Genomic DNA, 144,179 nt, shown 5'->3' on the forward strand with positions numbered 1-144,179 from the left:
ATCTATCTCAAAGTAGTAATTTAGAGAATTGGTTCAATAGGAAGAGATTGTTATTGCTCCTCTGGAGCTCCAATCATTTTAGCCTCTCATGGATCTTTCTGCTCAGGGAACAGGGTCATTACTCTCTGCCTCTGGTTCCACATCAAAAGCATACTGGGATGAGGGTTGGGTTCTCTATGAGAACAGGCATGGCGGTCTATCTTTCTGGCTCCACTTAGGAGGTCAACAATTCCCCTGCAGCAGCTGGACAGGATATGGTCTACTAGTCATTCTCTTTCTAAAGCAGGGCATCTCAGTGGTTTCAACCCTGTCACCCAATTTCATCCCAGGATGAGCTACATTATTATCACTTGGGACTTGCTGGAAATGCAGAAGCTCTGATCCCACCCCAGGACCACTGATTCAGAATCTGTATTTATACAAGGCGCTCTGGGGATATACATGCAAATGAAAGTTTTTGAGAAATGCTGATTTTAACAGCACCCCTTATCCATCCTGGCTCTGTAATGAAATCATATGAGGAGCTTTTAAAAAGTAAACTGAAACCCAGGCCTCATCAATTAAATTACAATCTCTTGGGTGGGACCTGGGCATCAGCATTTTTAGGAGCGCCTCACTTGAATATGAAGTCAGGATTGAGTGTACTGTGTTACAATCCAGGAGCAAATTATTCTTAAGTTTACTTTAGATGCAGATATAAATTATGAACTCAAATTTGTATGTATAACAATACAACCAATATTTTGATTTTTCAGTCAAATGATTTTGCTCTCTATATCTTCACTGGTCTGAACATACAGGGATAAAAGCCAGATTTTTTTACTTTGCACCCCCTCTTTTTTAAAGATCTTGTTTTATTTATTTGTCAGAGAGGTAGAGAGCATTGGAGAGAACAGGAGCAGGGGGAATGGCAGAGGGAGAGGGAGATTCATGGCTCCATCCCAGGACTCTGGAATCAGGACCTGAGCCAAAGGTAGATGTTTAATCGACTAAGCCACCCAGGCACTCCACTTTGCCCCTTTTACGTGCCAACAAATGATTAGGTCCCATATGAAATCCCATGTGTTACTGAGGGGAAAATTGTAAGCCTAAACTCAGACAACAGGTGGGTAAAGCTAAATAAAAATATTTCCTAGCTTTCTTTCATATTGCTAAGGACTACTTGGAGGCATAAGAAGCTAGAGTGTTGTTGACCCTTCCACTTGTTTATCCAACACTTCTGGGAGCTTTCTCCACAGGTATAAACACTCACCGGCCCCTTTTTTGTACCCCCAGCATGATGTCTGAGAGTAATCATTTATATCTTAATTACCCTGTAATAATTTTGCGTGTGTGCGGGAGCTGGGTGAAGGGGTTCCTGCCAAATTGATAGGCATTTTGTAACTTTCAGACTTTTTGGGTTTAGTAAGGAGTTATAGAGTCTTGATGGGGTTTGAATCCTCAGTGAACAAGAGAGTGGGGGCAGGTTACGAAAATCTTCCACCCACCTCTAGAGAGTCCAGTTGTGCCCTAATCACCAATTCCTACCACATAGAACAAAGACCACAATCTGGCAGCCTATGTGGAGAAGCTGGCCTACATATACACTTTAAACATTTGTTTGTATTAGCTGCTGAAAGTTAGAAATTGAGAGATCTCAGATAAATTTTGGACTTTTGACTTTTTGTAGAATATGGAAAACTGACAATGTATGGTCCTAGTTCAAAGACTTAGTAGCTAGAAAACATTAAGCAAGTCGTGTAACTATTGGGAATTTCAATTTCCTTGTCTTTAAAATAGAAATAAAAATATTCACTTACCTCATATGGTTATTGTGAATATTAAATAAGGAATATATGTAACCATTCCTGAACATTGTCTGAATTGTAGTAGAATCTCAATTAATGAAGTTTTGAGTCATTATTATGATTATTAAGTAAGTTACAAAAACTATCCAGGCATAAAATACAATAATTTTGATGTTACATACCAAGATTATCTCTGTTAATTAATAAGAATTACCGGTCACCCCAGGTGGCTCAGTGGTTTAGCGCCATGTTCCGCCCAGGGCATGATCCTGGAGACCTGGGATCGAGTCCCACATCGGGCTCCCTGCATGGAGCCTGCTTCTCCCTCTGCCTGTGCCTGTGTCTCTGCCTCTGTGTATGTGTGTGTGTGTGTGTGTGTGTCTCACGAATAAATAAATAAAATCTTAAAAAAAAGAATTACCTAATAGTTCTTAAAGAATTGTTTCTATTTTGGTCTGGTTTGAGTTTTCTGATATCCTGCACTCTGAACAAAATACCTTATGAAGTGGTGGATATGGGAAACATATAGACTGTTCCAGCTTCAGAGAAGCTAAGTACTTTTGGAAGACCCTCCATACCATCTGAATGTACATCACTATCTCGAATCGCCCCACTGAACATCACAGGCAACGTTTCCTAAAAACCTCTTTTTTACAACAACTTTCTAAATTAAATGGACAAATTTGTAACTGTTTGAAGCTTGCTATATATAATGTAGAGCAAATTGATAGTTATGACTGGTCCTAGTCTATTGTTTAGAAGACATGCCAAGAACAGTTTAGCATCTTAGAAATAAAAATATGTTGATGACTATCACGTGTCTGACCCTGAGCTGAGCAATAAAGTACCAGAGACCAAATAAAGTCTTAAAAATCATAATTTAGTGCCTGAAAATTCCATTCCAGCTGTGTTTCTCTGGTGTGAGAGCTTGAGTTTTCTGCCAAATTAAAGTTGAAACAGAAATGTAACATATTCAGTTGGTAAAAGTTCTCCTAGAAATAAATAATATCCAGTGAGTAAAGTTAGCCCTGATGCGTAGGCTTGTTTATAACTGCCAGTAATTTCCTGAAACACAGCTGCAGGATTAAAGACACAATAATGTTTAGCCTTTTCCAAAATTTCCATATCTTTTATCCAATAAAATCCTTATATCAATTCCCTAAGACTGTTAATAAAGTTAATTAGTTAACATAGTCTAGGTTATGCTCTGCTAATCAACAATCTAAAAGTCAGTGACTTAACAAAGTCAGTTAATTTCTTGCCCACATGATTTCATCCTCACTGAAATTCTAGGTGACTCATTGATCCAAACTCTTCTTATATTTTAACTCTACTGTCTCAACATGTGGACTCTACCCTGGCCATAAGGAAGAGTTAGAACAGCACCCTTCATTGGAAATGGAGGGCCACCACACGCATGCACTGCTTTGTATGAAGAAAGGTAGCATTCATTGGTGGATCAGAGCTTGAGGACCTGGGTTATGGGTCCAACTAATACTTGCAGCAGTGGGATTGAGCACTATCTGAGTGTCATTAGCCCAGTATTCTCTTTAGCAAGTGGTAAAAGCAAGACTTGCCTTGAATTCATCAAGATAATATATTGAGGGCTCTTGGAACAATATATAATAAAATTATTCTTATTAATGGATCAAGAAATCTTCATTGAATTAGGGTTGTTGTGATGGTCAATTTTATATGTCAACCTGGCTGAGGTGACTCATATACACGGCCTAAGTAAGTTCCCTCACTGTGGAAAAGAGATGTGGATGGGGGAAATTCTGAGTTGGTTAAGAGAGCTGGACCCCAGCAATCAGAGGCTCTTCATTCCTCCGCTATCCTTTGTTTTATTGTTGTTGTTGCTGTGTTTGTTTTTTAAAGATTTTATTTATTTATTCATGAGACACACAGAGAGAGGCAGAGACATAGACAGAGGGAGAAGCAGGTTCCTCGCAGGTAGCTTGATGTGGGACTCAATTCCCAGATTTGGGATCAGGCCCTGAGCTGAAGGCACATGCTTAACCATTGAGCCACCCAGGCATCCCTCCTCCCTTGTCCTTTGAATGTGGGTTTTCCTTTCCTTCCGTGCTCCCAGAAGCTGCCCCAGGATATGGTTGGTGCTGAGACCACTTGCACAACACATATGATTGATTTCAATTAAGGTGTTAAGTGACAGTTTCGTACCACTCTTGCGGGACTGCATCGACTCAGAACATCACAAATGGCTCTTCAAGGGACACACGTAATGAGCTGTCACTGTACCGAGGAGCTCACTGAAGGTGTGGAAGGCCCCTGGACTCTGCCCAGCAGAGACTTGGCTGAGGACAGTGACGGACCCACCTGAAACCTGGTCGCTCTACTTTGATAAGGTCTGTGAAGGTGATGCTGGATTTAATAAGCTCTGTACTGATTTTGAAAACTTCAAAATTGCTCCCAAGTGCCCTATTTTCAAAAGGTGATCATAAAATGTTAACTCTTGGTGTTCAGAGAATCAAAACCTTTAAATATTTTTCTAACAAGAAAAAAAAAAGCTGGAATATGGTCCCAAGTTCTTGAAATCTGGGGATGCTGCCATTGCTGATATGGTTCCTGGCAAACCTCTGTGTGTTGAGAGCTTCTCTGACTATCCTCTCTGGGCCATTTTGCTGTTTGTAACATGAGACAGACGGTTGCTGTGGGTGTCATCAAAGCAGTGGACAAGAAGGCAGCTGGAGCTGGCAGTCACCCAGTCTGCCCAGAAAGCTCAGAAGGCTAAATGAATATTATCCCCAATACCTGCTACCCCAGTCTTTATCAGTGGTGGAGGAACAGTCTCAGAATTGTTTGTGTCAATTGGCCATTTAAGTTTAATAGTAAAAGACTGGTTAATTATAACAATGCATCATAAAACCTTCAGAAGGAAAGAATGTTTTGTGGACCATTTGTGCTTTTTTGTGCATGTGTGCCAGTTTTAAGTTATTAGTTTTTAAAATCCATACTTTCTAATGGAAACAACTTGACCAAAAATCTGTCACAGAATTTTGAGACCCACTAAAACAAGTTTAATGAGAAAAAAAAAATAAAGTTTAAAAAAATTTTAAAAAGCTACATATAATGTAGCTTTAACATTTGATGGGCAGGTGCAAAGATCTACTTGTCTTGAGGCTGCCCAAGACAAGCCCTGTATATCAGTCCTTGCTTATTACAATTGCCACCTACCAACCTGGAGTGGCTGCCTCTTCCACATTTCCCTTACTGCAGTACATAGGGGCTGGCTTCAGATACACCGAAGGAGTCCAGAGAAGTTTGAACCAATATGCCCAAGAATATTTTCAATTTTATATGGTGGAAATTCAGAGGCCAGATGAGGATAGGGAAAGGGGGGATGAGGTGTGTATCAGATCTTTGAGAAATACACCCTTTTACACCTAAACTGGTGTTCATTTTCCTATATAATATCCTACACATGGGAAGACCCTCGAGTCTCTCTGCCTAAAAGAAACCTTCTAAGAAACCAACATTAGGAGCCAATTTTTCATGAAAACCTTATGACTTTATTCCCAACTATTGATTTCTTTTTTTTTCTCAGACTCCTGAGTCTCTTACATTCTGCACTAATTTTTTATTAACAGGACCAGTTAGATGACCCATTTGAATATAAAAGAACCTTGGAAAAAAAAAAAAAAGAACCTTGGTACATATAAGCAAACTGAATGAAGACTTAGATTTTTAGCTTATTCCTTAAACTCTGTATGAGTCTAGACCTCACCCTGACACTATTTATGTAACTTTGCACATATGACAATATATTAGACCTTAAATTTTCATTTGTGACCTATGAGATTTAGATGGCTTTTAAATCACTTTCCAAGTTGAATGCTACTCATTGTTTCAAGAAATATGTTTTTTGGACCAGGAGGTCAGCTGTGTTCCTGGAGGTAATGACCAGTATTAATGATGTGGAGTTTAAGATACAATAGGGAAGATATTAACAGAAATTATGTATGCAATTATTTTATCTATATATCTCTCTGTATATGTGTATCTGTATCTTTATCTACATCCATATCTATAATAACTTAGGATATTGCCTTTGCTGATAGGATTCAATGAAAAAAAATTCCTTTCTTTCTCCCTGTCTCCCTACTTTCTTTTTTCTGAACTACTCTGCAGCCACTGTCAATGTAAATTTGATCTGGCACATCAGCCATTGCCCTAAATTCAGAGATGATGTGTTCCCTGTCTACAAGGCAACGGATGAGACTGTATGCCAAGCCCCTGCTCTCTATATCACTGTTCCATCCTTCATCATCTCCTAGAGACAGATTCACAGTCCTCAATGGTTTCACAGACTGAGTGCATTGTTATTATTTACACTTAGTTTCTTCCCACCTGTTTCTAAAAAAATGGTTTGTAGTCAAACAGAAGGAAAACAAAAATTTGCATGTTCTATCAATCTTCCTGTCTCCTGAGATGTGAGATTTATAATGGAAGAAGGCAGTATTAGAAGGAGAACTAGATAGGGAGATAGAAGACTGGTTTCTGTGTTAAAGGAAATGATATAAGATAAGAACGAGTGATCTGGGACTGGAAAGTGCTATCTACACATGAGTCAGCCTTACTATTATTCTGGGTGATTTTTGTTGTTTTGGTCATAACAAGTATATATACTTGAAACCCCATTTAACCCCTCAGGTTACTGTCCTATAGATTAATGAGTTTTAACTAAATATTACCAATCTAATATCCAGCCTAAAGATAACTATTCGCTTAAAAACATATTACTTCTTAATTCGGGCAACTCATTGTATCCAGTACTAAATAAATAATAGACATTATCTGTTGACATTAAAGAGAAGAGAAAGGCCAACCAATGGGAAGTAACTATGTTAAATAAGGTATTTAAAAGACTTATTTTATTGTTATTATTATTCCAGGATTGAACTTCATTCTTTAGATATCAAAATTCATTCATTTAATGTCTTCAATCTTTCAAGTGTTATTTATTCTCCCAGGGAGAATTTATCCATGGTCCCAGTGTGTCTATCATGGCTCTAGCCATTACATCTGAAAACAAGAACAAGATAGTCCCATCCCAATCCCCTCAAATGGCTCATTTTTTTTTCAAGAGAGAAGATATTTCTTGGAAGCACACTCAACAACTCTTTCTTGCTTTTCTTGCCACAGCCATGTGATCACTAGTCATTGGGTATGGTGGGGAAATCTCAATACATGTTATGTAAGAGACAGAGAAAGCATATTCTTTTCTTTTCTACCATCTTTAGTTAGGTCTTGTATAGGAATAAGTTTTCTGCTTTGCTCTCTTTGCCACTTCCAAACTATCTCTTACATTGGAGATATATATATATATATCTCTAAGTACTTATCATTAAATTTTATTACTTTCTTTACCTTATCAACCACTGCCATCTACCACTCACCAGTTAGTAGGTCTTTATCCATTGATGTCTTTAGCATCTGGCTTAGGGGATCTTCTTTACCACTAACTCTTATTACCATTATTAGTGGTCCTCGCCACAACTCTGATAATAGTCCTCGCCACAACTCTGATAATAGTATCCAATGGCTTGGTTTGCCATTCTTGACATTCCATCTCTAATGACTGTGTCCCTTTCTGCTCCCATTTTCTGGTGCTCATTTCCATAGTCTTAAATTGGAACTTGTCCCATCTATGACTGACCATTCACTAAGATATCTATTTTAAATGCCCTATTCTCTAACAACCATCTTATTCTAAGTAAGAAACCAAACTTTCTAGATAAGTGTATTTTCTCTTCTCTTAGAAAATTATTTTAGATATGTGTCTCCCTCCTAAGAATGTTAGCTTTTCCCATGCCCACACATAAGGTAACCGAAGACAATAGCTAATCTTGTATGAACCCAGTCATTTAAGATTTTTTTTTTTTTTATCTTTCTACCACTGAGATCCTGGCCAAAATATTTCTGTCCTCCTTTTCTCTCTAAAATGTACAGACTTTCTTTTCTCTAACATCAGCCTATCCATCCCCTGCCTCACTCAACTTGTTCACAGGTAAAATTATTCATTATGTTTTCAGTCTTGTATTATTTTCTATAATTGCCTCAAAAAAAAAATCTTCAAATCCCTCCACTATTCATTTATAGAGTTGTCTCTCTTGCTCAGCACTTCAGCTGGCCTGGGTCACTTATTAGGTGGAGTGAGCTAGATCCTCATCCTCGAATCCCTGAATCTTTGGTTGCTGTTTTAACAGTCTATGTTGGTTCCAAATTGCCTATTCACATTACCTCTAACATGGAAGCACCCAGTGTGGGCTATACTAGGTGAACCCAAATCACGTTTCTTGCACATGCATTGTGCAGAACACCATGACTAATTTCTGTTTCTATAAAACTTTCCCTTTGTTGAGGCTTCATTGGTGGTTCAGTACATGAATTATTATGCTACATACTTAATTCTGTATCTTATTTGGTCATTCACTGTTGCTTTATAGGTATGACTTCTGTCTCTTTCTCTAAATGGCAAGGTTTTTGTATTTTTAAGCCTTAGATATCATTTTCATTGACCAAATATATGTGCTTGTATATAACTTTCATTTATAAAGTGAATTGTCAAGTGAAAATGTGATTAGTCTCCTATTAAGGCAACTGTCTTTGTTAGCTACACTTGGATACAAGGTTCCAGCTGCATTGTTCATTTTCTCTGTCATCTGTATCTTGTGATTTTTTAGAATCTGTTTTGTGTCCCCAGAGTACTTAGGGAGTCTCAGTAGAACTCTCCTGAGCTGGGCTGAAGACACCCATATAGTGGTCTCTTTAGACACCTAATGAGTGCTGGGGAGGTAGCAAAATTCTCACATCTAAGAACTTCACCCCCATGGTTTGTCACAAAGCCTTGTATCCTCATTTTCAGATACCTCTTGTTAAAAATCAAACAAAGGTCTCTTCCACTCAGCAGGAGTCCTGGGAGGGAATCTCTTTAAGAATGGCAAGGCTGTCTCAAACTATTTTTCCGTTTTCTGAAGGTGGTTATAATTTCATGTGTTTGAAATACATGTAGGCAGCACCTTTGATGCCTCATGCTCATGGACCCTGAATTCTGGTAGACCTGAGCCCAATTCTGGCTCTTCCACTTACTGGAATAACAGGATACTCAGCATCTCAGAACATCACTCCTTTAATCTGTTAAAAATGAGAATAATAGCATAACTTCAAACAATTGAACTTGGATACAGCCAGGCGATGCATGTGAAATGCTCAGTACAGACTTAGAATAAAAGCCCAGTGAATGTATGTCAATTCTATTATTTCTGTTCTCACCTAGGAAATCTATATGAAGGGAATTTCTTTATACCTGAGGAAAATGTAGATGCCCAAACATTATTTTATCACTGTTATTTATAAAATCAAGTAGTAAATAAAAATCTGAATGGGCAACACTACAATGAAGAATATATATGAAGAGATAGTATGTATTACAATTATGCTTGTAATTATTTTGGATAGTATATAAACATAGTTTTGTTTCAATTTAAGTGACTGAAACAAGATGAAATTAAATATGTAGTATGATGTTAGCAACATACAAATTATAAACATGGCTGATACAACTGATGATAATGGTTAGAGTAAAGCCATATGACCTGACAGTTTTGTTAACAGTGCTGATAGAAAGAAAGCAGCAGAGCATGGCTTACCTGGACATTTGCATATCAGCAGGATGGTGTAGCACATTGAAAAGAAAGGATGGGCAGCCCTGGTGACTCAGTGGTTTAGCTCCGCCTTCATCCCAGGGCCTGATCCTGGAGACCAGGAATCAAGTCCCATGTCAGGCTCCCTGCATGAAGCCTGCTTCTCCCTCTGCCTGTGTCTCTGCCTCTGTGTGTGTGTGTGTATCTCATGAATAAATAAAATAAAATCTTAAAAAAAAAAAAGAAAGGAAAGAGGTAATGGAGTAGTAAGAGAGTGGTCTCAGCCTAGTGGTCATGGAACCATGGATTTCACTTCCTGAACTCAATAAAGCATCTAGAGCAAGCCACTTCCCTTTAGTGAACCTATTTCTACATCTGTAGAAAAAGATCAGTAGATTAGGGCAAACAAATGAAAATGATAGCATTTTCTGAGGGTCTATGAAAGTGCCATGCAGACTTCATATTTTGCTTCTATACTCACAGCTCTTCAGGATAGTTATGATTATCCCTTTTTTATGTGTCATGAAAAAGGCTCAGAAAAAAAAAAACAGGTATATTTCTAGGTTTGCACAGCTAGTATCTTGTAGAGTTGAGATCTGCACATGGTTTTATTGGATCCTAAAAATCATATTCCATCTTTTGTCCATGTGACTGAATGTAAGAATGCCAGCATGGGGGGGCAGGAAGGAGGAGGCTGTATTATTTACTAAAGTAGGTAGGAAAGAAGAACCAGCACTTAGCCAAGAAAGATAGTCAAGATACTGTGATTTCTTACCTTCCTGGCTTTCCTGGTTTCCCTGTGCACCTCTTCCTGCTGCATTTAAATTTGCACTTCAAGCCTGAGTAAACTTCTTCAAGCAAAAGTCTGAGCTCACTACCTTGCTCTACAAGTTCCCCACTACTTAAAAGAATAGTGGAAGTTCCTCAGAGTAGCATTCAGTATCCTCCAAGTCTGGTCTTTCCTCACCCCCATCCCAGAATTCTCTCCAATGATGCCAACACCAATGCCCACTCTACTCTGACAAGACCTCCACATTCCCCATTGGAACCCTATAACCTACGACTGTTCTGTCTTTCACCAGGCTTTTGCTTGTGGCATCTCCCCACTTACAACCCTTGGAACACATGCCCTTCTTCTGCAAGCTTTGAGTAGAAACATCCATGTTCTTTGTAGAAAAAGGACCAGTGTCTCTTCAAGACTTATGTGGCCAGAGCTGGGAGAAATAGAGAATCTTGGACTTCAAAAGGCTTGTAGATTTGAATGCCAAAAAGGCTGCTGGAAATGTCAGAGAAACACAGCAGAACAAAAGATGAGTTAGATGGATTTTATGGTGTTCTTGAATACCTCAAACTGCAGTTGTTAGTTACAGTATATTGCTTATAATGGTGATATATGACGATATATAATTGCTTTTAATTAATTTCATAAATCTATTAATTCATATGTAGGTTTTACTGTGTAAACTATATTAGTGCATTTGTGTTTATATAGTTTTATAGCTTATAGACATGAATAATACATGATTTTAATTTTAACTTTATTTTAGGATGATGAAAACTCTTTTTCTCTAGGGAATATATTATAATAAGAGCTATTCTTTATATTTGAAGACCTGTTTATATTTTAAAATATCTTTGGGTCATTATCTTATTTGATACTTGAAGCACTGCTTAAAATTACTAAGAAATTGAGGGTGAGAGAGGTTAAGTAATTTTTCTCAAGCTACACAGCATCCAAGAAGACTCGAGATTAGAATATATGACTTTTTCATTACCTTCTCCATAGGTCATGGTATTTTTTTTCAAAGAACTCAAAGAACAAAAAGATAATTTAAAGTTGAAAGATTTGCGTATTTTTTTCAGTCTGTTCCTAGAAGGTGGGAGGTGGAGAACGGGGCACTTCTTCTTGCCAATTACATTTCAAATTTATTTTCTTTATTCCAAATTATATAAAAAAGAGAAAATTCTTCACTGATTGCCTTTCTTTCTGGTGAAAGTCCATTCTCTATTTATCAGATAACTTTTTGATAATTATGTCAATGGATTTGATATTCCTTTTAGCTATATTTATATCCCTAAAAGCCAAACTCATCAGCAACTGCAAATAAAGTCACCATCATCATCACTCACAATATTATTTTCACCAAGGCAAAATATAAACGATGGCATGGCTGAAACATATTGATCGTATTTCTTTGGAAAATCATGAAACTTCCTCTGAGATATACTATTTGTCATAACTGTATTTTTAGCCAAGAATAATGAATAACTGATAAAATGAAATATGGTAAGACATAATTGGCAAATGGAGAGCATTTTGCAGAAATCACTCAGAGTATTTTGAATTTCATTTCTAGTCATGGTTTATTTAACACTAGCTGAGCACTCAGAGTTGTGCACAAAAGATTGATGATCTTTTAGAGCAATTCCTAAGTGTAATATTATGTCTTAAAGAATTATGCCACTCTCTTTAAGGGTGCTGAGAAAGATGTTAGGAAGCATCAATAACAATTCAAGTATTACTAACCATCTGCATTTTGTAAATCAAGTAGACAGAGGGTTTCCCCATACATCCCCTAAAGGAATTGAACAATCCCAAAAGACATTTACTAAAGTATTTGTATAACAGTATAGTTTGTTACTGAAAGGTAATAGATTTGTGGATAACCCTAGATGTCTTAAGAAGAAGAATGAAATATAAATAATACAAGAATCTACATAGGGGAGAATTTCTATGAAAGTTTGGTGTTGGCATTAACGTTTCAGTTGGCATTTCCTAAAGAATCATTTTTGCTCCCAACGGGGAAATCATAATGCTCTGTCTAGTGAGTGTTGTTCTAAATAGTTCTTCTGTGTCCTAAAGATTTTTACGAGGTTCTCTCAGTACATATATTGCCTCCAGGAAATCATTCATTCATTGAGAACCTTTAGATCTTAGAAACTTGAGAAGTTGATGTTTGTAATAAATGCTTTCCACGCACCTTTCTCATTTCTGTCTTACTTGCTTGGTTTCTGTGCTTCATCTTCTCTTCAGGCAGTGGGATATCATAACATTAGTATAGGTTTAGAGTCAGAAAACTGGATTGGGGGGTGCCCGGGTGGCTCAGTTAGTTTAGTGTCTGCCTTCGGCCAAGGTCATGATCCCAGGTCCCGGGATGGAGCCTCACATAGGGTTCCTTGCTTAGCAGGGAGCCTGCTTCTCCCTCTCCCTCTGCCTGCCACTCTGCCTGCTACTCTGCCTATTTGTGCACGCTCTCAATGTTTCTTTCTCTCTGTCAAATGAATAAATAGAATCGTAAAAAAATGGATTGGAGTTGCAGATCTGGTATCTATTAGCTCTGAAGCTATGGACACATTACTTGGCTTCCTTGTTCTTTAATCTTTTCATCTATAAGATGGTGATAATAATAGTACTTAGGAGCAATGCTCAGAAACAAAAATGATACAGAATAGATTTTCATTTAAAGTAAGCTATTAAGCCTCTTAACCCTTCTGATTCTGAGATCCCGCTTTTAAAGTTTGGGGAAATAATATACGATTGAGTATATTAGAATACACTCAGTATATTCTAACGTGCAACCCAGTAGTCGTTGCATCTGATCAAAGAAAAAAAAGGATGAAATGTTCTGGTAAAATAGTTTGCTTTATCTTTTTGGAAGAGACAACTTGTTTAATTGTATTGGAGTCAGAGGATTTGGGTTTGAGTCCTGGTGAAAAAAAAATGATTCTACTGGTGAACAAACCACTTCATTTCAGAGGCTGTTTCTATTTTGGAAAATTATTAAAAACTGTTATTAATCTAGGTCACTGCGAGACTCCATATGAGGTAGGGTATGCAGTCGTATAGCTTTTAAAAATGGAAAAATATAAGATATATTGTTAATATTAACTGTTAATATCACAATTACTGAGAACCAAATGGATTGCCATGCTTCTTCCTTTTGCCTGTTTCTTTCTTTCTTTCTTTCTTTCTTTCTTTCTTTCTTTCTTTCTTTCTTTCTTTCTTTCTTTCTTCTTTCTTTCTTTCTTTCTTTCTTTTTCTTTCTTTCTTTCTTTCTTCTTTCTTCTTCTTCTTCTTCTTTTCTTTCTTTCTTTCTTTCTTTCTTTTCTTTCTTTCTTTCTTTCTTTCTTTCTTTCTTTCTTTCTTCTTTCTTCTTTCTTCTTTCTTTCGATTTTATTTATTGATTGATGAGAGACACAGATAGACAGAGACAGAGACATAGGCAGAGGGAGAAGCAGGCTTCCTGCAGGGAGCCCAATGCAGGACTCCATCCCCAGACCTCAGGATCATGCCCTGAGCCAAAGGCAGATGCTCAACCACTGAGCCACCTAGGCATCCCCTTTTGCCTGTTTCTAGGGAAAAAGTAGAGACATCATGCTTTCCTTCCTATGCACTAAATTCAGAAGGATGCCTCTCCCTGACGAATTGCATGTAAACTTTCCATTCTATTGCTGAGAGGAAGCCAAGTCATCATCATTCAGGAGTCACGTGTCTTTGCCAATCTGTCTGCTAGCTGCTATGGAGGATGCGGTTAAGTCTTACATGGATCCTTTCTTGAGGAGTAGAATCTATTGGGAAAAGTGAGGATGAACACAAACTGGGTGTTCAGTGTTCAGAAGTGGAGAAAAAGAACATAGATGACATCTGGACTGTATGGCAGAGATTAACTGGGTTGAGTCTTGTGGGAAACAGAAGAGAGACAAGCAGCATTCTTAGAAAACTATGATGGCAGCATCAGAGGGAGGCAACGGGATGTATCCAGGGTAAAGATAAATTTTCTTTTGACTAGGTCTTCCTATATCGTTTGGAAATTTAATGGGACTAAAAACTGGCCACTGTGGAAGCTAGGCTTCATCCAGAAGATATGGGAGAGCTAATACAAATTTTAAAGCCAGGGTCAGGTGGTGACAGAACTATTTTTATCCACATTCTGGCATAACCTTGGTTGCTGTTGCTCCTGTATGGATCTACATACTCGGATGTCTTCTTTCACCTTAAAGGAGGTAGCCCCATGGCCCTTTGTCTTTTTCTTTCCCAGCCTACGTCTGCACACAAGATTCCTCTTCTTTCCCCCCTCCCAGAACCTCCCCAACCTGTTTTTTGGCTTCCTTCTGTTCCATCCACTTAGATGTCCTTAGCCAGCTCACAACCTTTACAAATCAGCTCAATGCTTTCATTGCCTTTTTTGTCCTCTAGAGAGATTCCACTGCCCACTCACTGTGTCTGCCTGATGCTGCCCTGAAGTTTTACAGTTACAGGTGCCTAATGGTGGGTAATGTACTGGTTTGTTTACATGCCTGTTTCCCCAAATAAACTGTGAGACTTTTGATGAAGTGGCCCATGTCTTACTCTTTTTTTGTAAGCCACTTTACTTCATTTTATTACCAACAGGCATAACCTTATAGTTATGGGATATAATGTTGCTGACATTGAGCACCAGAAAATCTAATTTGAAATTAGTTCTAAGGTACTCCATCACCTTAGAATTCAATGTATTCACACTATAATCTTTAAATCAGCCTATGCTTTGTTGCTGTAATTTTAATCTGATATTCATTCATTTATTAAGTGCATGTGTATAGAGAGGAAGTTAGATTATGTGAAAAAAATCTGAGAAGAATATAAATAGACCTCAGTTCTAGACTTAATTCTTCCCCCAAATAGATCTTTGATCTTAGACAATCATTTAAAATTTGTAGATGTGAGTTTGCTAGCTATGAACTGAGACATTGGTTGCATGTTCCCTGGGATTCCTTTCAGCTCTAGCATGCTACAATGTGTATAGTGCCAAACATAACAGAGTTTCCTTATGACTATCAGGATGAAGATAAAAACTGTAGATGTTTGAAGGAACCTAATAATTCCCCCTCCTTATCCACCAGATTATAGAGCAACTGACACACAGGAACTGGCTAGATATTAAAACACACAATTCACTTCATGTCTTACAGATATCAGTTAGAAAATGCAGCCTGGACACGAAATCAGAAGAGGAATTCTTAATACCTCTTCCATGAATTGAGCCCTGCTATAGATGGATAGCTACAGGACTGCAGGGAACTTAGTACACTACAGCAAGAGTAGATGGGGAAACGTTCTAAGCTTGGGGGTAGGTCCTTCTAGAGGAAGACAAAGAACAGGAATATACACTACTACCTTTAACTTTGGTCAGTAGCATAGCCAACAAACACCCAGATTAAATACATGCCGGTGCCACCTTCTGTGCTTCACAGAGTAGTAAGTGACAGCAAGAAGATAGGAAAATCTACCCCTACATATTCTGAAAAGGTGGAAAGATTGAGATTTTCTATTTCTATATGTGCTGCCAAAGAGAGCACAAGGGATTTTCTATTTCTAGGCAGAGAGGAACATAAGGTGAAGACCAGCACCACCAACATACAGACACATGGACACGCACACACATAATCTGTTCTACAAAATGCATGCAGTGAGGTTGGTATTAACAGAAATGATCAAAACTGTGTTATTCTTTAGAACCTAGAATCAAAAGATGTCACTGAGATTGAGGAGTTGCTGATATGTAGCCACCACTTGGAGCTCTTATCTTTCTGGTCTCATTCCTACTTTATGAAATTTTCATTATCCAAAAAAATTATAACAGGTTCGGAAGTGTATTTATTGGTTCAGGGTTGGAAGTCATATATCTTCTCAAAGAAGATGTTGACTAAACATGATTCAAAGGCAGAAAATTAGGTATTGCAATAGTAAATCCTTCAATGTCCCTTCTCTGTATCTAAACAAATAAATAAATGCAAAGAACAGTGGGTATGGTCTCTCTTTACTCTCCTAGATACTGTCCCTATGCATTTTTTTCACATACTTCCTCTTTGTATATAATGTTCTTCCTTATCTTGCCTGAGTAAATCTTCAAAGCTAAATGAACCTTCCCCCACCTTCTCACTCACAGTTAAGAATCTCTTGCAGCCTCACTAAGATATCTTCCCTGACCTCTGAACTAAGTATAAAGTAGTCTCCCTCTAATCTCCCTACCTCTGTTTCACACCATGTATCCTCTTGTAATTCACTAGATGTTTAAGAGGACTTGTAATTTGTGTTCATTTGTCTCTCAAGTCACTGGTCTGTGCATTGCTCAAGATCAGAGACATTATATACACAAGAGGTTACCAATAAACCTTTGTCCAATAAATGAATAATTGATGCTTTTTTGTTCAGTGAATGAATAATAGATGTTTTAAAAGAAATTTTATAGATGCAATTAAATAGTTTGGTTTTATGGACAGTTTTCTAAATCCAAAGGTAGTAAAGTTGAAAATCTTGAGAAGAAGGAATGGAGACAAGATTCGAATGTAAGTGGTTTATTTGTGACATGATTCTAGAAATCATGGGAGAGAAATGGAGAAGAGAGTAGGGAAGGGAAGAAAGTCAGTAAAAATTGTGCTAACTGGTTGCCATTGTGGGTTGCTGGGCCTTCCTCTTGGTAGAGATCTCTGAAAAATGGCAAAGAGCAAACCTCAGGGTTCTCCCACCCAAGAAACGTGGAAGCTGAAATTTTAAGCACTGAACTCCTGTTAGTGATTAATTGAATCCTGCTTCTATGCTGCTAATTCATTGGTACTTCCAGAACATCTTTATGAGAGCCATGTCAGTTTTAGTGACAAGATAAAGCCCTTAGGCAAAAGTTCCTAGGTACTGGAGCAGGAAGTCACCAAGTCAGTAATAAAAGGAACACTGAGTACAAGGGGAATTAGTAAATGTCTCAACAGCATCTTTAAGAATAGCCAATCCATATTCAGAAAACTTGTCAGTTCTTGTAAGGACAAGCTTCCGAACATGTGCAAGTAATAGGGTTTGTATGATTTGTCCTTGAGTGGCTAATTAATCTTCTAATTATATTTTATCAGAGGAAGAGCTCAGTTTTTGACTTTGCTAATTGTAGGTTTGATATCAGCCACACAATATTTGTAACAGCTTCATAAAGGAAGCCCATAATATTGGACCCATGAGTAGCCTCCACTCCTACCACCATGGGTGTTCACTATATGGGCACATTGAACAGGTTCTAGAGTGGACAATAACAGAGGCTGTTTACCCTCCACTGGAGGAGTTCATCTAATTTATCTGGTTATGCAGGGGTTTAGCTGAGATGCATACCTTTTCTAGTGGGCATTGGCCTGAGATAAAATGATTTATACATTTTGGGCCATGTCACAGGTCCATCCCCATGCATTGTTCTGAAAATTTTCTCATTTCATTATCCTCAACTTCTTTTATTTTATTTATTAATCTTATCAGAGATTTATTTATTTATTTATTTATTTATTTATTTATTTGAGACAGAAAGAGAGAGGGGGAGACACGGGCAGAGGGAGTAGCAGGCTCCATGCAGGCTCCATGCAGGGATTCGATCCCAGATCCCGGATCACACCCTGAGCTGAAGACAAACGGTCAACCGCTGAGCCATCCAGGCATCCCCATTATCCTCAACTTTAGTCTTTTCCAAGGTAAGTTATTTTCATTGCTTAGGTATCTCTGTGTATATTTCTTACCTTTTACCACTTTTCCCATGAGGTTGATGAACAGCTACACAGCTGAAAATCTGCCAACTAGGGAAGAATGACCATCACCACTGTATCTCATGGATATCATTGATTGGGGTTGTATGCAGAAATTGTATATTTTCTGCTCACACTGACATATGAAGTTGACTCATTTATGAACTAGTCTCATGTTATCTTTCTAATGTCAGCTGGTCATAGAGAGCTCCTAATAGCACCATAAGTGTGAGCTGAGGAAAGACATTGGTCAGAAGACTCTTGTGATGTAAGGATCTGGATTCCCAAAGTACTATTTTAATAATATGATAGATTGATGCTCTGCTCTTCTGACAATATTTAGCTCATAAGGAATTCATTGTATGGCATAAAGGATACCATATATGAGCTCACATATGAATATATACATTGCATACTCATTAGATGTCTCATATTCTATTATAGGGCTTCTACTAAGGTCCACTGGTTTCCCAAAAATTTTGTTCAAAAGTGAATAGTGTTTTGGCATAAAGAACACAGCCTGGCTTCAGAGGATTGTCAAAGAATCAACATGTTGTAGAACACCATGGGTAACATGTAGATACCTTTACCTCCTTGAATGTACCCATTTGATCTGCTTCCTGAACTAAATGCAGAAGGCTATATATGATGTTCTAACCTCATTCAAAACTGACAGCCCTATGAGTTATCTAATAAATGAGTCAAAAGTATGTTATTAGAAGTGATACTTGCTGCCTTCAAAACTCAAAATGGTCATCCAAGTACTTTTCTAGTTTCTTAGTGATAGGAAGGACAAGGTGAAATATTCTGAAATTCATTTTTAAAGAAATGTCTCAGAACTACCCAAACTCTCAAACCCTTAAAAACTTCAAAGATATGTGAAGCCCCCAAACATTTTTGATTTAATATCCCACCTTTTGATGCATAAGTGCCTTTCCAGAATTTACAGACAGCTTGCCATTTCATGTCAGGTCAAATTAACATGATGTTATCAGTTTAGGGCAAAGATATAAGCACTACAGTATCCAAGTCAAATGTAGACTGTCACCTGTTTTCATACATAAAGTCTTATTGAGACAAAGTCATATTCATTAATATTTTTTATTTGAGTATAATTGACACACAATGTTACATTAGTTTCAGATGTACAACATAGTGGTTTAACAACTCTATGCATTATGCCATGCTCATCACAAGTACAACTACCACTTGTCATCATTCAACATTATTACAGTACCATTTACTGTATTCCCTATATTGTACCCTTTAATCCCATGACTTATTTACTATGTAACTGTGTCTGCAAATCTACCTTCACAAATTCCCCACCCTTCTCCCCTCTGGTAACCATGAATTTGTTCTCTTTATTTATAGGTCTGATTCTGATTTTAGTTTGTTTATTCAGTCATTTTATCTTCTAGATTCTACATATAAGTGAAATCACACAGGATTTGTCTCTCACCCTGACTTATTTCGCTTAGTATATAATACCCTCTAGATTTATCTGTGTTGTCACAAGTGGCAAGATCTCATCCTTTTTCTTTGGCTAATATTCCCGTGTGTGTGTGTGTGTGTGTGTGTGTGTGTGTGTGTATCACATCTTCTCTATCCATTCTTTTACCAGTGGACACTGGACACCTGTGTTGCTTACATATTTTGATTATTGTAAATAATGCTGCAATAAACAGAGGGATACATATGTCTTTTCAAATTAGTGTTTGTGTTTCCTGTGAGTAAATACCTAGTAGTGGGATTACTGTATCATTTGGTATTTCTATTCTTAATTATTTTTTGAGGAACTTCTATATTGTTTTCCATAATAGCTGTACCATTTTACATTCCCACCAACAATGCCTGAAGTTTCCTTTCTCTCTACATTCTTATCAATATTTGTTATTTCTTGTCTTTTTTTTATTCTGGCCATTCTGTTAGTGATATTTCTCTGTGGTTTTGATTTGCACTTTCTTGGTGACTGGTGATGTTGAACATCTTTTCATGTATCGGTTGGCCATCTATATATCTTCTTTAGAAAAATGTCCACTGGGGTCCTTTGCCCATTTTTATGCAATTATATAAGTTGCAAATATCTTCTTCCATTTAGTAGGCTGCCTTTTTATTTTATTGATGGTTTCTTTTGCTGTGTAAAAGCTTTTGATTTTGAGATAGTCCCAATAGTTCCAATTTTTGCTTTTGCTTCCCTTGCCTTAGGAGACATGTCTAGAAAAGTGTTGTTATGGCCTATGTCAAAGAAATTAATGCTTACCTTCTTTTCTAGGGGTTTGGCTTTATGGTTTCAAGTCTCACATTTAGATTTTTCATCCATTTTGAGCTTAGTTTTGTGTATGCTGTAAGAAAATGGTACAGTTTCATTCTTTTGCATATAGCTGTCCAGTTTTCCCAGATCATTTATTGAAAAGGATTGTCTTTTCCTCATTGTATTCTTCTCTCCTTTGCCATAGGTTTATGGACCATATAAGTGTGGGTTTATTTCTGGGCTCTCTATTACATTCCAATGATTTATATGTCTATAATACCCTACTGTTTTGATTTCTGCAGCTTAGTAGTATATCTTGAAGTGTATAATATCCACAACCATTAATTTATATAATGCCTATGACTCTTCAATGACAGAGTTTAGAAGTTATGACAAAGACTATATGGTATGCAAAGTCTAAAATACTTCCTACCTGACTCTTCATGGTAGAAGTTTGTTGAACTCTGATAGAGCAGAACAGTGTAAGCATGTCTAGATTATTCCCTTTAATCTACACTGAGACAGAGCAAGATATTAATATAGTTTTGAATCAAGACTGTGAATATGTACTGCTACCTTTCCAAGTGGATGCTAATAATGTGTGATTCTCCCTCCTGATAGACATTCAAAAATGTAGTTTCCCCAGATCTATGACTATAGAGCAGAGAATGGTGATTTCTTCTAGAAAAGATATAACTCCAGACAGAAGTTATTATTGAAACTTCCAATTTGCTACATTTATGAAAGATTATCATCATCTATCAAGATCCATCTTTTTTCTTTCCATTTTTACATACCATGTCAGGGAATTAAGCTGTATGTATAGGAAGACATAGTTATTGTATACTATTGATGATGTAGCATTAAAATTTCTTCCCTAAACATATATGATCTTCATTTCAGTCATGGACTCTGGAGTCCAACGACTGGCTTAGATCTGGAAACTGGGTGAGAGTGATTTTCCATTGGATTAGTTGACATCAGCCTTCCTTCTTGTATGTTCTTAATCTTTTAAAAACTATATAAATAAAACATTATTATCATTGGCTGTTCATCTACCTTGCCACTGGAAATGCCATCACCATGGTCCCTGGCTGCCTTCCGGAACTTGCTGCCTGTCTACCTTATCACTAATAATTGTGTGTACCACTTTGTCTCAATTATTTGAAATTCTTTCATCCCTACCTATTAAGATAATACTGGCATCTCTTATTTATTCATAGAACATTATTATTTCTAAGCCTCAATAACTAACCTATATTAGGATTGACTTAGAGCATCCTTATAGGTATATTCAATTCTAAATCACTGCAGAATGCAGCCTCTTTTAATAAACTGTCCCCAATCCAGCCATATATTGTTTTTGACCCTCCAGATCTATCCTTTGACATCTTCCTACTGATTCTTGGTGGTGTGCAATATCTACCTCTTTTCAGAATACATCCTTTCATCTTTTGGCCATGCAGACACTAAATATTGGTTTAGAACAATAAAGAGAGGAACAGATTTTGAGAGGGTTAAGTATCACATTTGTTGGCATTTACCTTGGACAAAACCCTTGGATAGTCTTCATACAATGAGAGATTGTTCTTCTTTATAAAGAGTAGAAGGCCACTCTGAATCATAGAAGATTTAGGGAAATCTTAAGATTCAAGTTTCTCAAACACATCTACCCAATGTTCATATCCTACATCTTAAGAGTTGTGGGTTTTTTTAATCATGGACTTAATTTTACTATAGAAGACTGGCTGAATATTCAGACTTCATCCTAACTTGGAAATCTTAGAGTAAGGTCTTAAGCCTACTAGTCAACAAAATCTATCTTCCAGGTGAAGTTGAGGGTGTTTTAAAACATTTCCATTGGGGTTTACTTTATTTTAGTGTTCCCTGGGTTAATAGTTGACTAAACTGAGACTAGTATGTTCTTACTTCAGAGATCTGTGGTAATTTTTAGTAACTTGAATCCTTGTTTCCAATTGTCCCATCAAGTACATCTTCCTACACCTATGTCTATTCTATCACCTTTCAGCCATGGTTGGTTCAGCCATGGTTGACCATCTTATTAACCTAACTTAGCACACATTACAGTGACATATTACCATTTGGCCATTAACCATCTAATCCCAGAATTCTGTTCCTATGGTTCATAATTCTACTTTTGGCTCCAATTATCATAGGTTCTGTTTCCCTTGAACATATTCTGATACAAGTTTTTGATTACAGTAGTTGATTTTGAGAGGGGTCACAGGTTGCACCAGTAGGGAATGGGGATGTAAATCAGGGAAGACAAAAATATCAATACAGTGAGTGCTAATGAAAACTTATAAGACCAACCAAGGCTTGATGCCACTGGAAACTACATGAAATATTTCTCTGTTAGACATAGGCCAATGTGACAAAAATTGAGCTGAATGTAAATAAAACAGGAAGTAAAATGCCCAGTCCTTTAGGGGGCAATCTGGGACTTTGAGTATAATAGGGATAACTGAAATATGAGTCCATGAATAAAGAATTAAAATACTCACAAATGCTATGAGATAAGATCTAGCAAGGAAATACATTAAAAAAATATCCCCTCATGTAAAAAAAGTATATATATAAAAGACTTTATGATGAAAATTATGCTTTCTACTCTATACTTCCCCATTACTGGTCTTACTAACCAGGATCATCTACTATTAACAATTTATGTGTTTAGTTCTTATTGAAGTTATTACAGAAATGTGCATTGCCTTAACAAATATTGCTTTAGTGAGAGCTATGTGTGTTCCATGACTTCTCATCTCTGATTCCTCTTAGTAGTAAAATTATTGCTTACTTCATATATTCAGTTGTCTTTGCATTTTACATAACTATATACAGAGATATGTAGAAAGACATAAATACAGATATAGTTAATTATTGATACTGTATATATTTTAGATAGCATGTCTTGGGATGAAGATAATAGTGCACTTATCTTTCCCTTGTAGAAAAGAAGTTTGATTTGAGTCTTTCAATGACATTATTTGACTTCCAGGGTTAATAATCGTGTGTATTGACAAACCAGTCTTTCCTTCTACGTAACATCAAGTGAATCAATAAAAAACTAAAACATAACAATAGCAACAAAAATAAATAGAATAAGCAGCAATAAAAAAAGCAAAAATAGAAAATCAATTAATCCATACCTAGCAAAAATTCTCAGGCAGCTATGAGAGTCTTTGTCTTTTCTTTAACTTTATAGCTTCTACTGAATTATTTTGATCTTTTTAATATATAGCCTGAAATACTCTTTCCTTTGGCTCTTCATCCTGGATATTAGGTATACAGAAAGTTATGCTATCAGGCAAAATTCTTAACTTCAAACTTGAATTTCAAGTTGTAGTAACAACAATGAACATATTTTAGACATGTGTCTGGAAGTCTAAAATAAAGCTATTAATACAGGAGAAATGAAGAAACATAGAAAAGTAAAAATATTTCTGGATTAGGAGTGTGGACACCTAGATTTAGGGTTCTGTTATTTCATTGACTAAAACTAATCTTAAAATAAAAATAAAAATGAGCACCTTGTTCATGCAAGCTCTCTGCTAAGTACTGAGACCAGAGTAGGGAATAAAGCACATACAGATCTTGTGGTCTTAAAAGAGAATATTTCGTACATACCAATTGTGATAAATAGAGCAAAGAGGTAGAGAGAAAAATGTCTAAGACAAACCAGAGATGAAGGGCTCATACCAGTTTTGATAGACCAGGAGGTTTTCTGGAGGCAGAGGTGTTTATATTTGAAGTCTAAAGGAGGAATAGGGTTTTGAGAATTGTAGTGGCTCCTGTGGGGTAAAAAAGAACATTTCAAAGAGATTGTTATATTTGTCCTGTAGTGAGACAGAGTACAATAATTTCAAAAATATCACAAATAATTAGGTTCATATAAGTTCAAAAATATTACAAATAATTAGGTTCATATAGAATGGGGGTCATCAAACACTTTCCATAGGGGGTCAGATAGTAAATATTTTCAGGCTTTGCAAGCTTTGTAAGAACCGATCTCTGTTGCAACCACTGGAGTTGGCAGGAAGACAGGCATAGACAATATGGAGACAAATGGATATGGCTAAGTCCTAATTCAATTTTATTTGCAAAAATAGTCAATGGGCACTAGCTTGAAATCCCCTGATTTAGACTCTAGAGGGCAAATGGGTTTTGAGAAATTTAGGGCTACTACAACAAGCATGGCACAGACTATGAATGATCTTGAATGGGAATGTTTTAGGACCTCTTTTTGTCATTAATTAGTGGTCACTGAAGGTAACGAGAAGGTAAGGAGATCATGAGCTGTTATTTGATCTTCCTTTTTCATGAGTAGATTAAGAAGGTAAAATAGAGACAGATTAATCCAGTCAGGAAGGCAGTGTAGTAACCAGAACAAATAAGAATGAACTGAACCCCAGGCCCCTGCACTATTTCTTTCTCTCTACCTGCAACCTTGCTATGTGGCCCCAGGTGTGCTGTGTAGTTTCCAGGTTCTGTGAATTATAAGACTTTATTTTTTCAAAATTTCCTGATGGTAATTGCTTTAGGACATCTTGCAATAATAATAAGAAGAACCACAAGAATTGGTCCAACCACAACATTCCTTATTGATAGGCTGAGAGAGGCACAAAACAACATACAAAATATTTCATAGAACAAGCTTATACTAAACAATTATTTATTTTTTAGCTGAAATTCCATTTAGAATGAGCATTCTGGATTATAATTTGCTAAATCTGATAAACCTACCAGTATGTATTTGATGTAGTTTGTAATTAGGAGAGAGAGATATGGGTGTGAAATATTAATCTGGCAATCATATACATATATAGCTCATGAGGGAAGCTCTGAACTAACCAGCTCTCTGGCTCTGGCCAAGTTAACCTCACCTCACATTTGTGTAATTAACTGATTTTCTCGAGCCTTTTTTGCTTTAAGATAATATGTAACTATAAGTACACTTTCTTGAATATATTTACTTGTTACTGTTGTGCTGTTAGCTGCTATGAACAAAATTTACTGTAATTGCACAGAGTTCATTGCCATATTGAATTTTTAGGGAAAAGCAAATTGCCATTTGCATGCAAAAATATCTCTAGTTTGGCTTTTTTTCAATCCTTTCATAAAAATTAATGGTCAGACATTCTGATACAGAAATATTTATTTCTCTAAAACCACTTTCTCTTATTCATTCACTTTGGTCACAGTATGCCATTTTTGGATCATAAATTTTGATTTATACTCAAGTCACAGTGAGGGGATATTGATTCACTTGAACATATTTGATGCAGTACATTTCTGAATGCTACAGTTGCCTACAAAACAGCAAAATTATTTCTCCCTATTCTTATCCTCAAGGGAACTTCTTTTTTTTAAAGATTTATTTATTTATTCATGAGAGACACACAGAGAGAGAGAGAGAGGCGGAAACACAGGCAGAGGGAGAAGCAGGCTCCATGCAGGGAGCCCGATGTGGGATTCGATTCCAGGGTTCCAGGATCAGGCCCTGGGCTGAAGGCGGTGCTAAACCGCTGAGGCACCCGGGCTGCCCTGAGACCCTATTCTAAATAGCTAGTCAGAAAGCAAGAAACTCCTCCATAGGCCAGAATAATGATGTCAGGGTCCCTGACCCATACAATGTTAAGACTGATCATAAAATAAATTTAATTATATTTTGATAATTTAATAATACTGACAGACATGACCAACTACATTGTGAAGCATTCATATTGGTATCATGATCGCTGTAGGCAAGAGGCAGAGGCACAGGATAGCTAAGTGATTTACCCAAGTAGATTGCCTCCGTGAATGAAGGAACTAACACTGAACATAGGGATTCTGCTCTCAAATCTTATTCTCTCTCCATTGTAGTATGCTGTCCTTATCAATTTCACAGGTTTCCCTCACAAATAACTGAAGTTACTTTCAAGGAACTTATTTATACAAGGGAGTGATATAAAGAATGTTAGATTTAAACCAGATTTAAAAAGGAAAGAGTCAATTCTACAGTCTGCTCTATCAGCAGAACTATCAAAAGATGCACTGCAAACTGATTTAAGAAGGTACATCTCATGTTAAGTGTTTGTGCCACAAAAACAAAACACACAAAACAACAAAAAAGACACAAGGACATACTGAGACGTCTTGGCTATGTCAATTACCTTGATTGTGGTGATTTTATCACTGTTGTATACATATGTCCAAATTTATCAAAGTGTACACATGAAATATGTACACTTTTTGCATATCAGTAATACCTCAATAAAGCTGTTACAATAAAATAAAACAAAATAAAATAAAATAGAGAAAGGGTAGTTCCTATCTCTTAAGGAATTAGAAGAGATAATCTGAAGACTTAGAAGTTTAGGAATGGCTGGATACAAAAGACACTTTAGTATATATAGTTAAACATCATCTATAGACTTGTATTCTGTTATATTATTAATGAATCAGTCTGTATCTAGATGTGGACAATCAGGATTTTAAGAGGTCTAGAAACTAGCCATGGAAACAACACCTAGAGGAGTTTTAGACATTTAAGTTGGAAAAGAGGATATGGGTGAATCTGAATGTCATGTAGAAAGAGGGAGACTCATTCTTTGTGACCCCAAAGGACAGAGCTAGAGCCATAGATTAATGAAAAGTAAAGGATGATAAAACAGAGAGAAGGAAAAGGAGGAACAGGAAAACAAACTATTATCCAGTAACCACCCAATGTACACCAAAGAGTTTGAACATTCAATTAATCCCCATGCTTCTAGTAATTTACTTGGAGGTTCTGAGCCGAGAATTTGTAGACATTTTATTGTATCCAGTATGCATTTAACTTATAATTATTTTTGCATTAAAGATGTGTAACAACAACAAACTATGACTTTCTCAAAGATTCATAGATCTTATTATAGATACAAAGCTGCCAAATATAATTTTTGTTTCTCGATCTTACTAAAGCACTTGATCTTATGATACCGAAGATGAGGGATGTGGTAAACATTTGTTAGGATTCACTGTCCAGCTTCTTTTCTCTTTTCTTCTGGTACCAGCCTCTCCAATTCCCCTCAGCAATCCTTTCCTTCAGTTGCATCCTAAATGGTTTATGTGGTTCAAATACTTCACTGTGCTATGAGTGGCCATAGTTTTAAACAACGGATTCTATTTGTGTATTTCTATGGCTATGTCATCACACAGGTCACAAGAACAGGTTTGCTATCCATTTCGGGGCAAAAAATGGTAAATTTAGGGCATCCTTCCTTCTCTTCTTTCCCCCCTTTCTTTTTTTTCCTTTTCTTTTTTAATATTGGTACAGTGAGATCTTGATCACTGGTTTCAGTGCTATGAGGACATGAGCCTGGAGCTGATAGAGACCTCATGTAGAGGAGTTAGGAAATGAATTATGGAATTCTCCTAAAATATCATAAAAGAAAGCAGAACATAAAGGGGGAAAATAGAATGTCAATGATTCAGCTTCCTTTGAGCTCTCAGATATAGCAAAAAGGGAAACCAGGACCACCTTTGAGTTTAGTAGATACCCAAAAGCTTATTTAAATGATGCTGGTTTGGGAATGCTTTTCATCTTTTATAATTGATTAACATGATGGGATGTCCTTTGTTTGGGCATTCTTCAGTCCTGTCATTCCTGTGTCATTCCTTTTGTTTCCCAAACTCTAGAAAGAACTCATCAACTCTAGCATGCAAATCATTGCAACTGTCTTCCATAAATACATCTGCAACTTCAGCTTCTTTAGATTCCATGTACGAGTGATGTCATACAATATTCATCTTTGTCTGTCTGATTTATCTCATTAGTATAAGGTCTTCAAGTCCATCCATCCATGTTGTCACAAATGGATTTCCTTCCATCTCACATCTAAACAATAATATGTTATGTTGTATTATATAATACAATATATAATAATTGTATTATTGCATACATATTGCAATATGTATCTTACATTTTCTTTATTCATCCACTGATAGATATATAGATTGTCTTCATATCTTGACTACTGTGAATAATGCTATAATAAGCATGGAAGTGGAGCTATCTCTATGAAGTCCTGCTTTCAATTCCTTTGGATATATACTCAAAAGTGGAATTGCTGGATCACTTGGTAGTTCTATAAACCTAGAGTAAAATGGTAGTTACCAGGGGCAGGTGGAGTGGGAGAAGAGAAAAGAGGTCCTTTAAGGATACAAACTTGCAAATAATAGATAAATGTATCTTGGAGGTCTAATGCCCAGTATGGTGATTATAGACAACAGCAATATTATGACCACTAGCTTACTAATAATTATTAATTATTCCCACCACAAAAAAGGAAAAGATAATTATGTGACATGATAGAGGTGTTATCTAATGCTACAGGGCAATCACATTGCCATATGTAAATGTATCAAATCAACGTTGTATACCTTAAACTTATGCAAAGTTATATGTCAAATATATTTCAATGAAATAAAAGTAATGAGGGATTATGAGAAAAGATAGGAAGGAAGGAAGAGAAAGAAAAGAAAGAAAAAGAAAGGAAGAAGAAAGAAAGAAAGAAAGAAAGAAAGAAAGAAAGAAGAAAGAGAGAATAAAGAAAAGAAAGAAGAAAGAGAAGAGAGAGAGAAAGAAAAAAAATAAAGAAATAATAAAAAGAAAAGAGGGGTAGGAGGTCAGTAATAGAAGCCTTACTTAATGAGGAAGGATTAAGGTTAGAATCTCCGCATGCCTCCTAACTCCTTCCCCCTTACGAGGAATTCCGCATCCATCGCAGGAGGAGAGAAAACGATGCTATCGGGAGAGAGAATCAGAAGAGAGAGAGAACTTAGAGACTTTGAGAGGAGAAGGATGGAGCAGACGCAGAAGAGAGTAAAGAAAGAAAAAGAACAGAAAGAAAGAAAGCCTTTCCTTCTCCCCGAGAGGAGGACCGAGAGGATAAGAAAAGAACGTTGGATCGCAAGAAATATGACCGAGAGACACCCGCAGTGAGAGAGGAGACGAAAGAAAGAAAGAAAAAGAACAGAAAGAAAAGGCGGAGGACTTTGAGGAGAGAAAGAGAGAGAGAGAAAGAATCTGTGAGAGAAAACCAGAGAGAGAGGAGTGAGAAATGAAAAGGAGATGAAAGAAAGAAAGAAAGAAAAGAAGAAAGAGAAGAAAGAAGAAGAGAAGAGAAAAAAGGAGAAGAAAGAAAAGAACAGAAGAAAGGAGGGAGGGAGGGAGGAAGGAAGGAAAGAAGGAAGGAAGGAAAGAAGGAAGGAAGGAAGGAAGGAAGGAAGGAAGGAAGGAAGGAAGGAAGAAGGAAGGAAGGAAGAAAAAGAAAGATAGGAAGGAAGGAAGGAAGGAAGGAAGGAAGGAAGGAAGGAAGGAAGGAAGGAAGGAAGAAAGAAAGAAAGAAAGAAAGAAAGAAAGAAAGAAAGAAAGAAAGAAAGAAAGATAGAAAGATAGAATCTGGTCACATTTAACACATGATGCCAAAAGGTGTCATGAATGCTAAAGTGATATAGAACCTGCAGGGCCAGGAGTTAGACACTCAGGGGCAAGGGAATTTCATGTCTACCCCAAGGCAGGCTGAACAAAGTTAGAGGAAGGTGGCAAAATTAAAATCCCCCTAAAGCTTAATGTTGAGGTCTTCTGACAGTGATTTGCTTCTGCAGAAAAATTATTAGGCTAAGGTAGAGGGAGAGAGAGAGTTTAGGGAAATGAAAATTCTCTAAGTCAGGAGAGAGCATAATGCTTAGGAACAACAGAGGGATGGTCAATTAGGGTAATATAAAAAGAACAGGGGATCATCATAGGAGCATTGACCAAAGATGAAAATAGGTTAGGCTTTTTCATCATGGAACAGAATTTGTTCACTATACTAAAAGACATAACAAATTATAGGGGCTGAATTGTGTCTCCTCAAAATTCATATGCTGAAGTTCCAACCCCTGGTAACTCAGAATGTTACTGTATTTGGAAGTAAGGTCTTTAAAGAAGTGATTAAGTTAAAAAACCTTATTGGGGTGGAGCTCTAATCCAATATCATCAGTGTCTTTATAGTAAGAGGAAGAGACCAGGATACCTGTAAACAGGATGATGACCATGTGAGGACAAAAGCAGGAAGAGATTATCTGTTTACAGTGAAGGAGAGACCTTCTATATAGACCAACTATAACAGACCCCTTCCTTTAAGGACCTCAGAGGAAATTAATGTTATCAACACTTTGATCTTGAACTTCCAGGCTCTATGACTGTGAGAATAAAATTCTGTTGTTTAAGCCAAAATAAAAATTTATATATATATATATATATATATATATATATATATATATATATATATAATCTATAGGTACCAGTCGATATAGACAGAACATTGGTTCAAATCCCAATTCTTCCCCTCATTTAGCTGTGTGATCTTCATGTATACTGCCAGAAATATGTTTCTCTAAGAAAGAGTTCAACAGGTTGCTCTAGAGTTAAAGAAAGGTTTTTTATAATAATTTGATAAAACAATTAATCTTATGCTTTGATCAGTAGAGGCCCCTAAATAGGCAAACTTTTGTTTTTAATGCTTCAAATTTTTATTTAAATTCTAGTTCATTAACATATAATATAATATTGGTTTCAGAAGTAGAATTTAGTGATTCATCACTTACATACCACGACCCAGTGTTCATCACAAGTGCCCTCCTTAATACCTATCACCCATTTAGCTCATCCCCTGCTCACCTCTCCACCAGCAACCTTCAATTTGTTCCCTATAATCAAGTCTCATTGAGTATTATATGCAACTGACAAATTATTGAAAACATCGGAAAATAATGATGTACTATACATTGGCAAATTGAATTCAAATTAAGAAAAAGAAAGCAATTAGGCAAAAAACAACAAAAAGGAATCTCTTATGAGTTCATTTCCCTCTTTTCTTTTTTTTAGCAATGTGGATAAAGCTAAAGTGTATTATGCTCAACAAAACAAGTCAGTGAGAGAAAGAAAAATCCCATATAATCTCACTCACATGTGGAATTTAATAAAACAAGTACACTTGATTTTATAAGATGCAGTAGTAGTCTCATAGAGGTCACACTGGAAGAAGAGGAGCACTTATTTATGAAACCCCTCTATTCCATACCATTTTTGAGTTCCTAAGAAGATCATTTAATTTCTGGAAAATTAAGCTTGTCCATTGCTAAATACTCACTTTGCATTTTTTTTGTATTGTGTGTAGGTGGATGTAATTAAGACAGGTTGTTGGACAGCCTAATGACATGGTTAGAAGATACTAAAGAGCATTTCCCTGAATGTAGGCTTCAATATAATGTCTTTTCTCCCTTTCACCACTGACTCCCCAGTATTTAACACAACTACTGGCATATAAAATCTATTTAACTATCATTCCTTGGATTAATTAGCTAATATCTTGACATTTAAAAATCATTTACATTATCTACTAATTATTGTATTAATTTTTATTAGTAGTAATACATAGAGAGGTTTGATTTCCATCTCACTTTCAAATGGCTGAGAAGTGACCAGTCAAGAAGGGAAAAATTGATTGGGGTCAGAACATTGGAAATATTCTCAAAAATCAGCTATTCCTTTTCAGGGTTACTAAATATTCCAGTTTGCCGAGAAGAGTTCTGATATAAACTTATTATCCAGAAGTAATTATAAGTGAGACCTCTTTTACTTTCAAGACTGTTTGAATTTGGATAATAAATTACATGAGATTCTACTGCTATTGACTGTTGCAGAAGGAAAAAGCCATTCTCTAGCTCTGCCAAGTGATTGAGCGCTCAGGAAGTCATGACATGGCCCAATCTCTTGTTGATGGCTCAAATTCTAGGAAGTGTATATCTATATTTCTCCTTCACACACCTGTTATTCCCCAGAACCATAAAAGCAAACAGAGATTGATTCCATTTTCCATTTTTCTTGCCTCTAAGTGGAATTTCTGTGAATATTTGAAGACTACTATGTGTTCCCATTAAGTCTTCTCATTTTTGAATGAGATATTATTAGTTACTTTAATTTTTTCATAACTTGTCATTTCCAGTTTTCTCATTATGCTGGGCACACTCTCCTGGATGAGCTCAAAGTCACCATGTAAAGCTCAGAATCAAGGGTATCTGTCTTCTCCTTCATTATATATCTCTGTTCTTCCTGTTTCTCTTCCTATCTCTCTCTCTGTCTTCGTCCCTCTTTCATCCCTGAACAAGAGACAACCAACTGTCTGTACTGACTCTTTCAATCTGTTAGGTTCTTGAACTTTATCACTACTGTTGATCTATGTCTCATTCTCTTGTGCCATATTTCTGGCCCTTCTGCTGCTTTCATTTTCAACAACTGTTTTATGATTCCTTTCTCTTCTGTTTGTCTTTCTCTCATTTCCTTTCCTCTCTGAACCAAATGTGCATCACTAAGCATGAGTCTGTTGTTCATATAATGTCACTCATCTCCGTTGTCACTGAATAACTGGCAGTTGTGAGTGATGTGACTTGCAAGGTCAGGCTGTCAAAAAGTGGAATCTGAAATGTCAAGTTGAAGGTAACAGGACCTGTTTTTATCCATATTCTGTTTCTATTTTCTTGCAGATCACATTGTGTTTTAAGGTTCTGTGAAACAATATTACAGATTTTCCTGCTATCATCACACCTGGCATTCAGCAGAGATGATCCCTGGAAAAAAAAAAAAAAAGAATAATGAGGTTTGGGTAAGAATCTAAGTGTGAAATTAACTCAAATAGAAAAGGTTTGCATTCTGAAGAAGCCCGGAGGAATAAAAAGCATTAAATTGCAGAGTCAGATTGACCTGCTACATAGATGGACATTATTTCAATGTTGAGAGATAAATCTAGAGTTGGAGGTGCCAAAATGCAGTCATTTTTGCATTTAAAGGGATCCTCATTAAATTTATGATTAACTGAATAGACCCACTGAAGTTCTCATTGAAACATGGGGTTTAAAACTGTATGTGAACATTCACAGAGGTCTATTCAATAGATTTTAAAAAGAACTATTACATATTTAGTGGTCAGTATGTTACTGGCACTGTGCTAGGCATTTTCACACTTTTTTTTTTTTTTTTTTTACAACTTTTAAGATCATTTTGATCTTGTGAATGAGTTTCGGAAACAATACAAAGAAATCTCATATACCAGTAGTTTTTGACTAGGGGTGATTTTATGTCTTCTCTCTCAAGGATATTTGGCAATATTTGGATACATTTTTGATTATCACAATGGATGGAGGAAGGATTCACTTGCTTCTAGAATCAAGTGAGTAGAGGCCAAGGATGCTGCTCAAAATCCTATAATGCACAGGACAGACCCTACAACAGTGACATACCTGGCTCCAAATGTCAGTAGTTCTGAGGTTGACAATCCCTGCCAACTGTCCATCCAGATTCTACAAATGTTAACATCTTATATAGCTACAGTACAGTGATAAAACAAAGGAAAAACAGGAAACTAACATTGGCACATTACCGTTACCTAATCTATAGACCATATTCATATTTTTCTAATTATTACACTAATATCTTTTTTCTTTTTAAATCCAGAATCCAACCAAGGATCTTGCATTCAGTTAAAATATCTCTTTAGTCTCCTTTAATCTTTCAAGACCTTGACACTTTTGAAGACCATTGGCCAGACATTGGGTAACATCTACTTTGATTTTGTAGAATTTTTTAATTTTATGATTCAGGTTATGTATTTTTGATAGGAATAAGCAAAAATGATGTGCCCATCTTAGTGAATCATAGCAAGATGACATCAATTTGTTCATTAGTGGTCATAACTTTGATCACTTAAGAGGGTGTCTTCCAGGTTTCTTCACTGTAATTTCATTATTTCCCCTTTGTAATTAATAAGCATTCTATCACTTAATAGATGATGTAAATATACCTTTCCTCATCCTATATATCCATTAATTTTAGTACTCAATAATGATTCTTTCCTGAAAAAAAAAGGTTGTTATACTAGAGTTTGAGCAGTAGTGTTTTCCTATTTCCTTTATATATTTTTAAATTGTTTATTGGTTGTAATTCTCTTATAAAGATGAGCTTTCCCTGTCCTCCAAGTATCTACTTAGTCAATTATTCATTGATTATAGCACAGACCCCAAAAATTCTATTTTTTTCTTAGGGTTATACCCTCATTACTATCATCATCATCAACATTCTTATTATTATTTTACTATAGTGCTATTATTGTTGCTGCTCTTATTGTTATTATTGTCATACCTGGCCATTTAGAATCTCTTCAAGTTGCCTTTTATGCTTTTTTTGAAATATTTTCAAGTTTTGAGAACTTCTTTCCTTTATGATACTACAAGATATTCCAGGCTCATCTTACACTTTTCTGCCCCAACTCTGGAATCAGCCATTTCTCCAAGGAGTCCTAGTCCCTTTTATTTGAGAATAATACTTGGAAATCAAGCTGTGTTGGTGAGTATCCACACCGGTTCTGGGGCATTATTGCTTCTACTTCCTTTCAGCACATAGAGTAGGAAATATAGATATGCATATACACATCTATATTTCTATATACACCCACATGTATGTCTAAAAACATATGTTTAATACATAAACCTCCAATTTCAACCTGACACCAAGGTTCTATCCTTTCTACTTTCTCAAATATTTATAATTTTTTCCCCTGACAGTGAGAAACTGGCTTTCATTATTTGCAAAATTTATTGATTAGCCTCATCATAAAATATAAATAAATATTGCTAGCATTGCTAACACATATCAATGTGAAAACACACCTATTGACTAACATAAAATACTTGTGTACAGTTTTTGTTTTGGCCTTTTGTCTTAGGTTATATGATAAAAATACTTTGCTTTGAAGTTTCCTTTAATTATTTTCCTTTTCTCACTCTTGTGCAGTTTATTTGTAATACAATTTTTATATCCATTTGTTTCTATTACATTCCCCCCTTTTTTTAAAGATTTTATTTACTTATTCATGAGAGACAGAGAGAGGCAGAGACATAGGTGGAAGGAGGAGCAGGCTCCTCACTGGGATCCCAATGTGGGAGTCAATCCTGGACCCCAAGATCATGCCCTGACCCAAAGGCTCAACTGCTGAGCCACCCACGCGTCCCTACTGCATTCCCTTTTGGTTTCCCTCTTTATTGTTGCCAACTTTAGACATTCAGAAAGATTATAGAAAAATGTTAAAAGTTAGAAATACACAAAGCTGTATTAAGAGAAGTATCACACTTTACCCCCAGTCCAGCTATCCCCATCCCATCTGCCCATCCTTCCCACGCCATTTCCATTCTGTTATGGAGATAAGCAATCTTACTGATTCCTTCTTTATCCTTCCTGTGTTTCTTTTCACACAAATAGATATGCCCTGAGCCAAAGGCAGATGCTCAACCGCTGAGCCACAGGCGTCCCAAAGCCTTTTACTTTTTGGCTAATTATCTGGCCTCATTATTTGCCACTACTCTTCCTAATCTCAACTCTTGAATACTCCTTGCATACTCTCTAAGCTAGAGTCATACTGAACCACAGTATAAAACAGTCTTCCAAACACGTCCATTTCTTTCATACCTAGTAAATTTTCACAAGCTGATTCTTCATTGATTAGTGAGGGATCCATTTGGAAAAATTCTTGGCACTTAAGATAAGTGGCGCCTCCTATGTAACAAATGTACTCTTCTTAGGAACAAAGGAGGTTTATCTTTCTTGCTCCTACAACGCCAGCATCTACATATTTTTCTTTGTCATTTTATATTTGAATTTTCTGTCACTTTCCCCTGAAAGTAATCTCTTTGCAATCATAGTACAAGTCATGGTCCTTTTATGACTATCTAAGAGGTTCAGTAATAACTGGCATCTTTTAGGTGACTAGGTAATTATTTATTAAATTCAATATATTTAAAAATGAACACTTTTAATGATGAAAAAGTTAACAGGATTACATTATTTTTTTTTTTAATTTTTATTTATTTATGATAGTCACACACAGAGAGAGAGAGAGGCAGAGACAAAGGCAGAGGGAGAAGCAGGCTCCATGCACCGGAGCCTGATGTGGGACTCGATCCCGGGTCTCCAGGATCGCGCCCTGGGCCAAAGGCAGGCGCCAAACCGCTGCGCCACCCAGGGATCCCATTAACAGGATTACAAACTCTAGATCTGATGATAAATTTTTATAAAGCCCTATTTATTTTATTTATTTCTTAAAAAGTTATTTATAAACTCATTCCTACTATAGTGCTCATTCTGTTTTAGACACAAAGAAAATTTAAGTATCATATTTGTTTTCTAGCACGAATATATTTCACAATATTTAATTATATTTTTGCTTTTAAGATTTTAAGATTCTACTTTCAGATGATCTAGTGTCAATTGGTTTTTACTCTTAAGCAGCATACATCCTGTGCTTTTCTGGTAGCAACTCCAAATATGCTCTGGATAAGTACACTTTGCTTCACACAGTCTTTTGCTTTTTATGGGATGGACCGTCTCCATGTGCAGGGGTGTGCATGTAACCTGGGCCTATTCAATAAAGTTATGGCATATCCCTTCTTACTGTAATTGGTTCAGTAATAAACACGTGACTCAATTAGTTTCGATGAAGCAACTTGGTGTAGTGCTTTTGTTGAAATGCTAAGAAAATAAAATTCACTCATGGTGATAAGGTTGCTGTGAGGACTGAATATAAACCTGAATATATATCCTGGCAGGTATCTTGTTCCAATAAGAATGGAAAGATACTTCATGGAGTAAATAAAACAAAGCCAAAAATGGAACAAGCAAGGCAAAACCCTGGTGCCAGTAACTGAGCTCTCAGAACCAGCTCAGCTACTGGACTTTGCAGTTATGAAGTCCTCTTCTACATGGAACCAAATGAGAAAGTTTTCAGTAAAGACAAAGAGAGAAATCCAAGCAGTAAACTCTCTAAAGCAGAGGTTAGAAACTTCTTTTTTTTTTTTTTCCTGTAAAGGGTCAGATAGTAAAATTTTAGGCTTTGTGAGTGATGAGATCTGTGTGACAACTATTCAAATCTATTGTTCTAATGAGAAAAGATTCACAGACAATACACAACTATGTGTAGCTATGCTCCAATAACATTTTATTTATAGAGATTGAAATTTGAATTTCATATAATTATCATGTGTCTCTATTATTCTTGTTTTGATACTTTCTTTTTTTTAAGATTTTATTTATTTATTCATGAAAGATACACACACACACAGAGAGAGAGAGAGAGAGAGAGAGGCAGAGACACAGGCAGAGGGAGAAGCAGGCTACATGCAGGGAGCCCGATGTGGGACTCGATTCCGGGACCCCAGGATCACACCCTGGGCCAAAAGCAGTGCTAAACTGCTGAGCCACCCAGGGATACCCTGTTTTGATACTTTCTAACCCTTTTAAAATTATTTATATTTATATAAATATTATATATGAGTCATTCACTTATAGGCAGAAGGAAGTGTTTGGTCCATGGCCACAGTTTGCTGACAGTTGTTCTACAGTGGCATGAAACATTATATGGGATACTAGAAGACAGAACATCTCTCTTCTTTCTAGACCATGTTCCTGATTTATGGGAATCCTTTTCAAACAAAGGCACTGGAAAAGTAGAACAGGTACAGTAATATGGATATATAAGATTCAGTATAATATGTGTGCATTCACAGAGGGAAAACAAACATACTATAGTCAAAGGAAAATATATTAATATGTCAGTGAAAATGAGTTAAAGGGCTAAATTTGGAGAACACCTTATAGGTAAATCTGTCCCATGATAGATGGATCTCAGCAGTAATTCAACTTCTTCCCTTTTTTTCTGTAATCATGCTATTTGCCATATAGCTTTACCAACAGACAAAGAATTCTCAGACACATGAGTGAGCTGAACCAAGATCAGAGGCATCTGACCATCCAGATGCTTGAACAATAAGAGATTAGTTTTTTGTTTGCTACAGATTTTTTTGTGGCTCTTTCTTATGCAGCACTATTGTTGCAAAAATCAATTGATATAAAACCTTATGGAATGACAAGCAAAACTGGACTGAAAAAAGAAAAATCTTCACAGTTGTGAAGCACTGTCCTTTCTTATGGTTGCAAAAGCGAGATGAGCCAAGAATAATTTTGGTATAATAGAGTCAAGATTTAGGTACAGGTTGAACACAGATGCCCAGATATCTCAGGCACTGCTCAAATGTCTCAGTATGAGAACTCCACCTAAAAGAAAGAAAGAAAACTCTTATTAAGCAAAGAGCCACATGGGCAGGAAAATAAATGGTAAAAGAGGGACAGCAAGTGGTCTCAAAACCCCCACATTGTGGGAAGGCATGGAAAAAGAAGTTTGTGCTACAGCAAAGAATGAGAACTTGAGAAGAATTTGAGTTTAGAATTAAATGGTGAAAATGAGTTCAATTATCCAAGAGCTTTTGGGTATAGCATAGAGAGTTTGTATCTTCCACGGTCTTTGGTTAAAAGCCATATCAATATTAAATCATGCAACTGCCAAACATTCATTGTTACCTGTACCATTTGATGGTAAAGTGATCTGGAAATAGCCTGGGATTGGATCACCACAAAGTTTCATTCTCTTGGTTATCTATGTAGGAGATCAGATGAAACTAGTAGTTACCTGCTTAGATGTTTCTCCTGATTCAGGACAGTAAACTTTCTGGGAAGGGGGTTGGATATGGAAGTAGAACAACAACAATAATATCAAAAATAACATTAACACTATCACTTAATGAGTTCTTCATTTTCCAGGCACCGTGGATGTAAGAAATTTACCTGCATTATATGAGTAAACCATCCAAAGAAACCAAGTATTTTTATTGTTCTCATTCCTTCATGGGTAATGAAAGTAAACCTTAAGGAGGAAGTCAAGTCATTTACCTAACGTCACACAGCTAATATATATATATATATATATATATATATATATATATATATATATATATATATATATGTGATGGAAGAGTCTTTGATAAATTTTGAGTTTGAATTTTAGTATTGGAAGAACAGGGGAGGTGATCCATAATTTTTAGTGGTCAGAGAAGTTATTAAACAGAGATGCTTTTTCTGGGTCTTCAAGAGTGTATAGAAGAGTACCAGGTACCAGCAGATCCAACAGGGGAAAGAAAAGAGCCATTGTTGGAAGAGAAGACAATTTTTTTTTCCAAGACATGCAGGCACATGCATCTGAAGTGTAAGAAGGATAATGAAGATGTGATATATACACACCATATATAGATATGGTGTATATATATATATATATACACACACACACACACACACACACACACACACACACCATATATATACACCATATATATACACTCCATCATATATATATATATATATATATATATATATATATATGATGGAATGTTACTCAGCCATTAGAAAGGACGAATACCCACCATTTGCTTCAAGGTGGATAGACCTGGAGGATGTTATTCTTAGTGAAGTAAGTCAATCGGAGAAGACAATTATCATATGGTTTCACTCATATGGGGAATATAAGAAATAGTGAAAAGGATTATAAGGGAAAGGAGGGGAAATGAGTGGGAAAAATTAGAGAGGGAGACAAACCATGAAAAACTCCTAACTCTGGGAAACAAAGGGTTGTGGAAGGGGAGGTGGGTGGGGGTTGGGGTAACTGGGTGACAGTCACTGAGGAGGGTACTTGATGGGATGAGCATTGGATGTTATACTATACTGTATGTTGGCAAATCAAACTTCAATAAAAACAAAATAAAAAAAAGAAGTTTGAGATGGCTGGAAAATATGGTGTAAGGTGGCAATAGCAATAAATTATACTGGTGAATAGGCAAGAAAAGGTAGTAGAGATCATTTTCTGCCACATTCCTAGGTCTAGGTTTCATTTTATAGGGCCTTGGTGGTCCTGGAAAGATTTTAGGCTGGAAAATGATATGTTCAGATTCAGATTTTAGAATTTGTGCTTGCTCTGACTATGCAGTGAATAGCCTGGAGATGAGTAAGATCAGTTTCTTTCTCTTTTTCTTTTTTAAAATTAATTTTTTAAAAATTTTTATTTAAATTCAATTAGCCAACATTTAGTACATCCTTAATTTCAGGTATAGTGTTCAGTAACTTATCAGTTGTGTGTAACACTCAATGCTCATCACATGACATCATGTGCCCTCCTTAATAGCCATCACCCAGGGATCCCTGGGTGGCGCAGTGGTTTAGTGCCTGCCTTTGGCCCAGGGCGCAATCCTGGAGACGCAGGATCGAATCCCGCGTCGGGCTACCGGTGCATGGAGCCTGCTTCTCCCTCTGCCTATGTCTCTGCCTCTCTCTCTCTCTCTCTCTCTCTCTGTGTGACTATCATAAATAAATAAAAATTTAAAAAAAAATTTTAATACCCATCACCCAAATACCCCATCCCCCACCCACCTCCCCTCCAGGAATCCTCCGTTGTTTTTCCTATAGTTAAGAGTCTCTCATGGATTTTCTCCCTCTCTGATCACTTCCCATTCAGTTTTTCTTCCATTACCCTGTGATCCTCCGTGTTGTTTCTTATATTTCACATGTGAGTGAAACCATATGATGATTGTCTTTCTCTGCTTGACTTATTTCACTCCATATAATACCCTCTAGTTTCAACCACATTAATGTAAATGGTATTCGTCCTTTCTGATAGCTGAATTTATATATATATATATATAATCACATCTTCTCAGTCATTCTCAATGAAGAAAAACTAAGAGCTTTTCCCCTAAAGTCAAGGATGGACACTCTTACCACTGTTATTTGACACAGTATAGAAGTCCTAGCCTTAGCAATCAGACAACAAAAAGAAATGAAAAGCATTCAAACTGACAAAGAAGAAGTCAAACTCTCATTCTTTGCAGATGACATGATACTTTATATGGAAAACTCAAAAGACCTCACCCCAAAATTGCTGGACCTCATACAGCAACATGGCAGGATATAAAACTAATGCACAGAAATCAGATGCATTTCTATATAATAACAATGAGACAGAAAAAAGAGAAATTAAGGAATTGATCCCATTACAATTGCATAAAAAACATAAGATACCTAGGAATAAACCTAGCCAAAGAAATAAAGGATCTGTACTCTAAAACTACAGAACACTTATGAAAGAAATTAAGGAAGACACAAAGAAATGAAAAAATATTCCATACTTATGGATTGGAAGAATAAATATTGTTAAAATGTCTATGCTACCCAAAACAATCTATACATTCGATGCAATCCCTATCAAAATACTATCAACATTTTTCAAAGAGACCAGTTTCATTTTCATACATTAGGAAAAGAATCCATTCAATGTAGGCAAGATATCTCTAAGTATATTCAACAATATTCTCTTAATGCAGTGCCTATTTGAAGTACACCAGGCTGAGTACTAACAAAGTGGAATAAATTCATTGGCCTCAAAAATTAGCATAAGGAAACATAGGGTGTTAGACTTTGGATCTATGAGAAAAAGAAAGCTCCACCATTTTACCTCTCCACTCCAACTAGCATCAGAGATATAGACTTTCCTTTCTAAAATTTCAGGAAGAACTACTGTGTAACTTCTAACAAAACATACAATTGTCTTGGGTGAATTCTGGACTAATTTATTTATTTTAGGGGGAGAGAAAGAGTAGGAGGAAGAAAAGAGGGAGAAGGATAAGCAGACTCCCAACTGAGCATGAAGCCCAACACAAGAGTCAATCTCATGAGACCCTGAGGTCATGACCTGAGCTGAAAATAAAAGTCAGATGCTCAACTAACTGACTGAGCTACCCAGGCATCCCTGGACTATTTCAACCCTTCAAACTTCAAGAATCTTCACTTTCCCATTTCATAACAATTATAAAAATCAAATAGCTTCTTATATTTTATTTCAGTTGTAACAATTTTCTCAACATTCTTCTTCCCTGAGAAACCCTTAGAGGCATCTAGATTCCCTTAGAAATTAAAACCACTAAAATATGTCTTCAAATATAAAATTATAACCATTTTACAAATAAATGAGACGAGGCTACACACACATGCACATACACACACACATTCACTGGAATGTAATCAAAATGTATCAGTAAGACCAAAAATCATCAAACCTTGATGTAACTACCTGTGTAGCATCTCCTCCTGCTAGATTCTTGGGACTCAAAATATATCTTAAGGACTTAGAAGAGATTCCTTTGCCTTGCTAAGTGTAAGCTTCCTTAACTAACACATGGGGTAAATCCATCTCCTAGAGGGCTGCCTGCTGGGACAAGAGTTAGGCTGAAATGTGAAGGCTGGAAGAAGTCTGTTGTATGGGAAGTTGGTGGAACAGTGTTACAGATGAAGTGACAGTAGGTATCAAAACTAAAAGGTGTCAGGACTACAGTGAGGCTATATGGCTAGCTAGAGTCCAGAGAATGAAGGGCAGGCTGCAGTTATAATTCAATCCATGCCATATGGCAAGTGGGAGCCTGACAGGAGGCCACTGTAGGTCAAGTGGAAGAGATTGAATTGAATGTTAAGTGCACTAGGAATATAATGAAAAGTAAAGTATAGTGTGAAATATCCTGGTTTACGTTTTTAAGGAATTTTGGAGATAGTTACTGGTGATGATTACCCGATATTGTGAAGGCAACAAACGACGCTGAATTGTACATTTAAAAAATGGTTAAAATGGCAAATTTCATGTCATGTATGTTTTACCAAAATTCTAAAAAGCTGAGAAAAAAGACATCTGTGCTTTCAATGTGAAGGACTAACTTAAAAGAGGATGAAGAGAATCAAGGAATGAACAAATGTAAAAGGAAGAAGAGAATCAAGGAATGCAGTTAAAATGTAGAAAGCTCTTCATTCAGTCCTTGTAAACCCCACCATGTGTTAGGAATTGTTTCACACATAGAAACCGAGACCCAGAGATGTTCTGAAGCAGAGCTGGGAGAGAAACTTTCTTCTTAGCACTAAATTAAAGAATGCATTTATTGCCAAATTCATACCCTTGTACCTCCTCATTGCTCAATTTTGATGTTTAAATAAACTTTGCTTTTCATTTCAAAGTCTGAGATAGAGGTTTTTCCCAACTATGCATGAAAATTCTCATCAACAGAAATATTAATAATTCTTTTATTGTAACAGAGCAATTATGCCATATATAGCAACAATTACAGCACATGCATTGAAATAATCATATTATCTGAAATTTCTGGCAGAAAAGACAATTAAGATATTTTCCCGCTTAAGTTTTACCTATTTCACTATTTGTCACATTACTTATTAAGTGAATACATTTTGGTTTTTTTTTTAGATCAAATGACACTACAGAGAATGAATTTTAAAAGTGGATTTGCTATTTAAAAAATATAAAAAAATAAATAAATGTGGATTTGCAAAAAAAAAGGAAAAATCTGTAAATTACAAAAAGGTCTATTTCATGGGATTTGTGTCAGCATCATTCTTTTTTTTGCAAACTCTTACAATACGTAAAAAGAAATCTTTGATACTTAAAGCTTCATAATAGAAGATCTGTAATGATAAGTATAATCAGAGGAAAACTGTACCAGAATTGAAGTGCCTTTGACAATGCTTAATCACACTGGGCAATTGAACACGTTTGTCCAGAGAGAATGAATTCCAATGACTAAGATTTAGGCATTTTGGTATCACAAAAGAAGTCCACAAACTCTCTGATCAGTTAAAATAGAATTGTCTTCCATTTGCAATAATAATTTCCATAATTGGACCATGAAAGTAGAAGCAGGGCAATGCAGTATTAGAATGATTTTGATAGGAGCTTATGATATCCCCATAGTGCAAAAATATGTTTGATATTTATCTCTGGGTGCCTAGAAGATTTAGCATTTGCACAGATCAAAATAATGATAAATCTCACACAATGATTTGATTTCATATAAAAAAACTACCTCTGCAACTTTAATTCTGATACATTTCTTTCAACAACATCGATCGGTTATGGTCATCTAAGTACAATTACCTCCACAAACATTTATTATGTGTTTCCTCTGTGTCATGCATTGTGTTTCAGAAAGATGAATAAGCTGAAATTTTATCATGGTGAAAAAGGGGATAATAGCTTTAGAGTACTGAAGTCTTGGATGTGCCACTTACTAATTCTACCTTTTAAAAGTCCTGCAGATTTATGCAACATAAATATTCTCATCTGTAAAAATTGACATATAATTTATCTTGCATGGCTATCATGAAAATTTCTCAGGATAGTCACATAAAGCACTTGGCACAGATCCTGGAACATAATACATGCCCTTTAGGGTAACTCACTCCCTCTGTCTTGGCTTCAACAAGTTCACAGTGGTGGTAACAATCGAAAGTTTTCAAATTGGTAGACTTATTGAAGATATACTGCACCTTGTATGTACCCATGCCTTGCTTGTTTACCAACAAATATTTATTAAACTTCCTCTCTGTGTTAGACCATGATATGGATAATGGGAAAATGTCATCAAACAAGAAATTTTTCCCAATTTCATTGAGTTTACATTCCAGTGCACGGCATGATGAGCTAGTGGTTGATTATTAACAGCATAAATTTTTATGGTACTTACCATCTTCCAGGGATTGGTCTCAATATGTCATGTACACTGACTCATCTAATGCTGAAAACAACCCTCTAAAACAGGCACTATTATTTTTGTTCCCAGTTTACATTGGAGAAAATTGAGCTAGAAAAGTATTCCCAGACTAGCATGTGGCAGATCTGCATGTGGCAGAGGTGGGATTCAAATTTTGTCATGTAGTTTTTTGAATGCTGTTTTTTACTGCTGTTTCTTTGAACACGTAAAGAATTTAGGTTGGGTGTTTAGCTGCACAGAGAGATAGTAAACTTGACAGGTGCCCGTCATTCATGGCAGGCAATTGGATTTTATTGAGAGTGTAATGGGAAGCTATTAGAAGGTTTTAAGCATGAGGGTGATGAAAACATCTATACATTTTATAAATTCAACCTAAATGTAATGCGGGGGTTGCTCAGGGTGAGCTGTGAGGAACTATGAAGACAGTTCAGACTTGATTTTAGAAGTCAAGGTAGCAGTGATGAGAGCTCTGACATATTGGTAATGTTGGAATCAGGGAGAATTTGTTGATGTGGGATCCATTTGGATGGTCAGCATACAGAATTTGCTGATGAGTTGAATGTGGAAGGAAGAGAGGGATCAAGCTGATTATATTTTTGTTTTGAGCAGCTGCATGGAAAGTGGTTCTATGACCAGCAGTGGAAAAGTGACTGGGGTGATTAGCAAACAAGAATTTTGTTTTAGAATTGGAGAGTTTGACAGCTGTCAAGAATCCACTTGAACACACAAATCGAGCACATAGTGAAAAGTTAATGGTTAGTGATACAATGTGAATGCATTGTCACATAGCTGTCTTGAAAATTATGAAATATAGGGGCACCTGGATAGCTCAGTTTAAGTATCTGCCTTTGGTTCAGATCATGATCCTGGAGTTCAGGGATCTAGCCCCATGTTGGGTTCCCTACTCAGCAGGGAGTCTGCTTCTCTCTCACCCTCTGCTGCTCCCCTGCTTGTGCTTGTTCTCTCTCTTTCCCTCCTCTCTCCCCCATGCTTGTGCTCCCTCTCTCTCACCTTCTCTTCCTCAAATAAATAAATAAAATCTTTAAAAAACAAGAGATCAAGTAAGTGCTTATAAGGAGACAAAAGAATGCAGACAAAGAGAAAGAAGAAAATTTGGAGCCCAAACTCTCAAGATTTCAATTAAAGAGAGTGGAGCCAGCAAAAGAGACTAGAGAAGGAATAGCTAGAGAGGTCAGGGAAAACCCAAGGAGGCAGAGTGAACAGAAGCCAGAAGGACAGATACACCATTTTACTGCCCTAACGGTCATGGGGCAATAAATTATTCTTCTCACTCACAGTTTCTAGATGAAGAAAGGGAGGCTGCATGTGGTAAATAGTTTGCCCAAAGTCACATACAGTGCGGATACAATCCACCTTTTAACATACTTTTATCTTTTGGTTTATGAAATATGTATATGAATATATAGGAAAGCTGTACATGTGAATATATAATATATTTATATAGTATAATATACTATTAATAGAGATATTTAGGTACTAAATATGTTCATTTATGTATTATATGTATATTCACATTTATATATATGCTTCTTGTTAACTCTACAAATAATACTAGTAATAGTACTCTAATCAAGATGGAAGCAAAGTATTTGCAGAGCCCAAAGAGGAAGTGAATATTAATTTGCTTTCCTTAAAATAATACCCAAAATGTAATATTTTTCTTAGAATCTGAAAAATAGTTAGGAATTCCTCAGAATGACAGATATGACAAGAAGAAGAGGCAAGCATTCTGGACAGAGAACCAGCAGAAGTATAACAAACAAAGCCATCATGTAGAAAATACATTGCATTAAGGTTTTGTGTGTCTGTGTTTTATGTTTTTCTTAATTTTTTTCTGGAGTATGAGCACTATAGAAGCAGAAAGACAGTGGCTATGGAAAAGAAAGAAACATGACACCAGAGTTTTATTTTTAACACAAATGAATTTGTACTTAAATCTGTAGGCACAATAAGTAAACTTCAGCTTGCAAACCAGAGTAGCATGTTAGACTCGTCCAGGAGAAAAATAATTTTGACTTCAAAAGGAAATAAGGTATTTTTGTTGGCTTAGCACTCTTTCTTTGAGGAAAAGCTTGGCACCACTCTGAACTGGTTTTGACAGTCATCCCTTCCTTCACTTTGTCCAGAGGGATGGATAGCTGGCTGATTGAGATATTTATAGTGCACCAACCCACTGGGTTCAGTGGTCAAGTGATGAGCCATCTACGTCCTTCTCTTGTGTAGTAGATAACTCCAGGGAGAATGAAACTGTCTTCACCACAACCACAAAGTTGATACCACAAGAAGCTAGAACTGCCAGTGGATAGTTCCCAAGTTGTTTGAAAGTGTGCAGATGAGAAAGTGTGCAGAGACAGAGGCCTGTGCCATGGTTCTGGATCTAGCCATTCTTAAGACACTTTTCTCACTAGACTTCACAATTAAATACATGGTTAGTTGCCTTTTATCCTGGAGTACATTTGGGTCCCATCTACTGGAGTGTAGTGGAAAATCCTGGGAGCATATATTACCTGGTAATTATATCACTAATCCTGATACAAAATGAAGAGAATATAACTCTGGAAATAAAAATGAAATGCCAAAGGGACAGATTTGAGACCTTTTGGAAGGAACAGATGTTCAACTTAATTTGACACAAAGAATATGGGGGTATTTGGTACTTAGAATCACTGTCTTATTGAAAATGGAATGGTTGCTGAAATGACCATGTATAGGTAACCATCCCATACCTCTGGTATGACAGAGGTGGAACAGAGCAATGAAGAAATGTTTTATTTAAAGATTAAAAATGACTATGGTCTGGTGCTCTTGGAATCTGAGGGGTGTGTAGAGGAAGGCACAGGTCTAACCAGTGTAAAGGCAGAAACAATGGTATCAGAGATCAAAGCAATGTCTGAGCTAGAGTGCACATTTGGGAATTGTTAGCCATTGATCTGTGAGCCTTGGTTGACAAATGTTTTTAGAGAAACAGAGAAAGAAAAATGCAGGGAAAGAGTCATACAGCATTATTGCATGTTCCTCGAAAATGAGCTCAGCTCTGTTGTGGCACAGTGGCATAGCGTGGCTCATGAACAAATTGTGCAAGGCACAGAGCGAAGCATATTGTTTGTAGTGCCCTTTAAGACTCCTCGAAGGCAAAAAAAAAAAAAAAAAAAAAAAAAAACTCCCCGAAGGCTCTGAGGTGACTTTCCGTTTCTATATTCATTTTACAAGGAAGGGGAGTGATAAGATCACTTGCAGCCCCAAATTAATAAAACTCTAGAGTTTTATGGTTCTGTACCCACTCCTGTGTGTGTATGTTTAATAAAAAATAATCAAAAAATTGTCTGTACCAAAACTTCTTAAGTGTAGATGTACCTCTACATTTTAAAACTATATGATCATTTTAAGGTCATTTTTTTAAGATACACAAGTGCATAAAGCCCTATGAAGACAGTTCAGCTGTCCCAATGTCAAGTAGAAATCAGTCAAGCATTAATCTTTACTGCGGAGCCATTGTATTTACCAGCAGTGTTGTTTCATATTCTTTGCTCTTAGAAAAGGCTCAACTTCACTTTCTCAGAGCCTGTTCAAAGCATTAGCTAAAATATTTCTTGCCAAAAATATGAAGATTTAGTATATGTACAAAAATAATTGATTTTAAAGTAGTTATTAAGGAAAAATTATCTGTGACTATAACTATGTAAATTATTGTGACAGAAATGGACACAATGAAAACCTGCATTAGGCATTAAATAAATGAATTCATGGTTGGGGGCTCTAGTTCATTGTTCTTATATGTTTCTGTTTAAATGCATATATATGTACTAGAGACTATAACCGTCCTCGTTTAAAAAATCAATCAATAAATAAATAACCAGCATTTCTAATTTAGTCTGAAAAGATTACTTAAATGTACTTTGTTTAGGGTGTAAGCTTTAACAAATATCTTTCTTTTCACTTATTTTTCTAGGCCTGGAACATCTCACTTTAGGATCAATGAATTATATTAATAAAATGATACAATGTAACCAACAAATGCACTATAGATTGTAAATAACCAAGCTGATAATCACTAACTATTTAAGAATGGTTAAATGTTTTACAAATACATGATGCAACTTAAAATGTAAATAAGAACAATAAGTTAAGAAAGATGGGAAAATGTATGTTTGCCTTTTTTCCCTATTGGATATATCACACTCCATTAGAAAAGTGGCCATGAACTCATTTATCCCTTTAAGACTCTTTTCAGAAGACTTCATTATTTTATTTCACTCCTTAATTGATATCAGTGGATGTTAAATGTGCCGTGGGCTTAAGTTTGACTCAGAAGAGAAAAGGCTTAATTTATTATCGAGGGTTTGACTTCCAGTAGCTGTGTTACCTTGACCAATTCATTGCATTTTTATGGCCTTCCATTTCTTCAAGTGTAAATTTGGAATACCAATCATTTCCCTATTTTCCTCATATTTTTGATGCAGGAACCAAAGAAGAGAAGGATGGCCATCATTTATATACCTCCAAAACCTTCACATTTTTAGTCTTTGTGTATTTTTTTTAAAAAAGATTTTATTTACTTATTCATGAGAGACACGCAGAGAGAAGACTTCATGTATTTAAAGAAGACTACACAGGAATTTTTAGGTTGGAATCTGACTGGTCTCTGGGGCAAGGACTCAGCAAATGACCACCTTTTTGACTAAATGTTACTTTCTAAAAGTCTGCTCTTCTGCTTTGCAGGTGTAGAAATTTGCTGTTGTGGCGGTGTATATTCCATCAGGAGCTACTTCTATTCAGGTGACTGAGGAATAAGCGAACAGGAGAAAACTGTAATTTATAATAAATGTTACCCTTTTAGAGATAGTCGTTGGGCCTCCCCACTTTGAAATATCTTGGAAGCCAGATAAATCATGAGAGGGCTACTTATCGATTATAGATTAGCGCAAAGAGATGGACTCAAGGGATATTTCATCCTGATGAACTATTGCAAACACACCCCTTTCAGGGTGCTGGGATGTTTGGGTCCAGCAGATTCCATCTCAGACAAAGTATTGAAGACATACACACATGTTCCTCTTCTCTGCCTCCTCCTTTTCATAAGCTTCAACTTCTCTCTTTCATTAAGCTAGTTTTCTTAGAAAAATGCCTGCTACCACTTTTCATCATCCTAATTAAAACAAAGTTTTCCCCAAATTCATCTCCCCATCAGCAGTCTACATAGATGATTCACCTTACCATTAATTTAGGAAATGTAATGAAAGCTCACTGTATTTTAAGTTGTACAGAGACATACTACTTTAAAATAAATAAGCATTCTTTTTTTTTTTTTTTTAAGATTGTATTTATTTATTCATGAGAGACACAGAGAGAAAGGCAGAGACACAGGCAGAGGGAGAAGCAGGCTCCATGCAGGTCTCCAGGATCACACCCTGGGCTGAAGGCGGCGCTAAACCACTGAGCCACCCGGGCTGCCCACAAACAAGCATTCTTAACTTAAATAAGTTTACTATTTTTATTATTCCTACTATTTATTTAATCTACTTAGTCCATTCTATTTTACGTATTTTGTAAAATTTTCTTATTTTATTTTTATAGATTTAAGAACAGAAAACTGAGGTTTAGAGAAGCTGAATCATTTTTTCAAGTTTACGTAGCTAGTAAGCCAGGACATTGTCAGAGATGAGCAGTTTGCCTTTTTTTTTTTTTTTTTTTTTGAGCAGTTTGCCTTTAAGAATGATTTTAGCTCTTATGCTATTTAAATATAATAAAATGTCATTGATAAATAAAATATCAATATCATTCGATAATATTTCTGAGAGTTTTTTGTAACTATGTGTTGGTATACAAAATGGTCATCATATCTTTATGACAAAAATAATATCATATCACCTGGGTTGATTTAAAAATCATTCCCACAGTATATTATTTGCTCTAAATGCTTACATTAAAGGGTATTGTTTGATCTTCTTGGTATAATCAATCCCGAATTATTTTTTGACTACTGCCCTCATGGAGGGTGGTAGAGACAGTGGGCAGAGCACAGTTTTAACTTGTCTCAGGGCTTATTTACTAGCTGTGTAAGCTTTGATCCATCATGTGGCCTTTTTGTTTCAACATTGGCTTATTGGAAAGTTTACTATTCATTCTTACACTTTCACTGTGAAACACTGAAGTCCAAAAGAAGATGGAAAAAATAAAAATAAAGTGAAACACAGGTCATAGCTCTCATGGAGAGAATGATTTCATGAGGAAGTCACAATAACTAAATAAAATTATATTGTTACAAGGAATAAGAACAAAAGCAGTGCTGTGTTCTTGAGAGCCTAGATTATGGCTCTCTGGACAGAAAAATGAATCTCAGTTTCTAGGGTTTGCTGATTACCATGGTATAAACACTTCCATCAGGGTCAATTTCAAGCTACCAAGAAGCTCACAGAATCTCTGAGTGTTTTATAATCTGATGCTGTGATCCAGTAGAAGCATGTTCCCACCATCACTGAGTGTTCAGGAGGGATGGTTTTCCTATCCAGAAACTTCTGCAAGCATCAAAAGCATCAACTGACTTAGTACGTGTAAACTGCCCAACAGAATTGTATTTTTGCAGAACAAGTCTCTGAAAACACTAATGCCTTTTTATTCCACATGTCTTCTTAAGATGTTGCTTGACTCCATTTAATAGATTGAAGATCCATATAAGAGTTAAAGGTTAGAAAATTTTTCTATCTGTATCAGGAGTCTTTCACAGAACTGTGGTTTAAATTATATGGTAAACCATTTGTATTCATGCTTTAGGAGTCAGAGTATAGACTTTTAAAAGTCTCAGGAGTAGAGATTAGTATGCATGCCATGATGGATAGATGGGGTAAAATGGTTATCTGCAGGTCATTAATTTTGTCCTAGTATTCATGGTTCTCTCTTGAGAATAAATAAAGTCCACACTTTCCCAGACCTTAGTATTAAAACTTTCATGTAACCTTTGCCATCTTAACTTTTTTTTTTTTCATTTCTCTTTATCAGTATCCTTTTCAAATTCATTATAACTTTATTCTTACTTCATGTTCTCCTTGGACTTTCATCAAACTCTTGGGTTTCACTTTTTTCTCCTTTATCTTAAATTATTGCTGTTTCTTCTTTCCTCTTTGTGTTTAGCAAAATGCTATTTTCTAGCTTCTGCTTTACCCTAGGTTTGGAAGTAGTAACTGGAATATAATTTTCATATAAGAAAGTGCATAGATCTTACACATACAGTTTGATGAATACTGACAAATGTGTACCTGATTTTGAGATCACTTATTGTGTTGCTTCTATCAATAGTTTACTCCTTATAATTGCTCATAATTTGTTTAGGTATTCTCTTATTGATGTACGTTTGTATTATTTTCAAGTTGAGTTAATTATGAATAATGCTCCCACAGAAATTCTTATTCAAATCTTATCTGGGATATATATACTTGTACTTTTTTGGTGGGGCCATACTTTGGGGTGAAATTGATGGATTAGAGACTAGATATATAAATAATGTTGTAAGAAACTGCCAAACCACTTTCCAAAATGGCTATGACATTTTAACTCTTATCAGCAATGTATGAGAGTTCTAGTTACTTCACAGCCTCACCATATTTGGTGTTTTCTGTTTCCTGGCTTTTTAATTGTAGTCATTCCAGTGGGTATACAGTGTGGTAGTTCATTGAAGTTTTAAATTGCATTTAAAAATTAGTTTCAGAGGTAGAATTTAGTGATTCACCAGTTGCATACAATACCCAGCACTCATTATGTCACATGCCCTCCTTAATGCCCATCACCCAGTTATTCCGTCTACCCACCCTTCTCCCCTCCAGCAACCCTCAGTTTGTTTCCTAGAGTTCAACATCTTTAATGGTTTGACTCCTTTTCAGTTTTCCTTTTATTTTATTTTTCCTCCCCTTTCCCTATGTTCACCTGTTTTGTTTCTTTAATTCCACATACAAGTGAGAGCATATGGTAAATTGCAATTTTTTGGAGATTGATGATGTTAAGCCTGTTCTTATGTGCTTATTAACTCGCTTATATCTTCTTTTGTGAAGTTTTATTTTTCTCATTTTATTGATTTGTAGAAACTCTTTATATATTCTGAGTATAAATTCAGTGCCTGATACATGTATTGTGAATATTCAGTCTTTCACTTGTCTTTTCATTTGTTCACAAAGCCCATGGAGGGGCATGAAAAGATGGTACTTTGTGCTGTAGTAAATCTACACCTACAAAAAATATTATCTGTCAGTTGGAACTGGTGTGGCAGAGAGAATAAAGTGGAATTAGAATGGAAACAGTGATTGGAGGCTAACATGCATTAAAGAAAAAGTACAGAAATAAGATTAGGCAGAGGGAATCAATACACTGAGATGCAGATCTGATAATATGCCAGTTCAATAGGGAACTCCAGACAAAGATGGCCAGTTAGAGGTGCCCCATGTTGGGCAGATGGTAGTCAACAATTCCTCCGTAGTCTTTCTCTCACTGAGATCACATAAGCAGAGTGGAATCTGGAAGGGTGACCTGAGCAGTATAAGCTATACAGTTATAGGCTGCACTAAGTCTGTCACAGCCCACTCCTTATGCGATGTGGATCCATTTGATTTAGCAAGTCTGTCAGCAGATTTCCAAAGTGGTTATAACATTTTAACTCTAAACCAGCAATATATGAGTGTTCTGGTGGTCCTATCTCCTTAACATTTGCTGCTATTGGTCTTTTTAAATTTCGGCTATTCGGGTGAGTATGTAGAGTTCTCATATGGAAATTAACATTTCCCCTGATGACTCACAAGCTTACAACCTTTATGTGTGTTATTCTTTTGAGAAGTGGCCTGTTTCAAATATTCAAGTATTCTGCTATTTATTTTCATAAGATTATTGCAGTCTTACTGTATAGTGGAGGATGGGCCCCCAGTCACCAAATTTGGTTTGTATTTCCTGACCCATGGTGCCACTTGGTGAGAAGATTTATGACATATGAGTCTTTCTAGAAAGGACAGAACAGCATCCACAATGCTTGAGAGCAAGGTAAGGAGTCTGCTTTGGAGTTTTTATGGTAGTTAGAAGGTAAGCTTGGATTGATGGTTTTCTTGTGTTATAGACTACCTGCAGGCACCAAGAAAGGGAATCTCTGGGCTTCTCATCAGCTTGCCCAGTTGTGGGGTGGCAGCAAAGGAAGTAGAAGTATGAGGTTTGAAAACTTTCAGCAGTCAAATATCAAAAACAGTCAGACTCTTTGTTACATTTCTTTTTTTTTTTTTCTGATGACCTGAAAGAAATATTTATATATTATGGATGCCTGTGTTTTGTTTGATAACTCATTTGTGAGCATTTTTCAAGTCTGTGGTTGGTCTATTCATTTTAAAATCTCAAAGAAAGAAAATTTTTAATTTTGAAGAAGTTAATGTGACATTTTTTTCTTTGATGTACAGTGATCTTTATGATCTGCCTCCAAATCCTCGCCCTTTGAAATGTCATGAAGATATTTTCCTGTTTTCTTCTAGAGGCTTTTTGACTTTGACTTTAGGTCAAGCCAATAATCCATTTCAAATTATAATTTTCTGAATCAAGTTATGCGGGACTTGAGGTTTTTGTTGTTTTTTTCATCCTCTTATTCCAGAAACAGTTGCTTAACAAAATATTTCTTTTTTTCCCATTGAAATAACTTGGTAGATTGGTCAAAACTCAGTTGATGGTTTATGGGTGGGTTGGCCAGAACTCCATATGCTGCTCCACTATCAAGTAGTTATCCTTAAGATGATACCACAGTATCTCAAGGACTGAGATTTTTTTAAAAGATTTTATTTATTTATTCATGAGAGACACACAGAGAGAGGCAGAGACATAAGCAGAGGGAGCCCAAAATGGGACTCCATCCCAGGACCTCAGGATCATGACTTGAGCCAAAAGCAGATGCTCAAACTCTGAGCCACCCAGGCATCCAAGGACTGAGCTTTTATAACAAGTATTAAAGTCAGGAAGTAAAAGTCCTCCAGCATCTTTCTTCTTTTTCAAGATTGTTTGTTTTGGCTATGGTCAGCCCTTTGTATTTTCATATAAATTTGAGATTTAGCTTGTCTATTCTTTCAAAAGGGGCTGATTTAGTTTTGATAAGGATTTTATTGAATATATGAATCCATTTTGTGAAAACATATCTTAAAATATTATGTTTCTAATTCATGAATATAGTGTAGACTGTCCCTGCTTTTCCTGCCACTGACATGCACAGATTTCAGTTACCATGGTTTTGAAGTCCTAGATCGAGAGGAAAAGGTGAACTGAGCTATTCAAAAATAAGGTCAGTGAAAATTTGCACACACCTCAGATATAAAAAATACTGTTTCTCTGTTTTGTATAAATGTTATCCTTTAATTTGTTGTGCTAGAGTCTATCTTATCTTTAACTTTACCAAGTTTGTCATTTGACATAGCACAGAGGCAAGGGTGGGAGGGAAATGGAATAAAGCATCGAGGCCTCCCTGTGGTCAGGTGAGCAGCCAGCTCTTCCTTCTGCCTGGTTCCTAGGACCAAATTGTTCACCCACTTTATTAGAGTGACTAAAGTACTAGGACCTCCCTGGTTCGAATTAGACATACATTTTTCCCTTTTGGGATTGGAGTCTTGTTTCTAAGCACCATTCTGGGGCTTGGTAACTGCCATACATACCTTGTATTGACTACCTATTTGCTGAGATCTCTCCAGAAATAAACACAGTCAGAGATTTCCCCTCTGTTGGAACCTCCACACTGTACCATTTGGACTTGTGCTCAGACTGGTGCTCACCTTGTTCAGATTTTTTTCGAGTAGACAAGGGATCAAGGAAACATATTTTCTCTGATAATATTAATGCATATATGTTGAATATAATTTTAAAAATGCTAAAATACACAATGAAAAAAATAGTTAAGATCATCCATAAGCTCCCAACTCAGAAAGATAGCTATTGTTATTGCAATGGTTTATAATTTATATGAAGTCATCTCAATATACATACATATAATTCAGCATATGTTAATTTTGAGAATCTTATTGTATTTACTTACTGCTTAAATTACATGAAAATATTCCTTTTTTAAAAATATAAACATTAGGGCACCTGAGTAGCTCAGTCACTGAGTGGTCTGCCTTAGGCTCAGGATGTGATCCGGGGATCCTGGGATCAAGTCCCGCATCAGGCTCCTGGCAGGGAGCCTACTTCTCCCTCTGCCTGTGTCTCTGCCTCTCTCTGTGTCTCTTGAGAATAAATAAATAAAATATTTCATATATATATATATATATATATATATATATATATATATATAATCATCAACATAAAGCTAAATTCTCTGTGGGGTGTTGCCTTGGCTGAGGTCATGTACTTCCCAGAGCTTCCTAAAGCCAGTAACTGAGTAAGACAGGGTGATAAAGGACCTGGGGCATGTGGTTCAATGCAGAACAATTCAAAGGTGTGGATCCCACTGCAGAGCTCCTTCATGGGTTAGGTGAAGCTCCCTACACACTTTCAGGCCCAAACTCTTGGTATGTGCTTCCAAAGAAGCTTAACCTATCATAGGCACCTTGAGCTTGAACTTCTTCACAGACACAAAGATGTACATAAAAATACAGTTCCTAATCTCAGAGATAACTACTATTATCAATTGCTGTTCACCACTATTGCACACACACACACACACACACACACACACACACACACAACTATGATATTTGTTATGGACTGAATCTTTGTGTTCTACCTCCAACATTCATATATTGAACTCCTAATTCTCCAATGTGTTGACATTAGGGGTGGGACCTTTAGGAAATGATTATGTCATGAGAGTAGAACCCTCATGAATGGATTAGTGTCTTATAAAGCAGACCCCAGAGAGGTCTCTTGTTCCTTCTGCCCGTGAAGATAGAGTGAGAAGATGGGCATCTGTGAAACAGGAAAAAGGCCCTCATCAGATACCAAATCTGTTGGGCACTTTAATCTTGGACTTCAAGACTCCAGAACCGTGAAAAATAAATATCTGTTGTTTAAGCCCTCCTGTCTATGATAATGTGTTATAGCAGCCAGAATTGAGGAAGACTGCATTATTTTGTTATTTTAGCATAGATTATACTGCATATATTTATCACTGGGGAACTTTATTACTTTTTCCTTTCTTCTCAAAAGTATGTTTAGAGATATATTAATGTAGGCTGACCTACCTCATCATTTTAAGTGCTGTTTTAGTTCATACTTATATACTCTTGACATAAGGCAGTTTATTTAGCTATTGCTCTATTGATGGACTCTTAGATTGGTTCTAGTTTTCATGTGTTTATCAACAATACCAAAGATAATACCTTTGTATATGACTCCTTTTGCAGAGATGTGACTGTATGTCTAGGTAAGTGCTAAAAAGTGAAATTACTGGGTCACAATAATAGTCTTGTTATCATATGCCGTCCAGCATGGCTGTGTTAATTGAGGCTTCGGCAATGAATATGGCTAACACATTCCCTACATCCTCTCTCTCACTCTTAATGTGTTCAAGTGCATTTTGCCATTTTTACCCTGTAAATTTATTGCTAATGTCTTCTTTAAAATGTTTATTGAGATGCATTTATCTTTCAGTATTTTCTTTTCTCTCTTTTATTTCATTGCCATCATCTACACTTTACAACTTACATAATGCTTTCACATCTATAATCTCATTTTATCCTCACAACAGTTCTATAAAGTAGGCAGAGTAGCAATTTTTGGTAATGAAGTTTGAAAGAAAAGATTTCAATATAAATGTTCATCTATAATATAATAACACATAAATAGGTTTAGAAGTAAGGTTCTGCAGTATTTACACATATCTAATATTCTAACATTTTGTTTTGCTATTTCCTGAAAAAAAATAAAATAAAACATTTCTTACTTCTAAACCTTGCTATATTCACTGCTCAGTTGAAAAATATCTTAATTCAAGGGCAGTTGAGAGAGTTTATTCATTTAAATATTAGGCAGCTTTCCCTCTGAGCAAATTGTCTTTTTTTTTAATATGGTATTAATTATCTTCACAGTTCCCTAAATTCAGAATCCAAGACCATTTGCCTTGTTATTGCTTAAAACAGTATAATATCATCTGTCTAAAAGTTATCCAACAACTTCTGAGACTTTAATTAAATTTTCATTCTTTTCTTGCTGCAACAGAAATGGAATTTTTCTTAGATAAAATATACATATAAACTTGACCCTGAAATTAGCAGCTCAAGGAGTGTAATGCAAATTTTAATGAGCTATTATTGGAAACCAGTAGACAAGATGTGACAATGGATTGCAAAATATAATTTATGGCACTGTCCTTAATTTGCAAACTAATTTAACTTCTGGAAAGTTTGGCACTGTCTAAAATAAACGGTTAACTAAACAATTGACAGAATATACAAGTCCTGTCTTTTCAGGGATATTTTTGCCAGTAATCTTGGCCACGTCTGCTATTCCCTCTCTTTCTCTCTCTCTTCCTCTCTCTCTATATATATTATATATAAAATAATGTCTCTCTTCTTTTGTTGAATTATGTATCTTAGTACACACTTCTTAGTTAATCCCTTCTTCTTTCTTCCTATCTTTGTTTTTATAAGATTTTCAAAGCTGAGGTCACTTACTGTATGCCATCTCATGGCCAGCCTGAGAAGTAAAAGCCTCTGCTCCACCGTCACAATAACCAGAATAATTGTGCTCCCTACAGCAGGTTAGTAACCAGTAAGAGAACCAATGGGATATATAGCTAGAGATTAGAAGAGAGGTAGGGATAGAAGTAGATAGAGAAAGGGATGAGAGAGAGCGAGAGAGAGAGAGAGAGAGAGACTGATAGTAAGGCATTGGGCCATGTGATTGTAGGGGTAAGTCCAACATTTATAGGGCAGGTTGACAGGCTGAAAGCTTAAACAGTTTTCTATGTTTGAGGCTTCTTGAGGTTAAGTTCCTTCTTCAGGAAACCTCAGTCTTTGCTTCTAAGGCCTTGTACTGCTGATCAGAAAAGGCCTACCCACATTATAAAGGTAAATTTGCTTTACTGGTAGTCTACTGATTTCAGTGTTAACCATATCTAAAAATTACATTCACACCAAGACATAGACATATTTGACTAAACAACTGGATGTCATAGCAAATTTGACACATAAACTTAACCATCACATCCTGAAATAAGACCCATACCTTAGTATACCAGGGCAAAAGGTAAGAAATGAGAAACAAATCAAAACAAAACCAATGAGGGATGCCTAGATGGTTCAGTGGTTGAGCATTTGCCTTTGGTCCAGGGCGCGATCCTGGAGTCCGGGACTGAGTCACATACACCGGGCTCCCTGCAGGGAGCCTGCTTTTTCCTTTGCCTTTGCCTATGTCTCTGCCTCTCTCTCTCTCTCTGTGTGTCTCTCATGAATAAATAAATAAAATCTTACAAACAAAACAAATTTAAAAAACAAAACAAAACAACAAAAACAAAGAAAAAAACCCAGAGACACAGTAACATAAACACAGACACCTAATACTTATTACCTTCATCAGCACTTTTTGTATTTAAATTTTAAGTCAGGAATTAATGTGTATATTTGCATGCCATTTCTTTCTCACTTAGTTTCTTTACTTTTAGATAAATACCAAAAAATAATATGATTCCCAGTGTTTCACTGCAAGGCACTGAAACTTATATTGGTTAACAAAGTTATCCATACTCACATAGTTGACAAAGAGTCTTAAAAATGTACCTACCATCTGAAGATAAACAAAAGAACAGTTGAGATTTGCTCTGGAAGGGAGCTTTTGCTGAGGATATTTGACTCCTTTAAGTTATAAAAGGAGAATAGGAAAAAGAAGCAAGATATTTATGCAGGGTTAGTAGCAATAGATTGCACACTGGTTATGGAGGAAGTCTAAGAAGGAGTGATCCACAATTAAAAAAAGAAAAGTTGAGGTAATGAACTTGAAGAATTGCCATGATGGGCATTCTAAAACAGTGATCTGGGATGATAGAATGGGATCTGTGGAATCATGGTGTGACAGCAGTGTCCTTACGAACGGTGTAAGATCCAGGTGTGTGACAATGGGAGCAGAGGAAGAAGGAAGAGGCATGAAGGAAAAGTTTTTGCAAGAGGTAAAGAATTGAGAGGCCAAGTGATTTGTGAGTTATCTATTTGTCTATTGAGACATTTGGAAATTATAAGAGGAGTGGTGGGAGGAGAGGAGAGGTGTAAAGCCAACAGCTAAGGTCTTCCACAAATGGAAGAAAATGGCCATAGACTTCACGCATAACCTCATCTACGCAGTGCAGGTTGGGGCATAATTCTGTGGTTTGATCTTTAAGGGAACTGGAGGTGGAGACTGGGTAAGGATGTAAGGGGAATATTTAGGCACATTTTTCTAGGGGAAGATGAAGCGAAAGATATATGAAGTCAAACATGTTCAGAGCCAAAATAACTGCAAGCAGCAGTTGGTGTCATAAAGAGGGAAAACCCAAGAGTTTGTAGCCTTCCACCTTGGCAGGATCATGATGGTTAGGTTTCTATTGGGTGATCATTTTGTGATGCCTGGTTAGATTCTCCAGGAGCAGGAAATCTATGTGAGGTCAGGTGTCTCCCTGCCCAATCTTATTTTATGCCTATCATGCGGTTGGATTATGCTTACTTATAATATTTTCCACATTCCTGATTTGGGGAGAAAAGATCTGAAATAAATGGAATTTTGAACAGAAAATGATATCCATGTAATGTGCATCAAGGGGTCACCATTCTCTTCTTCCAATTTTACAAAATGCAGCATTACTTCTTTAAATGACATGACAGTAATGTCATTCGCTGCCAACTAGCTGTCATTTTGATGCCAAAAAATCATCAGACTCTCGTATCACAGATATTAGAGAACCACATGAAAAAATGTGTTGACATTTTTCACTCATAATAATATAGGATTGATTGTTTCCATCTTTAATTTATCCAAAAATATATGTGAAAAAAATGTTCAGTGACTGAATCACAAATGACAGCAACTGAAGGGAAGGTAATAAGACTTTATATAAAAAAAGAGCCACCTACCAGATTGTAATTCTTATATTAGTAGAAAAAAAATGATCTTACTCAATGGTTTAGAAGCAAATATGAAGAGATTCAGTGATTCTTCTGGATTGTACTTTGTAATAAATTTTATCTATAGCAGCCGATACGAAATTTGTTTTAATGTGGCATACAGAGGCATAAATAATTTGTTTCCTTCTCTATATCTTAAGACAACTTCGAGTTCTTGATGATTTTATTAATATTAGAGAATTCTGGCACTGTTAAGATTCTTAGAGATGATATAATCCACCTCATCATTTTATTGATGAAAAAATTAAGGAAGAGCTAATCTGGAAATGCTAATATTCAGCAGTCATGCCTTATAGTAGGTTAGGCAAGGCCTATTATTTAATTCTTTTTAAAAAGAGTTCAATTTAGAATATTAGGCCATCATGAAACCTGGAGATTTGTAAGAGGATTATTAGGCTGCTCTTTTGTTTCTTACACAGAGCAATGTTAAATGAAACTTGGACATTCCCACAGTGGTTTCAGCACTCTGCTTATGAGATACATTATTTTTTTCCCTTGAACTAAGCATAGTTGGGTATTGTGCTTCTCATATTCACTTGCTTCTTATAATATATTCACCCCATATGAAAATAGCACCCTTAAGATTCTGATTGGTCTTCTTTCTTGGGAAACATTCAATAAAAGGGGTAGTAAAAATACCTACAACTCTTGATGCTGCAGTTACTGAAGACTGTACCTGAGCCTCATCCTATGTTCCCTCTGCCACATATTTTACCAACTCAATGAGCACCTCTGCTACTCTAGGTGACTTGTTTGGTGTGGCAACCAGGACTTCATTCTTAAAGGGTCTGAATTCTTGGTTTTCAAATCTATCTTATACTTTGGCTGATGTGTTTGTCCATTTAACAGTAAAACTGGTTATCATAACACCAAGAGACACTTACTCCAGTTTATCACTTGAGTACCAAATATATTCTTCCTCTCTTCATGATGTAGGAGAAAGTCAATATCTTCATACCTGGAGTTAGTTAGCCCTTCCAGTGTGATGATATCTTTCCTTGCATATTAGTCTCCTAGCATGAGGAGCCTAATATGATCAAAAGACAGCCAAGTTGTAGAGTTTAATGGAACTTCTATAGCACTATCAGGTGAAAACATTCTATAAGAACCAGGACCTCCAAATTCACAGATCTTAAATCTAGGATTATAGGAAATGTGTATTTCTTGACTAGGTAGATGGTGTGGGGGAGTCAATCCTACTTCCACTTATAGTTGTTGAGCAGATGCATTCCACCTATTGAAGAACCACATAATAGTCATTAATTTAGGATATACATTCTGTCTTCATGAATGATAACCCATCTCCAACCTGGAACCTCAATTACATATTTAAGAGGTCAATCCACCATTGTATTCCTCCAAGACCTCTGAGGTGGTGTAATATATGATAGGAGCAGTCAGGCATGCATCTGTGAATTATTGGCAGTCAGTGTCCCCAGGAACTGGAAGATGGATGTGTCGGACCTGAAGGAGAGACATATGAGGCACAGACCACTTAAGTGGTTTTGATGCAGCCTCCCTGATAGTGAGTATAACATGTTTACAAGGTAATCCTGTGGACAAACATTTTACTGGACCTACTATATGAGGTGAAAGATTTTGACATCAAATGAGAAGCTGGAGAAAAAAATAATTTACCAATATTAGTGCTAGGGAGGATGTCAGAAAGGGTTAACAGGTTGTTGTGAACACTGAATAAGATATAACCTATGAATTTGCCTAAAAAGGTATTTTTTATACTAGATAGTTAATATTTGTTGAATCTTATGGTCTACAGTCAGATTTTTATCAGGAGTGAACAATTATCCCAATAACTTTGACAAATGAATGTTTTTCATTTGAGAATCAGCCTCTTTGAGTGCTCAGATTATAATAAGTCCAGAGTTGGGGGAGATAAACAAAAGAGGGGTTACCTATCTGCCAGTCAATATAATTTAATTAAACCTGGGATATGTGAAGAAGTAATTGCAGTGCTTGATTATCTTCACAGCTAATTTTGTCTGTGTGGAAAAATGTTCTACTTCTGTAAAATACATAGCAGCATAATCTCCTGATAGTAGGTAGGTAGGGAGGGAAAGAGTGGATAAAGACTCCAAAGAGTGTAGTGAGATTTTACACTAGCCAGTAAGGTGATAATAAAGGGGGGTTATCAAGGACAAGTAAAGCATTCAGAGTTGGTAGCCTGGATGAGAGATATGATGAGCAGCCTGAAGGGTGTCAGGAAGTTGAGTTAGTGCAGGAAACCTGGTGTATTTTAGATCATATTTGGTCAAAGTAATTCACACTCCATGAAGTGGAATATAGCAGCAGACATTTCCATACTAGACATCATACTCAACTCAGATGAGTTGCAGCAGTGTGGCTTCATGGGTCACGTGTATGGGAGCCAGAGGCAAGGCACACTCCTGAAAGAGGGGTTAATGAATCCAATGCCCACAGGGACCAACCAGACAGGACAAATAAGTGACATAAGGTAGTTGCAGCAAAGGGAGTGGCAAAGACAATCGTGTAATGAACAGCACGCGCAAAATATGTGAAGGGCTCCATTAGAACTCAGCCTCAGCCAATGGGGCTTTTGTTGGAAATGAGCCAGTATTGCAAGATCTCAGACATTTTTCAAGATATTTATGTAATATTTATATAAATGTATGTAAATTTCTGGTTTTTAAATGTTGGAACTAAATAAATTATTAAAATCTGGCTGAGCCAAACAACGAATCTAAAAATCAGAGGTTACCTATAGACCTCCACTCTGCAACTCTGAAATAAAAGTTTGTCAGAATTTTAATGTAGAGGGTAAATGCTATAGAAACCATTCAGCAGTCCAAGTGTAAATCAGAAAACTGAGGCACCATTCCAGGAATCAGGGTTGGAATATCACAAGAGCGAGCAAAAATCTAGAGTTATATGGGCAAGCTAACACTCTAATGTGCACCATGTATGTCTGAAAAGTTGGTTTGCAATCTCTTCAGGAAATTTCCAGATGTGATCTTAGAATAGATGGCAGTGAGATATTGAGAATGAGACAGGCCACACTTGCTTAGTAGGTGGTATGTGTAATAAGCAAAGGAACTTACACATGGGGCTTATCTCAAGTGGCAAAAGGATGGGTAGATCTCACATTCCCCACCAAATATTAAAAGTTTATATACAGATTTTAACTGGAATCAGTCACATATACTGTCCAGAAGGCCATAGCACCATATCATTATCTCAAGGCTGTGTCCCAGGGTAGCTCCTGGGAATAGGAAAGGCAAGCAAAACCCACATTCTAAGAACAGGGAAGTCATGAAGAGCCTCTGAGTGTTGGGATCCAGCTCACAGGTGAATCAGTTACACCTCCTCGATGGCTTTCCCCAACACTGCACTTCTCATCATGACCAGCTCTTCCCACATGCTGTCTTCTTCTGTGGTGTGCTCTGAACACTCAACAAGGGGTCTCACTAGCATGAAGGTGGCTTCTTTGGTGGCTATCTGGCAACTTTGGAAGTAATGCCACAGCAAAACTACAAGTATGTGCAAGAGAAAACACAGATAAGATAATTATTTCCAAAATCAGTGATGCTTTGTCCACCAAGGGCTTCATAATTAGAACCATTGATTTAAGTCCCCTAGAACTGGAGTTGTATCACTCAGAGCATTCACTTGTTTACTCATGTGATTAAATAAAGATGATACATTCAAATACTCATCAAGTATGAACACACAACATTTTGTTTGAATAATGGGATAGGTCCTTCCTTATGAGGTAGTACTATTTTGGAGGACAGCTTTTTTTATTGAAGACATTTCAGTGTTCACTAAGGACAGGCCTTGTTGGCTATCATTCAGGGCTTGCTGGGTGACTTCAGTAGGGGTTTCCATGATGCTATAATGTCCTTCAGGCCAATGGAGGAAACAAAGGCAGTGGCCAAATGATTGTACCTGAACATGCCCACCTACCAATGAGGGGAGAGAGGTTGGTAGCTTTAGGAATGTGACCTGGTGGTACATAGCATATATGTTGGCTGAGGCAGGCAGCACTGTCAAGCATGAGGGTATGGACTGGGGACAGGTAGGGGTTTTTGTCCTACCTCCTTCCTCCTTTTGATGGTGTGTGTTCCACTCCAAGTACAGTGTATTTTAATAGGTCTAGCTCACAGCAAGACAACGGGATCCCAATGGAAGCTGAGTAGTTGTGCAGAGGTGCAGAGAAACTCACCCATCCAGAGGATGTGTCATTGTAAATTCCAAAAGATAACTTCTTTCTCAGGCATGATGGAGTGTGGTGTTTCAGTAACATGATGCCTTGATTCATGGAGAGAGTTAGAGCAATGGCTATTTCTCAAGACTTTCATATCTTTATAGTACTGGGTGCTTTGGTAGGGGTCCCGAATCTGTCATAAAGAGCAACAGGGCTACTGGTTGATCACTCAGATGTATTAAAGTTTGGGACAGTAATTTAATCTACTTGGCTGAAGGTAGTTTTACCTGTTAGTAACTTAATCTGCTGCTTTAACATTTCATTTTTTTCTTTCTACCAACTCTGATGCTTGCAATTAGAAGGGGAATGAAACTTCCATTCAATGTCATGGTCTTTTGCCCAGTCTTACCTACCATGACCTTTGGAATGAGCCCCTCCATCATAGTCTAGTCAATGAAGGTATCCACACATGATACAGTTTCTCTAATCCCCTACAGGTGGCAACCTAGTTTGCATGGTAACAGGGAAACTTAAATTAGGCCAGACACTATGTCCACACAAGTGAGGTATATTTAGAACTCTTACTCAGGGGGAGGGGACCATTAGAATCCATTTGCCAATCTCTTACCAGTTGGGAACTCCAGTGAGTGGCCCCAGACTCCTTTGGCCGTTGCCTTGGGTATTGTTTAGAATACTCAGGATCTATTGTTACTTGCATTAACCAAGTCATTATAATGACTACATTAACCAAGTCATTATATTTTAGAGCAATCCTCCATCCTTGACATATTTCAGAGCAATATGTCATCACATGGGTACAACTTTCTATGCACCCAATCTACTATATTTACTGAAGGGTAAGTTGCCAGGATTCATATCTGAGCTAAGGCATCAGCTTCTTGATTGCCAGGGGTATTCAGTGCTGTATGAGTCAGGATGTGGAAGACAGTATGTACCACCTCATGCTCTTGTAGGATGATGCAAATGTCTTTTCACACATCCTGACCTCACATGGGCTTATTTGTGATTACCTACCCCAAATAGAAGTGTATCCATGGGGCCTCTGCTACAGCAGACAGGGCATCAGGGGTCGAAGGGCCAGATGAAGATGGTCTGAATTGTTATTCAGGTTTTTAAGGCTTTTTTTGTTTGTTTGTTTCTTTTCTAAACAAAAGATTAGATTGTCGGTTTATCTGTCTAGGGGAGGTACCTACATCAATGTGGTCAAACTACATTTGCTTTTGGGTTATTTTTACAAGATCTTTTATAGCTAATTGAGATAACCTGTTGGCTTTCTGAGTTCCCTTTCTGTCTTTCACACAGTCCACACTCATTCCTGGGATTTGTCAGTTTCCTCAGATCAATGATGAATTGTCCAACATCATCAAGATCTTGTCTCCTGACTGGGTCCAGTATGGATATCAGTGACCCATGTCAGATACTAGTGGTGAACTGGAGAACTTTAGCTTCATTTCTGCAGTGAATGTGGCTGAATCAAGGCCTTGAAAGATAGACACAGGTTATCTGTCTCATTCCCAACTCGCTATGATTTTGTTGTATGTCCTCTACAGATTTACAGGGTCTCACATGGCCAGGAAGAAGCTCATTGAGCCAAGGCTCCCTGTAGGCTAGAAGAATCCAATCTATAAAAGAGCTAATACCTTGAAGCCCTTGGGTGCCATTCAGGGACTGCCAGAGGGGTGCATAAATGGTGATGTTATGTATTTCCTTTCCCTCCTACCCCATCAGAGAAAAGCCTAATTATTTCTTCTGGTCTTTTGCTGTAACTTGACAATCATATCAGTAAGTTCGGGGGTGGGGGTGGGGGTGGTATATTCTTTCATTAGGAATATTTCCTAAACTGGGGGCTTTCCTAGAGCTGGGATTGCTGATGCTGTACTTCTGTTTTCCTTTGTATTCGAAGTCAGAGGGCAAGGGTGTTTTGTGTGCTTTATTGTCACTCACCACAGCATCCTCCTCTTTTCCAGGAATTCTCTCTGCCACAGTGTACTCAGTGTAGTTTCTCCAGCAAGCACATTAAGGCAGTCATCATTTTGGGGGTGACCTTATACTCACATAATGTTTCCAAGCACTGGACATAAGGGCCATCCCTCCCCACCTGAAAGTCTAGGGCCAACTCAGGATTTGCCCATGTATGCCTCTCCTCCAAATGGTACTTTTCTTAGGTCTCCTGGCTTCCTGTCAATTGTTGGTTCCCAACCTTTTCTAGAGTGTCCTGGGTGTAATCTGAAACCACTCTGTTTGGAGGGCAAGGAAAGATGGAAGAAAGAAGCTGGCCACTCCAGTTAGGTAAGTGGTGAGTATAATAAGCAAGAGAACATACATATGAGGCTTGTCTTAGTTGGCTGCAAGATGAGTAGATTTCTACATAAGCTGGCCAATCTTTATCATTTATACAGAGCCATTAACTGGGTTCAGTCATGTGTTTAATCCAGGTTGCCTCAATAGGACCTTTACCTTTCTAAGGCACATCCTAGGAATGGCTCTGGTTATGTGAACAGTGGGCCAAACCCACATTCCAGGACGTGGGTGAGAGTGAGGAATTGCCTGAGTCCAGCTTAAGGGTCAAGCAGCAGTCATGTCCTTTCCATGAATTTCCCTAACAAGTGGAACTTGCACTGTTTATTCTTTCTTAGACTCACTACAAGCATCTGTAATTACGGATAATGAGATGGCTTACTTCACAGAGTTCTTGAGAGGCTTACATGGGGACCATATCTTTAAGTGGTAGAGAGCTGACTGGCACATCACATGGCCCATGCACCCTAGCACTACCTTTCCTCTCTATCGTAACCCCTGTGCACTAAACAAGAGGATGAAGAATGCTAAGGGGAGTCCTGGCATCATTTCTCTTCCGGCAATATTTTTGGTAAACATGTAAATGCAATTTTTTCTTTGTAAAAGATACCTCCACTGCCTGTAAATTGTGCTCAATAATTTTCACATACCATCTATTATGCAATTTAAACTCACTCCCTTCTCTCCTCCAAAAAGAAATAAATGAAAAGGCAAATGCAAAAACAACTTTGGTAAAAGCTAGGAAAGGCTATAAAAATGACATATTATATAGGGGTATGACCCAGGGACTTTCATAAAATAATTTAGCATCCAGAACTTCCTCATGATAAGTAGTATAATAAAATCCCTGGAACTACCATCTCAAATTTAGGGAAGGCCAGGGGATAAAAAGAGACAACGTTCACATTTGTTTTTAGAACCTCTCACCTTGACTGTTTTTCCTTTGAAAATGAGCTCAGGCTTGATTTAGAAAAGAAATATAAAGTCGTATTAAATCTTCTTAATAGGGATCCCTGGGTGGCGCAGCGGTTTGGCGCCTGCCTTTGGCCCAGGGCGTGATCCTGGAGACCCGGGATCAAATCCCACGTCGGGCTCCCGGTGCATGGAGCCTGCTTCTCCCTCTGCCTGTGTCTCTGCCTCTCTCTCTCTCTCTCTCTCTCTGTGTGTGACTATCATAAAAAAAAAAAAAAAAAAAAAAAAAAAAAAAAAAAAATCTTCTTAATATAATTTTGAATGCTGTGCTATGGATTGTTCTCAATAGCAATAGGACCTTTCTTAGCAAAGAACTTTTAGGTACATAACTAGAACAAGATGAGCTGTTGTACAAATGTAATGCTCTGCCTTCCATGACAGAAGGCACATATACATACTTTTATGCACTGAAGATAATTACCTGCTTTACTCTTTAAGAAAGGGAACAACAGAATAAAAATTTCTGTAAAGGAACACTAGCCCTCAATCCATATAGACAGAATGTAGTCTTGATGCACAAGACTTGATGCACAGTTGTTTTGTCCAAAGAAAACCCAGAATTATGATCTTCTGGGAGTGGGTATTGCCACACACACACACACACACACACACACACACACACACACACAGGACTAAGCATAGATGATAGGTTAATGTAGTTTAAATTCTTTTTATGTATTGAGTAGCAATTTTATTGCAGGGAGTTTTCTAATAGCTACTTCTTAGAAGTAGATATTATAATCTGAATTTTACAGATGTAGAAACAAACCCATAGAGGATAAATAAACTAACATACTGCTGGCTTTCATGTGCCCTTATATGACTTTGTGTTTATTCATCTGTTTATATTTGAGGCTAGTTTATAGCTGTGTATATGTGATCTCTTTACCAGCTCTTGATATCAGGGTTATGTGATTTTGAAAAATGAATTGGCAAATGTTTTTCTGTGTTCTAAAAAAATTCATATACCACAAACATTATATATTTCTAGAAAATGTATAAAAGCTAACCTATTCAACTACTACAACTCAGAGAATTTATTTATTTTTTTAAAGATAGAGAAGGATGTGGAGGAGGGACAGAAGGAGATTGAGAAAGAGAGAAAATCTTAAATAGGCTCTTTGGAGCCTGATGCAGTACTCAACCTCACAACTCTGAGATTATGACCTGAGCCAACATCAAGTCTTGGGTGCTTAATTGCCTGGGCCAGCCAGACACTCCTATACTCAGAGGCTTTTTGAGAATAACTCTTTGAAAACTGATGTACTGACTATTTTGTCCTGAACTTTTTGCCTCTTCAGAATTTTTATTACATCTTTACTTAGCTAAAGTAATTTACATTTCTGCCAGAAATTTATCAATTTATTATTGATATATTTTTAAATTTATTAGCAGAAATTGTGCTGTTCTCATCTTCTTGGTGACTTTATAAATGTTTTAATAAGGAATGTTGGAAGGTGAAAAAACTATTGATGGTGAGTTTTTCATAATTTTTGCCTTTTTTTGTGAGCTTGATGACCTAAGGATTAGGGTAGTAGCCTCAAAAGTATTTTATTAACAAGAGACAAAAGGATAATTATGTTGTCATTTTATATTGATGTGAAAATCAAAACCAAACACTCAGACAAATTTAACACTTGCACACTTTATTCTGCAACGTCAGAACCAAAACTGTGCATTCTGTCCTTGATAAAGATGTTTAAGGAAGCTACAGTTTCAAAATAAGATTAATTAGAAGAATGGGTAGGGTGGATCATCGTGGAGATAGATATGTTGCCCAACAGTCATGAAGAATCACCTTGGCTTGTGTTTAAAATGCCTTAGAAAGTTGAAAACAAGAATCTTTAACTTACATCCAGTCAAAATTGTATAATGAATAGACTATCCATCTAGCTTTGTTAACAAAAAATGAAAATGCCAAATGTACCTGGGGCTCTTTTCCACATTCCTCACATGTGCTGATTAATTTCTTTATTCAGTTCACATAGTAATGAAGCATCTGGTCAGATACAGGAACTGAGATAAAGTCGTGAATAGGGCAGACAAGTCCCTTAATGGAGATTGTGTTCTACAGGAGAAGACAAAATTAACAAGCAAACTGACAAATGACATAATCTCAAATGTTATCCATGCTATGAAGGACATAGTGAGGGTGATGTGATAGAGAAAAGAGTGGGTGCTACTTCAGAAGGCTCAAGGGAAGGTTTTTCTGATAAGGTGAAATTGACAGAAGGAAATAAAAATGGAATTCAGTGACATGAGGTCCTAGAGGAAGGGTATGGCAAGCATGTGGAGCAACAAAAACAACGGTTCTCAGATGAAAGAGGGATTGGCACATCCTAGGACACTTCCACATGTTCTAAGCTTTGAGGGTGGTGGAGAGAGCAAGATGAGAGGAACACGGTATGAGAGGCGGAGTTAAGACTACAAAGGCCTTATATTTAGCAAACAAAGGGATTTATGTTTTAGCTTTGCTGCACTGAGTGATCATATGCAGTAAGGAAAGAGCAAGTGAACAGGAGAAATAAACATCATTACTGTTTGTCAGTGTGGTTTTTCAGGGTTCTAGACTCAGAGGAAGAGGTGTTCCAGTTGCAGCCTATGCTTTTGAAATCAGCCTTGTACCATAAAGTAGAAACCATGCCCTCTTCATATTGAAGGCAGTCAACTCTGCCTTTAGCTATTCTTGTTTAGGAGTTAAATTTAACATGTTGACAGAATATGATTTTGGTGTTATATAGGAGACTCGTTGGATAGGTTTTGGCTAAGAGAGTGAGATGATAACTTATTTTTTTTAGTGGTGTTCAGAATTAATTTTCTGTGTATCTGATTTTTGAGCTACTGGAAAAGTTTGAATTGAAGTCCTCCTTTAATTCTTAAAGAAGTAGAGTTCATTCATACTTGAGAAATAGAATTGGAAGATCTAGCAAAGAAAAAAAGACAGAATTTTCTCCTAATTTCTATCTATTGTCATTTACCCAACCTTATACTATTTTCTTTGCCTCAAAAGAAAATGGGAAGGCATAGTAAATACAAACAGTTTGTATTTAAATGGCCTTTGTAAGAAGGGAATTGTTGAACTATGTCTCTAAGCAACCCAGTGTGAGACTGTTAAATATCATCGTCAGGAAAATAGACATTTTTAGCACTGGTTAAGTGAAATCATGCTAGGAAAATCACTATTCCATTATGATCTGGATCTACCTACTTGGAAATATATATTGGAGTGAGTTGTAATATCTCTACTCTGTATTGGTTTTCTATTGTTATTGTAACAAATTACTACACACTTAGTGGTTTCAAACAATACAATACATTATTTTATAGTTTTGGAGGTTAGAAGTCTAAAATCATCTGTAGTGTATAAAGTCAGTATGTCACCATGGCTGGTCTTTCTGGAGGTTCTGAGAGGAGGGCATCTGCTTACCTTCTAATGCTGTGAAGTGTTCCTTGGCTTATGGTTCTTTCCTCCATCTTTCAAGAGCATCCCTCTTATCTTTGCTTCCATAATCACCTGATCTTCTTTTCTGTTCTGAACTTCTATTGGGTATCTCTTATGAAGACAGTTATGATTACATCTGGTCAACCCAGATCACCTAAGATAATTTCCCCACCTCAAGATCTTTAGCTTAAACACATCTGCAGAGTCCCTATACCCATATAATGCAATATTCCCAGGTTCCAACGATTAGGACATGGACATACTTAAGGGGCCTAGGGAACACTATCCAGCCCATCAAACTATGTAAGCCAAATTCATCCACAGTTTTCTATTCTAGTTCATATAACCAGGCCTCTAAGAGCCTTCCCCCTTTATCTATTTCAGAATTTTTAGTGACCTTTCCTTCAAAAGAATCTGAAAATACCAAAATCATAGTACTAATCACAACACATTTTTTTCTCTCCCTGAAATACTTGGGATCACCTTGTTCTTAAGATACTTACCAATTCCTGAAAAATAGAACATACACTATAAACATGTCAAATGTCTGAGTTAAATGAGGTCATGTCTTCCATAGTTTTCTATTTGTGCTCTACTTTAAAAGATATGTTTCTAGAGGGTGCAGAGAATATAAGAGAGGAATTCTGTAATCCTTAAAATTATAAGATTTATCTCTCACTATTTTATTATTATTATTATAAAAAGGAGGCCACATACTGGAATGACCTAGATTTCCTTAAGAATTTTGAAGCAGTCCATGACAACTTAAGAAAGGGTCAGTTACCAGCTGGGAGCTGGATAAAAAACTGAGGTGGTACCACAGTGTGGATTGTTTGATAAGAATAGTAAGCCAATGAAGGGGAAAAATGCATATATATTTGGCCTCTTCTTTTATCTATGACCCTTTGTAAGTCTGCCCTCATTCAAAGTTAGTGACTTTGAGATTTCAAGCAAACAAAAGTGTATTTTATCATTTTAGTCTATTGACTAGCACTTATACCATTGCTTCAGTAAAATCACAATGTAGGTTGTCTCTATTTTTTTTCCCATACTTTCCATAATGTCTCATATGCTTACCTCCCAACTTCCCCAACCCAATGACAGGCATCTCCATTATTTCTTCATTTATCTCCTGTCAATCTAGATCCCTCTGATCATTTGCAGGTGGTTGATGTTGCAATTAGCTCAATAGATTCACTGCTTGGTGGAGACTCATATACCAAAGGCCCCCCAGTAAGAGAGAGGCAGACCTCCTGTTGAGTCAAATTGGGGCAGTGAACAGGGCCTGGAGGAGGAAGGGGTGGGATTCTGCAAGGAATTCTGCTAGAGGAAGAAAATCCTTGGATTCCTTAACACAAAGTTAGATAGACAAATAGGGAAAGAAACACACTTTTTTTTTTTTGTTTTTTGTTTTTTAAGCTAGAGTAAGAAAGTCTAGCAGGAACAGGGACAGGAGTTTAGGGTTATTACATGGTCATGATCATTCCTGTTTTTGTTTTCTCATGTAATGACAATCTCTATCAATACACTTGAGACCATCTAGTCTGTAGTCAGAGCCACTAAGGTTCAACAGTGTTTATGTAATTTGCCTGAGGACACACAACTAGTATGTTGCAGAGTTGAGATTCAAAACCACCAATTCAGCAAATTTGTTGCATATTGTACCTAGGGCCACAGAATTGCAACAATATGAAAACTGATCTATCTCACTCTCATGGTGTACCACACAAAAGCTACACTAGCCACACAGCTAACCTGGAGCCACTGTGACACTATCCAATGAGATAAATTAGGTCACCTTAATAAGTGTTAAAATAGTAAAGAAAGACATATTATGTTTGGGAATATGTGTGTGTGTGTGTGTGTGTGTGTGTCTGTGTGTAGTGGTAAAACATTGAGTAGCAGTTGAGATTCAGAGGCACCTATATTTTGATGTCAGCTCTGCACCTACAACTGTAGGATCTTTTGAAGATACTTAATCTTTCCAAACCTGAGCCTCCTCACCCATAAAATGGGGAAGATAATAGAATTATAGTAAAAGTTAAATTAGTTAACTAATTTAACACTATTTTAACACTAATTAATTAACACTAATTTGCCTATGATCAGATTACAAGCTCAGAATAAATGCTCAGTAAATGTTACTGTTTTTATTAACATTTTATTATCATTATTATTATTATTATCATCATCATCATCATCATCATATATTACTTTTTTTCAAACTACAAGCCATAGGAGTTTAAAGATCTTCATTAACACACATTTTTTCTCCATTACTGATGTAACTTTATAGCATAGGGTCAGTAAACTCTGGCTATGAATTTTGTATCCTAAAGGCAAGCCCTTATGGTCAGTGATGGAGCACTTGGCAAAAAATCAAAGTCTTCCAACATCAGAACTGAACTTTTAAAATATGGAACAAAAGGAGACAAAGGAGACAGAAATTGTCACAAAGTTGTGTGAGGAACAGTTGAGAGAACTGAAAATACTGAGTCTGAAGAAGAAAACTGACTTGAAGAGTTCTGTAGATACTCGAAGAGTCATCCTAACAAAGAGAGATTTTACTTTTTAAAGAGTGTCTACAGACATCTATGACCAATGGATGATGGTTACAGGAAGACAGTTTGAACTTAGCTATTGAAATGGACTGTTCTGTGAGCATCAAGAATATTGAGGTCAAAGACACAATGCGGGAAACCTCATAAGAGGTTTATAATATCTCCTTTTGATTCCCTCTCTTTTCTTTTCTATGTGATAGAACCACTTGCTTGAGACTACACTTTGTTTCTGCTAGACACATGATATATAAGGGACCAGAAATTTTATGGAAACATTGGTGCCAATGCTTCTTCACTTTCTAGCTCCAATCACCAGGATGACTGTCCTATTGAGAATGTACATTTTCTTGGAGCATCCATTCTCCATTGTCCTTGCAAACCAAGAGAGGTGGCAGCAGGAGGTGGACAGCATTTCAAACTAATTTTTTCTGGATGAATTAACCAATACTATTAAGACTAGCTTATCCTTACAGTCTTGTACATCTCTTAGAGTCTCAATTACCGGCCAGTATTTTAAGTTGAGAATTCTGCCATATTATATTTCTAATAAATATATCAAATCTACCTTTTTTTGTAATTTAGTTGTCAAGAGATCTTTAAAAAATGTGAAGCCAACTATTAGTTTCTAGTGTCTTCAGAATACTTTTTATTGCTTTGCTCAATTCTCTAAAGAGGCCAGTGTCCTTCAAATTGTAGGTCACTCTCTGCACATATAAGCATCTTAGTTAGGTGATACTCTAAGCCAATGACTTGTATATATCTTTTATGAAATTAGAGACTCATATGTAGAGTCCTTTTCTCTGATCCTTTGGTGTAGACCTGAACGCTCCTTTTCCTGCAAATGCTCACTTCAAGTGCATAGGCTTCATGTGAATAACAGATTTTTATCTGTGTAGGACTCTCACCTGATGATCTGTAACTACCATACTTTGCCATGCATAAAATACTCATCTCAATTAGTGAATTAGCGGCCCATCAAGTTAATGCCAAAGATATGAAACTCTGAGAACATTTCATTGCAACTAATGAAAATATGTTTAGAAATCGCTTCTCCAAATGAGTCACTAGCAAGAAATTGGCTTATTATTATAGACTGTATTTGGTTCTGAAAAATCAATCTTCCCTTCAACTCTGTCATCTAGCAGCTCATCAGATATTTAAAGCATCAAATGAGCTGTCTGCCTTTAACCGTTCTTAAAAATTGGAGCATTTTCACAGTTTATCAAGTGACATTAGGGCCATTATTACACAGATTGAAAACATAGTTACAGCAAAATAATTGAATGACTGCTATGCTTCTTTAAATGTGATCGTTCTGCTCACGTTTAGTCATCATTGACTAAAATAATAGCTGCCTTTCTTGGAAGGGTACAGATTCCTGGGGAGGCATGGGTAAAAATATTAAGCATCATACATTATTTCAAACATCTGTAAGTGTTTGTATTACACATTATGAAAGCCTTGATATAAAATGCCACAATTGAACAGGAAAATATTAAAAATGTCAGCACTATTATATCATTTCTGAAGACCAATTTGCCTTTTTTTTTGTAAGGTTATAATGAGCCTGGTTCATTTTGCTTCCCATCATTTCTCTTTTCAGTAGTAATGGAAAATTTCCCCCTTAGGCACAGTATGCTATTCTTGTCTTAGACGATTAAGCAGAAATGAAGAAGATCATAAAGGTGAGAGATTTTTCCACAAACAATATGATGCTCAGTACAGTAGCTTGCACAATTTAGACTGAGGAATTCCAAATGAAGTCAAGGATGGTGGTTTTGTGATGCAGCCGGTCCTATAGAAAACAAATAACAAAGCTTCCATTTCTCACCACACTGGGAGGTATGTGGGAAGGCAAAGTTTAGCCTTTGCCTCAGCCTTTCTTTGAATGCTCAATAAGCTGTCAAACAATATAATTTAACTTGAGAATGAATGTAAAGGGCTGATCTCAAGTGCATTGAAGCTGGAATAACAGGAATGGAATAATTGTAGGTCTATTACATTAAACTGGTAAAAAACTTTTCAGTAATTATTTTTTGTTGAGGATTAGCATTTGTATATCAAATGTGTCTGAAACAAAGAAGGCTCATTGCCTATTATGCTGCCAGAAGCAAAGGTGTTAATTGTACTTTTGAGAAAGAACTTAAGAAAAGCATGTGTTTTAGAACAACCAGAACTGAAAGTTACTTCTGCTTCTGCCACTCTTTGCTAATAGGACTGTACAGAAGCCATTTAAATCCACTTATCTTACTTTTTTTGCCTGCAAATGGAGCTATGTATTAGTTGGAACCATATGAAGCTGTAATTTGATCATGTCTTACTGACCAAAAAGGGCAAAAAGTTCATGGTGTTGCTGAGAGAATCAGTGAATAAACCAACAAACATCTTCAGCGAGAACCCATAGTTTGGTGCCATCAATTATCTTTTGTCTTCGATCATGAACCCTTAAGGCCTCCCACATGCTGCACTAGCACCAGTGCCTTGTTCAGAATAAGGAAGCATCTGGTAATAATGAGTATGATTGCATGTGTTACTCAGTGACTATGCGCAGAACTTTGCATGCAATATCTCATTTAGTTAATCCTTACAGTATGAGGTAGGTCTTATAATTATTTCCATAAGATGAATTTGCAAACTGAGATCACATCTGAGAAACTGGACTCAGGAAGGATATGTAGAGAACCCATGATCTTAACTAGAACCCTATTATATCTTCAGAGACCTCAGGGATGTATTTTAAATTTTATAAATAGGATTTTCTTGCTTAAGCCTCCTGTAGAAGCCCTTAACATTTAATAATTATTCATAGTCACATGATACTGAAGATGTTTTAGGCACACAGAATTCTCTAGTTAGGCTTTCAGGATTCAAATCCCTTATCTATATGACCCTTTACATTGGACAAATCACGGTTTATTTGTTTTTAACTTATTTTTAGCTCATATATATTGATCCCATAGGTATTGGACACTGTTTACGCATAATACGCATAATAGTCCTAGTGGATGGCATTCTGCAGAGGTGGAAACTTGCACACAGAGAGCCTACATAACTTACTCAGGATTATATAACCAGAAAACACAGCCAGGATCTGTACCCAGCAGCCTGACTCGAGGTTTTACACTCATAACCATGATACTAGATTAGCACCTAATTTCAGTTTCCTCAACTTTTAAATGGGACTTAATGAGAATACTTATGAAAAGTCTGGCACTTACTATACTCAATAAAAGTTTCCTATTATTATTGTGATTCGTTACATCCTATTAGCCATTTCCTTATGAGCTTTGCAACAATGATACATGTTATATAAGTGCTGTCAGTCCTAATTTCAGATGAAAAGCTGAGCCTTATCAAATTAGATTGATTTGCCCAAAAAGATACATCAAAAGAGCCTGGAACCTAGAGCTATGGACTTTTAATCCACTGTTTTTCTTAATATTCATTATTCTATTATATTTCATTGTAATGTTTATTATTAATTTATAATTTTGTCTACCTCTTATCAGTTTAGTTTTACTTTCCCCCACAAGCCTGGATCCAGAGAGTACTCTCCTGTAAAATCCCTGCACACAGATCTCTATCATAAAATATGTTTCCTGGAGAACTTGACCTGAAAGTTTTCAAGAATGTGGAGACCTTCTTTGCTCTGTTGTTTAATGTGATCTGACACTAGAACATTTCAATGATGCTTGGACTTGATTAGGGCCATACTGAATGTGAATAGGGCTGTCTGACTCTGAACCTTGCCTGTTCTAACATGATCTTTCAATACCTTCAGCCTTGTAATATATCAGAACTGGCCCCAAACAACAAAACACGGGTATTTTAAACTATTCTCACAATGTGTCCACATTCTTTGTCTTTGGTTCTTAAGTTGTGGCCAAAGATTTCATCTTTGGCCTTTCTCATCTATGGTACCATTTCTAATGTTCTTGGCATTGGAATCTTGTATTCTATACTTGGTCCTGGCTGCACACATTTACAGGCATAAATAACTTCTGTTACCATAGGTGAGCTCTCTTTCACTCTAGTTTCCTCCTGGGATTAAAAGCATATTCCCTAGCCCCCATCAAAGATGACTTCAGCCACTAATCTGACTGCATAAATCCTCATATGTCAGGACAAACCCCACCTTTGAATTCATCTATCACTTCCCAAATTTCATTGAAGGGAACTAGAATCTCAAACTTGTTAAAGGCATCCCCCAAGAAAGGAAAGTAAAAAAAATAAAATAAAATAAAGAAGTCATTAGATAAAATTGCCTTTCTATAAAATTCCTTTTAATAATTCACATTTTCTTTTACATGTTAAAGGTTCTCATAATTTTCACAAACAAGAAATTATTTATGCTTATCTTCACTTCCCGTAACTATTCTCCAAATCTGAATTACATATTACACTGTTTTGTGCCATATCTGGCAACCTTTCACAAAGCTGTAGCTTGCCTTGGAACAAGTATGGGGAACACAAGGCTAGTTCAACCTCTGACCCTATTTAGGATCCCTCTGTGTATCTGAGGGTGATTCTCTGACATGGAAAGATTTACTACATTTTTATTTCACCCGATTTTTGCTCTTCATTTCAGATATTTAGGTTAAATTCTTGCATACCAGTAGAGGTCATGAAAATGAATAAAAAGGCAGTCATCATGTGTCACATCTCCCCTGAGCTCCAGGAGAGAACAGCCCTATTTGAAGGAAATTTAATGAATAGAGGCCAGGCTAGCCCTCTAGATTTTCCATGAATATCTCCAGAGAATAAAGAACATTCCTTTCTAAGGCAGATGATTTCACTGCTAGATTGTTCTGATTATTATAAATTATCTTCATTATAATTTCTATACACTGATCCCAGATTGGCCCTCTGGAACAACATTGAAAACTAGTTTATTATTATTACTATTACTATTTTTAGTATTGTGCCATTCCTTCACATATTTGAAGACAATCTATTCGATTCAAGACTTCTTGTATCCAGATTCAATATTAAATGTATTAATGTTCCACAACTGGCATATTTTGAAAAATCATTTTCAAATATCTTACTCACATATAAATATGCTAGTTTACCACTAGAATTTGTATTTCCAGCTCTTAGCTACTCCTGAATACCATATTTCTATAATAGCATTCACATTCAGTTTTTTGGGTAGTCCTTCAAAAGTGTACCAAAATGAAACAGAAAGCTATTTCAAAGGAATGAGAAACTTCTGCATTTCCTCTTAAGGTCCCCCTGCAAATAAAGGATTAGATGAGAAAACAGATAGGACTTCTATTTTTAGTTTTAACTATGATGAAAAGACCTCCTATGCTGTGATAGTTGCATTCTTCTGTGATTTCCACCCCAGCTGGCATTTGTGTCATTCAAGAAATGGGAGTCAGAGTATTGGAGATTACTGAATAGCATTAGGTCCTCCCTGGGAAATGAAAAGTCAACACCTATTTTGTTTTACTTTCCCAACTTACAGAATTACCATAGTTCTTGCCAATATTTGACATTTGAAACTTAAACAAATTACCCATAGGCATAAAGCCACTTCACACAGATTTTCTTATTTAAACAAAATGTCATTGAAAGGAAATCACAATACTGGAAAATCACTGCTTTCTCAATGACTGAACATGTTGAGGTCCTGTATTGGGAGCCAGTATAATTTGATAATCAAAGCATTGGATATGATTTATCACTGAGTATAAGTGAACTCCACGAAATCATGTTTTCTACAAGTATCAAAATAGAGCAATAAGAAGCCAATCAGACAGTAATTGAGAAGTATTAGACTAATTAACAAAGCAAGATAATGAGAGTCCTTTTAATTATATTATCGATGTTCCTTTTAAATCAGTGTTTATTTCCTTTTTTCCTAAAGAGGAAGTGAAATATAGGTTGTGGTGTGCAAATCTAACTGTCATCTTATGCCTAATCAGGTTTGGGAAAGTATACTTTCGGACTGCATGTTGGACAGCTTTCCTTGACTCCATATCATTTTATTTGGGACAGAAAAGGGAAATGAAAGAGGAAATGAATGGGTGCTTTCATGATTATCTCTGGAATGAGATAATCATCCAAACTGGTGTCATCATTTTGATCTATCTATTAACTGGTTAGGTGGAAGTAAGGGAGGAAATGTGCAATTCTATTCCTTCCTTTGGTGTAAACATCGCATTTGGTAGGAAACTCAGCTTGGTTGAATTGGTTAGCTCTATTGTCTCTCTCTCTCTCTCTCTTTTTTTTTTAAGATTTTATGTATTTATTCATGAGAGACACAGAGAGAGAGAAAGAGAGAGAAAGAGAGAGAGAGAGAGAGAGGCAGAAGCAGGCTCCATGCAGGGAGCCTGACGTGGGACTCAATCCCAGGTCTCCAGGATCACGCTCTGGGCGGAAGGCACTAAACCGCTGAGTCACTTGGGCTGCCCCTACTGTCTCTTTTATAAATGCATCTGACCCCTCAGGAAACCCAAGAACTTATTCAGGTCCCCAAGAAGTTGAAAGTCATCGTCAAATTAGACGTGAGAATCCCAGCAGCTAGAAAAGTGGAAGATGTAAACAGCAAAATCTATGGGACAATTTAGGTTGCTTCTTTTCAAATGAAAAACAAATATTAAACAATTAAAGACATATAAATATATAATAAGGTAATATTTAAAAGGGAAATGATAGTCATAATTTATAAATATTTTATAGTCTTCTAACTTGAAAAATGAACTCTCTAGAGAATGGAGAGAAAGCCATCATCCATTAATGTATTTTGAAACATGAAACATTTGCACCATTGGAAATATAAATAGTTCTATATTTCCAAGACTGAAAGGTAGATATGATATACAATAATAATTTACATTTTCTGCCTCTTCGCCATAGTCTTAATCTGAAACCATCAAATCTTTAGAAAACTTGACTTTGATTGGTTTTATTCATTCCAAGTTTTACTTCCTCCATATGCTAAAAACCTAAAAACAAAAATGAATAGAAAACTCAGTGCACTAACATCCAAATTGAAACCAAACCAAACCAACACAAAACAGAACACAAAGCCTTACAGTGCCCTCACTTAATATTGTACAGTTTGGGTCCAACAAGCAAGTGAGCAGAAGCTAAAATTTTTGATTTACCTTATTACTTAACCTATGTAAAGTTTATGGTGAGTTATCATTGATTCAAACCTTATACATACATTGACTTATTTATTCTTAAAATAACCTCAGAATCCAGATAATATTATTATTGTTATTTTCTGAAGGAAGCTGACATTGACCCTAGCTGTCAGGCTCTGGAGACTCTTTTTTTTTTTTTTTTTTTTCATACTTTATGTGTTAAGCTGGCTCTCATAAAATGTTACTCAAATATCAGAGATCATTCCCCTACTTCTCCTCTTACTATTTACTATAAAAATTATCTAATTTAAGTTAAATTCTGTTTTTCTCTCTCTATATATATATTTCTTTATCCAGAACCTGGTATATAGTAGTAATCAATAAATGGAAAGTGTCACTTTGTTTCTTATTCTTCCTTTTATAATTTTAAATCTGTCCCCAAATTTACCCAGGAAAACCTACTCTCTCACGTACTAAATCAGCTTATTCAGTGCTTATAGAGTCCTGATAAATATTACAAAACAAACTTTATAATCTGAATATTTTAGAGAGTAAAGTCTATAGCAGAATCTGGAAAATATGTGAGCCTGATTTTGGCAGGTACAACATCAGTTTAGATTTGTGCTTGTTCTCACTAATCCCTATGTCTCCAGAGGTCTTGTCTTGGAAAGAAAATTGTGGAACAGACACTGAACAAGACTATATATAATAGCCAATGATAACACAAGCAAGAAAAGATCCTATCTTACTGATGTTCCACTGAAGACATTGTAAGATCTAAAGTTTTTCCCACTAAAGCAGGGGAACCACAGGCTGGAGGCTGCCTTGCCAGAGTAGAGCAGGTACAAGGAGTGAAGAATAGTAGCAAAGGAGAACGGTACAAGAGACAAGAAAGGATCCTGAATACCTACCCAGGAGAGGCTCTAAATGGATTGAAAATTTTGTACCATATGCTAAACTCCGAGTATGACAGTGACCTTCTGAATCTATAAGAGTTTTACGGATGACCTGCAAATTTACAACTTTTTCATATGGTTGTGGGAGAACTAAGGGAGAACTAATTGTTGAACTAATTGTTGTTTTGTTTGTTTTTTAAGACAGCTTTAAGTACTGGATTAAGGGGAATGTAGGTGTTTTCAGACAGCAGTTTCCATAATGTTCACCAAAATTTTACTACAAAAGTCGAAACAATTAAAAAGGGAAAAGCTCAAATGCATGTGGCTCTTTTATTCTCAGCTACATAGATGTGGAAAGTTTCCCACTAAGGATGCTTTGAGGGTAAGCTGTCCTCTGGCTCTTGTCTGTTTCTTCCCATAGATCTATAACAAAGGTAATTCAAAAGTCTTGGTTTGCTTTAAAATTGAATGTCACCTAGAAGCACCACTATAATTTTATTCTTTCACTTGTACCCACCGACCTGAGGATAAGTTAGTTGCCGATGGTAGATTCAATTTTAACGTAGTGGGTTTCCACTTGCAAGTTTGACTTTTGCTATCCCCAATAAAGACAATTAAGTAAACCTCATAATGCTTTAATTGAAATGTTAACAGATAATTGCCCATGTAATTATTCCAAGTCATTTTATTATCATTAGAGGAGGATAAATTCATCTGTATAATTCAGTATCAAATATTACTCTATTACTGAGATATATTTAATGTTAATGCATCTGTTTTATAACAACTTGGGAGTTTTCATTTTGGATGAATACAAAGGGAATGCTGATTCTGGGTATAGGAAGCATTTTATAAAGTAGGAATGTTGCCTCTGGTGAGTATCATTTACCAGGGTTTTGGCCATCTTGTTCTCAACAGTAGCTCCTAAAAATTTTGGCCTTTGCCCTGGAAGACCTCCTGCATTCAACATGTCGGTGACAGCTAGTAGTTCCCTATACGAAATGGGAATTGGAGACGATGAAGTCTCAGTCTGCTGTGTTTGGTTTGTGTGCCCCCTCTCAGTCATGAGGCAACTCTCTGGGTGCATCTGTGTACCTCCCATTTGGCGCCTTCCACTACTCTAACATTTAGGTGTTCTCCATCCATGACTTAGTGACTTATTGGTCATTTCAGAATGTTCTATACTGCTTTTGTTTAACTTTATTTTAATGTAAATTTTTAATCTAATTTAAATTTAATTGGCTAATCTCAGTGAGATTGATTATGTGATTAGAATCCACTTTTATCATTGCCCTGTTAAAAAGTAACTGAAGGGGCACCTGAGTGGCTTCAGTGGTTGAGCGTCTGCCTTTGGCTCAGGTCATGATCCTGGGGTCCTGAGATCAAGTCCCACATTAGGTTCCCTGCAGAGAGCCTACTTCCTCTGCCTATGTCTCTGCTTCTGTGTCTCTCATGAATAAATAAATAAAATCTTTAAAAAAAAAAAGTAACTGAAACACATTTTTAAAAATGCATAACTGACCTTGTACTTTAGTAAATAACCAATTTCAACAATACCTTCCTAGGATTTCTATCATTTAGTCCTTTCTGATAGCACCCCAATTTTATTCCAGGTCCTTCCTTTAAAATATTCAAAATTGTCTGGAGATTTTCTGTTTTTCTCCTATTAACTTATTTAATAAGTCTTCATTCTAAATTACTATTCTAGTAATTGTTTGAAAAAATAGATATCACATGTGAAAATCTTGGTTTTCTAGTTTAGTGCCAAAAAATATGTATTATCTATCTATCTATCTATCTATCTATCTATCTATCTATCTATCATCTATCTCTTACAGGGGTCAGTCAAATTTGCTTTCAAAAATAAACTTTTCAAAAAAAAAATAAAAATAAAAAATAAAAAATAAAAAAATAAACTTTTCTTACTTTTTTTTTAAGGATTTTATTTTTTTATTCATAAGAGATACAGAGAGAGAGAAACAGAGACACAGGCAGAAGGAGAAGCAGGTTCCATGCAGGCAGCCCGATGTGGGACTCGATCCTGGGACTCCAGGATCACACCCAGGGCTGAAGACAGGCACTAAACCACTGAGCCACCCAGGGATCCCCTAAACTTTTCTTACTTTACCAAATTATGTCATAGACATGTAATATAATATAAGTAATTTAGATTATTCTTATAATTCAATATTTGGAAAATATAAGTTGGGAAATAGAAACATTTAGTTGGTATGTTTTTTCTTCCTTGGTGCATTCCTCCTTGAATTTGGAACTAAATCATATTTTTTTTTGCACCAAGATGTCAGAGTCAGTTCTTGTGTTTGTTGTTGGTTGAGAGGTTCAGTTCAGAATTCAGCACTGGGAACGACATGTATCCATTGTATAATGAGAAAATGCTACTCACATATCTAATGGATGTTTCTGAATATAAACAGACTGTGTAAAGTGATATTTGATCAACGGTTTATTTCATAGGTGGTGTATATCTAAGATTTGCAGTAGTCCAAATGGCCATATTTATTGTTTCTGGCCATCTTACACTGCAGTTAAATAATTTATTTTGGAACTCTTCATTATTTGATTGTTGTTAACTGGCAAAGGCAAATGGTAATATTAATTCATTTCATAAAAATGAAAATAAAAAAACATTTTTGGAAATCAATTTTTAACTTCACAATTTTGAGTATATACTTAGGCTACTACTTTGATTTTTAGAAGAAATGACTTAATATGCCAGATTAGTCTCTCCAGAGAATTTCTAAAGAACTCAATTTCACTAGAAAAGAGTGGAAAATGTACTTATTTAATTATTTCTGTATCCCCTTGAAGATAAATATTCAAAGAGTTTGTATGACTATAATGTCAAACAAAAATGCCTAATTGTTCATTTGACTTGTATTAGTGAGCTTAAGGTAGGGCTTTTTCTGACTTGATATGAGCAAGTACATTTCTTTCAACAGACCAAATATAGATCCTGCATTTTCATTACTTAGTTGTCCAGCTATAAGGTATATGACAGGTAAAATGTATACCCAATTCATCAAGAAAAGCTTTAACTTTCTATGGATAAAACTATGGGAACATTTCCCATGCCCAGTATTTATTGTTGTCCCCATTAGGGACCATATGAAACTCTTCAGCCTAGGTAATTATTGGTAAATGATGCAATTAATGGATTTAAATTTGAGGTCTTTTCAAAATTGTCAAACTTGATTTGTTTGTGGTTTTGTTGTTGGTGGTGGTTGTGGTGGCATTTTTGTAGTTGTTAGTATAAGAATACTGTCAACCATCAGGTTCCAAATCAATTCAGATTTGTCCACATTTAAGTTTTCAGTACTCAAGAAGAAGCTAATTGGGATTTATTATGGGTACCATATATCTGAGTCTCTTGGTCACATATAAATTGCTCTTGATAAAAATAGCTAATTTCCTGTGAGTTTTCCTATTTTCCTCCAAAATGCTGAACAATTGCATTTCTGAATGAATTCACACTTACAAATGCTTGTTTCAGGTTAGGAACTATAATTTCTACAGTACTCAGAAGAAACTTTCAAATACTTTCCTCTGGTAAATTATTTTGATACTCAGGTCTTTTTATTTATTTTTTCTACTTACATTTTTCATCAGCATTGTTTAAACTATTGTCATTCAAAAACAAACCTGAGGGGATCCCTGGGTGGCTAAGCGGTTTAGCGCTGCCTTTAGCTCAGGGCATGATCCTGGAGTCCTGGGATCGAGTCTCACGTCAGGCTCCCAGCATGGAGCCTGCTTCTCCCTCTGCCTGTGTCTCTACCTCTCTCTCTTTCTCTCTCTATCGTGAATGAATAAAACAAAACAAAACAAAAAAACCTGACTAAAATTTTAGTGTTTTTTATTTAGGTTATTAAGTTGTTTTGATGCAATTATTGCAAGTACCAGTCATAGTACCTCCATATGTTTTACTAATCCATGACAACTTGATTTCTGTGTGTTGACATAGACATATTTTGTTTGCATATTAAACCATGTAGATATTATTTTCATTTCCAAAAGAGAAATACATTTTCCTACATTTCAAGAAAATTGACAGAACTTTAGCTAGAATTCTTTAGACCAAAAAATTTTTAAGAGGATTAAAAAGGGGTCATTCTTGCCACTCTCAAAGAAAAAAAAAAAGAATTATAACAGAATACTGTGAACAAGTTATGTGCCAACAAACAAGCTAAATTACATGAAAATGAGAAATCCTGAAAAAGGTACAATCTACCAAAATGGACTCAAAAAGAAGTAGGAAATATGAATGAACTTATTTTTTTATGAATGAACTTATGATAAGAAAAGAGATTGAATTAGTAAACACTTCCCATAAAGAAAAACCTAGGACCATATGATCTCACTGGTGAATAAAAACATTCATCAAACATTAAAAAAATTAATAATAATCCTTTACAACTCTTCCAAAAATAGAATAGAAAGGAATACTTGCCAACTTATAATATGAAGTTTTCCCTCCATGCCAAAATCAGACAAAAATATCATAAGAAAAAATTACTACAGACCAGACCAATATTCTTCATTAATATAGAACTTACAAAATCCTGAAGAAAATACTAGCTAACGAAGTACAGAAACATATAAAAACGGTTATATCAACTGAGTCAAAGTGGGACCAAGTGGGATTTATGCCAAAATACAGGTAGGTTTAACACACAAAATCAATGATGTAATGTACCATAACAATAGAATAATGGAGAAAAGAACACATGATTACCTCACAGACAAAAAAAGCATTTGACAAAGCATTGTATAAAGCATGACATTGCATGAACATCCAACTAGGAATAGCAGAGGATTACCTGAAGCTGATAAAGTGTGTTTACAAAAAACACACAGATAACGTTGTTGATGAAAAAGTAATAGTCTTCTAAGATCATGCTCATTCTCATCATTTCTATTCCATACTGTATTGGAAGATCTAGCTTAGGCATTTATGCAATAAAAAGTAATAAAAGACATTGGATTGTAAGAGAAGAAGTAAAACTATATTTAAAGATGGCATGACCCATTAGAACTCATAAAGGAGTTCAGGAGTTTTGTAGAATTCAAGGTCAATATATAAAAAATCAATTGTATTTCTCCATACTAACAATAAACATTCTGGAAATTAATTCAGATGCTATTTAAAATAGCATCAAAATAATAAAATATTTTAATAAAATGAATTCATTAAAATTTAATAATATAAGTGGAAGACTTGCACATTGAAAATTATAAAAATTGTTAAGAAAACTTAAAGACCTAAATAAATGAGACATCCCAGACCTTTGGGTTTGGAGACTCAGTATTGTTAAGATGCAATATTCACCAGATAGATCTACAAATTCAATAAAATCCCTCTCAAAGTCCCAAGTGCTTTTTGGCAAAAATCAACAAGCTGATCATAAAGCTTATATGGAAATGCAAGGGATTAGAATACTGAAAACAGTTCTAAAGAAGAAAAATTTGGGGAACTCATACTTCTTTTTTTGGGGGGGGGGGGACTCATACTTCTTGATTTCAAACCTGACTACAAAACTACATTAATCAAGACATAAGGGTAAAAATAGAGATCAATGTAATAGAATTAAGAGTCCATAAGTAAACCCATGTATATATGGTTAAGTGATTATTGCCCACAGTGCCAAGACAATGAAATGTATATAAACGTTTGTTTTTTTTTTTTTTTTTTTTTTCAGTAAATGATGGCAGGATAGTAAGATATCTGCATGCAAAAGAATATAATTAGACTCCTCTGTCACATCATATACAAAAACCAGCTCAAATGAATAAAAAATCTAATTGTAAGAGCTAAAACTCAAAAATTATCAAACAAAAACAGGGAGTATGCCTGGGAGGTTCAGTGGTTGAGCGTCTGCCTTTGGCTCAGGTGGTGATCCTGGGGTTCGGGGATCGAGTCCCACATCAGGCTCACTGCGGGGAGCCTGCTTCTCCCTCTGCCAGTGTCTCTACCTCTCTCTCTGTTTCTCACATGAATAAATAAATAAAATCTTAAATAAATAAAGGAAAACATAGGAGTAAATCATTTAGCCTTGGATTAGGCAATGATCTTTTACATATGACACCAAAAACAGAAGTGACAAAAGATAAAAAATCTGTAAGTTGAACTTTATCAAAACAGAAAACTTTTGGTCTTGAAAAACAATCCCCAGAATGGGGGTAAAGAATTGAAAGTAATATACCTGAAAAATAATTTGTACATGCAAAACATTAACAAAAGTATTACAGTACATTAATAAACAAATTATTAAGCTAAATGATGGATAAATAATTTGGATAGACATTTCCCCAAAGACGATTTACATATGGACAATAAGTACATGAAAATATGCTTGATATCCTTAGTCACTAAGACATGCAAATTAAAACCACAATGGAATACCACTTGACATCCACAAATATGGCTATAATCAAAGAGCCAGACAATAACAAGTTTTGGTGAAGATGTGGAGAATTTAGAATTCTCTAACACTGTGTGTTTGAATGCAAAATAGCGCAGCGACTTTGGGAAATGGTTATGCAGTTCTTCAAAATATTAAATATAGAATTACCATGATTCACTATTTCCATCCTAGGTGTATACCCAAGAGTAATGAAAATATAGATCCACATACAAACATACATTATGGTCCACAGCAGCATTAGTCATTATAGCTAAAATGTGGAAACTCCACTTAGTTGATGGGCTCCAAATGCACATCAGCTTATAAACGGATAAGCAACATATGGCATATCCTTGCAATGGGCCATTATTATTTCCCAATAAGGGGATTTAAGTGCTAATTCATGTTACAACATGGATGAACCTTGAAAACATTAAGTTAGAGAAGCCAAACACATGAGCCCATGTGTTTTGATATCATTTCCATGAAATATCCAGAATTAGAAAATCCATAGATACAGGATATAGATCAACAGCAGGGTATGGGGAGAAAGGAATATGGTTAGACTGCTAATGGTTGTGGGGTGTCCTAATGAGGTTATAAAAATGTTCTAGAATTATATATTGGTGATGATTGTACAACTAGGGGAATATAATAAAAATAATTGAATTGGATACTTTAAAAAGTTGAACATTATAGCTTTAAAAGAATGAAGCATATCTGAATTTAAAAAATACTTGGAGTTTACAATGCTGAATAATTAATCTCTGGAAGCAAGCATACAAAATACACAAAGATGTAAACAGATATCCAGCACAAAGGTAAAAAATGTTGATATTGGACTGAATGTGGTGTTAGTTGGCATTTGATTTTCATGGTGATCTCTATTGGATGCTAACTATGTTTCAGATAATTTGTTAGGGACTTGTTTTACCTGCCCATTTTTCATCTAAATCCTCATAATAGTCTGTGAGGATTTATAAAATCTCTGATTTTACAAATGAAAAAAACAAAGCTTTAGCAATAAGAAATTAGTACAAAATCCTTCTATTAGTGTGTGGCCAGATTTGAACTGAGATATTCTGACTCCAAGGTCCATAGTATTCCACTGAAGTGCAAACCTTTCATTAATTAATTGACAGATTAATTGATTGATGAATTATATAATTTACTCAATAAGTATTTTTTTCTTTTTTTTTCAGTTTCTATCATAGGTCACTTTTATTTTTTTAAGATTTCTTTTTTAAGGGGATCCCTGGGTGGCGCAGCGGTTTAGCGCCTGCCTTTGGCCCAGGGCGCGATCCTGGAGACTCCGGATCGAATCCCACGTCGGGCTCCCGGTGAATGGAGCCTGCTTCTCCCTCTGCCTCTCTCTCTCTCTCTATTTCTCTCTCTCTCTCTCTGTATGACTATCATAAAAAAAAAAAAAAACTTAAACACCTTTATTTTATTTTATTTTTTTTATTTATGATAGTCACAGAGAGAGAGAGGCAGAGACATAGGCAGAGGGAGAAGCAGGCTCCATGCACCGGGAGCCCGACGTGGGATTCGATACCGGGTCTCCAGGATCGCGCCCTGGGCCAAAGGCAGGCGCCAAACCGCTGCGCCACCCAGGGATCCCATACACCTTTAAAAAAAATATTTCTTTTTTAAGATTTTATTTATTTATTCATGAGAGACACACAGAGAGAAGCAGAGACATAAGCGGAAGGAGAAGCAGGCTCCCTGCACAGAGCCTGATGCGGGACTGGATTCCAGGACCCCAGGATCATGACCTGAGCCAAAGGCAGAAGCTCAACTGCTGAGCCACCCAGGCATCTACACAGGTCCTTTTAAAAGCAAGGCAATACAAAAGTGAAATGTCAGGAAAAATCAATACTCTCATGGGGATAGCATTCTCATGATGAATTATATAATTTGGAATAGGTATATTATACCTATTTACCATTATGTAAAATGGAATAGGTAAACAACCAGGAATCAAATTAATTTTGGTAAGAACTCTGAGAACATAAAATATGAGGACATGATAAAGATAGATTGAATGGTCAGAGGAGTCTTTGCAAAGAGGGTGATCTGTAAGCTAACACCTGAATGATGAAACCAACCAGCTCTACCAAAATTTGGAGGGAGAGAATCTTAAACATTGGGAGCAGTGCAAAAGCCCTGCAGCATTGAAAGTGCCTGGGCAGGAAGAAGGAAGATAGCGCTAGGATATAATGATGGAAGTGGAGTGACAGGGTTGAGGTCTGAGAGTCAGGCAGGGGTCAAATGATAAACTAGATAGACATGAGCAATGGGTAGGGAGAGGAAGGGAGTAACAGTCATGATGATCTGGATGATAGTGATGGTGATGATTATAAATCTACCAGAAACAAAATCAGTGTGCATACCTGATATATGTCAGAACTTTGTTAAGTAGTTTGCATACATTGTTATTATTTATTATTCTCCAAGAACTTGGTAAGAGGAGAGTCACCTCCATTTTCCATAAAAGAAACCAAACCTCAGAGATGTTAGCTAACTATCCCAAGATCACACAGATAAATGAGTGATAGAGAAGGAGTTTGCATCTGTATGATTCCTTAACCACAATTACTAGCCCCAGCTGCCTTCCAAGGAAAAAAATCTGTAACAGAATATTATGCACCTTTATTATTTAATGGCATTTTTAGTTGAATTAATTAGAAGTTTTTGTTGCCCTCCAAATGTTTCTTGTGTGTGTTCTACTCTCACTGTGGTTGGTAATAATTCTCAAAGATTTGATGTTCATTATTTATATTTCTGGAACTCTAAGAATACCGACATCGTGATTTCACAAAGAACCCCCATGTCTTGAGTTGTCATTCTGGGTCACTACCCTTGAGGATATTTTTGGTGTGCACCTTATGTTCTAGGGACAAAATATCCCAGTCTTGCTGCAAAAGCCAGCATGTGCAACTCAAAGGCTACGGCAGGTTTAGATTGTCACTTATTAGGCAGATCGTTCTAAATAAGCAGGCAAGATCTTGTTATTTTGACATGCAGTTACTGAAAAGAGCTGGCAGTCCCAGGAGCATAAAATGAAATGTCAAAGAGTCCAGGGATATGTCATTGTCCGCAAAAAGCCATCAGCAACTGCCTGGAAAAATGTAAGATTTACATTTATTCCACAAAGTAGTAAACACTATTGACAAGTGAAATGTTTCCTGTGTTCTGTCCCCTGGGAGGATTTTAAGAAAGACAAATGATACCTTTTTTGTGGTTGTTTTTTAAGAGGTTCAAGTATGGGTCAGAGTGGTAGAGGAAAAGCTACAGAGCTGCTGTGAAATAAGACTCTGCCCTTTCACAGAAACACATCCCATCTGAAAGTGATATGAAGAAGCGAGAATAGGAGAAACTCTTATTTTCCCTGACCTCATACAAAGTTGGAGCTCTGCTGATTATTGATGGGAAACTGAGGCTCAGCAGGCCAGGAGGTTGCCTAAGACATCATTACTAGCTAGTGACAGAACCAGGTTTTTAACCCAGGCAGTCTGCTCCTAGAGCCTGCAAATACACTCATCATATGAAGAAGGAACCATACCCTATACATCTCTTCTTCAGGGAGAAGAGGATTCTAGTCATACTAGCTGGCCAGGTTGAACATGACATCCAGTGAAATAGTTTCCAGAGACCCTAAATCATAATTTCTGACTCATTTATTAAAAAATCTCTACCCAGAATATTTTGAAATACTTTAACACGTCTAACATCGTATAACAATTATTATATGCTTATTTATCTGCCTGATCCACTCTCTTCCATGACTAGAATACAACCTCAAGAGATGAAGTGATTTCTATCTTATATCCCTCATCCCTAGCCAAGAGCCTGAAAAGTAGTAAATAAGTAAATGATTAAATAAATTAATAACTCAAGCTAGAAATAGTCTAGCAAATGACACTTGGAAGCTTTGCCAACCTTCACATAGAATTATGACTTGGGCACTCTTTTCAATTCCTTGAGATAAAATTGTTCAACCTTTCACTTGCCCTGGAGGGAAAGGCCAATCTAGCATCATTCATCTTCCAGGTAAGTTCAGAAGTATGTTTCAGGTATTATGATTTATGGTAAAGTTTTCAGCATAATAAGGGAGAGATCGCTACTTCTTTCCCACAGTTTCAAAATAGCTTATTCTAGGGTTAAAGAGCATAAGTAGATTGTATACAGTCTTGTTTGTCCTCCACTGAGCAGGCTTACATATTTATTTATTTTCCTTGGAGATACTGCAGTTTATCCCTGTAGGTGTCCACATATCAGCAAAGCAACCAGGCAAGGATTTTCAGGAGGATCTTGGCCAGAGGCAGCCAATATGGCAGTGGATTAGCTTTTCATTGATTGCCTGATGGGACAGGTTGTGTGGGAGGGTCATACTAACTGGAAATCCAAGTCTCAGTCTTGAAATAAGATCAGTTTGTGCCTGCAGAAAGGATTAAGACAGAGTGTGTCTCTCTCCTGTTAACATCAGCTCTAGCTCCATCATCGTTACTTGATGGCCTCAAGCTTCCCCGTGACATCTGCTCAATCAACCTACTGCAGTCCTACTGGGGTCCTAATGGACTATTGATTGGAAAGTTAGCAGAGCAGGGTTGGAATTAACATCAGACACAAATATGAAGCCAAGATCTATACCTTCCAATCATATATTCTGACTTATACTCAGAGTTCCTAAATCCAGATCCAGTTGACATATAATGAGTATTGAATCTATACCAGGCACATCCTTGGCTGTTTATATAATTTACTTAACCTTTACCTAAAAGATAAATAGTTTTGCTTCTTTTTTATAGTGTAGAAATTGGGACTTAGATTAAGTGGTAAAAGCAGAGTGGAATTCATTTTCTGGACATTTATTCTATCGGTCTTTCTATTAAGCCAGAGATGATTACTACCAGTTAATAGCTATGATCTTTGTACTGCTAATCATGACATTTTCAAGTCTATTATATCCCTACGTTATAGGTGAACTTTTGTCCATAGATCAGTAGATGAGCAGCATATAGCTGTATGTGAAAACAGGAGTATGAATAAGATGTCCAATTATGATACTCATTATTATATTTCACAATAGCCCTCAAATCTTTTGAGACCACTATTTTACATATTTCCATCACTCTGGTTCAAGCCACAGTCAGCTCTTGATGAAACTTCTTCACTGGCCTTCTAACAAGACTTTGCTTTTCTATCTTTAACAATTCCAATACATTCTCTTTTCTATAGCTCAAGGTAACATTTTGAAAATGGTATTCCAATAATTTCATCGCCTTTAAAATAAAATGACAAATATTTCATATGTCCCCTAAATCTTATGTTAACTCTTTAACCTCACCTGAAGCCATTCCCCCATGCCAATATTTTATGGGATATCTAAAAAGGATATCAAAGAAAAAAAAAAAAAAGAACTGTTTGAAACAGGATGATTGACCACTCTTCTGTTATTTATTGCTTCATAATAAACCATCCCAAAAGTTAGTGACTTAAAAATATCACAATTATTTTGCCCACAAGTATGCACTCTGGACAGGGTTTGGTAGGTATAGTGTGTCTCTGCTCCACTTGGTATCAGCCAAATAGGTTCAAAATCATCATATAATGACTGATGGTGGCCATTTGGCTGAGACATTAGCTGAGATTGTCAGACAGAACAGCTACAGGTGATCTCTCCTTGAGGTCTGGACTTCTCAAAACATGGCAGCTGGCTGCTAAGGGTGAGTGTCTCAAGAAACAGAATGACAAGTGGAAGCTGTACTCCCATTTATGTCCTAGCCTTTAAACTCAGACATTCTCTTTGCCGAGGCAACCAGAAAGCCTGCATAGTTTCAAAAGGAGGAGAAACAGATTCCATTTTTTGAAGGGAGAGAATTTTAAGAGAGCGTGCAGGACTAGAAATATTTTTGTAGCCTTTTAGTGGACAGAGCTAAGGTACATTTGCATTTCTCTCTCCCTCAGATAGATACATGATAAATAAATAGATATTTGAGTGTGTGTGTGTGTGTGTGTGTGTGTATGTGTATATATATAGATCCATGAGATGCCTACCCACATACAGAGGTGTATGGAAATCTGTAAATCCAAGAGTTGATGCCAATATTTCCCATCCAATCATTACTATCCAACAACATAGGGCTTATTCTACTTTTCTTTCTTTCCATATTTGTAAACCCCTTCTCTAATACTGAGGCTCCTCCTTTCCCTACTATACATTTTTGTTTATCAGTTTCCCTCTAGACAACCAGTCTTTCACTGCTATTGCTACTGCCTTGCCTGGTATGGACACTTTATTTAACCTGTCCAGCTCCTTCCACTTTGCTCAAAGCTACCTATTTGCAGATAGCCTCCCCACCTCACAAGTTTCCATACTGTGTGAGTGCTCTCTTTACCTTCCTCAGGCTCTGAATTCCCATGCCAGCTACACCAGCTAGAGCTCTGTTCTCAGCTTGCTTGGGCTCTGTATTTTGCCTATGCACATGGATACTTTTCTCACTCCCCTGGGCTCTGGCCCTCCAGGCTTCTCACCACCTACTCCCTCACTCTGCATGGACATTTTCCTTATCCTACTGGTACTCCAACAGCCATCAAGGGCACTCCTGTATGTAGATGCTCTCATTATCTTGCTTGGTGCTGAAACCCTAAGATGAGCCATCTACACACATGGATGTTATCCTCACCAGCCGGCTGATTCTTCATGACTATCTATCTCATGGAGACACCTTCCCTGACATATTACACAAAGCTGTCCTTCCAGACAGTAAGTCCTTCTATGACTATCTTGCTTGGCCTTACCTAAGAGCTCTAAGATCAAACTGTTCAGGAAGTTGAAGGGAAAGATCTGTTGTTTGGGTTCTTTGGAAAGCAAATGCTGAAAATGGAGTTAGGAGAACAAAAGATTCACTGTAGAGTAGCACCTTAGAGGAACTGGGCCCATCAGGCAGGGAGAGGCAGGTAATGCCAACTGTTGGACTGTGAGGCAGATGCAGATGTCTCACCTCCCAGAAGTTCACACCACTCCTCTTCTCTTTTACAGAAGACCTCCATTTCTGATAACTGAAAGAAACCCAAAGAAGACTTTTGCTTTACAAAAAAGGTGAAATGCAAAAGTAGCATCTGGCATTGCTTTTGCAGCAAGATGAGTCCTTACAGAGACAGCATACATCCCAGGAGCCAGAGTGGTCCTGCCCCTCCCCTTCCCTGGAACCAACACTCAGCATTCCAGCAATGAACTTGCAGAGATAGATGGGGGTCTCTCTTCTTCATGCCATTTTGGCTTCAGAAAGTTTTCATAGTAACACTCTGTTTCAAATAATGGGAAAAATCTATATATGGAAGCTTCTGCAAGTCCAGTGAAGAGTTCAGGAGTGAAAACTGTCCTTCAAATGAGCACCATGTTTGTCTTGACCCTTGTGTGACAAGCCTGCTCAATCGAGAAAAGTGTGGCCTCAACTCAAACTCTAAGGCAGAACTGAAGGGGTTACAGCTGGTAGGTACCAGTGAGGTATAATCCTCAAAGCTTGTCAACAAGTTCTTTCTTGAAGAGGAATTTGAGAGGTGCATCTCTGCATCTGTCACAGACAGGGTATGAAAAAAGAAAGAGAAGGAATTTTTATTAACTTTTGTTATGTGCCAAATATCAACATAAACACACACTGAATAACTCAATCCACAAAATTTCAAAATTGAGATTATTGGCTCTCAAACATCATTGACTGTCAGCATGATCTTGGGTGATTGGCAAAAATATATATGTACATAATAAATCTAGACTTGGAACCCCTCAAAATGGGTCTCTGAAACCTGTATTTTTTAACAAGTGGCTCATCATTCAGAAAATTTTTAACTCTGCCTTTGATCCCTCATCTACTCAATGAATATTTCTTGTAAGTCCATTTTTATCACCATGGTATGTTGACTGATCTGGCACTTTGGTCCTGCTTATAACTCTGGAAGCTGTGGCTATTGTTTTGCTGAGTGGAACATCTTGTCCTTTTACTGTAAATCTATTTTGCTCTGGGGCACACTTTTATAGGTCAAGATCCCTGCTGTGTTATTGAAAAATGTAGGTTGCGCTGTAAAGAGCAATTGCTTCCTTCAAAGTCACAAAGTTGGGCCTAGCACAATAGATATTCTTGGAGTATGGATGCCATAACAAACCTGGAATGTTAAAGTTATCTGGGCGAGTTTTTTGTATGAATCTGACCTGCCTTGCCAACATGAAGAATTAAGCATTAGGAACATGTAAGAGAGATACTATGGGCAAAAGCCAACAGTTTCTGGTATTTGTTCTAGTAACACTGCAACCAGCCTATCAACCTTCTCCCATGCTTCTGGTTTCCTTTGACTTGCTGACCCCTTTGTTCTGAACCCTGACTCCGTTTTAAGTTTTTAAGTTTTTCCTTACTTTTTTTTTTTTTTTTGAGAGAGGGTAGTTTTTTTTTTTTTTTTTCAAGATTGATTTATTTATGATAGAGAGAGAGACAGACAGACAGAGACAGAGACACAGGAGGAGGGAGAAGCAGGCTCCATGCTGGGAGCCCCAAGTGGGACTCCATCCCAGGACTCCAGGATCGTGCCCTGGGCCAAAGGCAGGCTCTAAACCGCTGAGCCACCCGGGGATCCCCAGTTTTTCCTTACTTTGAAACATACTTCCTCATCTTTGACCTCAATGGTATTTTTTTTTAACATGATTTGGGTCATTTTTCTTGTTTTACAAATAAATACACACAATCATTAAAAAGTGCCTCTACTGTCTCCCAAAGCACCATAGGCAATTATTTTAACAGAAAAGTCTTCATTTCTAAAGTGAGTTGGCAGATATGTTAGTCTTTTTTCATAAAATCTTTTGCTCCAAATTTTTATTGCTATGTAAAGAAACGCCCAAAATGTAGTGGCTTAAAATAAATATAATCGTTGATTTTTCACATGTATTTGCAATTTCAGCAGGGCTTGGAAAGAACAGTTCATCTTTGCTCCTCTGTCGTTAGCTTGGGCAGCTCAAGGTGAAGGATTACACCCATGTGTCTGGTGGTTGATGGTGTTAAACTAGAACTGTTGGTCAAATACCTGTGCATGTGGTTTCCTCTAAGCATGGCAATTGTGTTCTAAGAGTGGGTTCTCCAAAAGCAAGAAGTTGAAACTGACAATTTCTTAAGGCCTGGGCCCCAAATTGTCCATTTCTATTGTCTCTGATCTATAGGTCAGGTCAAGGAGTCGAGATTCAAGGGACGGAGACATAGAACTCACATCTCAAAGAGAAGAATGTCGAAGGCTTTGGGGGGCATTTTTAAATATTGCCATACCAAACAGATGATAAGTCAGGTTTGTAGTTGTGAGAGTACTAACCCTACTTGTAAGATTAATTATTTTCGACAAAATTTATTCCAAAAAAGAATCCTAGGTTTAGTGCTAAGCAGTGATAACACTTAAAAAAATATGTGCCTTCATGAAGCAAAGGAAAGGACAGATAAAGTGCACTTGATTGAGTCTACTATGTCATTATTCTAGAAATAAGATCTAGCAGGGGGAGGACTTCCTTTGGGGTTTTCTCTGGCAATGGAGGAGGAAGAAGATGATCACCCATTATAGTATGTCAGATTATTCAAAGTACTAACATGGACAATGTCCCATATGTTTCTAAAAGTATCCACCAAAAAAATTAGTGCTGCTGTTATTCATATTATACCAAGTGTAAATTTTGAATTTGTAATATTGGTGGGTATGTTCAGTGTTGCATAGCTAGCAAGTAGAGACTGAAATTAAAGTCAATGTTCCCTCAAATCCCATGCCAAGGCAAATTTTGTTAATATGCAAATTTTAAATTCTAAATTAAAGCAGAAGATCTGAACTTAGATTGGCAAAATGAAGAACGCATATTGTGAAGCTTAAAGAATCTCGGTGGTTCTACTTAAATAGAAGGCATAAGAAGCTTGGTAACAAGAAAAGAGCTGGAAAATGTAATCCCCTTGTGGTGGGGTGGTGATCCTGACAGAGGGAGGATGTTGTTGAATACCCAGTAACCAAAGACTTGTTCAAATCATGGGTAATCTGCTTGGAAATACGATTAGCAGCATGGCTCATTCCATCTGGCATGGCCTAGTAGCAGCGTTAGTGTAGTTGACAAGTTATGTTCTAAAACTGGCATTCATTAGCATGGAAATACCAAGAAATGTGTCCACTCATCAAAAGACATCACCTTTGGAGCTATGGAATCAAGTTTTAGTCCCATTAGCATGGGGAAGGCACAATCTCAGCAGCATAGAGAATCTAATTCAAGATAAACTTCACAGTATTTATCTGGTTCTCAAGGAATATTTCATAGAAAGCAGATATGAATTCTATATCTGGGAAGGTACAAGTATTGCCACTTATGGAACATCTACATTATGCTAGGTGTTTCCCATGGTGTTTCCCACTCTCTAGGTGGCCAAACAATTTCTCCCAACTTCCTCCCTTCCTATCTTCTGCCCTACTATTCTTGGGAAAATTGTACCAAATAGAGGGCAAAGATAGAGATAAGGCAATAGAGTAGGCTAATGTTCTGGGTCGGGATAGGGGAGGAACAGAATAGTTCTGTTCCCATTCTGACATTGTCCTCTCTAACTCAGACTTTTGTGGGAGTTTTACAGTTCCTGAGAGGAAACTCTATCTTTGGTAGGTTTAATAGGAGCAGTATAGAGTCAAAAGAACAGAAGTGTGGGATGGGCAACATAGATTGAGTTTCATTTAAGATGATTTGAAAAAGACTTTACAAAGCTCTTAAGGTTTGTTTATGATATCTCTGAGTTTTCAAGGGTTGACAACTGAGAAAGAACTCTGGAAGAAAACAATGATAAAGAGAATTTATTTATCTTCAGTTTCTTTTAGATTCTAAAGCTCTGAGAAGGAGATAGTTAGACTGAAATTTGAGGTCTTAGTTTGCCATGACTGACACCCATCCCCTTCTTGGGACTTACTTATGGATCATTTTATCTCACTAAAAATTCTGCAAAGCCATTGAATTTGTTTCTTATGGTTGCTGTAACAAATTATCATAAACTTGGAGGCTTAAAACAATACTCATTTGTTCTCTTATAGTTCTAGAGGTCAGAAGTTCAAAATCAGTTTCACTGGGTTGAAATGAAGACGTTAGTAGGGCCATGCTCCCTCTTAAGCTCATAAGAGGTAATGTATTTCTTTATATTTTCCAGATTCAAGACTGCATTCTTTGCACTCATTGGCTCTTGGCTCTTTCCTCCATCTTCAGAGCCTGCAGTGTAATATCTTGCTTCAGTGACTGTATTTCCTTATTCCCCTTCTTCTCTTGTAGTACAATCTATTTCCCTCTTATAAAGATAATTACAATTAGAATCAAAGTCTGCATGGATAATTCATGATAACCTCTCCTTCTTAGATTCTTAATCACATCTACAAATTTTATTTTGCCATAGAAAATAACATTCACTGGTTCTCAGGATTAGGACTCAGAAATGTTTGAAGGCCATTGCTCAGCTCACCAAAACCATATTTCCCTGTGTTTTTTAGATAAAGTTATATGAATGTAGATAATGGATTAAAATTCAGATCTTCTCATGTTTGATCTTCCTTACTCACAACTGTTCTATTGCCTTCATCCTAGGATGGGCACCCACATTCCCACCTGTAAGGAATCCTACTGCTACAAGATTCCAGAGTGCACAGAGCTCACCCAGGGACACAAAATACCAGATTAGATGACAGCAAATTTAATGACAAAGCCCTTCATGGCAAGTTTTGAAGTGCACCCCCATCATCAATTATACATAGAGTGAGAGACAAGTTTTTTTTAACTCCTCTGAGACTCATTTTCCTCATCTTCAAAATGGGAAAACTATATGTGCCTAATAGCCCATGAAGGTTATTGGAAAGATCAAGAAGAGGAAGAAAGAAGAAATGCTACTTGAATTGTGCGCTATAGCCAGTTGAAATCCTTGGGATTTGTGAATTTCTATCCAAAAAATAATGAGGAAAGCAAAATTTTAATTTTTCTGATACAGATAGATCACGCCTTGATTCTTAATCTTCTGGATGTTTGTATGAAATACTTGACTTAAATTTTAACTTTTATCTGAAGCTGCAGGTATTATCAGCAAACCTTATTACTAGACAGCAAGAAATACATTTTTGCCTTTTGAACATTCTATCAAAAATACTTTTTGCCTTATAAATATTGAAAAAAAAAGAATTAAAAATCCTCCTTAGAAAGAAAACTGATTTTTTTAATGGAACAGCCTATTACACTGACCACTTTCCAATCTGATTTTATTTTCCTGTCTTTTTAGTTTATCCATGTTGATGTATTGCTTCTTATATAAGCATAACATAATCCCACAGACCACATGAAAATTTCAGTGGCCAAATGCATCCTGAATAATTGCTAGTCAATTGACATAAATTGCTTTGCATCTCCAGAATCAGAAAGCAATAAAACTGAATCTGACCCAGGAGTTGCCAAGGTGATGTGTGGTAAAATAGAAAGATCACTAGACTGGGAGCCTCAAAAACCATATTCTAATCCATTCTGACAACTCTGGTCTTTTCCATTTCTGCTCTGTCTCTGTCACTTCTTTATACATGTTCATTCCCAACATGACCTCAGCAAGTAGGTCCTTAATTATCTCTCCTTTGGGCATTGGTCATGTGATCTTAACTAGTTAACTCTGTCAGCAATGTAATATAACTGCATGCTTCTGAACACTTTACTTTGTTAATATTCTGATTACTAAACAAAAAAAGATAATATTTGCTCATGGGGTTGTTATAGATCTTAAATGGCAGGTTTAATGTTCCTATCACAGTGACTAGAATAGGATTGGCATCTAAGAAATACTAAACAGATATCATAGATTTCTTTGTTTCTTTCTGTTTCAGCCTCAATCAATATAAAATGGGTATGTCAAGTTAATTCTTTAAAAATACATCTATGATTATGTAACTACCCTATCCAAAAATCTTCCTGTTTCCTATCATTTGACTCAACCCACATCTGATTTGTTTTTTTTTTTTTTAATTTTTTTTAAAATTTTTATTTATTTATGATAGTCACAGAGAGAGAGAGAGAGAGGCAGAGACACAGGCAGAGGGAGAAGCAGGCTCCATGCACCGGGAGCCTGATGTGGGATTCGATCCTGGGTCTCCAGGATCGCGCCCTGGGCCAAAGGCAGGCGCCAAACCGCTGCGCCACCCAGGGATCCCCACATCTGATTTGTTATTAGTCTTTCTCATCCCTCACCCCAACAGCTTGCCATTTTATTATACTGTAATCCTTGCAAGTCTCTAACATTCAATTTGTTGACTATTTTTCTTTATTTGCATTTTTTTCTGCAGCATGCCTATCCAAATCCTAGCAGTCAATAGAATATGGGGCAAAAGTAATATGTTATTTCTGGGCCAAGGAAATTAATAACCATTCATATTTTTATTCCATCTTTCTCTGTTGTCTTCTTGAAATATAACTTCTTCAATCTAATATAAACTCTCTCCAAAAAAAAAAAAAACAGTAAACAAAAAACTGTAGCCAATTTCATAATTACTGGTTAAATCACTTTGGGAATACTATATGGCTAATTCTACTAAAGCTGAACATATGTCATGCTCCTTTACTCATCAATTCCACTCCTAGGCATATATCCAACAAGATAATGTTCTTATTTTTACTACTGTTTAGTAATATTGAAGTGCAATAAATAATAGTAATACTGGAAGCACCTTAAATGTGCATCAGAAGTGTAATGTTTAAATAATTGTGGTGTATTCATGTATTGGAGCACTACACAGGCACAAAAATGAAACAAACAAATGAACAAATGAAAACTACGACAAAATATGTTGACTTAGATGAATCTAACAGACCGGATATTGACCAAAATCAACCAGACATTTATGCTCCTTTTACATGAACTTTAAAAACAGTCAAAGGTAATCATGGAAGTAGAAGTCAGGAGGATAGTTAATATTGGGGTACTGAAAGAGAACACGAAGGCTAGATGGGTAATGGGTATTAAGGAGGGCACTTGTGATGAACACTGGGCATTGTAAATGAATAATCACTAAATTCTACTCCTGAAGCCAATTGGACTATATGTTAACTAACTGGAATTTAAATACAATTTAAAAAAAATTAAAAATCGGGATCCCTGGGTGGCGCAGCGGTTTGGCGCCTGCCTTTGGCCCAGGGCGCGATCCTGGAGACCCGGGATCGAATCCCACATCGGGCTCCCGGTGCATGGAGCCTGCTTCTCCCTCTGCCTGTGCCTCTGCCTCTCTCTCTCTCACTGTGTGCCTATCATAAATAAATAAAAAAAAATGTTTAAAAAAAAAAGATATTAAAAAAAATTAAAAATCTAACTATATGATTATTTTTACCTTGTGAAAAAATGTTAATCTCCAAATTAATGAATTGTATGCTCTGTCTAAAATATATTATAATTTAATACTATCTTATTTAACTTGGATGCCATAGCAAGAAAACTATAGATTGGGTGACAAAAGCAGAAATAAATTTCTGATAGCTCTAGATACTGGGAAATCCAAGATCAAGGTGGCGGCATGGGAAGATTCTTTTGGAGTGCTCTTCTTTGTCCTGTAGGTGGCTGCCATCTTGCTGTGTATCCACATGACCTGTTCTTATGTTTTTGCGGGGTGGAAGGTAGTAAGGAGAGGAAGCAAGCTCTCTGGAGTCTTTATTTTAAGGATACTAAACCCATCATGGCAGCCCCACCTTCATAGAAGCTGCACTCTCATGACTTGTATAAACCTAATTATATCCCAGAGGACCAATACCATCACAATGGGGGTTAGAGTTTTTACATATGAATTTTGGAGGGACATACTTCAGTCCTTTGTAAATAGCATGTTATAAAAATAACTATAAACTTTAACCTCTTAAACTCTTCTATTCACACTACCCTAAAAGTATCCAGTGATTTAATTCTTAGAATACAACAACAACAACAACAACAACAATGGAAGTTTTTACAATACTCCAATATTGTTCCTTCTCATACACCATTTGCAAGCCTTTGATATTGAGAGTTAAGCTCCCTGCTTATGCCATATGGCATTGGAGAGATTATACACATACTCAACTCTGTCCTAGCTTCTAAAATTCACCCATTCTACTATATGACTTTCTAACTCACTTTGCCCACTTCCACTGACCAATTCTATCTCATATTTTTGCTAGCAAACAAGCTCCCTCTGGAATGAGAATTTTACTCTGAGTCTCTGACAACTTGAGAATATAAGTTTCATGTGAGTCTTGCCAATTCTCCCACCTAAGACCACACTTGTGTATCCTCCAGTCACAGACTAGAGCTGCATTCCAAATGAAAGCCTGGGAACTGCTATACAATCAAATCAACATCAAGTTAAGGTAAATAAAAAGTTTGTACTCCAACCTCTGAGACCCCACAATTTACCTTTTGAGTGATCTTCAAAGTTCAGCCTTTCTTCGGGTCTGTTTTCTAGGCCTGGTATTTAGTTTTCCAGTTCTATTTTAGCCAATGTTATTCAGGACCAAACATGTCAGGAATTCAAGATCATATTAATTATGGGACATTTTGATATTTTCCATCATTTCTCCTTTTTCTGTCTCAACAATTACCTTCTCATTCATTTCTTGTAACATTCAAAGGATAGTTAGAACTTTCCTGGGATATTCACCATGTAAATTAAAGAGAAGGAAGAATGAACTTGTGTAAGTCAAAAGTAGGAAAATAACCAATTCTTCAATGTCAATAGAGCATAAATCAAAGAAATCAAAGTGTGAAAGGCAAAAATACTCAAATTTGGATGAGTTCTTCTACTACCCATGTCTATAAAGTGGGAGTGTGCCAGGGTTGGGGAGGAAATGATGAAGGACATAACCAGATCATTTATGGGAGTTCCTCTGAGTCCTTGAGTCTCGGAATATAGATGTAAAGGAGTACATGTGCAAATAAATCTCTTGTTTTCTCAGAAGAGAAGAGTTGTAGTGCTACACTTGGATGTGAATGGCATGAGACCTTGTAACATTAATGGCATTCTTCTTCAGGTTAATCAACCTGCTATTACCAAATTGTTAGGTAATAGTTTAGACACCTGGAGAATGAAAGGTGTTATTCAACAATGAGATTGCTTTCTTAAGTTCAATTAAGTGGCATTTTACAAACAAAAGTTATCATTAAAGAATTCCTTGTATTCTCTGGAGTGGTTAATGGATTATACTACACCAAGTTTCTAAATGTCATGGTCATAATAAAATACACTAAAAAGATTGTTTAATAGCAGTTGTTTCCCAATAAAAATAATAAATGAAAGTTAAACCTGTAACAGTGCTTAAGAATAATCAATATTCAGAGAGATGGAGAAAGATAATACAACACACCCTTGTTATTTTTATTTAGTCTTTTTCTCCTATGTTTCTTTCCCTCCTTCTCTTCCTCCTATTCTGTCCTTCTCATAAATCAAACTCATTTTACTAGTGCTAAAATAAACTAGACAATGAGAAATAATATTAATGTGCTGTGTTAATTGTCTTATATTTTGGTGCTAACAATCTTAACATTTAGTTGTAAAATCAATAAATAACCAGTAGAATCAGTACATAATCAATAAAAAAATCAATAAGTCATCCTCCTCCTCTTCCTTCACATCATCAGCATCCCTGATACTGGTAAGGGTGATATAAAATAAAGTGCGAAGTACAGCCACTCCGGAAAACTGTGTGGAGGTTCCTCAAAGAGTTAAAAATAGAACTACCAAAAAAAAAAAAAAATAGAACTACCTTCCAACTCAGCAATTGTACTACTGGGGATTTACCCCAAAGATACAGATGCAGTGAAAAACCAAGACATCTGCACCCCAATGTTTATAGCAGCAATGTCCACAATAGCCAAATTGTGGAAGGAGCCTCAGGGTCTATTGAAAGATGAATAGATAAAGAAGATGTGGTCTAAATATACAATGGAATATTACTCAGCCATTAGAGACGCGAATACCCACCATTTGCTTCAACGTGGATGGAACTGGTGGGTATTATGCTGAGTGAAGTAAGTCAATCGGAGAAGGACAACATCATATAGTTTCATTCATTCGGGGAATATAAAAAATAGTAAAAGGGATTAAAGGGGAAAGAAGAGAAAATGAGTAGGAAATATCAGTGAGGGTGAGAGAACATGAGAGACTCCTAACTCTGGAGTTACAAAGGGTAGTGGAAGGGGAGGTGGGCAGGGGGATGGGGTGACTGGGTGATGGGCACTGAGGGCGGCAGTTGACGGGATGAACACTGGGTATTATACTATATGTTGGCAAATCAAACTCCAATAAAAAAATACAAAATAAATAAAAGAAAGTGTGGGTGGGAAAATTGGTACAACATTTATGAAAAGCCTTTTAAAGAGATATATTAATAAAATAATAAAATCTTAATAAATTCAGTTATAGCAATTACATTTCTGAACTCTATCTGAAAGAAATAATCCTAAATATGGATATATCATTACATTCAAAAACATGTAATGTGGTTATTTATAATACTAACAAACTTGAAACCTAAATGACCAAAAAAATTGGAGTAATTAAACAAATTATAGTATATATACTCAATGGAATATTATTCAGGATTTAAACTGAATTTTTATGAAAAAGATGTCATAAATTATGTTATAAATATATCCCTTATTAAGGGAAACTGCAGGATAACTACTGTATATAATGTATGATTATAATCATGTTAAAATTGTTCAGAAAAATGAATCTAAATAAATTGTTACCACTGTAGAATTTAGACTGTGGGAGAGTTCTCCCCCTTCACCCATATATTTCTGTTTTACAAATTTTATTTGATGACTCTGAATTGATTTTTATAGTAAAATAAAAATAAACATATCTTCGGATGAAGTTATTTTGGAAATTTTGAAGGCCAATGCTTTTTAGTTAACCCAAATTTACATATCATGCTGTGAATAAACAACTTAGCAGAGTGTTAAGCACATAAGGAAAGCAGAAATGTTGGAAGCACCATCCCTCTACTCAATGACTCAACACCAGGAGGGGGTTGCAGATGTGAACCCAATTAAATATAAAGTAATGTAAATTCTGCAGGAGTCTACAAGGTAATTGTAAACTAAGTTCTTTGAGGATACAAAGAAGGAAAACCTTATTTGCAAGTGGACTCAGGGATACAGATGGTAGTAATATCTGGAATAGCATTTTTATGAGGGGTACCATTTCCACTGACATAATTCCAGAACGTTAGTTCTGGAAACAGATATTCCACAGACAAAGCCTCAGGCAGGATGTAGGGGTTACATACAGGGAAAACAGGATGCGTTAGTTTGATAGGAAGCATTCTCAGGAAGTACTGGTCTCAGTGACAGCTGGAGATATTGTGCACATGCACACACAACACAGAAAGACACACACACACACTCACACACATAGACACCAAGATAGGAAAAGCGTTGATATAAGTGAAGAACACAAAGAGGCCACTTTAAGAGGAAATAGAACATACAATTGGAGAAAGGAAGGGAATAAAAATACATTCCTTTGTAATATACACTATACATGCTTTATTCTAAGGTACTTCCCTGAATATTAGCTATTTAGAAAGTCTTTTCCCACTGGGAAGGCAGAGAAGTACAGTATGTGGAATGGGAGACAGGAGCCATAGAGGAGACTGAGTTTCAGCCAATCAGATAAATGCAAATATATTGTGTTGAATTTTCATTAAAGCCCTATTTTTAGGAAGCTGATTTACCTGAGAAGAACTCCCTTTATGTCTTTCCCCCTACCTCTGTCTAGCTATGTGGATGTGGACATGATAGCAGGGGACTTAATAGGTATTTTAGATTGTGAGCTAATCTTGAGCATTTATCCTATGTGAGGATAAATAAGTACAGGAAAGGATCAAACCATACCAACCTTAAACTGTCCATTCCTCAAATTTCTTTCATAGAAAAGAAAATAAAATGTCTTTCAGAAGCCCTGTTATTTCAATATTCCATTTTGTGACATGTAGATGAAATTAATCCTATCAAAACCTTTATTTACTGAGCTGTTTTTTTGTTTTGTTCTGTTTTTGCACAGTAAATATTTATCTATATTCTGCCCTTTTACAGAGCAGTAAATAGAGAATCAAAGAGACTAAATATTATGTTCAAGGATCAAGTAGTATGAGTAGGGTGAACATAAAGTTAACCCTCATCTCAGGATTACCAAAGGTATGGTCTTTTTAATGGTTGGTTTGTGTGTGTGTGTGTGTGTGTGTGTGTGTGTGTTTTAAGATTGATTGATTGATTGATTTATATTCAAGAAAGAGAGAGAGAGAGAGTATGAATAGGGTGGAGGGGCAGAGGGAGAGGGAGAAACAGATAAACAGATTCTCTGCTAAGCAGGCAGTCAGAGGAGAGATCCATTCCAGAATCCTGAGATCATGACCTGAGCGGAAGTCAGATGTTTAGCCAACTGAGCCATCCAGGTGCCCCAGAGACGTATGATCTTTATACAACATATGTGCCATTTTCTATCTCAGATGTCTCTGATAATTATCCTTATTTTAATGCTTAGCCAACTGTCTTTCCCCTTTGTATTTAGCTTTTAAGCTCATTTTAATTAGATGATAATAATAAACACATAAAAGATCTTACCTTCTAGTGATGCATTTCTACTCACATTTGGTGAAAGCAGGTCATATGGCTACTTTTAGCTTTAGAAGGGACAGGAAAGAACAACCAAGTCTTCCCATGTCTGGGAAGAGATGAGGGAGTGATTTACCAACATCCCTAATGATTAAATGAGAATTTTGATCTAGTAGTAAGTTAGCTTCATAAATGGTTCTACCCATTTATACTCTCAACGCTAATTGTACTGAGTATCTCTTATTTACTTTTGTCCAGTCATGCTGATTTTCAACCTAATAGGGCAAACCATGATATCTCACTGTCATTTTTATTACTTTTCATTTCTTTGATGATTATTAAGGTGGAATATTACATGATTAAAAGTCATTTGTGTTTTACTTTCAGGGATATGATCTTTTTTGTCATTTTGTTTTTTTTTTACTCTTTTTTCTTATAGCATGGTACAGGGAAGTTAAAGTCAAACTAAGTTTACATCCTAACTTGGACAATCTATGTAATATTTCTTAACTTTTCCAAATGCACTGTGCTTCATATACAAATATATAATATGGATGTATTATGTATAATATATAATATAATATGCATTTTACATATACTATATAGCATGTAATATGTAGTATAGCATTATGTATTATTAAATATATTTAATCAGCTTATAATTTTGAATTTTATAGTTTTAAAATTTATTTTTTTAAGTTTTATTTTATATTTATAAATTTTTCTCCTATTAATTATATGTACATATTTTCTATTTTAATTATATATATATTTAATTTTACATCTAAGGATGTCTTAGATCTTATACAACTATTTTCATATGACAGTAATTTCTTGTGCCATTTTATTCACAGAAGTACTGAACAGTTTTTCCAGAGTTTGACTCTAAGTATATTAATATGCTTATGACAGTTTGATGAGATTTTTTCCTATATTGCTTTTTATTGTCAGCATGTAATAAAGCAAATCTATATATACCATTAGTTTTTCATTTGAATTCATATGAATATCTTAATGAATACTTATTCTTAATTTGTTAAAGTTAATTATCTCTGCTTTCTTAGACATCATAGCATCTATAAGATATTTAATTATAATTTCCCTCTTCACTGATACCACTTTATCCTATTTTTCTTTTTTCCTGATGGTATTCCCAGAATAATATGAAAGCTCCCAAAGTCATTTTAATCTTCTATAACCTGGCTTTTTGTCAAATCCTTGTATTTCTTTTTATTTTCTCTGACTCCTACCCTTTATATCTATTCGTGTGCTTCTCAATTTATCATCATTTTAACTTATAAATAAATGCACTCTGATTTCCTGAAGAACATGAAGTAGATTTTTTCCAATGTTGTATCTGTTTTCTAAACTAAAATTGAGATAAATTTATTTGAATCCATTTGGAGGTAAAAGCAGGAAGAAGAATCTCTCCCCTCTGCCGGTCTCCTTGCCTCTACCTGTTGCAGACAAGATAGAAAGGGTCTCTGGTTCTCTAATTATACCCTCCCATACTATCCATGTTTCCATTAAGAAGAGTCAGGAGTACTAATTTCAAGGCATTATGGTCTAAGAATATGCAGGGGACGATCCCAATCTTTTGGTATCAGTTAAGACCTGATTTGTATCCCAGTATGTGGTCTATTCTGGAGAAAGTTCCATGTGCACTTGAGAAGAATGTGTATTCAGTTGAGTTTGGATGTAAAGTTCTGTAGATATCTGTGAAATCCATCTGGTCCAGCGTATCATTTAAAGCTCTCGTTTCTTTGGAGATGTTGTGTTTAGAAGACCTATTGAGTGTAGAAAGTGCTAGATTGAAGTCACCAAGTATAAGTGTATTATTATCTAAGTATGTCTTAATTTTGGTTATTAATTGATTGATATATTTGGCAGCTCCCACATTCAGGGCATATATATTGATGATTGTTAAGTCCTCTTGTTGGATAGATCCTTTAAGTATGATATAGTGTCCCTCTTCGTCTCTCACTGGAGTCTTCAGGGTAAATTTTAGTTTATCTGATATGAGGATGGCTACCCCTGCTTTCTTTTGAGGACCATTTGAATGGCAAATGGTTCTCCAACCTTTTATTTTCAGGCTGTAGGTGTCCTTCTGTCTAAAATGAGTCTCTCACAGGCAACACCCTTTTTGAACTCAGCCACAGTAACTTCTTGCAAGATACATCCAGGAAGGCAAAAGAAACAAAAGCAAAAATGAACTATTGGGACTTCATCAAGATAAGAAGCTTTTGCACAGCAAAGGATACAGTCAACAGAACTAAAAGACAACCTACAGAATGGGAGAAGATATTTGCAAATGACGTATCAGATAAAGGGCTAGTTTCCAAGATCTATAAAGAACTTATTAAACTCAACATCAAAGAAACAAACAATCCAGTCATGAAATGGGCAAAAGACATGAACAGAAATCTCACAGAGGAAGACATAGACATGGCCAACAAGCACATGAGAAAATGCTCTGCATCACTTGCCATCAGGGAAATACAAATCAAAACCACAATGAGATACCACCTCACACCAGTGAGAATGGGGAAAATTAACAAGGCAGGAAACCACAAATGTTGGCGAGGATGCAGAGAAAAGGGAACCCTCTTACACTGTTGGTGGGAATGTGAACTGGTGCAGCCACTCTGGAAAACTGTGTGGAGGTTCCTCAATGAGTTAAAAATAGACCTACCTTATGACCCAGCAATTGCACTGCTGGGGATTTACCCCAAAGATGCAGATGCAATGAAACGCCGGGACATCTGCACCCCGATGTTTATAGCAGCAATGTCCACAATAGCCAAACTGTGGAAGGAGCCTCGGTGTCCATCGAAAGATGAATGGATAAAGAAGATGTGATTTATGTATACAATGGAATATTACTCAGCTATTAGAAATGACAAATACCCACCATTTGCTTCAACGTGGATGGAACTGGAGGGTATTATGCTGAGTGAAATAAGTCAATCGGAGAAGGACAAACTTTATATGTTCTCATTCATTTGGGAAATATAAATAATAGTGAAAGGGAATAGAAGGGAAGGGAGAAGAAATGGGTAGGAAATATCAGAAAGGGAGACAGAACATGAAGACTCCTAACTCTGGGAAACGAACTAGGGGTGGTGGAAGGGGAGGAGGGTGGGGGGTGGGGGTGAATGGGTGACGGGCACTGAGGGGGGCACTTGATGGGATGAGCACTGGGTGTTATTCTGTATGTTGGCAAATTGAACACCAATAAAAAAATCAATTTATTATTAAAAAAAAAGGAAGTGTCAGGAGTAATACAAAGGTTTGGCTTGCCCTGGGATCACGAGGGTAGCTCAGCCTCTCTATATTCTAGGAAAAAAACACAAAGCATTGTTTTTTTTTTAGTTTCATGTCATAACTGTGAGGAAATATGTGACCTCAGAAGCTTATATGCTCCTGTTAAGATCTATCATCCTATTAAAGCCTCACCTCCAATCTCTGACTCTGGGTTCCCAAGGCTTATCATCTGTACTTTTCCCAGACCAAGTCAGAATTTACAAGAAGCCCTAGGTGACCTGGCACCCCATTGTGCCTGGAATCTGGACTCCAGTGGCTCACTGGAGCATGCCATCTTGTCAACATTCACTTGCCTCTACTTCAGTGTATTCCCCTTCCCATCCCTAATCACCCATTGGGAAGTCATTTATGTGACCTATTTGTTTATCTCTCTTGGGTAGACCATGAGCCCAATTAGGATAAAGATATTTGTCTATTTGGGTCTTCTCTATATAATCACAGTCTATAAAAGTACCAGATTCATGGTAAATAGCCAGTAAATATTTATTGGCTATTGAGTAAATCAATTAATGAGTTTATTTGTTGTTTATCCCTTTTTACTTTTCATACTGTTATTAATGTAGTCCAATTTGTATTTTTTTCATTGATACTTTAATAACTATTTATTTTGAACTATTATCAAAATATACTGAGAGTATTTTTCTTCGGGTTTGCTTCATGTTTATCTGAATGGCCTATGAATCTTATTTTAGACCTTGAGGGATCTGTAGTGTGGATCTTTTATTGTTTGTACTTGCCATGGTCTGGCTGGACATGAGAGAGGATTGAACAGTGGTCAGGTCCAGTAAACTATCTGACTTCACTAACTAGAGTCTAGTAGAGTCAATTTTAATTTAGCATTATTGTTTCTGTCAGTAAAGTGGCAATGCAAGAGGTCTTGAGTCTAACCTCTGGATTTTTGTTCATTTTAGTCTTTGTATAGGAACATGTACTCTGTATTCAGCATGGTTCCTGGTATACTGGAGCTCATGGAAGTATCTAACCCACTGGAGATTTTTCATCCAATTCAGTGTCTTCTCTGTAAACGAGAAGCTGTGTGAAAGAAGTTCCATTTCCTTTAGACTTCCTGTTTGGGGTCTCTGTGAATTAATTTCCAACCAAAAAAGAAAGACACAGATTTCATAATTTCAGCGATGAAGGAGGGTTTTGCTTTTCTGGTCAGTTTATTTTCTGGTTAGATTCAGCCTAGAGTTTTCAACTTATATACCCATTCTCCCTTTTTATTCTAGCTTTTTTTCTTAGTCTCTGGTTCCCACTGGCCCAGTTCTGGGTAGCACAGTGGAATGGGAGACAGCAAACCTCGCTAACCTCATAAGCGCTGCAGAATGTCACTTAGCTTCTGAAGTGATGTTGTTTTGTGTGTCATTTTTAGCTTGATCAAAAAATAATAAATTAAAGGCAAAGCTTCTAAAATTCATTCTCTTTTGTTTAACTTTGTCTATAACCAGACACATATATTGGGAATATGCAGAGTTAGCTTGTTATAGAAGGAATTCTTTATCCCAGAGGAGAATGCCAATTCTAAAAATATATTTTTACATTTTCTTTTCTTTTATGTTGCCTAAAAACATAAGAAGTACTAGTTCTCTCTCCTTATCTCCCTCTTTCCCCTCCCTCCCCCACTCTCTTTCTGTGTGTGTGTGTGTGTGTGTATTTATGTGTATTATCTCCCCATCTGATATGACAGATTCTAGTCCCTGACTTTTTGAAGGTGCTAAAAGGAATCATGTACCAGGCCTTGGCTGATAATCATATTCCTTCAAGTTACCTTGGTGATTTGACTTTTTAAAGTGTATTATTGAAACAATATGCATTCACTGATTTGCATGACAAATAAATTACCAGTTTGAAATATTGAATGCCCAATGAAATTTAATCACGATGTTTCAGATAAATTATAGTTACCATGTACTTTCTGTTTAAAAGGTAACTCATAATTTTTGTTCAGTAAAACAAATTTTCTTGGTATTTACCCTGTGCCCAACACTTTGCTTTCTGCGGGATACAAAGAGGAAGGAGAGACAGCTCTTTGCCCTAAAATCCCCATGGTTTGGTGTATTCAGGTAAGTGGATGACATTAATGGCATCTTCTTCACTAAATTATATGTCTTAAGTGTCAGAGGAAAGATTCTATAGCAAACACCTTCAGATTATGAGGTTTCTGCAAGCCTAGACTTCTCTCTTCTGATTTGAAGTTTCTAATTGTTACTGGATTTCTCAGGCTTTGGTCTGTCCACCCCATACACCAGTTCTACTGTTTGCCCAACCACAGCATGTGTATATATTTATGGGTAATGAATTTAGCACTGGAGGTTAATGGTGAGCAACAGGGACATGTCCTCAGCCTTTCTGGAATTAGAAACTCATCATGGAATATCAAGTCTAGAGTATATAATTTCTTGACCTAGAATGATGATGGTGGTGGCAACTCATTTTTTTCTGGCACTTGTATGCTAAATCTATATTTAGGAAAGAGGTATTAAGCTTTTTTAATCCATAAAGAGTTAAATTCTGCACTAGAGCCTTGGGCACTGATAGTGTAAATGTGGAAATTCCAAAAGTATTATCAGCATAATTTCATGACTGATAGGGCATGGGGCATCAGGGAGAGGGAGAAATAGATGCTATCTTGAGGGGTTTTGTCTAATTTCCTTGGTAAATGGGTATCCTATTAACTAAAGTAGGGAATAAGAAAAAAAGTGTGGAAATGGGGTATGATTTAGGGACAGTATATGCCATTTTAAGCATGTTAAATTTGAGTTTTTAGAGGGTTATTTAAATGACTATATTAAAGAGAAAGTTACATTTAGAAAAGGCTAAATCTTCAAGAGGAAATCAGAGCTAGAGATGAATAAGGGGACCTCATCTGTATTCAGTTACCAGTTATGTCAAAGAGAGGTTTGAAAGAGTATGTGAAGCATAAACCATTACCTTCAGTCCTATTTTTTTTTCAAATGGGGACTGCAATGGCGCTGGATGTTTGTGTCTCTCTAAAATTCATTTTGAAGCCTAATCCCCAATGTGATGGCATTTGGAGGCATGACATTTGGGAGCAGACTAATTTATGAGGGTGGAGCCCCCATGATGGGATTAGTGTCCTTATAAAAGAGACCCCAAAGAGATTTCTCATTCCTTTTGCCATGTGAGGACCAGCAAAAAGATGGCTTTCTATGGACCATGAAGTTAGCCCTCATCAGACACTGAATATACTGGCACCTTGATCATAGGCTTTCCAGCCTCCAGAACTGTGACAAATAAATGTTTAATATTTAAGCCACTCAGTTGATAGTATATTTGTTATATCTGTCCAAACAGATTAAGAGCTCTTATACTCAAAGTAATTAAGTTACTTGACTGTAGTTATGTAGCAAATGAATACATAAAGTGCAAAGCCAGTATTATTTTTACTATATTGTTGTTAATTCTGAAAAAGGATCTGAAAGAGGATGATAACGATAATTAGGATGATGAAGATGATGGTGATGATTATGAGAATGACAGTGATAGATTGATCACATTCATTGAACAATTGCCACATACTATACTATAGCATATATGTATATATATATAATAGATATTTATATGCATTATCTTATTTTATATTCACAAAAATGCTAGGTATAAATGTATTTATTACATACATTTTACAGAAGAGAACACTGAAATCCAGAGCAGTTAAGAAATGGATCAGCCAAAGGCTAACTTCAACTTCTCTGACAGTTAAAATTTTTTCTCTAGCCCCTGTATCATACTCTTTTACTTTCATCTACCCATTCATTCACCCATCCAACCTATCAACTAACCAAGCAAACAATATTGTCAAGTTCTTTCTCTCTTCTGGTAATTGCCACAAAGAACTCACAAGTTTAGTATAGAAAACTGAAAATTGAGAAATTTTTTTATAGTTGGCTAATAAGCTATTCCCAAAAATTGACTTGAATGCACAGGATGCTTTGCTTTATTACAATTATTGTTATCAGCAGTGAAATGTTCCTTTTGTAGTGAATCATCTCATAAATATTTTAGTTAAACAAAAAGTTCAATAGAAACTTATTCTTGGGGCACCTGGGTGGCATAGTTGGCTAAGTGTCGGACTCTTGGTTTCAGCTTAGGTTGTGATCTCAGGATCTTGAGATCAAGCCCCATGTAGGGCTCTGTGCTCAGGGCTGAGTCTGTTTCAGACTCTCTCTCCCTCTCCCACTCTCTCTCTCTCAAATAAATAAATAAGTCTATTTATAAAAGAAACATTCTTTGCATCATCAATGGTTTTCCTTCATTAACAAGTTTGTTTGACAGGATTTGATACAATGGACAGATCTTCTTGGAAAGGAGGTTATTTTTTTTAAGATTCTATTTATTTATTCATGAGAGACACAGAAAAAGAGAAGCCAAGACATAGGCAGAGGGAGAAGTAGGCTCCATGCATGGAGCCCAATGCAGGACTCGATCCTGGGATTCTGGTATCACACCCTGAGCCAAAGTCAGAAACTCAACCTCTGAGCCACCCAGGTGTCTTGGAAAAGGAGGTTTTAAAGAAGGGTTTAATGGTTAGGTAACTGCTTTGTTTTGATTTATTTTTGTGTAAAATGAAATAACTTGCATCCTCCTGCTATAGTCACTGTGATTTTCCTACTCGGTGAGATGACCCACCATTAGCCAAGGGTTCTTTGATGCCAAATGTCTCCATTTTCATAGGGCAATTTCTACTACAAGGTTATAATAATCAATATTTCTCTAACCATTCTAGTGTTCCCTCCTTTTCTAGGTATTTTCTTCTTAGAAGTGTTTCCAGTCCTAAATGATGAAACCCAGTGTTAGACACTGAATGTGCTGAAGATCATAGATAAGGTCAAGGCCCCACTTGCTGCATTTCCCTTGACATCTCCTAGTACTATGTGTAGAAACTTATACTACACAGGAAACATTGTCTTCAGGCCATTACTCCCAAAGGAATAGAAATGATGCCAAAGTGAGGAGATGACCAAAATCCTCCAGTGAGAAAAGCCTTGGTGAGTTGCCAGGAGCTATTAGCTTCAAGTTTGGAATCTGGCCAGAGTTAAATTCAACCTGGGAGGCAAACTGAGAGCAGAATCCCATAGGGAGGGGCTGCAAGAGAGAACCAGTAAACATAAAGTATAGCTCCAGGGAAAGTTGATTCTATATTATTATGCTAGAGCTCAACCTCTTTTGAAAAATTTAGATACCTATCCCCCAGTGAATTCTCTGCTTGGCTTTAAGGACATAGTACTCTAAGCCAGCTACCTGAATGTACTTATTTGTTTCTGCGTCTTGGGTATGATTCTTTTGTATAGATTTTGACTCAGTAATCAAGAAATTAGAACATATTCATCAAAATAAAATTTGTTTTGCTAACCAACCCTCTGGGAGGCAGAAAGGATGCCTAGTTATGCATGTATTAACTTGTGCCATTTATTGAGCACTTACTCTGTTCCAAGTTCTTTTGGTATATAATTTTATATAGTTTTTACTACAAAATCTGGATAACAGATATTATTAGACTCATTTTATCTTGAATTCAGGGGTTAGAGGTATCTTAAGCACCTTGCAATGGTCCAAATACAATACATAGTGAAGCTAAAATTCAAAGTTGGTCTTGCTTTTTATCACTATTATGTCTTATAAAACTATTGCCCAGGTTCAAATTCATTTCACATTGCCTCTATTACAGCATTATGAGCCAGAGGGCTGGCCTATAAAATAACAAAATCAAGCAAATAAATCAAAAAAATATTAAGTTTCTTGATGTATTAGAAATCATATTGCCCTCTTTGATCATTCACCTTATTTATAACATTTGGCCAGAGATTACCCTTTATGAAGACTTGAAATTAAAATAGAAATAGAGACAGTTCCCCAACTTAGGAATTTTTCATTGTAAGGAACATATCAAAGTATGCTATAGGCCCTGTGAGGATACTCCAAATTTTTGAGTAATGATAGCATATTTAACCTTGTACGATTACTACTGTTGATAATAATAACTAATGTCTATTATTAATTTACAGTTTTAAAACTTTTTCATTTTTACTGCTTCATAAAATCAAGTAAACTCTCAAGGGTCTACTTTGAGGATGACTCACTTGAACATCTAAATTAGAATAATACATCATCTCAAATGAACTGGTTACATAAATATAAAAATAAATACATGTGATCTCATATTAAGGAAAATGATGGATCTTAAAGCCCTTTGTAAACTCCAAAGTTCAGCATCATTGCAAGAACCATTATTAATCTTATAATAAGTCAAATATCTTCCTAGGTAAAAGACTCATTTAACAATGTTTAGATGGGCAGTAGCTTAGCCTCTAGTGATGAGGAATCATAACACTTTATGAAACAACTCTTTCCTTTTCTCCCAGATAGAGAAAGAGCTTCTTTATATTAGGTCAAAACCTATTTTTGTATATGGTAAGGTTTTAGAAAGCCAATCAATACCACCTTTTCTTTCTGGAATTTGGAACCCACTGAGAAATAGAAAAAAAACATGGAAATAAAGCTTTGTGACAGATAAGTAGAATTAGAGCATGTTGCTGAACCCATGACCACAACCAAATCCCCTAATATGTTTCCCTCTTGAATAGAATCTTGCCCATAAAACTACAATTTCTCCGGCATGGTTACCTCATTGATGTGTTACTTGGAAATGAGAAACTCAAAAAGAAAGTGAGAGAAGGTTGGAGCTACAAATGCCTTATCTCTATTTCCAAACATACCAAGAAGATAAATCACTTACAAGGAAAGTGACAAGAGAAATCTTAAAGAGAAGAAACAGAAGCCGGTTAGACTTCCTGGAGAGTGGATAATTTGTTCTATGGATATAGAAAGAAGGAAAGGCAAATGCTCCTTTTTAACTTATTAATCTCTCGGGTTTTGTTCTGTAAACTGTTGTTCCCATCAACTAATTCTATGGCTGATCAGACATGTGTCTGTTTCCCTCAAGGGACCAGAACAATAGTTTTTAGGGCAGTCTTTGGTCTTCATTCAGGAGTCCTTTCTCCCAATTCCAAGATTTGTTTCTTGGTTTTCTCCTCTAGATATACTACTGGTAGACAATTTATCTTTTATTCCCTCCACCAAAGCTAAATGGCACAGAACAGTGATTAAATCCTAAAGCCCTGTTAATCTCAAACGTATTCTTTGTTCTACTATGCACAACCACTCCACTTGTCATATAGTGCTTCAGTAGTTAGGCAATAACTTCATATGACAGCTTAATGGTACTCATTTAATACAGCATTCTCGGTATAAAATATCCCCATATTAGCACATAAACATCTTCCCCCCAATGAATACTCAGAGAAGATGTAATACGTGAACATCTTATGCCTTTTCTCTTTTAGGTTAAATTAATAACCTTTATTCTGGTCCAGTCATACATTGACCCAGCATGGGTATAGCTGCCTCCTAGGGCACAAAGATGAATTAATTCAACAACTACTGCCTCCTGAACCTCACTTTTAAGAGTTTAGATTTAAGAGTATAGATTTCCTCATGGCCAACCCCAGACATTCTACATTGACCAAACACAAGCTAAAACAGAATAATAGTCATTCATAACACCATTTCATATATTCATTCATTCACTCAATTCACAAATATTTATTAAGTGCCTATCATGTGACAGATACTATGCCAGAAGTTAAGCACACAGCATTGAAGAAAACAGACAAGTATGCCTAAGTGGCTCATCAGCTGAGTGTCTGCCTTCAGTTCAGGTCATGGTCCATAAGTCCTAGAATTGAGTCCCACAGGGAGTCTGCTTCTCCCTCTGCCTATGTCTCTGCCTCTCTCTATGTCTGTCATGAATAAATAAATAAAATATTTTAAAAAAAAGAAAACAGAAATTCCTCACTTATGGAACTTATATTCAATTACAAGATGCAAAAATAAATGAATGAATGAATGAATAAATAAATAAATAAATAAATAAATAAATAAATAAATAGTAAAACATATGTGGGCTTGATGTTGACTCATGCCAAAAAAAGAAAACATACAAAGCCAAGCAAAAGTCAGAAAACATTTTGGGGGTGGGATATAAAATGACATTTTAAATAAAGTAACCAGGACAAGCCTCTCTACTTCATATTTGAAGGTAAAACCAGTGTATAACTGGAGGTAGACACCAAATGCACTTTTGTGGAGGCCAGGCTAGGAGACAAATATGAGTGGGGATTAAAGGTAAAGAGGAAAGTTATAGAAATAAAAGTAAGAATCTTTCTTGATACCTATAAAGATAGTGTGGCACAAACTTAAAAGTATGAGTGACTCAACTGTCTGCATGTACTATAAAAAAAGGAAAAACTCAGGCCCAATGAGTAGTTATTTCAGGTAAAATTAAGTCTCAAAATCTAGTACTTGCTGCAATACGGAGCCACTGTTACTGGTGCCAATCAAGAAGCCCACTGGAGACTCAGCTTTTGAGAGACTGTGAAAACAGAGAAAATCTTGTTTTCTGCCTCACCAGGTTACCAGTTAGCCTATCTGTGTGAATCCAGTAAGTAAAGCTTGTGAACTTAAACTCTATGAAGGGAAATCACTATTGGTAGGAGTGTTAATTGCAACCCATACCTACTCTCTAGGGTGGCACCACGGATACTCCTGTGTCCTTGCAAAGGTTGTTGGCAGCCCCAAACACCACATTGTCTTACCTTCACTTTACATTTAAAGCTTCTAAAGTTAATTTCCATAGTGCCACAGCTTTGCACTGAGTGTGGGCTTCTTAATGGCCCAGTCTCTCTCATGAGCAGCTACTTTTAGCCTCATCCCACAGTGCTGCCTGCCATGACCTTTTGCCATGGAATCTCCTAGGGCTAGGAGAAGCTGCCTTCTAGCAACAATTTCCTCCTTGTTGCTGTATTTGTTTGTGTTGAAGACTCACTCTCTGCAGGGATGATTCCTATGCTTGAGCCCTTAGGCACCGAAGTGAGCATATTAGTTTCAGTCATTTTTCAGCCTACCACAGTGAGGATCAATACCTTTGCAGTGAACTCAAGACTCTATATTCCTTCAATTTTTGAGCATTCCTGGCTTCAAGTAACACCTCTGCTACATCTTTTTCAGCACAGTAGGATAGGACCCTGATGTCCTATTTCCATGAAATTTTCTTTACCCATGCTTCTTTAAGGAAGGTTCGTAGTTTAGTCCAGCTTAACTTTTGTGTTGATTGTCTTCCTTCTCTAGTAAGCTAATGGAACTTGCTGAATCTGAGCGCCATCTTTCCTATCTCTATTAAAAGAACAAGAAATGAAAGGAAAGATGGTAGTTGGTCCCATAGCATCCTCTGTATGTTTTTATAAAGAGGTACAAAGTAAATGATTTGTGGATTTGACAGAAAGCATCCATTGTCTACAACAATCTGCTCCTCTTTTACCTTCCTAAGTAGGATAAATCCACCCTGGTGACATTCTCCTTTTAGATAAAAATTGAAACCAGGCCTGGTCTTGCTTTATCATCGTTCTGCTTGTTTCCCTTCAAGGGGTATTTGTTTCCTGTGCCTTCCTTAGAGTCTCTCAATCCCTATCATCCTCACTCATGGCAGTGGGATAGCTACATCCCCAATGACCGCTGAACTGCTTATAATACACTCCACATTGGCTCTGAGCAGCCAAAGTCCTTCTGCTTGATCTCTTTGTCTCGAATCAGTGCTAATTGTCTGCCACCACTTTACACAGCTGTTCTGATCTTTTATGGAAGTTTTCCCTTTTATTATGACATAGCCCTTAACGGCCTTAGATATGTCCTGTATCTGGTTTCCCTTGGGAGTCTCTGCACTCTTCTCTCTGGAATAAAGCCTTCTTCTTATGTATGATTGGGGGTGGAGACACCACACTCTCTGATCTACAAAGACATCTGCTTGATTCTTAAACTCCTTTCAAGGGCATTCAGCCCAAGTGGATCCCCCTTTCCCTGTCATATTCGTCCAGTATAGCCTCCCTGATCCAGTTATGCCTTATGAAACCACCCCTTCTTCCTCCACAAATACATTGCCTTCTTTAAAGTGTCTGCCATTCTCCACTGCTTCTATTGGGATAGAAAGGCAAAATAGTTTTAAACCAATTCAATATGAGAAAACTCCTAGAGATGGAGTGCATGCTACAGGTGTATGTCTTTTTATGTTTTTTGTTTTCTTAATTTTTGAGTTGGCAATTGTTTCATCAAGTTTCTTTTTCCTCATTCCAAGAATATGACATAGCCCCTGTATAGTAAAGACCTTATTTATTTTTATTTATTCATTAGTAAAATCCACTGACTTTTTTTGTCCATGAGACTGCATATTTGTAATCTCATGTCATTATTCAGAGTATGTGTCCTGGTTCTCTATGAATGCAAAAGCCAGGCATCATGCTCTGTAACTTATGCTGATCCTAACTGCAATCATAGGGTTAAGCCACTGCCTGGGGCTCTTGCAAAAAAAAACACAGGGTGGGAGCAAAAATCATCTCATCTACTAATGCCCAAAGCATCTCTTCACTGAGGAATCTTAATTGGGCCCAATTCTTTTCCTTATTACCTGCTCCCTGACTTAGCCCCACTATGTAAGTCAGGGAAAGGTTGACTGCCATGGCCTGCATGCTAAGGCCCCTGGGATATGCTTAATAAAGCCAAGGGGCATCACTCAGGCTCTCACCTTTTTAAAAATAGTTCCTTGTCTGTAACTAACAGCAACTAGACGTAACTGTGATCCACATTGTAAAAGACATTAGCAATTTGAACCTACTAAAGCCAGATCCTAAAGCATTTCTTTCTAGTTGAGTCAGAAACATCAATCTGTCTGAATTTTATGTGCATAACTTTGGTTCCTCATTCTTAAGATTCTGAGCCCAGGCCCCATTTATAATAGCATCTTTTGTTGGTCTATTCAAATTATGATCCAATCATGAGGAATCAGAAAAAGTTATAAAATCTTATCTTTATTACTAACAGAGCTGGGAGCACCTGTTGCCAACAGGTTTTTAATACAACCTGTCAGTTGAACTTAACTACCCAGTCCTTAAGAGGGCTAGAAAACTCAGAACCTTACATACTTGAGATCCTGCCTTTAAAAAGAGGGAGGAAAGTGTGTGATAGTTAATTTTATGTATCTATCTGGCTGGGCCATGGTGCCCAGATAGTTAGTCAAATGTTATTCTGGGTGCTTCTGTGAGTGTTTTGAATAGATTTTGAGTAAAACAGATTGCCTTCCACAATGTGGATGGGCCTCATCCAATTAGTTGAAGGCTTTAATAGAACAAAAAGATTGACTTTCCTAAGCAGAAGGAATTATTCTGCTAGTAGCTTGCCTTTAGATGTCATCTACAACAGGGTGTCTTCCTGGCTAACCAGCACGCTGCACCTTTGGACTTGGATTGCACCTCTTCCTAAGTCTTCAGCCTCCCAGCCTCCACCATCAGATTTGGGGCTCACCAAGTCTCCACAGTCATGTGATCCAATTACTTAAGATAAATTTCTTTTTCTATATACACAGGTCCTATTGGTTCTATTTCTCTGGAGAACCCCTGACTAACATGGGGGACCTAGTGGGAAATACTGCACATTTTTAGTTCCCTTTCCAAACTCACCATCTCATCAACCTGATGAATTATTCTTCCTGCCTCAGTAACCAGAGAACAAAATGGGGGAGATAATGCCAGTCAGTGGTGATTTGCCTTGTTTCCCTCTTGGAAGTATGAGTAGGGGACTTCTAACAGTTGGATCCCAGATCTTCCTTCTAGAGTGACACAGACCTAGTTTAATCTTTTCTACACACAATAGCCTCATACTTACTTTTGCCAGTTTTGATCTTCATCCACTTCCAGACTAAACAGAGAATTTTCAACATTTTGCTTTTTTTATGAAAGTCGAGTCACTTTGCATCTGAGTTGTAGCCCAGGCACCAGGTGTAAAGCAGCAAATGCAGACTTTGATTCAGACAAACCTGATTTCAAACCACAGGTGCTCTCATTGATAAGTTCTCTGGCATTAGGTAGCACAATCCCTTGACTCTCATTTTTCTCTGTTGTAGATTTGAAGTACCAACGCACCTAACAGAATTTTCATAGGACTTAAATAGAATAATAAAGATGAAAATATTTTGCACAACGTCTAAGGCACACTTTCCAGTTATTACTACATTCCTGAGATTATAAAAATGCTCCCATGAAAAAGGGATCCAGGATCCCCAAACTCTGCTTTAACAATGTGGCCACTGCTTTTCTCTGTCAGTTTCCAAGGAAAATGCTGACAAAATTCTTTGCTTGACTAAACTTTAGGCAGGCCCCTGAAACTTCTAGGTCCATCTGTGTACTTCCTTGTAAAATCTAGTTTTAGCAAGAATGCTAAACCCATTTAGCAGGAATCTCCCACCCCATGTATCTGATGGTCCTGGCCTGATTTCAGCAGGAATCCTGTTAGGTTGGTTTTGTAAGAACTCTGGACCAACTGCCTGCCCCCAGCTCATATCTCCTCTTAGTTATTTTCCATCCCTGGTCCCTCCTCTCTTCTTGGCTACAGATCCTCACTGTCCTTGTTCTATTCAGAACGAAGCCCAGTTCTATAGTGGGTTCTCTTTTTTTCCTATTACAATAGTCCTGAATAAAATTTGCCTTCACCTCTTTAACTTCCTTCCAACTCTGGTTTAATTTGACAACATCCACAAAAGGAGAAGAGGGGGGAAAAAAGCAAATTACACTTTGTATTTAGTAGAGCCTTTGCCTAAAATACCAATGCAGAGTTCTCTGGTGACTTGGGCCAGAGGAAGTGCCTTAGGTTGCAGACCTCCAGGTATCTCCCTTTATTCCTATCTCTCTATTCCCTCTCTCTCTCTCTTTATATATGCAAAGGTAGCATTAGCCTAACTAGTTATAAAGGAGTGCAAAGGAAGCTATGAGAGGATGAGTATAGAATAGAAGAAAGAAGGAGAGAGCTCAAGACAGCTGGCACAGATATGCTGCTTTCCAGCCTACATGGGACCTTGTCTTATTAGGTCCAATGTATTCAAGGCACATAAATGGAGAAAGTTATCCATTTGCTGGTGTGGGTGTGTGTATGTGCATAAATACATTCACTAGAAGGGATGTTCCAGTCAAATACTTCTGAGACACCAACTTTAAAACTCTTGAAGAATTGACAGCAGGAGGTGATATGATATCCGTGCAAGAAAAGAGTGAGCATCTTATGTATCTTGTTTGTCATCTCTTTGAAATAGTCACAAGCTGGAAGTACATCAAAACACTATTCATTTCTGAAAAGAATATTTCTTATCCAAGTATTCTCTGTCCAGCATTTCACTTAGTAAAGACACAAATCTATAGAATGGGCAGTGCATCAGGTTTTTAGTTTAAGGAAGAAAACTAGAATTCCAGTTCAGGAAATTATAAAATCCAGGGATTGTATGGCTTCAGGCACAACCAAATGCAGGTGTTTGTAATGCTATCACATCTTTGTCTCTTACAGTATCTCTTAGCTTTAATTTCCTCTGTGTGGGCTCCATCTTTCAGTACTCCTGTCATATATCTAAGTGGTGCAGTCAACAGGACAAGACTAAGTGTAGTATTTATGATTCCAGGTCTCAGAGAGTGATTCACCATCTCTCAACATCTATACCACTTCCCCAAGTCTCCTTGACCCAGTTCAGCCAATATGTTATAACTGGCATCTAATGTTAGGTCATGGGAGATGAGACCCTGTCTCTGCCATTGGCTTAGGGTAATGAATAATTGCTATGTTTTATGGATGCCCTAATTCTTTGAGGAATATTCCTTTCTCTAAGAATTTCCCAGATAATGTACCTAGCCCCTGCAAGATATTATCCTGCAATCCCCTTTTCCAGTCTCCCTTGCATTCAGAGAATAGGTGTGAGTACTACATTCACCCCATCGGACTCATCCATGGGAGATTCATTCAGAATAGAACAATAGGAGGAAGCAGGGCCATTTGAATGCATCCATGGCAAGGATAGCTGTTGATACAACACATCTTAGAGATGTGTTGTTGCCATCCTTGGGCTTTGTTTTTGGCCACTTATCCTCATTCATGAATGACTCTGTTACACTCTTAGATTCTTTGTGCCACCTAATACCAAGAAGTTCTTTTTTCCCTTGACTAAATTAGAAAGAGGTGAATCAGATGTCTGCAATGTATTACTCTATTATAGCTGCCCACCCTGTTAATGGGAAGTGGAGGTCTTACTTTAATAGCCATAGCATCTTGACATGGCTTGGGAAAAGGTAAATTCTCCAACAGAAGCAGTGCTAGATTATCAAAAGTCCCTGCTACTCACTCAGATCTGTAGCAAAGTACCAGAAATAGTTATGAAGTGATTCATTGATTTGTTAATGAGAAACTCTCTGGAATATCCTCTGGTGAAAGAGGTATTTCCTTACTTTCATCCACTTGGCTGGCCCTTCACAAGCATTGTGCAGGGGCAGGCACCTGAGGCTGCCATCATGCTCAGGGCCACAGCCCTCTAATTCCTTACCCCACTTCACATCCTAACCCTGGCTTAGGATACTGGTTCCTTCCATCAATATTGAATTGCTCTCCTTGATTCTCTTCCACATTTAGGATAACATACTTCTTTCTTCAGCTTTTTGGGGCTCTTTTTCACCTTATTTGCAATCTGGTATAATTCTATGATTTTTACATTTCCCATAGAGGTTCAGTAGGCATTCTGCTATATTGGCCTCATTAAATTTCATCGGCCAAGCCAATCATCACTCTTCATTTCATAAGGGAAAGATGGCCCAGACATATCCTATAATGTACTGGTGTCCTTATAGCCACTGAAATATCCACCATATCTACTACTTTGGTGGGGGCTCCAAGTCCTTCCCTTCCATTCTACAAATCCCACCATTGAGCATTATATGTTTATTGTTTATGTTTATGGAGGACCCTCTGAGAGAAAATATCCAACTGGGATCTTAGTAAAATTGGCCTTTGAGTTATTGCTAAGGATTCACTTTTTAAGATAAATTTTCTATGAAATTTTGTATGCTTTTATGACAGTTTTCAACTCAGCTTTTATAAGCCCGGTTAATGATGTTGCAGCTTCCCCTGGGCGTTTACAGGTCCCAGGTGCTCTTGGGTGGCAGCTGTTACAAAGCAGCTGGAAGATGGTGGGCTTTGCATAGACAATACAAGCCATATATATAGGAAATAAAATAAGTGCATTTTATAACAAAGTAAAACTAAATTGCTTGTGAATCAGTGTAACTCCTCAGAATAGGACAATGGGATGTACTGTGATAAAGGAAGATGCTAAGGACTGTCAGTTAAGAAACCTGAACTTTAGTATCCGCCTGCTTCTAAGACTGTGTAACCTTGGGATGCCTTGGTGGCTCAACAGTTGAACATCTGCCATAGGCTCAGGTCATGATCTTGGGGTCCAGGATTGAGTCCCATATCGGGTTCCCTGTGAGGAACCTGCTCCTCCCTCTGCCTATGTCTCTGCCTCTCTCTTTGTGTCTCTCATGAATAAAATAAAATAAATCTTTAAAGACTGTGCAACCTTGAGTAGGTTCTGGAATCCATCAGTACTTCAGGGTTTTCATCTGCAAAATGGGAGGTGTGGACTAAATCAGGTATCAGCAAACACTTATTTTTTTCTTTTTTTTTTTCAAACACTTATTTTTTAATCTGTTTTTTTCTTATTGAAGTGCAGTTGGCACACTAGTTTCAGGTGTGCAACATACTGGTTGGACAACTCTACACGTTGTATCATGCTCACCACAAGTGTAGCTACCATCTGTCACCATACAATATTATTATAATACCATTAGCTATATTCCCTATGCTGTACCTTTCATCCCTGGGACTTATTCATTCAATAACTGGAGGCCTGTACCTCCTACCCTTCACCCATTCTGCCCATCTCCACCCCTGCCTCCCTCTGGCAACCACCAACTTGTTATCTGTATCTATGGGTCTGTTTCTGCTTCTTTTTTTTTTTTTAACACTTATTTGTTTTAGATTTTACATATAAGTGAAATCATGTGGTATTTGTTTTTTTTTCTGACTTACTTCACTTAGCATGATACTTTCTAGTTCTATCCATGATGTTGCAAATATTTTAGGCTTGATAGGCCATATATTCTCTGTTGCAATCAGTCTACTATTTTGGTGTGAAAAGAGCCATAGACACTATATAATAGAATGAACATGGCTGTGTTCCAATTTACAAAAGCAGGCAGTGGGTCAATTTGATCTATGGGAGAGATCTTGCTGACCCCTTGACTAAGTGATCTCTAAAGGCCGCACATGCCTATTCTAACATTACCTGATCCCAAATAGCAAAATTCTCAAAATAATTTTAAAATTAGATTGTATTAAAATATTTTATTTACATTAAAGTCACATTTTGTAATATTTTCCATGATGCTTGGTCTCTCACACTAGTTCCTCAGTACTGTAATCCCTTCAGTTTTTACGGAAGTGCACATACACGTGCACGCAACACTTATACACACATACACATCTCCCTCAAGTTCAAATTGACAGACTCTCAAACTGTGGCCATCTGAAAATCTGTATCCTAAATGTGCTCATTACTTCTCAGCAATTTTGATAACTTCTGAAGCATAGGCTGACCCAGAAACAATCTTATTATTCCATCAATTGAATAAATATTTATTAAGCACTTATGTACTTGGCATTGTGCTTGGAGCTGAGAATGAAATATTAGACAAACCAGGTATAGTTCATATCTCCAAGGTCTACATAATCCAACATAATTGATTTAACATTTTAATCACATCTACTTAATAACTTTTGTTAATTTAGTCCTGCAAATATAGACACATGAACCAAAATACCTGTGTTCCTGTCTTAACTTACTTGAATGACTTTGGTCCAGTTCTTTAAGTTTTGTGAACTTTAGTTTTCTACATGTAAAATAGTGATAATTACATACCTACCTTAAAGGGTATTTGAGGAGCATGAATGTGTTCATTTCTTATGAAATATTATTTGTAAGGGACAAGTTTTATATATACAGTGCATTATTGAGTGAAAGCTTTTTATAACCTAATATTCATTTAGTTTAGAATTGTCAGATCTACATTTATAATAGCATTTTTCCCTAGGCCTTTTTCAGAATTTTCTAATCAGCCCCATGGGTAATATTATCTTTATTTATTAAACGTTTATTATAGATATTTTATTGTATATATCATATTATGCATATTTTATTTTCATGAAAAGTGGACATTAATTTCTTGACAAGCATATGTCCTATATGTTAAAATTGGTGAATTAATTGTGAGTCATCCACACTGTACTCATTTTGGGAAAGATGGTTTCTCGAAGTTCCCATATGCATTGAAGTTCCCATCACATCGTCATCCTCCTGGACCCTCCATCCCATATGGAGGTAAATTGGAAACTAGCACTGGTAACGTCAATGTGTGTCACTCAGAACAGGACATTGAACTAGTTAATTTGGCTGAATAATAAACACAATATGGTATTAAATATTATTGACTGGTCCAGTCACCTTCCTGGGTACCTAACACATATGATTGCATCTTTTTTTTTTTTTCACAAATACCTTGTTTGATATTTTTTTTCCATTTTAAAACATGCTCACAGTTAACAAGCAGATGGACCAGGATTCAATCCCAAATTAGTCTGACTTTGAAACACCTGCTCATTTCTCAAATTATACAGTGTTCTTTCCTTTTATCTTCCTTGGTTTTAATCTAAATTTAGCCTTCAGCTAGTCTAAAACCATGCTGGAGAGCCATTGAGATAACTTGGTTTCTATTCATATGAGAAGAGTAAAACCTTCGTGACTAAGAACTCATCCTAAAGGAGAGACCAGATGCTGGAATGTAGTTAAAATACAACAAACCAGAGACAGAGGGATGGGATGAACGTGAGAGCATTCTTTTGCGCCTGTATCTCATCCTGGGGGTAGGGCCTGGCATAGTGGGAGAGGCAGTGCATCAAAAGATAAAATAACTCTAAAAGAGCAAAGACATGGTGAAAGGGACACATCAACAATAGGTGTGGTCAGCCTTCTGGGTCAGCAGGGATACTTTGCCTGGGTCCTATCTGAGGTACCTTGAGGTTATGTCCTGGAAACAACACAGCAAGCCTCCTTTAACCTTCATATCAACAGCAACATCCATACTCAGAAGCCTAGCAACCCTTGTGAAAATGGTAGGTGCATTTTCTACAGGTGTTACTTCAACTCTGCTGCTTTCTATTTTCTTAGAAAGGGTGAATGAGGGGCACCTTTTGTGGCTCAGTCAGTTTAGCATCTGCCTTTATCTCAGGTCCAGATCTCAGGGTCCTGGAATTGGGTCCTTCATTGGGCTTCCTGCTCAGCGGGGAGTCTGCTTCTCCCTCTGCCTCTCCCTCCAGCTCCTGTTCTCTCTCTTGCTCACTCTCTCTCTGAAATATTAAAAAAAAGGCGGGGAGGTGAATGATTCTAGCTAGTTGAGAGGAAAAAAAAGAAACAGACTCAGAAATGCTCAGTAGAAATTTACGACGGATCTAGATTTCCACAGGACAATTAGTTGCAGAATTTTATAGGGGCACACATACATATGCATACATGGACACGTATACACATACATGTACCCATGTATAAGAATGCATGTATACATATACATACACACATATATGTACACACATAATGCTTCTTGCTTTAATGGTTACAAGTTCTAGAATCCATCTTTATTTACCATTTCAGTTCCTAAGACAATCTATTGTATAAAAATAGTGATGACTCCATTGAAGTTCCTAATCATTTCATATCCACTTACCATCATCATGTTCTTTATTATAAATTCTGTAAAACAACATAGATGAAAAATTACAAATTACCTGGGCATACCACATTCCCATCCCCAAACTCCCCACAAATTGCTGTGACTCCTTCTAGTCCTTTTGAAAGTTAAGCCCACAGAGTACCTGCTTCTATGCTCCAAGGATGAGGAGCTGACTACCATGAAGGGAAATCAAAGTTTTCATTTATTCTCTTTCTTACGCCTGGAGTTAATTCTAAACACTCAACCTCAGAAAATGACTCAGGTCTCCTGACACCCCTGGAATCAAAGAGTCTCCTTCTGCAAATGAAAGAGAAAAAGAGAGAACAGATATAATTTTCTTTCATTTTTCTTCTTATTTTATTTTGTTTTATTTTTTTTAGTAGGCTCCATGCCCGATGTGAAGCCCAATGTGGGGCTTGAACTCAAGACCCCGACAACAAGACCTGAGCTGAGACCAAGAGTCAGAGGCTTAGTCAACTGAGCCACTCAGGCACCCCAAACAGAACTCTCTAAAAGAATCCACAAAGCCTGTAACACTTCTTTGCTGATCTAAAATGTGCACCCCATGCCCTTGATGTACCAAATCTTCTGCTTGAAGCTCAGCTCTTCCAGGAGAGGCTCTGAGGAGGTATCTTTTGGTATACTTGTAGGGGACAAAGAGAGACTTTGGGGGGAAAAAAAAAACAATTTAATGGAATTTCACATCCAGGATCTTTTACAGGTGAGACTTTGGAGAAGTTGCTTTCACTTTGTGACCTTCCATTTCTCTCCAGGGAAAGGTTAATAATCCCTATGCTCCTCAGCATCATGAGGAAAGGGCTTTGTACTGTTGACAACCCAGAACAATGCCTGGCAAAGAAAGAGAACTAGTTAATAAAGGAAAAAGGAAGCAGGAGGGGGATGGTGGGAAGGAGGGTAAAACAGGAAAATATGAGAATTATGTCTGTAAGTTTACTGTGTCTTCATAAGCCCTTCAATTAATGCTACTTCCTATTCACTTTCTCTCGCCTTCCCAACCCTTGGGGATATGGCCACATCTGTGTTCCAACTAACCATGTGTATTTATATTTATATATTTATAAAATTTATTTGTATTTTCACATCGCTCTAGCTTTGCAATTCCTTGGTCTTAGATGTCCAACAATAACATTGTTGTAATAAAGCAATTGCTATCTGAGTCTCCTTTTCTTTACATCTCACAGGTAATTGTGACTCATTACAAGATGATTGAAACTCGTCAGTATCCATGCTTATGCTGAGTGATGGTGATTAAGGAGGGCACTTGTGATGAGCACCGAGTGACATGGAAGCGTTGAATCACTAAATTGTATACCAATCACTAAATTGAAGCTAATATTACATTGTATGATAACTAACTGGAATTTAAATAAAAACTGAAAAAAATATTTTAAATGAAAACAGCTACCTTGCTTCCCTTCTTTCTTCTCTCTTTCCTGTCCTTCCGTCCTTCCTCCCTCCCTCTCTGCTTCCCTCTTCCTCCATTCCTCCCTTCATTTTTTTTCCTCTCTTTCTAAGAGAAGAAGTATTATATAGAATTCCCTTCCTCACTGGCTAATAGTCTTGTGGGTTTGTTTATGGAATATATTATATTAAGAGTTGAATTGTTTACCCTACCAAAAATCCGTATGTCGAATGTTGAACTCCAGTACCTCAGAATATGGCCTAATTTGGAAATAGGGTTGTTGCAAATGTAATTCATTAAGGTGAGGACACACTGGGGTGGGGTGACCTCTGTCTAACTTGCCTAGTGTCCTATGATAAGGGGAAATTTGGACAGAGACACACATACAAGAGACAACAGGAAGGTAGAGGTCAGGGTGATGCAGCCACAAGCCATGGAATGCAGGCATTGCCAGCAAACCAACAGAAGCTGGGGAGAGCCTTGAACAGACTCTCCCCTAGCACTTTTGAGAGAGTACAGCCTTCCTGTTGCCTTGAGCTCAAACTTTTGGCCTCTGAACTGTGAGACTATAAATATCTGTTGTTTAAGTGCCACAGTTAGAGAGACTGTTGCAGAAGCCCTAGGAAACCATCACGTTACGAGTTTATCTTTTTAGACTATTCTTTTTAACCGGGTTTCCCTATTGATTCATTTCTTTCTTTATGCATTATCTTTATGAGATCCAAAGTGATCTTTAAAGTATTAAATATAATCACCCACCCCTCATCCCCTTGTTTTAAAATACCCTAATATCTCCCTGCCACCCACTGGAGTGAGACTAAGGGACTTGTATGTCTCTCCTTGTCTCACATCACACTCTTTACCTAAGCTGCAGAAACACAGGGTCCTCTCAGATCCTCTGACCTCTTCTCTGGATCTCACTGCAGACTTGAGTCTGCCATTCTTTGAACAAGACCCAAACGGCACAGAGAGGTCAGCCCCGTTTCCCTAATATTCTGCTTTTCAATTGTCATGCAGGGCACAGCAGACATATTTTTCTATGATTTTAGAATTTTTCTGGCTGAAAAGATAGCTATTTGTATATGCTAAATTCTGCTTAAATCCCCTTAGGCCTAGTATCATAAGCTTCAGTAATAAATCAAGCAAACACATCAAAGAAATAAAACTTTGCTGAGCTTCATCCCTGAATCACTGAAAAAGTGTCCTTTGGCACCCTGGCAAAAAGCAGCTTTTAGCCTGATGATTTCTCCATTGCACTAATTCCTTTTTTTTTCATTGCATTAATTCCTGATTTCAAAGACATTAGGTGGAGGGGAAGGTGATAGCTCTTCAGGGTCTTCAAAAATGGGAGGAAATGAAAACACTTAAAATCTCCATTAGGCTTGACTGCTCCCCTCTACTTAACTGGGAGCTTCAGGTTTTCATTATCTTTTTACTAGTAATTAACTTGCCTGAGCATAATAAACAAATAATAAAATGCTGTGGCAGAAAAAAAATTAGTCTATAAGCATTCCCTAGAATTATTGAGAAAGTCACAGGGACAAAAGATGCACTTAAGATGTAGCCATCCTTCCTGAGAACCACCCCTTACGATAATTCTGACTGGAGCAATTTTCCCAGCTTCCCATCTCTAGGCTCTTATGAAAGTATTTTCTACATGCAGGCTTTCTTATGTAACAGGTCTACAGAATCAAAATACTCTGCTGCACTCTAGGAAGAAGGGAGAGGAAATCTTTTGAAATATTAAATGGGTGAGAAGGCTTGAAAATTTCCCAAAGAGTAATTTCTCCTTGAATGAGACACTGTTAGGATTGAAACATTGAATACTGAATCTCTGCTTTGAGACTTTCTCTAAGGTTTATGGACACTTTGGATTCGGGGACAACAGAAAAGATGATGGCACTGTCAACGTTTCACATTTACTCCTTTGTTGAATGTGAAAGAAAGACAAAAAAAAAAAAAAAAGAAGGAAAAAAGAGGTTATCTTTGATTCTCTGAACCAGGAAGAGTTTGATTAGTGGGATTGTGATTTGAGTTTTATAAGATGTGGGCTGAAATCGAACCATTCTGGCATTTAATTCCAGGGCCAATTCCACTCTGTGCTAATTAACATGGCACAGTATTTCCAGCTAAAGGATGAAAGCACTTTCCTGGAAGAACTTCACAAAGTCTAACTTTATGAAGCTTAATGATAGTATAACAGAATTTGGGGCTTCATATCTCATTGCATTTTTGCCATCAGTTTGCTCAGAGAGACGGAGACCTGAGAGGAAATTTAGAAGGGATGCAGAGTGGTTGTCAGGGCACATGAGTGATACTCTTCACCTGCTCTGCGTGGTTTACGTTTTTATCCCGCCACACCCTGGAATAGAGCAGACATGGTACATGGACTTGCAAGGCTGAACACTCTGCTGGAAGACCTAGCTTGTCACTCAGCAGTGGCTTTGGACAAACGGATTAACCTCCTGAGAAACTTGAAATTATAATACCCCTTTCAGAGCTTGTTATGAAGAACTGATGTAATATATATGAAACATTTTGAAATAATGGTAAGTATATTCCTAATAATACTTACTATATGCCAATCTTGTATAAGCACTTTAAGGTGTTTTGGCAAATAATAAACTTATAACTGTGTTTTGTTATTATCCCTATCATCTGGATGAATAATAGGTACCAAAATGTTTAGTTTCACAAGGTAGAAACTTATACTGTGTACATCTGTTATTATTATTATTACTATCATTAGCATTTTTAAAATTTATAATCTTATTATTTCTCATCAACATTAAGTGCAAAAATAGGACAGAACAAAAGGGAAATATTCAAATGTATAGATGTAAGTGTGCAATATTCTGGATCTTTCCTATTTATCTGACTACCTTACTTGCTCTTACATCATTGTGGATATATTCCAGATTGATGGTTTAGGAATGTACCAGGAAGCAGAATTCGATTTGGTTTTGTTCACTTCTGTCCATCTCTGCTGTCCTTGGCCAAGCCATCCTCTTGTCCAGCCTGCATTAAAGAAACAAGCTCCTCAACAAGCTTTTTGACTAGAATCTCACTCCCTTCCTATCTAATCCCCGTACTCCATGTGATTTTTCCCAAATACAACTGTGCTGTTCTTCATGGTTTATAACTGACCCCGTAGTGAAGTCTAAACCACTGATGATGGCTTGCTTATGTGCTTCACTCCTCATTCCCCACCTCATATTCGACTTCCTCTTGCTCCACCCTCCACCCTTGTCCCACACTGCTCTATACTCCCCAAACTCCTGGGCTTCCTACCGTTATAGTCAATTCTGCCAGAATACAGTATGTGCATTCCTAAAAACCATGCACTGTGTAAAATTATGCAATATAAGCCATAAGACTTATGGGGTCAAGGGCATAGCAGACTCTAAAATTTCATTTGTGACATACATAGAAAAAAAGACAGAAATCTAGTAAAAATGGGAGCACAGTTTTACACCTGCCAAGTGGTTAAGACACTCATAAATGCTACAGAAAAAGCAGGCCCTGACCTTGAAAAAGACCAAGAGCTTGCTCATGAAAATGAGAATCAGAAGGGTGAGAATCAGACTGTGAGCAGTTGCAAAGTGGTGGCAGGAAGGCTACCTTGGATTGGAGGGAAATCTGTCACAGTGACATGAAAAGCAGGGTGGGCCTTGTGGCACTTGGGGGATGACCAAAGTGCCAGGGAATGTTTGAGGCACTGCATGTGTTGTTCTGTGTATTCCTACACAGCTCAATTCAGCTAGGTGTGATTTTCTGCTTTCACCAATGTCTCTCAGTGTCACAAATGCAAAATTCATCCATGTTCAAAATACCCCTTAATATATCAATACATTAGAATATTACCTTTTCAAAACAAGTGGTACAGCCAACTGTGTTTTGATGTGCCATGCTCTGTCCTGTTCCTGGGCCTATACTGTGATGGATTTTTCCATAGAACCCTTACTCTCCCTCCTTCACTTTTGTAAATGCCACTCATCCTTTAGATCTTAGCTTAAACACAATTGACTGCAAGAAGGCCTCTTTCAGAAGAACTCCAATGTATTCCAAGCAAACTTCTCTTTAACTAGTCCCATCTTATTTTCAACAAAACTGTTCCTAATCCTATAACCAATTCAAAATACTCTGTGAGAACATTTGTTTCTTTATCTGGCCCCTCCTTCAACAAAGTCACTCCTCCCCAGTCTTTCCCATCTCAGTTAATAACAACTTCACTATTTTAAATGATCAAAAATTTGACATCCTCGTTAGCACTTCTCTTTCATACTCATTGCTTAGTTTATCACAAAAGCTTATTGGTTCTGCCTTCACAAAATATTTAAAATCCAACCACTTCTTGCCAACTCACTATTGTCCTTGTTCAAGCCACCACCACCACTTGCCTGGGTGACACTGATGTTCTCACTGGTCTCCTTCCTGCCAATTTGCCCCGTAAGGTCTATTTTTAATACAGAAGCATAGTGATCCTTTCAACACTAAATCATGTTACTTCTCTGCCAAAAATGGCATCCAGACTCCTAATAATCAACTTAAAAGGACTTAAAGGATCTCATATTATTCCCTGTCCAACTCCAGCTCATCCTTCTTAGTATTTCCTTCCCTCTACCTTTCAATCATACTGACTTCTTTGCTACTTTTTGAGCACACCAAGCACATCATATCAGGGCTTTGTGGCTCGATTAGTCCTTCATTAGAAACACTCTTGGCTCAGATATCAGTATAGCTTGAGTTCTTACTCCTCCAGGGTCTGCCTAAATAAATATCACTAAAACCTTTGTGGTGAGGTTTCCCCTGACCACTCTAATTAAAGTAGCCAAATCATTGTCCTGTCACCATTGGCATGGTTGTTCCTATTCCCCTACCCTAGTTCATGTTACTCCACAACATTCTGCATTTTTCTTCTATATTTTATTATTGCCTAACTTTTTCAATTAGACCATGAAGACATAGGATTTTTAAAAAATATTTTATTTATTTATTCACGAGAGATACAAAGAGAGGCAGAGACACAGGCAGAGGGAGAAGCAGACTCCCCATTGGGAGCCTAATGTGGGACTCGATCCCAGGACCGCAGGATCACAACCTGAGCCAAAGGCAGATGCTCAAACACTGAGCCACCCAGGTGTCCTGAGGACCTTTGTTCGTACCTGTATCTTCAGGAGGTAGAACATTGTCTGGCATGGAGTAGACATTCAAAGAATATTTATTGAGTAAAAATTTCAGATTTGAGATCATTGCATGAGCTATAAATTGTTTATAAAAATTACTACAAGGATATCAATATTTTTTCCAAAATTGGCCATGTTTTTAGAAAACCATGTAATAACAGTATGATTTGTTTTTATTGATAGTCTTGTTGAAAGAGGTTCCATTTTTGAAGTGGTTCAATGAGGAGTCTAGCATCTAAGGAAGTCTAAACTACTAATCTAACAGATCTGATGTAAGAGTTTGGAGACAAAACAATAATGACACTATTCGTGAATGGGGTGTGCATTTCCCAAGAGTGCATATCAAATAGAAATATATAATAGTGATGTTTGTTACTGGGAAACTTGGACTTCTGGCCTCCCCTTGCTCTTCACCCTGCATAATCTTCATTGTCTGTTGGTATAACTACATAGCTGTAAGAGTTGAGATGATATTTAAGACTCAAGGGCTTACCAGTTAACTTCAGCTGGCTAACTGGGTTATTTTACTGCTCTATTTATACATTTATTTATTCATTTGTTTTCCTATTTGTTTACAACTTCTGAGATGACAAAACATGGGTCCAGCCATGTACTGCACACTCAAAGTTTAAAATGTAAGTTCTAGAGAGATAGTAGGAGCTTGATGTCAGAGCTGAGCTTTAATCTTGGTCTTATCTCTTGTTATCTATGTGACCTTGTAAAAATCACATAAGAACATATGTCTAAGAATCTACTCAGGAAAGGGTAGTAACATCAATTAGTGTGCTAATTGGGTTTTTCAAAGAGAAACTGCTCTGCAGCAGTGAAATTCAGCCTCACCTGCAATGCTGTGTATAAATTTAAGCTGTTTGGCTTGGTTCTTATGTGATATTTGTGATTGATGAGTTTCTATATTTCTGTGACACTGTTTCTCTGGGAGAAGGAACCAGCACTGGGGCCAGATTGCTAACAATATCATTATGATTTTATTATTGTCCTGGTTCTAGAGATCCATAACCTGGTTTTCTATTAGCACATTACTCCAGTAAGGCAGTGGGAAAGCAATCACTTCTGGTGTGGGGCAGCGCAAGCCACCTGGCTTTTGGAAATGCTTATTTGGATGCACTAAAAATTAGAAAACTAAGTGAAGTGACCAGCATGAAAGGAGTTTTTCCTTCATTGTGCATCTGCATCCAGTGTGTGAGATGATAGTGTCTCTGGAAAGGGAGACGCATAAGACCCATTAACATTTGGAGGATAGATGCACACTCACCAAGTGGTAAATTTGCCCATTAGGGTAAGAAATTTCATCAGCAATTTCATTTGCAATCTAAACACAGACAAACAGGAGTGTTGTTAGACTGGAAATATCCTAGTGGGACCTAAAATTGATAGGTTTTAATTTTTTTTTTTTTTTAAATTTTTTTTTTAAAATTTATTTATGATAGGCACACAGTGAGAGAGAGAGAGGCAGAGACACAGGCAGAGGGAGAAGCAGGCTCCATGCACCGGGAGCCCGACGTGGGATTCGATCCCGGGTCTCCAGGATCGCGCCCTGGGTCAAAGGCAGGCGCCAAACCGCTGCGCCACCCAGGGATCCCGATAGGTTTTAATTTTAAAAATATTTTAAGAATACAAACAAAAGTCATTATTGTGACCTTAAGAAGGTGAAGAAAACTTGACATGAAAACCTGAACAAAATGCTTACAGCTTTTCTCTTCATGGGATTCCAAGATTGAAGACTCAGGAAGACAATGTATGGGAAAAAAAAAAAAAAACTTACCTTCCACATTACTTAATGTGTCACTAAGCCTAATTTAGGCTAAATCATAATCTTGTTATATTAGTTTTCTAGGGCTGTCACAGTAAATTACTCCAGATGGGGCACCTAAAGCAACAAAAATCTATTATCTCACAGTCTGAAGGAAAGAAGTCTGAGTTCAAGGTGGTGGCAGGGTTGCTTTCTTCTAAAGCATCTCTCCTTGGCTTGCATATGGCTGGCTGTCTTCTCTTTGTGTCCTTACATAGTCATCCCCCTGTGTGTGTCTGTATCCTAATCTCCTCTTCTTGTAAGGATGCCAGTCAGATTGGGTCAGGCTATCCAGATGACCTCATTTAAACTTATTTATCTCATTAAAGTCCCTATCTTCAAATAGTTATATTCTGAGGTGCTGAGATGTTAGTAATGAACACATGAATTTTTGTGTGTGCATAGGAAGGGGAAAAGTTTTCAGCCCACAATACTCATTCATGCAAAACTCGAATGGTAGTTCTTCTTAGCCCATCTTCCGGAAGAGAAAATGGAAGTTTGGAATGCTCAAAAGTTATCATATTATCACAGCTAAACAAAGAGAAAGAGATTGAATGAGGAAGCCATACTATTCTTCTCTCCCTCCAAAGTGCTCTTTGTCTTATTGAGTAACATTTAGGGAGGATGGACTAGAAAACGGAAGGAAAAAAAAATAAAACATAAGACTATAGTGCTGTTTCTCTTAATTTCTGAGTTTTCATATCATAACCGGAATGTTGAGAAAACACCAATGATCTGAAAGCATTCATTTAATTTCTCAAGAAATTGAGAACTGAATCCGGCAATTGAACTTAAAAATCACTGAACATGTAGTTGTATAAAGTACTTGGATAATTTATGTATCAGCGATTATTTTCCCCATGCATAGTTTAATATAAAACATTAAGATATTTAAGGAATGGTATAAAAAATATATCTTGTTTAAAATATGCCCTTAAATAATCTTTTCAATTTTATAACATTGGAGTCTTTCCAGTGCAACTCGATTCTTTATGGAATCTTGTCCTTATTTTCACATGGGATTCAGGCTACTGTAAATTGGAAGGGATTAGTGTTGATATATATTTACCTTGACGTTCTATATGCAGTTTCTTCAAGGAAAATATATTAATATTGCTCTGTCCAATCCTAATACAGCAGAATCAGAATTTTGTCAGAGTCTGCTATGTCTTCTTGAGAAGACATCATTTCTCAATCATTCAAAGTTGCAGAAAGGGGGAGATGGGAAGAAAAGTGGAATAGAATTGAGGGATCTTGTATTTTATTCCCTCTTCAGCTACCATCGTGTCTAGTGATATTGGACATGTTACACAACCTAACTAGACTTCAGATGGCTCATCTGTGAAAGGAGTATATCAATCCATATCATGTAAGTAGCCAATGAGATCATCCGTGTAAACTATAAAAATGTGTGAAAGTGAAGAGTATTATTTTATTCCTTGAGGAGGAGAATCACCCCATGTTGCATTCTAAGCACTTTGTAAACACTGGGAATTCAATGAGAAACAAGCACAATCCAAGGACCCTCTGGTGGCATAGTCAGCTAAGCATTGATTCTTGGTTTTGGCTTAGGTCTTCATCTTAGGGTCATAAAATTAAGCCCTGCATTGGTCTCTGAGCTCAGTGAGGAGTCTGCTAAAATTTCTCTCTCTCTCTCGCTCTGCCACTGCCCATGTGCTTGCAAGCTCTCTCTCTTTCTCTCAAATAAATAAATCTTTACCAAAAATATAATAAGCACAATCCAGTTCTAGGAATCTATCAACAGAGCAAAGGAGAGAGATAGCATTTGTGGTTACAAATTCCAAATGATGCATGCTATAGGATAGACTGATATAGTATGCCATTGGGAGGATAAAAACAGAATTCAAAACCCTGCTGGTGGGTAGGAAGTCAGCAAAGAGTTCCCCCAAGATGATACTAGAACTGAATTGACTATAAGCAGGATGTAGTCACATCAATAGAATACATTTTTATACATTATACCTTCTATGAGCTTTTATATTATAACCAATTAAACACTTCGCACAGAAGATAATGAGGGATTCGGTTGTACTTTGATATTATTGGTGATTTTTATAATAAAAGGTTGGCTTCTACAAGGATTTTTATGGATTTTCTGAAACTTTTCATCTTTTGTGGGTTAGTATTGATATTTCCACTATGATAATTGTGGCAGGGTGTATTTTCCAAAGATGGCCAGAGTGACATTTTCCATCTTGAATGCTCTTCTGCAAAGTGGCTCTGCCACTGCTTTCATTCAAGGGTGGTGTCTTTGCCTCCTATTTTAAGTTAACGTGAGTTTTTGAATACTTCAACAAATAAAGAATGCCAGAAAAATGCTTCATCACTTTGCAGCTGGGTCATACAAAATTATGTACCTTTGCCTTGTTCACTGTAGTAACTGTGTGGGGGGTGGAAGTGAATTCACTCTCTGGAATCACCATGCTGAGGAGGTCAAGCCACATTGAAGGCAAGTGTAGGTACTCTGGGCAGCAATGTTGGCCTTTGACATTCTCAGGGAAGGCACCAGGCAGGTGAGTGAACAAAACTTCAGATGATACTCTCTCTGGCTGCAAGCCACCCTTTTCTAGTTCTTGAGTTCTTCAGCTCTGGCCCCCAATATCCCATACACCTATATGTTCTCTGAATCCCTAACCCCCAAAATCCACATAATCAAATGGTAAGCTGCTAAGTGTGGGGTCAAATTTTTATGGAACAAGGAATCAAAATAGAATTTGGTACTCAAAGTGACATGCTGCCATAATGAAAGCCTAAAACACATGACATTGTCTATCAACCAGACAGTGAGCAGATTCTGAAAGGGTTTTGAGGAAACTCTTAGAGAAGCTGTTCAGGGAGGGAATCCTTATACTGCAAGACTGGAAGAAAGGTAGTTCTTGTTGTATTGTAGCATGAAGTTTGGTAACACTATTTGCTGTGGTGACGTAAGAAACACAAATATTCTTAACCAACTAAGCAAATTTGCTGTAGGTGACTTCCAGGCAGAATAAGGAAACAGCCAGCCAATTTATTTGATTCATATTGACAAAATTTTTTATGGAAATGAGCTAACAAGAAACTGCTCAGGGGATCCCTGGGTGGCTCAGCAGTTAAGCACCTGCCTTCAGCCCAGGGCATGATCCTGGAGACCTGGGATTGAGTCCCACGTCAAGCTCCCTGCATGGATCCTGCTTCTCCCTCTGCTTCTGTGTCTGCCTCTCTCTCTCCATGTTTCTCATGAATAAATAAATAAAATCTAAAAAAAAAAAAAAAAAGAAACTGCTCAGTTTTCAATCAAAATGTATGGGAATTATGAAGGCAACAGGATTTGCCCAGTTAGAAAAAACACAAACAACAAGGTAAAGCAAACAAAACAAAACAAAACAAAACAAAACAAAATACTAAGTGATAAAGGACCCTGAGCAAAAATAAAGTAAAAGATACTTTCAGGTTAAATAGGAAGCCAAGATTGTTATTATAAAAATCCTTTCTCAGACTTCAGAATTACCTAAGTTAGAGTCTCATAGACCTTTCAAATAATCAAAAGCTTTCTAAAAATCTGAATAATGTGTTTGTAGATGGTCTCTATTTAACTAACTATAGGGCTTCTAAAGATGTTAAAGCGGTGCCCAGCAACCTCACAAGGAACCCAAGCAAAGAAGCGCTTATCCCCAGGAGATTTGTGGATGTGTTTTCTCCCCTAAAATAATTAATTATAAGTGGATACACAGGAAGCCCTAAAAGTATTTAAGAGAACAGAACTAAAAGGGCTCAGTTGTGCAAAGAGAAAGAGTTCTCTGAAAACCTACATGTTTATAAGCAGGAAGCAGGCTGAAAAGGCCGTTCAGTTACAAACATGACTCATATCTTAAAGGGGTGGAAAATTGTTTCAGAAATCTGGACTAAAGCCCCAGTCAGCAGGACTAAGTGCCAAAGATAACAACAGGGAATAGCACAGACCCTGATCAAGAATTGACGACATGCATTTGCCTGGAGTTTAGATTTTTTTTTTTTTTATCATCTCGTTTTCTATTTGAGTCCTTTTTAAAACAAATGGCTATAGTAGTGGTCTTGTGCCTGCCCCATCGCTGAATTATGGATAATTGTGTATGTGGATATGTTAGTGGGAAGGGAGACAATCTTGTGTCTCTTCAGTTTAGAGAATTTGTTTTAGTATTGCAGCAGTTTTGTCCATTTATTTTTATGGCTATATTAAGGTATAATTAATATACAAAAACTGCACATATTTAGTATCTGCAATTTGATGAATATGGACATGTGCATATACCCATACAATTGCCATAATCAAGGTAATAAGTCCATCTGTCACCTCCAAAGTCTTCTTTGGGTTCCTTTTCTGTGTGTGTGTGTTAAAAACATTTAACAGGAGACCCATCATCTAAACAAAATTTTAAATTCACAACATTGTATCGTTAGCTATAGGCTCTATGTTTTACGTAGACCTCTAAACTCAGTCACTTTATATAACTGTGACATTATCCCATTGATTAGTAGATCTCCATTTCTCCCTTTGCTCAGCCCTTGTAAACCTCCGTTCTATTTTCTGCTTCTCTATGTCTATTTTCAATAACTCATATAAGTGGAATTATTCAGTATTTGTCTTTCTGTGACTGTCTTATTTCACTTAGCCTAATATCTTCACAGACACAAATGGTAGAATTTCCTTCTTTTTTAAGGCTGAATAGTAATATTCCATTGTGTATATATATATATTCTTTATTCATCCATTAATGGTCATTTTAATTGTTTCTTTTTTTTAATTTTTTTTTATTTATTTATGATAGTCACAGAGAGAGAGAGAGAGAGAGGCAGAGACACAGGCAGAGGGAGAAGCAGGCTCCATGCACCGGCAGCCTGATGTGGGACTCGATCCCGGGTCTCCAGGATCGCGCCCTGGGCCAAAGGCAGGCGCCAAACCGCTGCGCCACCCAGGGATCCCCTTTGTTTCTATATCTTGGCTATTGTATTGTGAAAGTGCTTCAGTAAACATAGGAGTACAGATAGCTTTCCTAGATCCTGATTATAATTCTTTTGGATATATATGTATAGGAATGGGACTGCTGGATCATATGACTGTTTTATTTTAATTTTTGAGTGACCTCTATATTATTTTCTATAATACCTGCACTATTTTGCATTCACACCCACAGTGCACAAATGTTCCAGTTTCTCACTTGTTAAC

This window comes from Canis lupus, chromosome 3 (assembly GCF_011100685.1).
Source record: "Canis lupus familiaris isolate Mischka breed German Shepherd chromosome 3, alternate assembly UU_Cfam_GSD_1.0, whole genome shotgun sequence".
NCBI lineage: Eukaryota > Metazoa > Chordata > Mammalia > Carnivora > Canidae > Canis > Canis lupus.